This window comes from Oryzias latipes, chromosome 6 (genome assembly GCF_002234675.1).
Source record: "Oryzias latipes chromosome 6, ASM223467v1".
Classification (NCBI taxonomy): Eukaryota; Metazoa; Chordata; class Actinopteri; order Beloniformes; family Adrianichthyidae; genus Oryzias; species Oryzias latipes.
In genome coordinates, this window is record NC_019864.2 from 25,921,843 (window position 1) to 26,031,116 (window position 109,274).

Below are 109,274 nucleotides of genomic sequence, written 5' to 3' on the forward strand. Positions count from 1 at the left end.
TCACCGGGATCATTCATGCACATTCATGCTGGTGGGCAGTGGCATGGACGGTCTTGCCCAAGGTGTTAACTGCTTACCAATTCAATTGCTTGCTTGTTCATTCCTCCCTCCGGGAATCGAACCCTGGTTTCCTGCATGTCCGTCCTTCACCACTAACCGAGCTACCCAGGACGCCCAAAGGATGACTACACAACACAAACTACCCTGTGATTGTTCGGTTTCCTGATAGTCAAGCAGGTTTAAAAAAAACAAATATGCTTATGACTCGCCTGTGTGTCTACTACTTCACCCTTACTTGCCCTTTGGTGTTGTAGGCTACAAGTCTTCATGACATCCTGTCGCCTGCAGCATGGCCATATTAAAAAATGCGCACAATCATTCGCCCTCCATAGGCTCACTGAACGGTCCGAATTCCTACCCTACTCTCTAACTACAAAAAAATGATTTAGTGCAGGAATGTCGAGTGCCCCTCAATTTTAAAAGTCATGCGGACATCATGTTCAATACTTCTTTAAACGGCAAATATGACGTCACTGTTTTCTTGCAGTGAAAATCTCATCTGAGTGTTCTACAACGTCTATTTATGAATCCACTGTGTTCTGATGATGAAAACGTTGATAGTTTATTAAAAAATATATCTAGATGCATTTTTACCCCCCGCAAAAATTGTTCAGACGCAATGCATTGTGGTCTATATTCGCCAATCTAGTGAGCATCGATGCACACTGGTTTTTTACAGACACTTGTGGGATATTTTGGAATTGTAGATTCGGACAACTCTACAAAATGGCAAATGCACTATGTAGTGAGTAGCAAAGGTATTCGGACGTAGCAAGGAAACTGTAGATTCAGACACCCCGACAAAATGGTGAGCCCCATAATAGTGTACTAAGTAGTGAGGAAATTCTAAAACAACCTGTGTATTCATTAAAGCTGCCTCACTTTGTTTAAACACAACATAGCTCCCACGCTCTGCTGCATATAACAGTTGTAAGGACATGTCGAGGGTGTGTTTATTATTATTATTTTTATTTTAGATAGGCCACCCCTTCATGATTTTTTCTGGCGGCGCCCCTGCTTCTCTGTCAGGATGCACTTCCCAGCTTCACCACGGGGGGCGCTGCTGCTGCTCTCTCTCTCTTTCTCTCTCACGTTTGCTTCCCGCTGCTCTGACGTCAGCAACCTGCAAGTGAACGACTGAACGGACGGAGGAGCCCCGAACCGGAGCCACCGGGAGGCAGTCTGAGCAACCGCGCGAGTCCCCGCCGCCGCCCCGGAGGAGACGAAGGGAGGAACGGTCCGCCGCGACAGAACCGAGCAATGCCAGCACTGCTCACCGCCGCCCAGTAACCGCAGACTGTGTGTCGAGAGGAAGGAACCGTTATCGAGATTTACCGGCAGAGAAAGAGAAAGCAGCAGGGATACGGAGAGCGGAGCCCCCCCCACCCCCACCCTGAGAAGCACAGCTGAGGAGGCTTCACCGCCCGGGATCGAACCGCCGATTTCAATGCTGTGAGCGCGAGCGCGTCCCCGGCCTGAGCGCGAGACAGAGAGGAAGCGACGCGGAGGGATCGAAGGCAGAGAGAGCTCGGAAAGGTGGAGATATCCTCCGCGACCAGTTCAGGATTTCCACCCATCCTCTAGTTTTGCCGTTTTCTCGCGTGGATCCCGGTACCGCCGGTATCGCCATCAAGCTGTGTTCTCTAACCATGGGATGTACGCTGAGCGCAGAGGAGAGGGCGGCTCTGGACCGGAGCAAAGCCATCGAGAAGAACCTGAAAGAGGACGGCCTCACCGCGGCCAAGGATGTCAAGCTGCTGCTGCTCGGTAAGCACGGGGGGGCATCTAGGACCGAGCGTGGGTGGTGGTGGTGGAGGGGGGGGGGGTGCGACAAATCCACCTGCTGTAATCAGCGAGGCTGGGGGCAGGGGCGTGCCCACCGGGGGAAGTGGGGGCCAGGATCACCCAGGACCAAGCCCGAATGAAGCAATCAATCTTTTTTCTTTTTTCTTTAAAGACAAATGATCAGAATACAGAAGCACCAGATGAAGGGGGGGGGGGGGGCAGAAAAGCTGCAACCCCCTCCCTCACCAAAGCCCCCTCCCAAAAAAAACAAAAAACAGACACAACACATCCTGTTTACTTTGTCTTTCTTGTGTCCCCCCTCCAGGGGCCGGAGAGTCAGGGAAGAGCACCATCGTCAAACAGATGAAGTAAGTCCTCCGGATCTGACTGACACCTCTCTGCACCCCCCCCCCCCCGTCTGAAGTGCATATGTGTGTGTGAGCAGGGCCTGCAGGAGGTCCTGCAGCTCCTGCAGCTGCTTTAGCTCCTGCAGCTCCTGCAGCTCCTGCAGCTCCTGTAGTTCCTGCAGCTGCTGAAGCTCTTGTAGCTCCTGCAGCTGCTGTAGCTCCTGCAGCTCCTGCAGCTGCTGCAGCTCCTGTAGTTCCTGCAGCTGCTGAAGCTCTTGTAGCTCCTGCAGCTCCTGTAGCTCCTGCAGCTCCACAGCTGCTGCAGCTCCTGTAGTTCCTGCAGCTGCTGAAGCTCTTGTAGCTCCTGCAGCTGCTGTAGCTCCTGCAGCTCCTGTAGCTCCTGCAGCTCCACAGCTGCTGCAGCTCCTGTAGTTCCTGCAGCTCCTGCAGCTCCTGTAGCTCCTGCAGCTGCTGTAGCTCCTGTAGCTCCTGCAGCTCCACAGCTGCTGCAGCTCCTGTAGTTCCTGCAGATGCTGAAGCTCTTGTAGCTCCTGCAGCTTCAGTAGCTGCTGTAGCTCCTGCAGCTCCACAGCTGCTGCAGCTCCTGTAGTTCCTGCAGCTGCTGAAGCTCTTGTAGCTCCTGTAGCTGCTGTAGCTGCTGCAGCTGCTGCAGCTGCTGCAGCTACAGCAGCTTCAGTAGCTGCTGTAGCTCCTGTAGCTCCTGCAGCTCCTGTAGCTCCTGCAGCTGCTGTAGCTCCTGTAGCTCCTGCAGCTCCACAGCTGCTGCAGCTCCTGTAGTTCCTGCAGCTGCTGAAGCTCTTGTAGCTCCTGTAGCTGCTGTAGCTGCTGCAGCTGCTGCAGCTGCTGCAGCTACAGCAGCTTCAGTAGCTGCTGTAGCTCCTGTAGCTCCTGCAGCTCCACAGCTGCTGCAGCTCCTGTAGCTCCTGCACCTGCTGAAGCTCTTGTAGCTCCTGCAGCTGCTGCAGCTCTGGCCTGTCAAACACCTCAGTGAAGGATGCTCCTGCTTCAGCTTCCTGAGCATCCACCGGCCAAATAAAGCATCCGTCACCTCCTTCAACTGCTTTGATCACGCCTCGACGCCTCTTCTGCTGCTGCTGCTTCAGCGGCGGTGGGGTCTCATGCTGTCACAGTCCTCGGAGGAACGCTGCATGTGGTTCTTCCAAATGCAGATTTGGTAGACGGCGTTCATTTTTTGTGTGTGTGAAAACAGATCATTTCAATCTGCAGACGTCTTTGTGCTCTTGACTTGAACAGAACTGCCTCCCTCTGCTCTGACTGGTATTTACTGGAAACTCGGAGTAGAGCAGAAGCAGCCCTCATTTTTTGATTTCTATTAAATCCCAAAGTGGAATTCTTATTTGTTTTCTAGTGTACTTTTGACATATTTCAACACCAAATGAAAAAACTAAAAGTTAAAAATATAAGTTATTGTTAACAATTGCAAAGGCTTAATATTGGCATTTCAAAAATCCGGATAAACTCTGACAAAATTGCTATTGTTATTTTTGCAGGGTTTTATTAGAAAACCAAAGATTTTTACAGATAACCTCTGGATTCACTGATGTGCTTTTAGAGCTAATAGATGACCGTTCCAACATTTGTTTCCTCTAAGTGTAGAACAAAGATCCACTGAAGATATTTCTCCTGGTTTTTGTTTTGACCCAGATAAAACCCTCCACAGTCCTGCTGTTTGGAAATCCAACTATACCTTTGGTATTTAGCCTTGAGTTAATTAAAAATGCCCGATAATTATTCCTCCAGACGTATCACGATAATGTACTTAATGATACTTCTATGGGGATTTATTGGTGGTACTTTGAGCGGAGCTGCGAGGAAGCTCAGGACTCGTCTACAATGTTTTTGTAATTACAGTATCGCTGCATTAATCCTGTAATCTGCAAATGGGATTAACTGTCCTCTTTATGGTGAGCTGCTTGCACATCTGTTCCAGAGTAATCCGAACATGTCAGACGGTTTTCATCTGCTCCATGGCTTTTGACAGGGCTGAGGTGTTTCCGTTGAAAGTAGGTGTCAGATGAGCAGATAAGAGTGGTCATCCCAGCAGCACACGTCTGGACACTCAATTAGAAATGCTGCAAACAGGAATCAAAAAGTTTGAATGGGTCTTAAAAATACATTTTTGAGGCCGAAATGGGAAGGGCTGTCAGATAATCATAAAGAAGCTTTTTAATGTTGGCAGTAGAAAAAAAAAAAAGCAGAAACTGTCCGAGGTGTATGATGAAAGAATAAAGCTAGAGAACTGAAAGACTGCGAGGAAAAACACTGTTCAAGAACACCGTTCTTGATTTAGTCCACTTATAATGATAGGGTAGGGGCAGCAGCTGCTTTCCTGGGACTTGGACTGCGGTCGGCAGGGAGAGCCGCCACGTTACTGCTCAGAAATGATCCACTATTTTAGGAAGCTCTTCACAGGAGTGAAAAGCCACAACTTTCAACAGACTTCTGAACATCTGGGTTGTGCTCAAGTGACCGGTGTGTCAGTCTGTTTCCTACGAAGACAAGTCAGACAGGTCAGGGAATCAGAGTTCGATCTGATGAAGTAAAAGACGGCGTAGTGTGCATTTGATCTGACAGAGAATATCAGTCTGATGAGCATCAGCGTTCTCCTCTGAGCTTTAAATCAATGCTCTCGAAGAAACTCACATTTAAGCTCTGCAGAATGCTCTGAAATACTGTTTGCTGCTTTCTGAGAGGAGCAACGGGGATGACGAAGCAGAGATAATGATGTGGCGCAGAGATGGGGATTGTATCAGTCTCTGAGAGCTGAGAGATCTTCTGACGAGTTTACAGAAAAGTGACTCAGTGCAGAGCAGGTTTGCAGATGATGCAGTGTTTTACAAAGACTGAAGGTTACAAACAAAGCTTTGTGTGATGTTGGCTGTGAGAGGGTGCAGGACCTTCAAGCTCCACTCCAGTAATCTTTGAGCTATTGTAAAAGTGTTCCCAGTGGTCTTTTAATTATTATTATGCTGTTTTTAGACAAAATCAAGAAACCTGTGTTGTTTTCTGACAATAGTTCATTAAAAATTCCCCTCTGAGTTATTGGCGGGACCGTTGACATTGGAGCAACCCCGCCCCCTCTTCCCCTCCCCATGGCTGAGAGCTTGAAGCAGGGAGCTTGTGGCCCCCCCAGCGTATTTTCTACATCACCAAAAAGTTCTTTTTCAAACAGCATTTTTGTCGTGTGCTCCTGATTCACAACAATCTGAATTAGAGAAAAACCATTGGAAAAGTCATTTTAAGCTTAATTTTCCTAAATGTCGTCCATCATCAGAAAAAAGACCTTTTGCGACTGTACACTCACAGCAGGTCCCTGAGGTCATTTTACCAGGGTCTGCTGGTTGTTAAGAGAACCGGGTTAAACACTAAAGGTGACAGAGCCTTTGCAGCAGTGGCTCCATCCCTCTGGAACTCCCTTCCTCTCAGCCTCCGATCTGCCGACTCGGTGTTTTTTTTTTAAAAAGCAGCTAAAAACCTATCTTTTAAAATTGTATTTTCTTAGTTTTCTCTGTATTCTGTGTTTTACTGTGAAGCACTTTGTGATTTTTATCTTGAAAGGTGCTATATAAATAACGTTTTTTATTAATATTATCATCAGGAAAATGCCACAGGAACAAGTTAAAAACACAATTTTCATCAAAGTGAGCCTTTGAAAGACGGAATCACTTGCTTTTAAGTGAGAATTCTCAGAAGGTCCGAGTTTAGGAGACCCATTTAGACGCTAAAGTTCACTCACCACCATCTGCAAATGCAGTTCTCCTGCAGCGCTCTGGATGTTTGGAATAACTAAATTAAAGCAAAGATATTTTCAGATGATTGAATAGTAAGCTGTTGTCAGGCCACTCCGAAGTGGGGGAAATGTCTTCCCAGAAGGCAGCCTTCTCCTGTTTCAGACGCTGAGTTCTCAGCCGGCTTGTGATCCCCAGAGACTGACGTCACATCGGAGAATCATTTGATTTTTTTATGGTAAACATATATTTAAAAAACCACAACAGTCTTTTTTTTCTGAAGTTTTATTTATTTAACTTTAAAATATTAAGAAAATGCTTAAAATACAAATGAGTAGGTGCTTAAAAAAACAACAAACATCTTTAATGATCTTAAATTTTAACAAACCCTATATACAATTCTGAAAATCCTAAATCAACTTCGAAAATGAGCAGAAAAAGTTAAAAAAGAACTTACATGAAGCTTATTTTTCAAGAAAAGGAGAAAAAAAGACTAAAAATATGATAAATGCCAAAAAATCTCTTACTTGTTAAATAATTAATAAAGTGTTGGATGGTAACAGTAAATATTAATAACGACTTAATTCTCAAATAAAATAAAAAAAGCCTATAAGCCTTGAAGAGGATCCTATGGTTGCTAATTTATTTGTCTTGTGTCAAGTAAAAGAGTACAACAGTTGCAAAAATGTGAAATATTGCTGCCAAATCCTTAAAACATAAAAATACAACATTTCATAAAAAGTTTATGATAACAAAAATAGCTGAACAAAAAAGCTGTCTGAATGCAACACAAATAATCCCCAAATTAATTTAAAATCCTAAATTAAACTAAACTAATGTAAATTACATGTTTTTTCCCCATAAAAAGCCTAATTTCATTGTCAGTAAAATGCTGTAAAATCCCCTAAAATTGACATTTGAAAGCTCCAAAATGCTTCATTTAATACTTTAACGGCACATTTGGCTAAAGAAAGTGTTAAAACTGTTTAAAAGCATCTTAATAGTTTTCCAAACTTTTTCTGAAGTCCCAATCCTGTGCTGGTAAACCGCATGCTAAATGCTTGATTATCTGAACAAAAAATAAGCTAGTTCATGAAATAATATTTTTAAGAGGCTGAAAATTTTATTTAAAAAACTTTCAAATGGGAGGAAGTGAAAGCAGACTGGAAGCTCTGTAATCCTGAAGTAACTGAAGTATTCGCTTCAACCTCTAATTAAATGGTTAAAATACAAAAGTTGAGTTAAAATTGCCAAAGAAGTTATTGAACAACAAAAGAAAGCCAATGTGGCTGAAATTAATTTAAATAAACCAAATTATTTGGAGTTAATAGTTTTTACCAATAGTATATTAAGCTTTTAAGCATATTGTTGTAAGTATAAAATCTTACATAATATTGTGATGAAATTGTTTTAAAACTCTTGTATTTAAAACATTTTGTGAAAAAGCAATCAGCAAACATGGACGTAAACTAGAAAAGTATTGATCTGGTTTTAGACGCGTTATCTGACGCTCAGGGAAAGATAAAAGTCGAAAAGGATCCTTTAAATAATTGACGGCGCTCCATACTCTGAGGAATCAGAGTCCATAGCAAATTGATAGTAATGAGGCCTAAAAATCCAAGCGCTGCCTGGTGTGCCCTCAAAAAGCAGAGATTATGACATGATTTTGAAGAAAAGAAGCTGATTGTCTGAGAGAGACGCAGTCTGCAGAGAATTGAATCAGTGCGGGTTCATCCCTGTGAAGGTGGTAACCCAGTGGACCAAACTGAAAAGTCAGCACATCTCTGTTTAGCTTTACCAGCCACTTGATGAGTCTTTCAATATGACAGCCTTAGTGGTAAATAAATGTGGCAGAAGTGGAACTGAATGGAAGGAAATTGAAGTTCTTGCACCAGATTTAAAACCAAACCAATAATTTACCTACAAGAAAAAAGGTTACAAAAGATGGTGGATTTGGAATATTTCCATGTCACACAGACACTATTTTCATTTTGCACATATTGCACGAATAAAAATTAGTCATACGTGAATATACTTGGAAAAAGTTAGAAAAGTTGTCATCTTTACATTCAGTTTTCACAGATGTATCATGAAAGAACCATGTAAAACCACAGAAGTACGAATAAATCACGCAAAAAAACACGTAAATCAACGTACAACATGAACCATGAGTGATTATTGCGCCGTTTATGTGCAATTGATTTGTGGGCCAATTACCTAATTTCAACGTGATATTTGTGTCGTTTCCCTGATATCAAAGTTAGAAATCGGTGGTACATGCGTGAAAAGTTCATTAGACATACGTGGAAATTGAAAAAATTGAGGTAATATTGGGTATAAACTATGTGAAATCCGCGTAAACGGAACAGCTCAAAACATAATTCACGGTAAGACCCCTTGGCCCAAACCCTCGACTGACATCTGTGCACATCTGCAATTGCTGAACGCAAGAAACGCTTATAAATCTTAAGACATGTATCACGAAGACCGAAATTTCATACATGGAAAATGGGGAAAACGTACCTTTTGGCTGTGTGACATAACAAGACCGGCAGAACCTTGATGACCCAAACATGACAGATCCCATATTTTAGACATATTTTGATTCACAAACCTCCTAATCATGCCAGTGTGATCCAAAGACGGATTAGCAATCCAATAAAACCAGAAGTGGGAATTCCCCAGTCAGCCGATGCCATAATGATACAAGAAACTTTAACTGTGAGGGGTTGAGTCAAATCACTCTGACTCAATTCATTTCTTCCCTCCTCTGATGAGATCTTTCTTTTGGGTGCTTTATAAGGTTTTAAAGATGAAAGCCAATATGTTTCTCTGTGTCTCTCTGGTTTTACAAAAGAAACCTCTTTCATCAAAAAGAAAACACTTTTAAATGAGCAGAAAATGACGTCATTGTTGGGATATAGCAGACTTATTAATCTGTTTTTTGCATGAATTGGAAAATTCTCAGAAAACTTGAGTGTGCTGCAAATTACAGATCATCTCCAAAGAGATCTGCTGGACCAGCTGACCCAGCAGTCCTTCATGTGGTTTGCTGGATAAGCAAACAAGTTACCAAAGTGTTAACTGGCGTGCAGATGTCCTTCTCATTTCCCAGAAGGTGCTCCCCTTTGTTGTCCGGAGTTTCTTTCATGAGATCTTTTCATAGATGCTGTCTGATCAGTAACTGTCTATGACCCACATAAAACAATAAAACCAAATGACTGGAGGATAAGGGCTGCAGTCACCTCTGCAGAGCAGGCTTCCTTAATGCTTTTAAGAAGGTGGATTTTCAGTTGAGCAGCAGACTGGGGGCAGAAAGTGCTCACCAACATAATGTCATTAATCCCCAGTCTAAATGCTGGGAATGCCAGGAATGCTTAAGCAAAATGCAGTTCTTCTAAACCCTTTAAACAAAACAATTTGTTGAGGTTTATATTTATATTTTGTGACTTGAAAGTTAAGACGGAAAGGTTCTTGAAAAGTTAGGAGTAGAATGGAGTTCCACAGAGTTTTCTCCATGTCATCTGCTGTTCATTGCTTGTCTTTTACTTTGTGGTTTACCATTTTTTCTTAATTTATGAAAGCTATATCCTCTTAGAAACTCCACTGGTACTGTCTGGTGTTTTAAGCTCTCGTTCCATCCAGTTTCGGTTCCAGCTTGATCCTGTTCAGGGTCACGAGGATCGATCAGTTGGAGCTTATCCTGATGTGGAAATCCACTTGCATTCATTTATTTTTTGTTTAGGTTTGAAAGTCCAATTTCCAATTTGTCACTGACTGCACCAACAGTGACTGTAACTCCATCATTCCTCTTTATTTTGAAAACAGAGGATTGAGGTGATAGAAATCTAAGGGCCGGCTCTCCCTGATTCGGCTCTTTTACCATCCAGACAAGAAGGTTCTCAATTGAACAAACAACATTACTGCATCAGAGTTAGCACGCTATGTCAACTTCTACTCAGACAAGAGAGCATGTACCGTCATTTAGTGGTTGCAGAGTAGCTGTAGCAAGAACACCAACCACGTTGGGACAAAATTGATGGTACCCCTGTGTTAATGACAGGTAATCTGAAATATGCTTAATAAAAATATGTTGAAAAAACCTTAGAAAGTTGAGCCATTTTCAAATTATTTGTTTGTGTGCAGAAGAGGTCACTGTACGGAGAAAGAGGAGGTAGTCACTTTTAGACCTGGGACTTGACTTGGTTGCTAGCGACTTTGTTGCTAATAACTTTAAAGAACTTTTGTGTTGTTGTTTGAGCAGATTGTTCAAGGACCAGTAAAGGCGGAATGTGTGAAAACAGGTCTCATCTGCAGACATGTTCCATCTTCTTATTAGGCCTTGATCACAACTGCTCTTACGGGTGGATATGGGTGTCTGCAGGCGAAAAAGGGGCAAACCTTTACGGGGCACACAGGTGTCCCGCATCAAATATAAAGGTTGTAGATCTTAGAGTCCATAGAGCTAAAGTGTGTGCGCAAATTTCTTCTACAAGCTTGCTGCTGGTGGCATGTTGCACTGAATACTTGTACAGCACAAAGGTATAAGTAAGGGGACGTAGGTGAGACACAGGAGTGTCATACAGATTTGCCAAGTCTTGCTACCCAAGGAGTCTGTTAGTCCTGTTCAAGTGATGTGCTACTTGTAAGCTCTTTTCATGCTGCCTGATTCTCAGAAACCAGGCAATCGGAGCGTAGTTGGTGTTGGCATCCTACGGGCAATTATGTATCACCTGCACACCCCGTACCCGTAGAATTGTTTTGCGGTCAGTAAGAAGCAAGTATTTGACTAGAATCTGGCATAAGGGCACCGTAGGACAACATCTCCTGTACATCATAAGTGGTACAACATACTTTTATCCTTACAAATACTTCTCAATACATTTACCACAAGCACAACTTTGGTTGAGCCTCAAAGGAACTGCAATTCACGCCTCTGCTCTCCTTAAGATGTGGCCGGTCCTCTGTGTGACCCTACACGAGGCCTAGACAGCCGTAGCATCCGTATGGGTCAACCCCCGTATGAATGCACGTGACGAAAGGTTTATCCTCAAGCCCCAATGGGCGTTTCCATTGTTTTGGTGATTCTTTGAGACAAGACGTTACCAGAAATTCCCCGTCTGATTTGCTGTGAGTAGATTGATACGTTTTGGTTTCTGACTGCTGTTAGCATAGACTCGGCTTGTACTGGAAGAGGTGGAGCAGTTCTGGTCAGAACTGCGACACAGAAGCTTTACATCCTGGATTTTCCTCCAACAGATGGCATCAAAAGCGAAATTAATAGAGTTTTAATGAAATCTTGAAAAATCAGCTGGTGTTTCTTGTATTTATGTCCATTTGCAGTCAAAGTTTGTTACTTTTTGTTGTTGAAACGTCAGGGCCAATTTCACCAACCTGTTTCCCCTTAAAATGACTAATTCAGGAAATCTTGTGTTTAGACAGTTTGTGGTGTTGGTTTTTTTGAAGTATGAATGATGTGTCAGCACTGTGATTGTGCACCCACACCTCTCTACCTCTTGGATAAGTGTATATTACTAACTCTGAGAGGAGGGAGTGGCTCTTACGTGGTTGGAGAAGATAAAAGCTCTCTGGACTAGATTTTCTTTGGGTTGGGAAAGCTTTTCTGGAAGCATCGAAGAGGAATCAGAAATCGAAAGAAAAACTGTCAAGATTCTGTCAAATGATTCTAGCTGGATATTTGTAGTGGCAGTGTCAGACGAATGCAGTCTCCCTCCTCTTCGTCATGGCTGGTGTTCTGCAGACATGATCTAACGCAGTCCAGCTTCTCACAGCCTGTGTGGTTTCCTTCACTAAAACAGGACACAGTCAAGTTTAAGCCTCAGAGATGAGTGGGATGGGAGTTGGAGGGGGCGGGTGGAGAAAGTATTGAATATAAAAAGGTGAAGGAAGAAGAAAAAAGGACAGAGAACTCAGTGGTGATATCCCAAAAATTCACCCAGAGCAGTTCAAGGTGGATGTTTGAGCGTGAAAAGAGGGAAGGGAGCCAGATAAGGTATATTGAGCCGCGGTTAGTGAAGGAGGTGGCAGAGAGAGGAGCACAGGCCACTCCTATGCTGGACTCTGCTCTCCTCGATAATTATTAGCCTCTTTTTCCCCAAGTCGGTTGGACTCAAGGAGATAAAGAGTCTCCCACAAATGTACTGTAATACTGTGGTGGTGGTGCAGGTTGACTTTAATCTGTTAAAGCTTCATAAACATAATTATGTGTTGGATTCCGTAAACATGACTTCATTCTGTGCATTTTACATGTTTGTGATTCTAACTTATTGATACAAAACTTTCCAAAGAAAAGACAACAATATTTCTTTTAGTTCGTTTTAGTCACAAAAAAAGTGCAGATTGGAAGAAGGCCTCTCTTGAAAAATACGTTTTTATCTCAAGGGACTTTCTGTTAAAAAAAAAAGGTTAAATAAAAAGAATCTAAGGGTTTTATAAAATCTGAATGTTGTCCTGCATTCATTGATTTTGCATTATTTTGTACGGTTGTGCAGAAGATCAATTCCTGTGCCATATTTTCTGCAGTTAGTTCATATTTGGATCTCTTCCAGATATCTTAGACTCTGTGAGGCTTAGTCACATGCACCGGCGGTTGACCTGTCCAGGGGCTGCAGGTTTTTGGATTGTCAGGACCTGTGGGGGGTCGTAGACAGGAGCATCTTAAACGTGCTGAGGTGTTGTAGTTCCCTTGAGGCTCATGAAGATGGAATGTACCATTGTTGTGCATTAAGGGTATTCAAATCAAATCAAATCAAATCAAACCAAACCAAACATTATTTTTACACGACTTTTCCAACTAATGCTACCCAAAGTGCTTTACATAAAAACATAATCAAGCATTAATAACAGAAATACAAGACATTAAACATATATTTGTTAAAACCCCATGCTAATGCCTGCATACCAATTCCCCCCCCCCCCCCCCCCACACACACACACAATGGTAAAAAATTATGAAATCTGGCTTTGTACTAAAGTGAGGAAACGATGTTTTGGGGTCATGTCCAAATCAGTGACACACCCCCCCCCCCCTCAAGCTCTCCGAATCCACTACCACAGGACCCCCCTGATCTAAGTTTAAGAGTCAGACCTGGGAGATCCCATTGCAGCGACCCCGTTCACTGAGAAGGGTCAGTTACTTTAAGACACTGGAGTTACAAATAAAATCTAAAAGGAATAAAATAAATAAAAACAGATAAATCACCAGATAAGTACGTAAATAAACCTTAATCGACAGATATAAAACAGTAAATGTGGAAAAAAATTAAAAAAAAGAAAAAAGTGAAGTATTTGTAAGGACAGTAATGTCAGTTGTGCCTACTTATGAAGTGATGCTGTCATACGGTGCCCTTACGACACACTAGACATGTGTAAGGTGCGCGTTCTGGCTCCTTTAACCACACACAAATGCTGCATGCACGGCGGGGTGTGCAGGTGAAATGCAGGTGCCAGTAGGATGCCAACGCAAACCATACTCCCACTGCCCAAGTGTCTTGTTTCTAACAGCCATGCGCGCAGTGGAGTGGACAAAGAGCACGTGCCTTTCCCTCCAACAGCACTAACTATGGAGTGCGCAGAATTCGGGGAGGGGTAGAAAAAAGGAAAAGTCCATAAGACACGCCTGTGTCTCGGCTGCTTCTTACTTACTTACTTGTCCGTGTTGTTGAAGTGTTCACTAGTGATCTACGGTCTTGGTATTATAAAGCGAGACAGGTTTTTGCCTACTTTTTGCCCGTAGACCGCCCATGTTCATCCGTAAGGGCAGTTGTGATTAAGGCCTTCATATTCATTGGAGGTTTTTCATTTGTGTTCAGCACCACAAGGTCTGTGTTTTATTTTTTTTAAATCTCACCGTTGCTTCAGTGCCAATAAACGCTCTGCACGAACTGGGAGCAGTCCTGGATTGAGTCTTGCTGAGTCCATAATTGTTATTTTGGTTGTTGTGCTCGTCACCTCACTTTAAAAACAGGACGTGACCCGGCAGCGGCGGCTGTATATTTGTGGAGTAAGAGGCCATCTTTGTTCTCTGCAGAGCTGGTATTGGGCAGCAGTGTGTGCGGTCTGTGGCTAATCAGGCCTTCTTATAAAAAACAAAGCTCTTTTGTGACAGCCGAGTGTGTTTGTGACTGTGTGTGCGCATATGCAGGATAGTGCGTTTTATTTTTGTGTGCGTGCATGGACGCATTCGCAGGACTTTTGCTTTGGCCGACATGATGTCATTTCAGCGAGCTGCCAGACAAAGGAGGCTTGTTGCTTTGAGCGCGCTCAGCTGATGTGCAGTCAGCTGAAGGAGAGTGTGGTTGGTTTGTAGCTGCAGGAGTGGATGTTTGGATCCCACCTTAAGCAGGATGGAGACCTCTGTGCATTTTTATTTGCACCATCATAGGAATGTTGAATGTTACCCCCACAGCAGAAGGTTTAGCCTCACCGCAGATCCTGCAGGATTTTGTGAGATGTTTCATTTGCTGCACCAACATTTTTGAATTTCCTAATTTCTCTGTAAAACTGAAGAAGTATTAGCAGATATTTTAAGAACCTCTCCAAACTTTAGACACTACAGCCACTGGTTGCTTCAGAATCGTCCTCGTTTCCGCTTGACATGAGTAGTGTTTTTCCCCACAGCCAGTTAATGCATCATCCACATGAGGAACAGTAGTCACGTCAGTAGAGATGTTTTTCTGCTTGTTTCTTTCTCTTTTCAAACCGCAGATGATACACAGAGAAGGCTGAGATCTCTTAATACTTTAGGCTGTAGAGGTGGTTGCCTGGCAACAGCACAGCTGATGAGGTCACATGCAGGTAACACAGGTGAAACCTCTGCTGATCTCTGAAAACCAACCGTTCTGCCTCCACTGACTGTCAGCGCTGCACTCCTGACTACTTTATTAGGTAGTGCCTCCAATTTCCCATGATGCTTTGAGGCTTTTTGAAAGTTCTATTAGAAGTTTGTTTTTTTAACTCAAAAAATAAAAACTTAAGTTTCCTGCAAAAAAATGTTAAAGTAGCAGGATCTGTTGAAACAAAAGGGAACATTTTTAAATCAGCAATTAATCTAAATACAACAAAGTAGGGCTGCACGATATGAGGAAAACTTGCGATATTAGAGATTAATATTGCAATAACAATATAATTTGCGGTATATAAAAAAGTTGAAAAATGCCAAAAACATCATTCCCATTTCATTAGAAACAGTTTAAAATTATACTCCAAATGACCCTCATCGACATAGGTGACAAACATCTAACATAATAGGCCTCCATCGGATTGGTCAAAGCATAAAGGGATTTATTTGATTAGTTAAAAGCGTCAAGCTGCCATAAGATTGTTTTAACACATTTTGGGTTTACGATTTACTGCGATATTCGCAGTCTTTTGCGATATGCCTATTGCAGAGCTGGATATTGCGATAACGATAAATTTGCGGTATATTGTGCAGGCCTACAACAAAGCTTTAGAGTGCAAAATCAAAATAGAAATCACAATATCAATAATGTGGAGCCTTTTAATATCTGATAATGTAAAAAAATCCTCCTTTTCTGGCCTGTTTTTTAAAGAAATGTCCTGAACAGTTAGTGTTTCTTATGGTATCTCTGATCGCATGCATTTTTTCCTCAATCTCAACAGAAATTCAACATTTAACTTAACAGCTGATCTTCATTTTAATCAATAGCAATACTTGAATTCCTGGTATTATTCTGCAGAAATAAGAAAAAGTTCATTTTTGAAAGCTTTTGTGACCAATATCCACTTTTGTCGAACAGGAAACTGGTGTCATGCTTGTGTTTTTGGAAGTGCTGCAAAAATAGCCTCTCAGATTGTATTTGATTCCTAGATCTTTGGCTTCTGGCAACATGTGCTTCCATGTTTTCTGCCAGAAGAAACTGCAAACCATTTCTGTGGCCAAGCTTTCAGAAATGTGAGGGACTGTGGGTGTCTGACTCCAAAGCTGTTGAAGTGAAGCAGAGTCCAGAGAAAGGGAAAAAGCCTCTTGATGCTTTATTGACATGCAGAGCTGCAAAGTGGAATTCATGTTATTATAAAAGTTGTGATTGTTACAGCTTGCTTTGATGGTTTTTTTGTCTTTTGACAGCCTCAGGGGTCATCTGTTGTTTCATAAATAAGTTGAAATTGGACTGAAATGAGAAGATGATGGAAGTATAATATTGTTGGAATATTAGAACAGGGGGATCTGGACTGTATTCCGTTCCAGAACTGCGCAGGATGAGAGGGGTTAAAGACCCACTCCCATTAAAATGGTGTTTTTGGTGTTTTAACATCTGATGATGCAGGACATGCTCGATGAAAATTGAGCTTAACCCTTATATTATGTTAAGGGTCAATTTGACCCATTTCAGTTTTTGGTTTGACCAAATAACTGGTTATCCTTTCTTTTTCTTCATGAAAGTTGGTGACTTTTCCTCATCTAGGGTCATGAACTTGTGTGTAAAAACTGGATACTGTGATGTGCCGTGGAATGTCTGTGCACAGTTTGTTTACAAAGATTATGTTGCGGGTCATTTTGACCCAGACACTTTGATGTGGGCAAGTAGCTGTCCAGATCCGAAATAAACATGTCTCTTTGATGTACTTTATTTTGACTGCTAAATTATTTATATTTTGACCGTCTCTGAATTTGACGTTCAGACTCAGAGACCCAGGTGTGTGTAGGGGAGGAGCTTTCTCTCCCTTGTCCTTGTCACTGTTCTCATGTCATCTCTTTGAGAAACACAGCAAAAATGAGCTCCAGAAGATTTACAGCTGAAGAAGCTTTATCACTGTTTTTTGATAGTGATGCAGAGGAAGAAATTTCAGAGATAGAGGATCTTTCAGATGCAGAGGACAATGTTATTGATGATCCAGATTTTCAATTTTCCAACGATGAGGAGGATTCAGAGGACATGCTGGACATGACTAACTTGGAGGGGAGGCATGTATTTCAAGAGAAATGGAAGTCACTGGATCAGACTGACTTGAATGCTTATGTTGGAATTCTGATATTAGCTGGAGTGTACAGGTCAAAGGGAGAAGCAACTTCAAGTCTATGGAATGAAGAGAATGGAAGACCAATCTTTCGAGCAACAATGTCTCTGGAGACATTTCACATGATATCTCGTGTGATCCGATTTGACAACCGCGACACCAGAGTTGGTCGACGTGAAAGTGACAAACTAGCTGCAACCAGAGATGTATGGGATAAATGGGTCGAAATTCTACCTTTGTTGTACAATCCTGGTCCCCATGTTACTGTAGATGAGCGCCTTGTTCCATTCAGAGGGCGCTGTCCTTTCCGACAGTACATGCCCAACAAGCCTGCCAAGTATGGCATGAAAATATGGGCAGCCTGTGATGCAAAATCTAGCTATGCATGGAAAATGCAAGTGTACACTGGAAAACTACCTGGAGGAGCACCTGAGAAGAACCAGGGGATGCGTGTGGTGCTTGAAATGAGTGAAGGGCTGCAAGGTCATGACATCACATGTGATAACTTCTTTACATTCTACCGCCTTGGGGAAGAACTTCAGAAGGGGAAGCTGACTATGTTGGGAACAGTCAAAAGAAATAAGCCAGAACCTCCCAGTGAAATTCTCAAGATACAGGGGAGACCTATGCATTCCTCAATATTTGCTTTCACTGAAAAAGCAACAGTTGTTACATACTGCCCGAAGAGAAACAAGAATGTTCTTGTAATGAGTACAATGGACACAGATGCATCTCTGAGCACAGGAGATGACATGAAGCCACAAATGATCCTGGACTACAACTCCACCAAAGGAGGAGTTGACAATCTTGACAAAGTCGCAGCAACATACAGGTGCCAGCGCAAGACTGTTCGTTGGCCCATGGCAATTTTCTTCAATATTGTGGACGTGTCTGCCTACAATGCCTATGTCCTGTGGTTTGAAATCAACCAGGAATGGAATGCCGGCAAATTGTACTTAAATTGTAATTAAAAAAACTGTTTGTGAAGAAGGAAAAAAATATTAAATATAGTGTTGGAATAAAAAAAAATATTGTTTGTCTCTTTCCTAAATGTAGAAATATTCTAAAATAAAGTTGATATCGGTTTAACCTGTTTTTTTAATTGTTTTGAGTGGATTTACACAGTACGGGTGAAAATGACCCGCAACATAATCAAGGTAATTTTTTTTCAACATAATACGAGGGTTAAAATCACATTTTTAAGTATTTCTTTAGTCAAATCGTTATGAATCAGGAGCAGACGGAAAATGCTGTTTGAAAAAGAGCCTCTTTGTGACGTAGAAAATACGCTGGGCAGACCGCACGCTCCCTGCTCCGCTTCATTTTGATGCATTATTGCAAACAAACAGATTAATTTACAGTACAGACCAAAAGTTTGGACACACCTTCCCATTTAAATGAATAGGAAGGTGTTTCCAAACTTTTGGTCTGTACTGTACATCTTTGTACATCTTTGTTTTCCTCGTTTGAGCTGGAATCTGAATCTAAACTGTACGGATGGATAGCTGCTTTTGTTGGGCCATTAATGTTAGGTTGGGGTGTGAAGGACTTAAAGGCAGCGGGAGAGAGTGTAAACAGGGACCTCTCAGGAACAGGAAGGGAAGGGGAATGGGGGGGATGTGGCTCCTCCCCAACAGTCCCACCCACAACTCAGAAACAAATTTCTAAAAGACTCTTGCCGCTTTGCAGAAACTTTGACCCAGAAAACGACATGTATTTGGATTCTGGCTAAAGACGCTTTTTAAATAGATGATCAGAGTGGGTTTTTAAAGACAATGGTCTGTTGGACGGACACATTAGCAGAACCCCCCCCCCCCCCCCCCCCCTAAAAAAAAAACATCCCTAAAAGCTGTTGTCAAATCAACATCCAAACCAGTCAGTTTGGTTTTTCAAAGTTGTCTGAGTAGAAGTCAAATACTCAAATGTTGCACAAGTCATCTTCAATTCACAGTTAGTGCAAAATGAACATCAAGAAGTCAAAGGGCAAATCATGACCCTAAAAAGTCATAAAACATGACATTTTCAACACTACATTCAATGACCAAAAAGTGGCCAGTCTAAAACATCCAGCAAAAGTCCCACTTTATTTACCAGCTGATTTTTTTCATTTTTTGCATTAAAAACATTGAATCTTCTTTCTATTTTAACATCAACAATCAACTCATATTTATTCATTCGTTGCGATGATATTCTCACAGGTCAAAATGAAAATCATGCGTGACATAACATCTTACCCACTCACGCACACAGCAGCTGTTGCATGTGAACATGTGCTCCTCTGCAGAGTTCTGGGAGGAAGTTTATCGATTCTTTCTTTGTTTTTTGTTTGTCTATTACTGTAGAGTAACTCGGCTGAGCTCCTTTATGTGAGCACATGTGCAATGCTCGTTGTTCCCTGCAGAAATCAGTCACAGGGGCCAACACTGTTTTTAATTAACACTTAATCGCAGATAATAGATGAAGAGGAGCAGGAGCTGCAGAAAGAAAAAATAATTAGAGTTGAGAAGCAAGGAGAGATGGAAGTGAACAAGACTACGTAGGAAAGAGACTGACTGGGCTGAAGCAAAGAGGTCTTGGCAGAGAAGAGGGGCAGATAGAGATAACAGGTGACAGAGACGCAGAGAGATGATGGCGGACAGATTTAATGAGGTCTCCCTAGATGTAATGCTGGAGCTGTAATTGTTCTGCTTGCATGTGTGTGCATCAGCTGGGAGCTGAAGCGGATTCTCAGCAGCAGCAGCAGCAGCAGCAGCAGCAGCAGCAGCAGAGCCCATAGAGACAAAGGAAATGTAAAAGAAGATCAATGACATTCAAAATGAAAGGTCCCGAATAAACATACAATACAATTATCTGTCATTTTGGCGTTTTGGATGAAGCATATGTAGAAACGGATGATGGATGAAAAAACGACCATAGGTTGGATGAGAACAAATGTCTACTGAGGTGAGGCAATTGAGCAAAAAACAAGGCTGGACCTGGTTTCAATACCATCACAATATATTTCTGACAAAACAAGTTAGAAAAAAATCAGATTAAAACTGGATTTCTGTTTTGGTCTTTATAAAGATGCTCATCCTTCTTAATTTAGGTGAAATCTCACTTGCTAACTATGCTCAAATACTAATGCACCTCACCTTTTGATAGCTATCATCACCATGGTAACCACTGTAATTCTGGGTCTATAGAGCTGCAAGCATTTAAAAAAATATATACTCAGGGTCATGAAATGACTGATCTAAAGACACAGAAAAAAAATGTTTTTCAAAATAAGATTCCCCTGACATGGAGGGCACCATCTTGAGGCAATGTTTGATCTAAACAAAGAGCTATTTTTTTCTGCCCGTGAACTTTTTCAGACCGATCCAGTGGGACCGCACCCACAAGGCAGTGCCACGGAAAAGTTTAGCCCGTCTAAACCATTTTCCCTTTGCCACCAGGATGGTGGTCCAGAACACAGAGCTGAACAAAAGTAGAGTTTTAACTTACTTAAAGTAACAGCTGATAATTACATGTGTGCAGACCGTGGTGTCGTTCAGTCCTGGTCCTTGCTTTATTCAGGAGGGAAACGGGTAAAACATGCAGGACTGAGAAACTCTGATTTAGTTTTCTGTTGAGTTTGACAGCTGTGGGTGCTAATTTCCCAGTGGATTCCATTATACTGCTGTAGAGGGAAAAAGGAAGACTGGGAAGATCTGAATGAGGAAGAGGGATGTACTTCAGAGAGATGAAGATGTCAGTGAGCAGGGCTTGAGGAGAACCCAAATGCAAGATGACAAGCCAGAAAAAAGATGGACGACAACTAGACATGTCAACTCAATAAGTTCTTTAGTGATGCTGACAATTTCCGTATCGCATGATAATCATACATTGAAGAACAGCAGCTGCAAAATAGCTTTTAAACGAGCTGAGTCATCAGGACAAAGACAGAACTTGGTGCAACGTTTCTCCACAACAGCTCATGAAAGGGGCTTAAAGACAAAAAACGCTGGCTAACATATTAGCTGCTCTTTCCTGTACATTTCCTTTTCATGATCAAATAAGTATTTTACTTCGCTTCTGAATTGTAAATGGGTAGAAATGCAATTTCACTCAAACAAGTCTAAATTATCTTGCATTTAATTGATCATGGCCAGGGTTTAACATTTAATGTTTTTTTCCTTCAGATTCTGCAATATAATCATGTAATTGTATTCATTTGGCAATGTATGGAAGTAAAAAACTGTGTTTTACAGTGACAACAGTAAACAGCTACAACATGCAATAAATTTGAATGTACTGACAGCTCTAAGGACTACCAAAGGTGCTCCATTAACCCTTTAGGGTTACTGCTTTGCACTGATAGATGTCCACTTTTCGTTAGCCAAGTGTTGCACAACGGCGCAAAGTTTCTTTTCTCAGCAACATAATCAGCTGCTTTACATTGATTGGATGACCACTTCACTGCTGTAAAGCGTTGCTTCAGGATTCACTGGAGTTACGCCAATTTCGTAATCAGTTGAAGAGTTACGGTAGTCGAAAGAATGTAAACACTGTAACCAAAGCTCAGGTGTTAAAGGGATAAGCAACTGGCACCCAGAGCTGCAGAAACACGAGGACCTAAATGGTGATGACACCGAGAGTGAAAGGTACTTTCTGTAATTGGATTTGGTGAGGCCTGTTAGTTTTTCACACCTTCATTTGTCTTGCTGTCAAACACCCCACCCTGAAGAGCCCCCAAAGACCCAAGCATTCAGATGTACCAGCTGTTTGTCAGGCTTTGGTGTTTCCTCAAACAGGTTTGGACCTGGACATAAGGAAAAAAAGAATTGCTGCTTGCTGTCTATTTTGCTGGTCAGCGTTTCGACTCTCACACTGTAGTGGACCACACCAGAGTTCACCTGCAATTGAACTATGACTCTTAATGTTTAGTAGAGGCTGTTGTTTGGCTGTTGTATCATTTGGTCCCTTATTATTAGTTTAAAAATCGTTTGTGCCGAAGATTCTAAAAACCAAACAGAAAGAAAGCCAACTGAGTTGCAAATTTCATAGAATTCGTGTCACACACATAAAAGCACTTTGGTTCAGAAACGTTTCCCAGAATTCAGTTCATCATGTGGAACAGATGCATCATGCTGCTTAACGAGCCGTAAAAAAACAATATTCCCTCACCTCATGAGGAAACAGGGATTCCTCCAAAGAATAGAGTTGACCTTGATCCTCAAAAATCTCTGCTTGTTGCTTTAAACTAAATGAGTGTTTGTCTGTTTCACTAAATGATAGTTTCATTATTTCACAACAATGTCAAGGTGGAAACGGACTTCCAAAGAAATGCTGGAAATCATTCATGACACTGAAAGCAGCTGTTTTCTCCAACGGTATCACGGAGGGTTACCAGGGCTGCTGGACTATAAACCTTATTATACCTTTAAGACTCTATAAATGCTGTGCAAAGCAAGTCGAGTTAATGGTTTACCTTAGACTGGTCAGCGTAAAAACAACTTTATAACTGAGCAGCTTTTCTTATTGTGGAAAAATATTAATATTTTGTATGACCAAAGCCCTCACAGCAGGGAAACGAGTTCAACTGTTGCAGCCTGAATTGTTATGTCAATTCAATGTCCTTGACAGAAAGAAGTTTTGATTAAAGTTGGCAGAGGACCCTGCTGGGCTTTAAAGGTTTCAACTTGGTTTTCATTGGGCCCCCTCTCACTTTCCAACAACACATTTGGTGGTGTATGACCTTGTGGTTCTATAATAACCATGGTGCTGCCGTAGAAACCATACAACCACAAGGTCAAAAAAGCCAGAAGGCACTAGTTTCTGATCACATTTGCCTCTCTAAGATGTGCGACCTTTGACTTTTTGTAAAGGGCGTCATTTTACAAGTAAAGTGGAAATGTAAAACCTTATTTATTTGGATCCAACTTTAGTTCATTTTTTATGTGGTGCCCAGATGGAAGTGATATTTTTACAACTGGAAAATATCTTCTGCAGTATGTAGATTCTGATGCTGTTCTGACCAGAGGATTTGAATATATCTCTTGCATTGGTAGCTATTTTAGGATAAAAAACTATTCATCAGACCCAGAGATGTGGAGCCTCACCTGGACAGGGGCCACAATCTGTAATGAAAAATGAGACTTCGCTGCCATTCTTGGACTGGATAAAGTTCCGATCTTCTTTTTTGTGTCTGAAAGCAAAAAATTGAACATGATCCCTTCAGTACTAGCCATGCCATCTGACTGATTCATGTCTTAAGAGGTGGGTGAAATGGTATTGGAAGAAAAATGTGGCAAATGGAGGTCGCAGATGAGTGTTTGCGAGAGTGTGCATGTCCAGGATGCTGCTGCTCGACCTCAAGGTGTGAAGACAAGTGAGCAGCTGATGCTTCCATTCTGCTGTCAGCCTGTTTGGGTTATTTATAGCTTCCTTTCTTCTGATTATCTTCCTCCTGTTTCACGCTCCTCCCCGCTTCTTCATCACAATACACATTTTACGCACACAGATGCACACCCGCCAATCTGGGTTTGGCTGACAGGCGTCTGTCAATGTGCACTTTGTCACGACAAAGAACCCCGTCGATGGAAAGCACAGGGTGAACGCAGCCCAGCGATAAAAAAACCAATCACATGCTTTTGTGTGTGTGTGTTGGGACAAAGAGTGCCAGAGAGCAGGACAGAGATAAAGACCTAATTGCACACAGAGGCTGCTGTGTGGGCTGTGTGTTGTGTGCGTATACATGAGTAGGTGTGGAGATAAAAACACAAGTGTGGAGGATAATGGAGACATGAAGGGAAGGCAGACTGGATGTGTCTGAGATGTTTGTGTTTATTTGTGTATTTGTAATGTCTTCTTCGTTGCTAGCAGAATAAATTGGCCCCTCATCATTTAAACCTCATGTTGGCCAATATAGATAACTTTTAGTATTTATTTTTAACTTATGTTTTCTAGCTCAAATTTGGATTTAGTTTGTAAGAACCTAAATCATAAGGGCTGTTTGTAAATGAGAAATATGAAGTATACTAAAATAGTGATTTTGAAGGCCCAAAGCCCTTTACAGTCCCAATCCCATTCACCCATCCACACACAGTGTGGATGGGTGAATGGGATTGGTGCCAATCTATAACCACCAGGGGCAACGTGGCCTTTGGTGTATCGCCTAAGGACACTTTGACACATGGGTGGGCAAGGCGGGAACTGAACCTTGACCATTCTACCTCTGCACCGTGGCTGCCCACATGTGCTTGACAGAGGTTTTTGGTTAATCTTCAAATTAACTCTGGTCCGATTCACTTTTGTAGATTTAGAAAGTGATTTAGACCACGAAGAGACAGTGGAAGCAAATCAGGTTTTGTGCTGGAAGTGACATACTTTACAATCTGCAGGTTTTTTATTCACAAAAGTTGGAAAATGTTGGAATATAGTCCCTAAAAGCAGTGTAGTAAGGATGTGCAGGTGTTTATTATTAGTGATGGCCAGAGGATTAGTGAAACTAGCAGGTTTTCTTTATGTATTTGTTGATTTGCTCTGAAGCACAGAAGTTCACATTTTAATGTAAGTAATGACTTTTTGTTCTAGCATGACTTTTTAAAGTTATAAAACCGATGTTGTCTATTCTCCGCGATAACGTCGCTGACCTGTGACTATTGAATATGTCATCGAGTGGGAGCAACGTCCAAATTTGAAGACACTTTTCTTCCATAACTAAGTTTGGAGGACTAAATGTTGGGGTAGGGAGAAGCCGTAGGGGTAGGAGAAGAATTCAGATTCAGCCTAAGTAGAAGCTCTACTGCAGGGTGGAAAGCTAGAGTCATCATATGCCTGTCAGCTTTTTAATGTGGTAATGGCCTTGGTTTCTCATAAATAGGATAGTTGTTGTGCCATACTAATTTCCAGTAAGACAGATCTGAACTTCGCAGACCATGACTGAAAAAAAACCTTCAGGGTGGGGAGGTGGCGGATTTGCATTTTCAAAGCTCTAGTGGTTTCCAAGGAGAGCAGGAAGTACTTTAATTTGTGATGAGCACTTTGTGTAAGGTTAAAGCAAGTATTACGTAGTTTTTGGGTTGTATTGTATCAGCTTGACAATGTACAGTTAGATGTAAACTGGCACGACCCCATTCTTTAACTGCCGTTACTCTTCAACTGTTTACACAATTAACGGTAATTCCAACGGATCCCAAAGCTGAGAAAAGCACTGACATGCAACACTTATAGTAGTGATTACGCAATTGACGTAAACCAATTATAACGATGCAAGGCTGCTTTTCTACACACAGAATCTACTGGAATTAGATCAATTGTGCAAACGATTGAAGATTTACAGTATTTCATAGGGCGTTTAATTTGTTGTAGCCGGCAACAGCTCTGTGTTTTTAACTAGCATTAGCAGTTAGCTGTCATCTTTACCTCCCAAGTTACAGCACTGTTAAACCAAACTAAACAAAGATAAAATTAAAACTGGGCTTTTCAAAAAAAATACACATTTATTGTCTGACATTTGTAAATGGAGAGATTATCCACCCAACAGATGTGAACGTAACTAATGTCTGTCTGTTTGCTCACAGAGCTTGGATTAGGTCTGCTTGTGCTAAAAACAGGTTGAAGCAACCCAAAACATTATTTAATTTAAATATAAATGTTGGTTTTCTTTTGTTAGACTGCGATTTAAATACTTGTTAAATAAAACTGCAGGAAAACTGGGTGGATTTTGCTGATGGGTAGTCGAAAGTCACTTGTTAGCCCTGATTCTAAGTCACTGTTTAGGCCTCCAGGCCACACATGGGGCCGAAAAACTATCTTTAGCACCTCCAAGCATGAGCACTTCATGAAACTGTGTGATTGAAACGTCTTTTTTTAGATGGTTTATTTAGTTCCTTCAGCTATCTGTGCGTTTAACACCTGGGGTGGGGCTTCTTCTTCTTCCTTTTCGTCGATGTCGAAGTGGTGCAAATCTTTGTGATTTGAGCCAGAAATGAAAACGGTTTGCTTTACTAGCATCCTTGCAATGGTGGATATAGATTAACAAAATGTCAGGAGGGTAGCATTGGTTTATCTTTTTTTGAAAAGACAAAACCAAAAAACACAGACGTCGTCAGGTTTTGCGTCGCGTCTAGGTTCACCAGATAAACCAAATCCGTACATCGTTACCAAATCAGAGTCCCCAACTGGTCAAAGGTCGACCTGGTTTAGCTGGTAATGCCTGTTTAATTGCCACACGTTTTGCATGTAGAATCTGAAAACAAATTTGCATAGCCACGTGTGAACGTGGAAGCCGGAAAACTGTGTTTACACTCCTTTACATCGACCTTTCATTGGAAGTGGTTGCTTGAACGGGCATTACCCAGGGCGTTGTGAACGTAGCTTCAGAGCTCCAAGTGTAAGATCAACCCATACATGTGTCCTTTGAACAAAATCTGTAGGGGCATCTCAATGTGAAGGAGTTACAGCAGCCAATCAAGGGTCAGAATCTACAGTCTGATGTATTGTCACACATGTTGTGTACCTCTGCTTCCTGTTACTTGAACCTTGTTCCCTTTGTGGTTGTTTAAGTGCTGAGAGCCGTTTATCTGTGGCTGATGTGAAGCAGAGCTTTACTCATCACTCTATGTAGAGTGAAACCACATTTCCAGCAGCTAAATGTTACAAGTAACAGCTCTGTGATTGATCGCCGTCTTCCAAATGCCGCTTCACCCAGCACCTGCTGAAATGCAGCCGGGTAACGATATCAAGGAATAATGCGGCGCAGAAAATGAGCATATGCTCGCTCGTCTCTCAGTCCATCTGTCTGACTCGGTGTGAAACTAAACTATGTTTCAGGTCAGTGTGCAGATTGTGCCAAAGCGACATGAAACCACACACACACACACAGAATGGAGTGGGTAATGAGAAAAGGTCCTGGAGTATGAAAGCCCACATCAGCACTCCAGCCTGCCACAAACACACAAATCAGCAACTCCTCTGTTAACTTTTGCTGCCGGGCCCTTTTTCCATCTTTCCCTCCTGCTTCTGCGCTAATAAGGAGGCTCAGTCAGCTGTGTAATGTTGGGTTCAACAGAAGATCAGGTGGAAGAGTTCACTTTACCTCTAATGAAAAAAACTAGCCCAGAAATAAGGCTCCCTCTCAATTTACCACATTTACACACAGAAAACTCATTACAGATTTTTAGAACCCCAGTTTGGTTTCCTTTCTTTTACTGATCTTCAATCAACAGGAAAAGAGACAAACTTTAAAAAAAAGAAAAGAAAAAAAAGAGATAACTCACAGCTCCAGACCAGCCACCGGCCACCCACCCTCCAACCCCCCCTCTGGCTCACTCTGAATCAGGTTAGGATGGAGTTAAGGAAAACAAAAGCCAGGAAGGCAACAGGCCCTGACAATATCAACTCCAGGTTCCTCAGGGAGTGTGCAGACCAGCTCTGTGAGGTGGTGCTGTTCATATTTAAAATGAGCCTAAGACTGGAGAAGGTACCAGTCCTCAGGAAGACTTCCTGCCTGGCTCCGGTTCCAAAAGTACCTCGTCCTAAGGAACCGAACCACTTCAGACCTGTCGCCTTAACCTCCCACCTGATGAAGGCTATGGAGAGGATCATCCTCAGCCACCTCCGCACCCAGGTGAGCTCAGCACTGGACCTGCTGCAGTTTGCATATCGACCTGGCATCGGGGTGGATGACGCCATCATCTACCTGCAGCATCGGGCCCTGTCTCACCTGGAGGCCCCTGGGAGCACTGTGAGAGTCATGTTTTTTGATTTCTCCAGTGCTTTCAACACCATCCAGCCATCCCTGCTGAGGAGGAAGCTGGAGGTTGCAGGTGTGGACCAACATCTCACTGCCTGGACCATTAACTACCTCACAGACAGACCACAGTTTGTGAGGCTGTGTGTCTGATGTGGTGGTCTGCAGCACAGGGGCACCTCAAGGGACTGTGCTCTCTCCATTCCTGTTCACCCTGTACACATCGGACTTCACCTACGACTCCCACCACTGTCACCTGCAGAAGTTCTTAGATGACAGCACCATTGTGGGCTGTGTATCGGGGGGGATGAGCAGGAGTACAGGGGGGTCATCTCTGACTTTGTGGGCTGGTGTGAAAATAATCACCTGCTGCTTAACACCAGCAAGACAAAGGAGCTGGTCCTGGATTTCAGGAGGTCCTCACCCCAAAACTCACCGGTGAACATCCAGGGTTCAGACATTGAGGTCGTGGACACATTTAAATACCTGGGTGTTCACCTGAACAACAGACTGGACTGGTCCAACAACACGGATGCTCTGTACAGGAGGGGCCAGAGTCGCCTTCACCTGCTGAGGAGACTGAGGTCCTTTGGCGTGTGCAGACAGCCGCCAAAGACCTTTTACGACACTGTGGTGGCCTCAGTGGTCCTTTATGGAGTTGTGTGCTGGGCGGGGGCAGTTCAGGCAGAGACGTGAAGAGGCTCAACAAGTTGGTTAGGAAGGCCGGCTCTGTCCTGGGCTGCACACTAGAGTCCATTGAGGAGGTGGCGGACAGGAGGCTAATGAATGGGTTGGCTGAGCTAACATCCATCATGGATAACCCCTCCAACCCCCTGCACCAAACTGTAGAGGCGCTGACCAGCTCCTTCCGCACAAGACTGTTGCACCCACAGTGCAAGAAGGAGCTACTGCAGGTCCTTCCTCCCCACAGCCATCAGACTGTACAACACCGTGTCAAAGTGACACTCCACATTTCTTCATTCACTTATTTATTTATTTACAAACTGTTGCAGTTGTTGTTGTTTTTTTGTTCTTTAACGGTTGTTTTTGCTGTGTATTTTTACTTATTTATTTTTGTTTAAATTCATTTTATCACTTTATCCTCTGTGAATGCATCTTTTTTGCTGTTTGTATTTGTGGATGTCTTTTCTTTGCTGCCCAAGACAAGAAAATTTCCCCTTTGTGAGATAAGTTTATCTATTCTATTCTATTTTATTCTATTCTAACTGCCCTTAAGGGTAGAAACAGGCGACCTTGGGGCAAACCTGTATGTGGCTTTCAGTTGTTCCACACAAAAATCAAACCTACGTGAGCCTGTAGAGCAAAAATGTTTGTGCAATTTTTTTCTACTGCCGTTCTGCTAGCACCAAGTGGAATGCTTATACAACATGCAAGGATTAAGTAAGGATGAAGTAGATAAGATGAAGGCATGTTGTATGTTTTTTTCCCCTTCTCCAATCTTGCGCCCTCATAAGGAGCCTGTAAGTGCCATTCAGGTAACAAGTGTGCGCTCCTTGCGTGCAGCCAGACTGTTAGAAATGAGGAAATTAGATATTCAGTTTGTAGTTGTGTGGGTATCCTATGGGCGTCCTGGAAGCACTTTTGTATCACTTGGATGCCCCGTGTTGGCAGCAACTGCAGGCTTTGTAATTAGAAAATAAATTGCATCAAATCACAGTTACATTGCAAAGGCAATCAAGTGTGTATCCACAGTGGATCAGCAGTAGAGGAGTCCAGGTCATGTGTTTAAGGAGGGAAGTAATTGAATCTCGAAGTTTGCCATTCATTTTAATTTTCTGTATTTTTATTTAAAAAATGCAACCACGTTTAAGCTGAAATTTGATGTGGTTTTGTTTTTGGAGCCATGAGCTCACAGTCAGGCTGCATGTCATAAGAGTGACATGAAGGTGTTTCACCCATCATCACAGTTGGAAACCCGCCGGTTGGACTCCACAGGCATTAAAATAATCACAGAGAGAATTAGGCCCTGACTTTGATCTTCTTCATTCACCAGGCCTCACCCTCATCAGTTCATGTGTGGGTCATGTTGTCTGTCTGGGTTGTCTCCCAGTGTTCCCCAAACTTCAATGTGATTTCATCAGGCAGTCCCGTGCCTTTGCTCTCAGCGCTGCCGCCGCTGGTGTTTTGGTCTGTCTGTCTGTCTGTCTGTCTGTCTGTCTGTCTGTCTGTCTTCTGTTTGACCGTCTGTCAGCGTGCCCGTTTGCACAACTGTCTGTCTGTCTGTCCAAGTGTCCTTGTGTTTTCTGCAGTCAAAGGCAGCCTGGCATTTGAAACGGTCTCCTTGTGTCCAAATGTCAGCGCCGCCCACTGGTTATGAGCCGCTCCTTTTTGGGTTTTTGGGTTGTTCGTGATCGTCTGTGTTTTAGTATATTCACCCTTAAAAAAAACAAAAAAAAACCTAAACAAGCTGCTGCAACTTCTTCCAGAACGCCATCAACACTTCCATTGTGTCCGTAGAATGGTATTTAAGGGATTACTATGTACATATTCCTATAATCTGAATATTAAGAGAAACAAAAATATTGAGAGGTTTTTGCAGCAAACTTGGAAAGTTTTTTTTACACAGAAGATCCAGTTAGGAAACAAAAGAAGAGCCTTTGATCTCAATGAAAAAAAGAAATCTGCATTTAACAGACAGAAACCAGGAGTCTCTACTCCCAGTATGTTCTTCCTGCAAACCATAGTAATAATGCATAATATAATGAAACAAGGATGCTGCTAGTTGCCTGTGACAAACCAGTTTGTGAAAATATTTTCACAAGATAAAACATTTTTAATACTAAATATTGTAAACAGATTCATGACCTGAAAACGGTCGGGGACTACTGATCTAGACGGTTTCATACTTTCATGTTTTCTAAACTTTTCTGTTTTTTAGTGTTTAGATTTTGTATGTCATGTTAGAAAGGTTGCAGAAAAAACAACAATGTTGTTGTCCATCAATTTAAGGCATTTATCTTCAAAGGAAACAACAGTTTTCTGCTGTAGGATTGCTTTATTATTATTATTATAAATTTTAGATGTGTTAAATACAAATGGAACTCCTTCTAACTGCTGTTAAGAAGAAGCTGTCCAGGTTTTTAGTTTCCCGTTGGATTTACTTCAGTTTAACTGTTCCTTAGCTCATCATTGTAAAGAGCTTCATTATCTTGCTGAATTTTTTGTTTATTTGCTTGTTCCAGCTAAACGTAAAGATACCCATTCTAACCAGAACCAAACAATATTTGGTTAGCCAAAGAAATTTTTGAAAAAAAGAGCCAGATACTTATAGCATCCATGCTAATGGCACCTTCTTGTTTAGCACTCAGGTCAGTGTGGATGCCTGTGGTCATTCATTACATTTACTGCTTTTGTGAGATCCCGCCTGGACGACAGTAGCTTCTGCTCTTGACCTTCGAGTCTCTCCTCGCCATGGCACTACTTCAGAGCCCTTCCACACCCTCCCATACCCTGTTCCTCCTCACTCCAACCGTCGCTTCATCAACATTGAAGCGAATTCGAGCTTTCAGTCGATCGGGCTCTCAGCTAGCAAATGCAATTCCAGCAGAAATGTGCTCAGTCTACTCCATATGCACGTTCCGAGCTCGTTTAAAAACCCATCGTCTTCCACAGATCTGAAGAAATTGCTGTGAAAGGCCAGTTCATTTACGCTTTTCCCCATCCGTCTGCTGCTCCTTCATTGTTTGTTCATTTGTTTGCGTTCCGCTTTCCTGCAAGAGCATCTTAAGTGTGTTTGAAGGTCGCCTGTAAATGAAGTGCGTTATTACTGTCAAGAATATTGCCATTATTCTTGTTCCGTGTCCCCCCCACGTCTGTGCTCCCATTCCCTGTCTGACTGAGTCTCTCTGTGCGCGCAGGATCATCCACGAGGACGGCTTCTCTGGTGACGACGTAAAGCAGTACAAGCCCGTCGTTTACAGCAACACCATCCAGTCTCTGGCGGCCATTGTGCGCGCCATGGACACGCTGGGCCTGGACTACGGAGACAAAGAGCGCAAGGTCAGAGAAGCTCACAGCAGGGAAAAACATGCTCATTAATGTGTCATTAACGTTTTCACGTAGACAAGCCTTTGTTTATAAGGATGCTGTTTCTTTTTCCCAATGGAGGCAATGGGAAAAAGAAACAGCATCCGTGTAAATAAAAGCTTGTCTATGTTTTCACGTAGACAAGCTTTTATTTACACGGATGCTGTTTCTTTTTCCCACTGCCTCCCTTTTTTTTTCCTTTTCTGTATGATGGTGTTGAACCACTCACTCAAACTTTTCTGAAACTTTCCCAGGGTTTGACTGTGAGGACAGTCCGGCTACAACCTTTTGGGATTCTTAGCATTTTCTAGCATTGCTTGGCTTTTTTCTGTTGTTTAAGACATCGTACTTTATCCTGTCAACATAATTCAGTTTAGCAGTATTTGTGTCATTCAGCATTTTTTGCATCGTTCTGTATCATTCAGCTGGACTTTTGCAGTTTTCCACTTTTTTTTAGGCTAAATCCCCTTTAAAATTGATCATTTTGGTTTATAGTTTTATTTTTTTTAATTTAATTTCAGCTTTCTTATTTTCTGATTTTTTTCTTCTGCTTCTTTAAATAGTGACACTTTTCTAGGGTGTTTCTCCTTCTGGGTCAGGCCGGGGGGTGATTACAGGCTGTTCCGTGCTGGCCTCGCCTTGATTAATAACCCCGCTCTTCTTCAGAAGCTTTTATTTTGAAAGGCCATGGTTATACTGATGAGTCCGAAGTGACCAAGCCAATTATCATCAAATCCAACTGTTGCTTGTTGTTTTAACCATACAATGCTTTCTCAGAATGGGGTTTATTTGTGGGTTCTTGCAATGATTAGTTCAAAAAGTTAATAAAAAAGGCTGACAGAGTTCTCTATTGCGGAGAAAGTTTAATTATCAGTTAGAGGAAATGTGATACAGCAGCACTTGGAGAGCAGCGAGTGAGCTTCAGCACCTGTTAGTGCACATTCTGGCGCTTTTAAATGGCCGTGCATGTAAATCCTCAGCTGGAAGATTACCTTTTTTATATTATTATACACATGAATAACTGGGTCTCTTTTTGCCCAACTCCCGTCTCCATTCGAGCACCGTTGTGTAACATTTCTCCATGCCAATCTAAGTTAGTCCTGCTCTAAGTCCTCTGAATCACAAAGCACAAACGTTCAACATGTGACACACTAATTGGGGATTAGGAGTCTGATCCCAAGAACAACATCAGTTTCTGCTGGGAAAGAATTATGGCAGTGAAGTTGATCAAAAGGAAGTAGCCTAAAGATCGGACAAGAACACCAATTGTACGTCAAAATTACTGAAAAGTGAAATGATCCGTCCATACAGCAAGTCCATTTACTTAACAAGAAGTCCTATAATTAAATGTCAAGATTTAGAAACTTAGAGTTCCACACAAGCACTCACAAAGAATAAAAACGCTAAATAAAAAAGTTAAATGTTAGAATTAGAAGTCTTTTTTGCTACTTTTTATTGTGCTTAATTGTAGTTCACAGAAATCCTACATTTTTTGCTAAATTGCCCTTTTCTTCTTTATTGTAACGCACAAACAAAAAAAGCAACAAAAGCAATAATTGAAGGTAAACATCAAGGAGTGTTTGACGTAAAGAAATTAGACAAAATTAATAAAAAAGTAAAATTGTCGGCCATTTGCATCTGTGTGAAGAGCAGCCATCTTGATGAAGTTATGTTGTGTAACTTGAATTATTTATTGGCATAAAAAAGTCAAAGACATGGTTGAAGTCAAGCTGAATGCAGCAGCTGATCATTATTAGAAACAATTGACAGTTTTCTGTATTTCTAACTAAAGGTTTACAGATTTAAAACCCTTAAAAGTGAGAGAGGACACCGTTTTGCTTTTATGGTGGACTTTATCTCACATTCTTTTTATGTTGCTGCTAATTGGAAATTGTACCAACATTTGCCAAGTTTTTTATCTTCTAAAGTCACTCTTGGGATCCTGCAATCTTTCTTGTCCTTGCTCCTTATGGTTGAGAAATGAGTAAAATGAGATGATTGCTAACAATAAGGTTGGTGTTCATGATGGCAGACGGTGATAGGAAGAGGTCAGAACGAGCCGAAAAAATGTCAAACTTCTAAAGCTGTGTAAATTAAAAGACAGGAAATGAGGAGGGGGGGGCAGGACGCAGACAATTCAAAAGCGAAAGGAGAGAATGTGACAAACGAGGGACGCGGTGAGCTGCGTTTGAACCACGCTGATGACACCCCGCCCACCCAGCCCAATCTGTTTCCCGGCCTTCGCCTGTTGCTGTGGCAACCCGGTGTTTCGCCTTGCTCTCAACACATTCCTCAAGCGTGTGTCCAAGGGTGCTGTGACACACACGTTGACACACATGCACGCTGCGTGCTCGCGCAGTGAGCGCGGGCTGGAAATAGCCTGTCGGGTCACCGCTGTGTGGATCCTGCTGCAGCTTTCACTCGAGCATCAACACAATCCCCAGCAGAGACCAAACTGTTTCAGAGACTTCATCTAAGGGTGTGTCTTATACCAAAAAAAAATAAAATTTGGTTCAAAATTGGACCTTTTTTTGTTTTTTTTAACTGAAATGTAGAAATTCTTGTATTTTGGTCATTGTCTGTATTGGGCATACAAAACCCAAATAAAGGCAAATAAAAAATGTTTTAGAATGAATTAGGTCTTGTGCACACAGGAGCCGATGCAGCGTCACGTGACACTCATCACAAACACCACACCATGACCCCCTGAGCTTGAAAACAAAATAAAAAAACAGCTGAATGAAAGAATGAACGTTCACCTGAAGCTACGAGTACTCATGACGAAGTATTTACAAGCCATTCTCTGTGGGAGGGGCAGAGTTACTGGCTGCAGCATCTCCTGATTGTTCGGTAGAGAAAAAATATCACAGTCTCCATTATTTCAATTAAAAGTTTCTAGTTGTTTTCACTACCTGAGATGGACCTGTACACTTGTTAAAGTAGCAACAACATTTCTTAGTTTAAGATTTTAACTGAGATGCAGGTAGGAAGATGAGGACTAAGTGGTGAAGATGTTGAAAATAAGTAATGGTTATAAAATAAAACTATAAATGCTGATTAGATTAAGAGAATGAAAATAAAAAATTATCCTGCAGCAACTTGCAATGAAAAGTAAATACTGGTTGAAATGCGTTTTTATATTAGAAATAATGAGAAAGATTCCTTTTGCAGACGATTTTAGTTTTTCTACAAACCTTAAACCCAAATAAATACTTTCAAGTCCAGCAAATTGTATTTAAACATGTTACTTTAAGAGAGAGAATCCAGACCTCAGTGGAAGAAAGTTATTGGGCTTAGTGGTGTGTAGTCTGGCTCCTTTAGCCTGCTTTAACGACTACAGTCTAATGTTACATTGAGGCAAAAATATTTGTTTCCAACTAATCAACAGCAGTGACCTTGTTATTCCTGCTCAGAATAAACTCAACGTCGCCCACCTAATTAGAGCATTTGGTCCAAAAAAGTACAGTGAGATAAAAGAAGAAAAGACTTTTCTAGTTTGTTTCCGTCTGTTGGAGCTGCTGTTGTTGGTGATAATAAACTGAGCATCTTCAGCTTGTATCCACAACATAAAAATAGTTTCTGGGAAAAGCCTCCAATGGCAGACATTCCACAATTTTGCATGATGGCGTTCCAGTGTTGCTCTTTTTTCAGCTTCATTTAGTTCACAGTTTTATCTTGAGCTGCGCATGCCGGCTTACCTTTCCATTTCATGTTTTCCTGTTTAATCTAAAGGCAGATGTGACCTTAGAGGCAGTTTTCCCGCAGAGCTTCTTCCTTTTGTTCCGTTTCTGAAAGCACCAGTGGATCTTAAGAGTCCGCCCGGAGCGAGCTTGCTCCGCTGATGGACCGACCCGCTCTCTGCTCCATTCTCTGAGCAAGAAGTGCTTCAGTGGATTCACACAAAACTGGTGGCTTTACATTATGTTTATGCGTGCATTTAATCCTCAGCTGGACATTCAGCAAAAGTCAAACGTGCTTCTTTATGTACTTCACAGAAAGGCATCAAAGCTGAAACCGAACAGTTTAGTTTTTTTTTTTCTCTAGAAGTGGGGCTCTCATCACAGTTTCAGTTTCTAACAAGAGACCAGGGGTGGAAATGAAAGCTGCAGCTGCGACACTTCTATTGACGTCAGGAAAACACTCAGGGTCTCGATAGGCTCTTGAAGGCAGAGAGGGTGGAAGATTAGAAGAAGATGGAGTGAAAGAAGGGATGAGATGAAGGGGGAGCGGGCAGACAGGTCGGTGCCTGCTGTTGTGGAAACGGGCCCGTTGCTCTCATGGGTTAATGTGTGTGTGTGTGTATTCTTGGGGGGGTTTGATGCAACGCCCTGGTGAAGACAAAGCTCCCTCTGCTAATTAAGGAGGAGAACAAGCCAGCCTGCGAGCACCTGAGTGTAGCTCGAAGAAGAGGAGGGGGACGGTGCTGAAAAGTGGAGAGCGTGAATTAGCATCAGCACTGTTTTAGTGCTTGGCTTCTGTCCAATCCCATACATCCTTGACGGCTCCTTTCTACCAACAGTAGACTGAGTTGATCAGTGGTTGAGTTGTGATACTGACATGCCAGTCACTTCATAGACCCTAAGTTAGAGATTCATGATTGCTTCTTGTGAACAGTTGATGGTATCACTCAAAGCTTGTTGACTTAACTTCCAACTTTTCAATCTATTTAAGGCTTAGTCACCACTGCCCTTACAGGAGGATACGGGCTGCCTGCGAGCAAAGAATGGTAACCCGTACGGGGCACGCACGAGCAGGAAATATCTGGGTCAAAGACTATTCATTGAGCCTGAAGTGCCAAAATGTCAGTGCACATTTTTTCTACGGGCGTTTTGGGTCATGGCGAACAACAGTTAAGGGAAAATAAGAGGTGAGATGCTGGCGCCTCGTACAGATTTCTCAGTGGTTCAGCTACCCTCAGATTCTGTGCACTGTGCAAGGGGCCAGTTAGTGCTTTCCAAATGATAAGTGTGCGCTCCTTGCATGCAGCCTGGCTGTTTAGAAATGAGGAAAGTAGACAATCAGAATGTAGATTGTGTGGACATCCTACAGGCACATGTGTTTCACCTGCACACATCTTACTTACTAAGAATTCGGGGCACCGTATGCCAGCAACACTCGTATGTTATAATTGTATGCAACTTCTATTAGCGTTGCAAATACTTCACACTTACCACTCCCACAAAAATCATACATCCCATTTTCATGACGTCCCTTAAGGTGACCAGACAAGCCTCTGTGGAACTGCAACACATACCTGATCTCTCCTCTCTACGACCCTCTGGACAAACCAGAAACCTATGGTGCCCGCACGGGTCCACCTACTGTACCGGTGCATGAGTCAAAGACTTTAGGAAACATTTGGTGGGTTCAGACCATCAGGGGACTGTACAAGAATTGCTGCTTCCAGGAACAGAACACAGTTGAAAACAGCTTTTAGTTTCCTATTTATCTGTGAAAACAATAAATATAAGTGTGAAAATAACACAATGTTCTTAAACTGTTGACAGTGTTCAACAGTGGAATCCCTGAAGAGACACATGAAACTCAAGAATCCCAGTTAGTTCAAATAAAAAAATCTTTGTTTAGATTAGTCAACTCAAATTCCATTCAGTTCTGTTTTATTGTACTGAAAAAGTAGAAGTTATTATAACATTATCTTAAGCATGAGGGAGGAATAATATTGTCTTTGAAATTTGTCGAAGTTACAGTGACATCAGAGAAGGTTTGAATATATTTGATTTGATTTGATTTATTTCAAGCATTGTAGTCAAAGCAATAAAGAATTTACACATAATTATCAAAATCATTACAGAAATGTTGAAATGCATATATTAAAAATACAGAAAATAAAACAAAACAAAAAAGTCACTTTAATCACTTTTCCATTTTAAATTCAGTGATCATTGACTAAAGTCTCAAGTACAGCTTGATTTATTGCTTGAAATGGATCGGGAAGAAGCAAACTTATATAATCCCACCCCTACTGAGTTAATTCATATTATAGTTTTACAGTTTTTTTAATGCGGTTCTGATCCGATAGATTCTTTTCATGTAACAAAATCCAGTGCGTAGTAATGATTGATTATCTTCAGAAAACAGTCGTTCATGATTTCAGTAAACAGTAACCGTTATGTAATAATCATTGATTATCATTAGAACACATTATCACAAAAAACCAGTAATTATTGCTACACATGGCATATCAAGTAAAGAAAATCAATAGCTCATTAATTGTAATTCAAACATTTCAGTAATCATTATTGCACATTAATATTTAAAACTCATTGATTGTAATTAAAAGAGCTTTGATTATTTCACCATTATCAAGGTCACACATGTATTTGGAATTATTCTAACACCTATTGATCCTTAACTCCTCTTATTGTCATGTCCTGAAATCAGAGTTTCTTTATACATTTTCTTCAATATTTGGATACATTGTTTGATTTCATTACTTAACCCGTTCCAAAGTTTAGTGCCACACACTGACACACAGAAACTTTTCTTTGTGGTTCTTATCAGTTTGATCTTGAAGTTCCTACATCCCCTCAGTTTGTAGCCTCCTTCATTTACTAAGAACTGTTTTTGGATGTTGAATGGTAATGATTTCCCACTGACTCTGTACAAAAGTTGCACAGTGTAAAAATCCACAAGGTCATACAGTTTGAAAAGTCTAGATTGATAAAGTAAATTGTTTATATGATCAAGATATCCGGCTTCATGTACAATTCTGACGGCTCGTTTTTGAAGAAGAGAGGATGTAGTGAGCTCTTGTAATTATTCCCCCAAATGTCTATACAGTTGGTGAAATATGGTAATATTAAGGAGAGGTACAATAAATATTTGTTGTATTCTAATATATGTTTAGATTTATTTATGATTGAAATACTTTTTGAGACTGTAGTTTGTACTGTATGTGTCTGATGTGAGGCTTCCAATTTAGTTTGTCATCACTAACAACCCCTAAGAATTTGATTTCTGTAACACTTTCAATTAGGACATTATTTATTTCAATTGAGAGCTATATTTGAGAGCAGTTCTTTGAATGAACTGTGCACCGTGATACAAGGAGAATATAGAATAGAAACCAGCACAGGGATCAATGAGGGGATGGGACATCTGAGCATTGCTGACTGAACCGCACCGGCCGGGTGCACATCTGATCATCCCCTCCAGCCAAGTTCAGAAGGTCAGCATGCGGACAGGGCGCTCCTGCACATGCTCAGATGTTTGAAGCTTCCTCTGTGCGTTTATGAGGGCGTGTTTGAAGTGCACGCCGTCCTGCAGCGCCGAACCGCCTTTGATGTTGTTGTTTTTTTGCTTTACCTCTTTGTGTAAAAGTCTTTCTCATTTTTGACAGCATCCAACTCCTTCCTCACTCATTGTTCTGTCAGAACCACTTCAGTCAAAACTCCAATGATGCTTTTTTTTAGCTTTTCGTTTTTTTTTTTGAGGTACCTTTTAAAAATGTTTAAAAATCAAATCCTGCATAACTGTCTTTTTTGGAGGCTTTAAGCTTTGACACAATTATTAAAGTTTTAACATTGTACTTTAATCTTACCTTATTTTTCACAACTTTTCTTAATTCCTCTGAAAGTGTTGATGGATTTCCGATATCCAGACAGATGGTCTTCACTTTCATTTTCTTCATTCATGAAATGTACTTTTTTAGTTATCATTTAGCTACTTACGGTTAAAACTGTGAGCGTTCCTTATTGCATCATTCAGCTTTTCAACTGCTGCTCGTTATTCTTTTCTGCTGGATGCAATTCTCAATGCAACACATGCTGGGATTGCTTGTGTTGTTTTTAACTGCATGAGGTATTCTTTTGGTATTATGTGTTCTTATTTTCAAATTTGTGTTCTTAGGACTTATTTTTGTTTTAATCAGCTTTTTTTCAGCTGTTTTGCGTATATTTCAGAAAAATTAGTTTCTAACATGTTGGTAGAGGATTAATAATTTAGCCTTTTGTGTCTTTGTATGTTATTCTTTCTAGCTTTCTTTACAGTTTTTTAATATAATTCAGATTCTTTAATAGCTGTTTTACACAAAAATGTACCATATTTGGACTTAAATTCAATCATTTTAGAAAGGTGAAACCTTCCTTTAATGCTGTCTGTTCATACTTTTATTTTAATTTCTCCATTTATTTTTCTCACGAACCAGTTCTTGTCCTCTTTGACTTTCTATTGATGTTTCAGCTCTTCTCTCGCTTTAATCTCATTCTCTCCATCTCCTCACATCTGTCAGATCAATAATCTGAGGTCTCGATAAGACATCCGAGTGGCGAGAACAATCCATTAATGAGAAATCTTGGTTTCAGATGATACCAGCTCCTGTGTGTGGCTGCAGATAAATATAGTAGAGCAGAGAGAGAGTAGATCAGTAAAGTGAGAGTGTTGGAGCGTTTCCTAGCAACAGGAAGGATCTCATACCTGAAGTTTGCTTTTTATCATCTTTGTATTGGTCAGGTTCAGATTCTGATAATGGCTTTCCTGCATACTCCCTTCCTTCTCCTCATTCTCAAAGGAACGCCGTTTAGTCTCTTTCACTGATCTCCTCACTACTCCATGAAACAAGCTGGAAATCTTTGACTGAGATGTGAAATGAAGATGGAGATCAGAGGAAATCTCATAGCTTGACACCATCGCCCCTTCAAGTGAGGACACTTATCTTACATTTTCAGATAAAGAAATAAAAAAATCAAAAAAAAAAAAAAAACGATGGAATATCATAATGCATTAACAATAAAAAAAATCAAAATCTATTAGAGTTGTTTAATTGTTTAATTGCGCATTTAGATAAACCTATTCTTTGCCTTTCATAGCAGTTTCTGAGCCTGCAGGAAAAAGCGGCCATCGATTTTCTTCCCTGTTCAGCTTGATGTTTAGATTGCCATACATCAAACTTGTGTGTTTGACAGGCAGTAAAATAAATGTAATTGCAAAAATACATAATTCTAATATCAAATCTCTGGTTTGATCCTCGCCTGCCCGCCCATTTGTCCGAGTTTTCTTTGGCAAGACACGGAGCCCCACATGGCTCATGGTGGTTGTAGGTTGGCGCCAGTGTTCAGCAGCGGAGCCGCCATCAGTGTGTGGATGTGTGTGTGCATTGTTAGTGGAAGTTTGACTGTAAAGTGCTTAATACAATCTGATACACCATTGGCCAAAACCAGAATAAATATTAATAAATACACCTAAAAAACTTTACTTGACCACAATACAGCAAATGCTGATAACATCCACCATTGCACAATTCTAGCAGAAAGTTGAGTTAGCATTGAGATCTGCTTGTGAAGCTGCATCTTCTTTCACCCCCAAAGGTTGTGATTGAGAAAAGAATGAAGGGGCTTTGCAGTGATTGCTGCTGCGGTCAGGACCGAAGGTGAAAGTGAGTTCAGTCTGCACTCATTTCTCTGCTTCACAGCCGTGCTGTGTGTGAGCGCGTTCACGTGCACCAACGAACCAACCAATGGCGCATTTTAAATAGCAAAGCCCGTCAAAGTGGTCACACAGACTCAAAGTCGGGCCTGAAGAAGAGGCAGCACAAACTTACACCGACTCACAACGACGCCTCCACGAATCACTGAATGCTTTCCCAAAAGCACACCTTACCCCCCACCCCCCAATCGAATTGAATGCCCCATACATTCGATTCAATTCAACTCAATTTTATTTAGTTATACAGCCATATATTACAACACAGTTGTCTCAACGAGCTTTACTAATTGTACAAAACATAAAATCAGTTATCAACTACTATACTACATGTTTGAATCACTTTTTATAAAGCGGCAGTTCACAACCAAGGCTGTCTCCAAGCACTTTAAAAATAGAAAGAAAACTTCAAACAGAGCCTTAGTTACAAATATGATCATCTCACGCAATCTAGATTATAGTAATCCAGTTTATTCCACATTATTCCATATTGGCCAGATTGTTGTAATTATAAAGTGACAGCTTTTCTAAATGACCAACATCGAAGTGATTTAGGTGTAAAGCAAAGGGCGATAGTGGAGAGAAAAGATCCTTTCACAAGAAGATTAGGAAGAATCCTCCAGCAGGACCAGACTCTGGAAGGCCACCTTCCGATCTGACCCAACTGGGTCTGAGAGGACAAAAAAGAGAAAATTCATAGAAAGAAACATAACATCTGTTCTGATGAGCAGGAAGGATAGTAACTGCAGCTACGAGAGAGGAGGAACCGATCAATAAACAAAAAAAACCCTGTTATAAGACAAAAAAATAGGAGCTATTACAGCGGCAAGAAACCGATAAGCAGCTGAAGATGAGGAACAAATAGAATCAAATCTTCATTATCTAGAGCTGTTAGACAATTCGGTCACATCTGGAGGAAGCCTTAAGGCCAAGAGAACTAAAGATTAGACTTCAAAATGCACCAGAAACCTTTTGTTTTCTAGACAACAAAAGTTTTAAAAGAGAAAACATTTTAGAAAAAAAATCCACTTATATATTTATTTATATTTTTTTTATTTTCTTCTCAGGGGCCATAAAAAGCTGGAAAGGCATAAAGGCATTAACCTTGAGGAACTCACTATAAGAAAAAAAGAAAAACAGAACAAAGACATTATTCCTTGAGGCTGTCATAAAGAGCCAAAACCAATCCAAAGCTGCATGTTTACCCAAAAAAAAAAACTTCTGCCTGCAGGGCATTTGCATAGTAAAGCCCTGAGGAAATATTTTGAGGATTTAGCACAAAGGAACGGCTTTATTTGAAAAAATAACATTAGAAACTGGAAGAAAAAACCAAAAGCAGCTGGATGTCTCAGTTGGTCCCAGGGGCACAATGAGCTTTACCTACTGTGGGTCCTAGGGCAAGACCCTCTGCGCCACTGCCTAACTATGTAGCTACAAGGGGGCCCAAGTCTGGGTTTCCCTGTGCCGGTCCCTAGCCCGGATAAAATACAGGGGAAAAAATCCCTGCCGAGCCACCTGTGCAAATCACTAGCTGATTAGCTTTTCAGTCCCTCTTATGTATTGTGCGAATCAGGGGTTTCTTAGTGACCAATGCTAATGTTTGCCACACCCCCATCATCAAGGATGGATGACCTTATTTCCTCATCAGTGTCTGCTAAATCTATTGATGTTTGAAGTAAATGTGCGTTATTATAGTTTTTTCTTTATCGTTAATCCTAATTGGGGGCTGTGGTGCAGTGGTCTGTGCGCTGGTTTGAGTCCAGGTCTAGTCTCCGTTTGTTAGCATCAGAAAGGGAATCTGGTGTAAAAACTCTAAAATTTGGAAATATCTGCACATGCCCAGCCTGAAATGGTTTTGCGGCATCATGCAAAAATAACAACAGACTGGGTGCACATTTCATTACTGGGTCAGCAGTTCTTGAAATGCAATTGTTGAGGTCCAGCACTGAATAAGCATCAGGCTGCAATGAAGAGAAAATGATGGTAGACGCTGGCTTGTGATCAGCCAGTCATGAACTCTTTCTAACAGGAGAGCCTCCTCAGGAGATGTGAGCAAATGACCTGAGGGATGCGGTTCTCAGGTGCTGCAAGACCCAAAACGTACTCGGGACTCCCCCGGGAGGGGACGGAGGGAACAAAGGAGAGAAACATGAATTATTTTTCCTCACGTGGAAAGAAAGATGAAGAGATGGAGGGCTAAGGGAAAGAAAAAAAAAGAGGGGAGAAGAGGGAGCCAAGGCGACGTCTTCAGGGATCAGCTCAGTGATTCTCTTCTCTGCAGATAAAGATCTGTGTGTTTGCAGGAACAGATCAGGTTAACAAAATGCACTGACGTGCAGTCATCACATTTTCTCTCCTCTGCAAAACAAACAGCTTTAACTTGTGTTGTGACGCGCAGAACGGCGGCAGTCTAAGGTTCTACGGTGGATGGGGATGTTTGCAAACATGCGCAGGATACAGCAACCCAATCTGATCAAGCAGCCGTCAGCACAGACCCATGCTGAACTGCAAAAAGAGCACATTTTTCACACCAGTGAGTGTTCTGTCTTTTTAGATTTTCATTTTTTTATTGGTGCTATCATCAATCAACCTGTAGTTCATTCTGCAAAGATGCAGTTCATTGCAAAAGCTGCAGCTCTGCTGGGTTTGTTTGGGCTTTTAGAGATTTGATGCAGAATAAAATATTCAGCCTCACTGTTTGCTCTTCATTTAATTTCATCTGCAAATGTCAAGATTTACTCTTAGATCCGATGCTCGAATACATGTTTTTAATAAAAACAAAACAAATAATTCATTTTTTACTTGAAATTTGATCTTATATGCTTTTATCTTTGTTTATTTGAACATTTGATAAGCGATTAGCCCCACATCTGGTCTTTTCGGGGTTCCGAACAAAAGGCAAGCTGACAAAATAACCAAACCAAGAGTAACAGACAAATAAAATATATAACCAGCACAAACATCCACACATACATGTATAGTTTAACAAAGCATATTCAATAAAAACACAGAACATAAATGTTTAAATATACTAAATAGGAAAAAGCAAAAAAGACATTTTCAGATCATTTATTAGCATGGAAACAAAAACAGGAGGGTTGTAAGTTTGTTGAAGTGCTCTTCTAAAAGATGTTAAAGATGTACAAATCAGGAGTGGGAAGGTTGCTCCATTTTACAAGCGTTTATTACTGACTTTCTCTCAAATCTGGAGACGTAGAGGAAAAAAATCAAAATGACTACTTGAGTCATTAAGGCCACTGATTTGTAAAAAAAAAAAAGGTTTAAATTTGATTTATTTTTGTCAATTTATGTTTTTTGGGCTGCTGTTTTAAAAACTGTTACCCAAAATGAACAAACAAAAAATGATAAAAAGTTGTTCTTGGGTTCTCCAGGGTGAAATGTATTTATTTAGTTCATTTTTTCCACATTTTGTTTTACTTTGACTCTATTATTTCAGTTTATATTTTCCTATTTTAGTTTTACTGCCATTAAGATAAACAATTTTTGTCTTTTTGCTTTTTCTTTTGATCAGTTTTATAAATTCATTATTGCATTTTTCACAGATTAAAAACTTTTAAACGAGATGTTTAAAAAATAAATAAAGAAAGATTTGAAGTATTTCATCAGAGGCCGTAGTGGAGGCGTGGTTTGGTCAGGAAAAGTGAGCTCAGACAGCTGTTTGTGTCATGCTGCCTGGACTCTGGCGCTCTGATATTGTTGCACTGTTGTTGCTGAATTCCTCTGGGATCTGTGTTCAGTCTGTCAGCCAGCTGCTGGTGCGGCTAATTAGGCCGATCTAAAAATACTCACCTGCCATAGGATGCAAGCATCATCTCCGTCGTACAAAATGTGTAAATCTCCTGCCTGCAGCCTCGCGCGCTTCATTGGTATTTTCCAAAGAACGGTTTTAATGAGCTGCTGGGAGAGCCGGCTTCGCAAAGGAAAAAAAAATCTTTTGTGCTTCTGTGGAAATTCATTCAGTCTTGATTCAGGGAGTTTGCTATAAAATCCAATCCATTATGAAATGACTGATTTTATCTCATGGTTGTGAGGATGAAAATTAACTTTGCAGCTATAAATGTTCCAGTTCAAAGTATGATGCCTTTTTTTAATTTACACGTTCAATAATTTATCAATGATCAGTATTCATCAGATTATCTATGATTTATTTCTCTAATTTTCCTGTGATTCATCACTATAACGGGCCGTGATTTCCTGACAGGTACTAAGACGTCAGATGATTCAGCTCTGAATCACAGAGCTGCTCCGTCTATGAAAACGTTGTTTTTGCTTCATTCTGCCGGTCCCAAAAATAGACACGACAATAACCAAAAGTGTGGTTCCGCGTTTTGAGTCCCGGCTGCGACAGATAACGGCTCCTCGCCTCAACTGATTAACACAAGGATTAGCTGCTCTGCTGCTCATTATCTGCCACAACGGCACAAAGAAACTGCAGAGTCACGTTATCTAAAATTAAAAGTGCAGCCTGGACCTTTTCTGCGGAGGCTGAGGTTCCACGTTGGGTGTTTTCCAGCCACCGTGCTGATAAGAACGTTTCTGCAGCAGAAAACTGACTCTGACTGGTTTACCTGGTTATTCTGGCCGCGTGTTTCACCTGTAAACATCCTGTGTCACAGCCTTCATGGGTAAACGGTCCTTTCTCTGCAGTTTCTCATTCTGGGTCAGAAGAATTCGGCTTTTTAATCTGTCAAATCCTGTAAATCGTGCTGTAACAGTATAATCATCTGCAACAAAGATCTGTTCAGACTGATACGATAATACAGCTGTAATGAGTTTATGCCGGCTAATTTTCTCACACAGAGGCAGCAGCGGGGGGGTGGGAGTGGGGGGGGGGGGATATTGCTGCAGATCATCAAACTTTTGCATTTTTAGAGCTTTAAACACCTACGTTCATCTTTCATCATCTTAGTTCAAGTTTTCTTTCCTTATGTCAACATTTCTTTAGTGTTTTCTCTCTACCTCATCCACATTTGATCTCTTTATTCTCTCCTTTTTTTGAACTCCTCTCTCTTCATCTTTCCATACTTTTATGTCAAGAACTTGAAAAACTAATAATCAAACAATACAAAAAAATTATTTTTTTATTTGATGTATTTCTTATGTATTTTGTTGCCTTTTGTAATTTTAGGCTGTTGGTTTTTTTTTTAATTTTCTTTTTGCTTTACTCAATTTAAAAATGTATTTTTATCTCTTTTTTTATTGTAAAGCAACATGATGGCACTGTTAAGTGCTGTAGAAAGTTTCATTCATCAAAACATGTGCCTTAGTTTCCCAAAATATTAAACAACAGAACCCCAATACCAAAATGAAAATTGTCCAAAGTAAGAGCCTCTCAGCTTCTGATTGTTGAGCTGCTGGACAAAAAAAATGGGGAAAAGTACCGTTTTGATATGGATTTTACAACCCAAAAGGGGCTGGGAGGACATAAACCTCAATTCTGAATGCTCATTTTCTCTTGCTACATGAGTCAAAATAGTTATAAAGAAAAGAATTTATAATGACTTAATAAAAGCAAATGTGCATACAGCCCCAGCTCTTTGATTTTTACATTTTTTTAACATTTAACAGTCTATCCTAATTAAAGATAGATGGGGAAAGCTTTTACAATGGATCGAAAGATGATTGAGAACCAGATTAATTGTTAGTTGCAGCCCCAGTCACGAGTCACATTACTGAAACTCCCGGGAAATAAGACCCAGTTTCAAGAAAGAAAGAAAAAATACATCAATTCCCTGCAGATATCTTTGGAAAACATTTCCTCCTCTCCTCCCTTCCTTATCTGTCCTCTGCATTTGCCATCCCATCCAACATGCTTACGTCTGACTGCATCAGCTTAAAATATGATGACAGACGGTGAGTTAATACTTAGCAACAGTCACATATACAGCTCACCCTCCCTGACTATGCTCACCTGTAATCACTGAGTGAGCAGCTGACTTACAGCATTCAAATGGGAACTGATGTGTGGCTTTTTGGGGACAGAGATGATGTGCATGCAAGCCAATGTGAGGCTGCCTGACAAGCATGTGAGGAAGAGAGCACGCTCTGTTTCAGTGTAACAGCTCTCATTAATTATTAAACAGAGACTGAGGTCAAAGCACATCAGCAGATCTACAACAGAACAACTGCAAAAGAAAATCATGGTCAAGGAGTGTAAACCAAGGAAGGCTGCAGAGATCCAGGTGTGCTGCAAACATATAAACGTGCTGCAGAGATCCAGGTGTGCTGCAAACTTTTAAAACGTGCTGCAGAGATCCAGGTGTGTTGCAAACATCTAAATGTGCTGCAGAGATCCAGGTGTGTTGCAAACATCTAAACGTGCTGCAGAGATCCAGGTGTGTTGCAAACATCTAAACGTGCTGCAGAGATCCAGGTGTGCTGCAAACATCTAAACGTGCTGCAGAGATCCAGGTGTGCTGCAAACATCTAAACGTGCTGCAGAGATCCAGGTGTGCTGCAAACATCTAAACGTGCTGCAGAGATCCAGGTGTGCTGCAAACATCTAAACGTGCTGCAGAGATCCAGGTGTGTTGCAAACATCTAAATGTGCTGCAGAGATCCAGGTGTGTTGCAAACATCTAAATGTGCTGCAGAGATCCAGGTGTGTTGCAAACATCTAAACGTGCTGCAGAGATCCAGGTGTGCTGCAAACATCTAAACGTGCTGCAGAGATCCAGGTGTGTTGCAAACATCTAAACGTGCTGCAGAGATCCAGGTGTGCTGCAAACATCTAAACGTGCTGCAGAGATCCAGGTGTGCTGCAAACATCTAAACGTGCTGCAGAGATCCAGGTGTGCTGCAAACTTTTAAAACGTGCTGCAAAGATTCAGGTGTGCTGCAAAGATCCCGGCATCTTTCACATATTTAGGCATTTAAAAAAATCCTGGCAAATCTAGTGAGCAGAGGTGAAACCTCAGTGACCTGCAGCAACATCTACTGGACTGTTATCGGTACAGCTGAACCTTCAGAATTCAGGCTGGTGGAGGTTTTTTTTTTTGTCTCGTTCTTTTTACCCCGATCACTTTTTTTCTCCAGTTCTGTATTTCAAGGAACTGAACATAAACATTTCTGAGAAGACACGAACATGAGCCGTCTTTATCTCCGGAAAGGTAACAGAACAGAAGTTTGGTGTTTTCCAGCATTCAGGACTTTTGTGGATAGAAATGTATCTGTATGTCAGTCTAGTCAAAGCTACAGTATCTCTTGACTTAAGACTAGCATTTGTCCAAATTAGTTTTCAGTTTTTCTGAAGATAAAGTTATGATGACGTTGCATGCCCTTCAAAATTTTTAGTGCATGCAGATTCACATGCAGGATGTGCGTGTTTATGTGTCATAATGCATGAGAACCTGACCCTGATCAGGTACAAAGACTCTGACTCAGTTGTTTTGTAGCCTCACACTGTCTGTCTTCATCTCTGCACACATACACAGCACGCAACACTAGACGGGAGGACATTCGGCGTGCAGTGCTGATGGACTGCAACAAGCAGTGCGGTGCTCACATCCTGTAAGCCGGTCACCTCTCACTCAGCTCAAAGTCAATTGTGTTGGTCAGAGGACACAGGAGAGGCTGCACTGAAAACAAAAAGCTCATGAAGAGGAAGATCAACTAAATTACAAATCTCAGCCGAATCTCTGTAACAAAACAGTTGAGTTCATTTGCTATATTTCACCTTACATAGACATCATAGATCACGGTATCCAATCCCATTCCTGCCCTTGCCGCTTCCCACTGATGGGACACGGCTGATCCAGGTAATAAGCTGTAGGTTTGGCAGAGATGTTTGAAAATTCAACAGGTCACCGGTCTCAAAGCTTCAAGAAACAAAGTAGATTGGATAGTGGATATTCAAAATCAGTTTTTCATCTCTATGGCTGTCAATCTTAGCCGGAACCTATACCCTTCAGAAAATGGAAAATAGTCAGGAAAAAATACACCTGTGAGCTGATTGACCATCATCAATTTGTGTGCCACTTTAATATCTAATGTAACATTTAAAATTAGGGTTAAACTTTTCACCAGGTGTACAACCAGGAGGGTCTAAGGGCAGGAATGCCCAGTTTATTTTAGTCTGTTTAGTTTAGCCAAAACCTATGGAATTCTATGACTTTATGATTCATGTTTATTATACAATTACCGGTAGGAAGCCCATTGAGATGACTATTGTTGTAAATATTGGGCTATATAAATAAAATTGAATTGAATTGAACCAGGGATGAGAAATGTAACTGAAACTACACTGTAAGACTATTTCTGCTGTAAGGTTTTACACTAAAGTGCATGGGGACTGACTTATGTGACAAGCCATCTTGTGGTAATCTGCTGAACTAAACTGGTTCCAGTTTCTTTTTCTTTAAAAAAAACTCAACGAGGAAGTGAAAGTGCCATCTCATGTTTGGATCAGCTCTTATGTTTATCACTATGTTGGTTTTTTGGCCTTAGTGCCTTGAACACTAAGGACATGCAAATGTAGTTCATGCTGGTTGTAAAAATGGTGGAAGTGAATACAACTGCAGTTATGGTCCAAAGTTTGACATATTAAAACTTCTGATTAGAACAGACTAGAATTTTTTTAAATGAACTTAAGCGGTAATTGATGGTTCTGTTTAATTAAAAATCCAAATATCCTGCCCTTTCATGCAGTCACACCGGATGTGATTTGAGCCTCAGGGGAGTCGAGTTTCAATGTTAAGTCAATGTGCAGACGCTATCTGAGGTCCTGTGGTGTGATTTGGATGTCGGTCGCTGCAAATTAGGGACTCAGCTTTGGGCAAGTGATGTTTTCAGTGACTCGTTCAAAGGATAGAAAAATAAATCCAATATGGCTGCTCGATGTGAAGATTTTCGTCCTGAACTTCCATCCATTTTCTTAACCAGCTGGGGCCACTGGGTTGCCAGAGACTGTCCCGGTTACTGTTGGGTGAAGGTGGGATATACCCTGGAGAGATTGCCAGCGATCAAGCCCACTATGACTGCACCCGTAGACCGGCCGGACCCTAGTTGGTGGCGTTCACTTGCTCCAGCTCCATGGACTCTATTACAGGCTGGCGACCTGTCTTGACTTCACCCAACTGTAACCGGGACAGACTCCTGTATCTCAGCGTAGCGAGCAAGCAAGTAGACCAAAAAGAAAGCAAGCAAGTAGAGGAGCGAGGGACGCTCCTCATGGTCCGGCAGTTGGACCCTGAGCAGCGGCGCTTGCCATGCTGGCCCGCAGGTTGGCAATGGAAAGACGGAGAGCAGGTGCCCTCATAACAGCCGCGATCGCTTTAGCACCATGAGCTTACGTTTATCTTATTTTCATCAAGACAATAATAAAAGACCCCCCAGTTTTATTTTGATTTTCTTCTCCCAGCATGTCTAAGCTCAAACTGAGCCACAGACAGACAGACAGAAATAACTTTCAAAACGGCTGTAACTCAGGAGTAGCTCCCGCTGCAGAAATGAAGTACACCAGGAGAGACTCTGAAGGATCTGGTGAACCCACACACAGCGACGCGCTTGCCGGAGCCAATGTAGAGCGCTCCAAAACATATAAACCCAAGCTACTTGCTCAACATCATCCATGCTTTCCATGATACGGCCCTGGAATGAAATCCAGAAAAACGTTGGCAGTTGCTAGGTGGCCAGGGCCTCAAGGCATCAAGCAGTACATCTTAAGGCACGTCAAAAGAGAGGCGGCAGATGCAAATTTGACGCACAAACACGTCCAGTGTGAATGCAGCATTACAGTCACAGTCAAAGCTAGTGTCAAAAAATTGACCAAAATGTGAGGCAACAAAGAAACCCTCAATGAAATGAAAAGGTTGCTCACTAAAACGAAACGACTTCTCCCTCAGGAAGGATCTGGCTTTGTTTGGTATTGCTGCAGCGATGCAGATGAGGGTGGTGGCCAGGCAGCATTAACTCACTTTCTTTGTTTCCTGCTCTATGAAACAACTTGTGACATTATGTAAACTTGAGAATGATTGTGCTCGTGTGTGAAGGTGGATACAAGTGTTTTCACACTGCTCTGGCATTTAGAAGCAAATCAATGTCCTGCTGACTACCGCTGCTAATTGAAGGTTAGCAGATAGCAGCAGCATGGGTCTCACTTGTCTATTTTCCTCCTCTCTGCCTTTCTGTCTTCCTCTCCTTGGTCGATGGAGCTGTATTTTTGTCCACCTCAAATATTATGCACGACTCTCACACTCTCCCATGTTAGCTGTCATTTCATACAATTTCACTCACTTTACTCTTTTCCTTTTACAGACCTTTTCAGTCGGAGTAAAAATAAATGTTTCCTGCTAAGAGAAGGGGGAAATATAACAGAGAAAACAGCTTTTTAAAAATTAAAAGAGTTTTTAATTACAACAGCGGTTATAGTTAAAGTCCCACTAATTTTTATTCACCAGGGGGTGTGAAATTCCTTCTTCCAATTTTACCAATTGGCTTGGGAAGCTGTGCGCTGCAGTCACAGCCCCTCTTGGGAACCATTTGATGGTTCAACTCCCATCCAACCCTATAACGTTGACTGTAAAACAGAAAGGCTTTGGGCTTCATTTTTAGTCTTTAGTATGAACCACTTATGGATTTAAACCCACCAACTCTCCAGACACTCTACCACTGAGCTGGTCTAGGGTTTACTAGACCAGTTGGGGGCTTGTCCGGGAAAATTCAAAGTTTTGTATGGGTCTTGGATAGTACTGACTTTTATCCCCCAGTGTAAGATAACAAGTTGATGACTAATGCCATGCTGATTAAACCAGCTACCTATCCCTTATTCTTAAGTCCATGATAAGGTATAAAGCATAAAATCTCTGTAGTCCACACAAAGATGTTCAGATTTTAAAGCCAGCAAACGTTAAAACAAATGTGTGTTCTTAATATAAAAAGAGATAGTCTTCTATCAAATTAAGATCTGAACTTATTGGTGTCACCATATCAAATCTTAAAAAACAGACATTTTCTACTTTCCTAGCCTTTCAAAAAAACGTTCACGTGTAAATAACATAAATAAACTTGTTCTTGAGCAATATTTAATCTTGAGGACTGAGTCATAAAAAAACATTTAAATGTTCAAAATATTCAGGGTTTTCTCAAGTGTCCATCTTAAAAGATGGTCATCCAACATTTGGAAAGTTAACACTGGTGACTTGTGTTTCTTGTCACACAAAACCATAACAATTGACCTTAAGTTAGACTCTTGAAACTCTCTACTTAAGTAAAAAAAACAAACACAAAATGTTTCTTACTATGCACCATGACCATCACTGCTAGTTTCTGTTGTCAGTTATTCTTATGTTTTTTATGTATAGCATCATGTGAAGCTCAAGATTTTTACTAAAGGTTGGAAGTGTAGCTTTCTGTCTAGTGAGAGACAGACAGTTGTCTGATTACAGCCTTTGTCCAGAATTTTCACCCAATCTGAGCAAAATGAAACCTAGTATCAGGATGAGCTTTAGGGTTATATAGGCTGAAAGCGAAGAAAATGTAAAGGTGTGTTATCTGAAGCTGATAGGATGTGAAAGTAGCCCAGAGGAGCCCCCTTTTGTTGGAAGCAAGAAGAGCGCCATGTCAGCGCGACTCTGTGCATTTGTGTGTTTTTGCTGCAGCTCTGGAGTGCAAGATGATTAATTCTTATGTCAGTTGTTGCCACGGTAACAAAGACACCTGAGAGAGGGAAGAGAGAGAGCGTGAAACATGGAGATAACAAGTGCTGATGTGGAAAAAGATGAAGAAGAGGGGAGGGACAGACAGATGAGTGAGGCTGGAAATACAGACGAAGCGGCCCAGGCCTCCATCTTGAGCTTGTTAGTGGTAAATGATTTTGTATAAGGAAGAGAAACTGCCCCTCTCCTCCTCCCCCCTCTTCCTCCTAATTCATCTTTCTTCAATTATTAACATCATAAAAAGCTTCATCTGTCTCTTTATCAATAATTCATCTTTAAATGGGGTCTCCCCATTTATGTGTGTGTTCAGCAGAAAGGTGGAAAGAGCAGGATGCACATGGGAGGACAACATATCTGTTCATTTGTCCACACTTCCCTCCTCGTCTCTAAAACTCAAAATGGGAAAAGGCTGCAGAAAACTGGCAACTGGCTGTTCGGTGTCTAATGTGTTGCTTCTTTGCTAGTACATGTTGGCTCCTGCAGCTCCACTCCTTCAGCTGTGCTTATTTACTTTAAACCGTGCCTCTGTGTTTAAAATATTTGTGAAGCAGAGATGTAAATATCAATATGGAAAGCATCCCAAAACAGTGAGGTACAGTGATCCCTCGCTATAAGGCGGTTTACTTTTCACGGTTTCGCTACTTCACGGATTTGCATGGTTCGTTGTGTTCTGCATTCTGATTGGCTAAAAAGTCACTCTGCTTCTTCTCTACCTGTGCGTCAATAACGTTGCAGTTTAATAGGTACAGGTACGTAAAACAGCTTGTCAAATTAACATTATGTACGTGCAAATTCTCTTGATGATGGCATGTCGGTGTATAAGGATCTTTTTTCAAAGAAGAAAAAATAGCGACAACAACTGCCAATCACTATGTTCTTTCCCCCCAAACAAACACAGCTGCACCGCGGGCTTCAAAAGAAGAAAACACTGCAGAGGGGAGTCAGGATGCAGCGACTCAGTCTGTAGAGCAGTGAAACACACTTGAGTCACTATTTGTCCGACTCTACTTTGTATTTTATTCATAATCATTTTAAATTTTCTTCCGTTTAATCCAATACTCGGGTCGCGGTGGGCGGGGCTAATCTCAGCGATTTGAAGCCTTCTGTTCACGATGATTAAAATTATTATTTGACAGTACAGTACAGAAGTTATTTGTTGAAAAGAAACGTTTCTAAAGTACTTTTATTTGTGAAACAAATGCTAGAGCCTGTAAAATGGTTTGTTCTTTCTTATCAATGTATAATAGACTGTTTAAATGTATAAAAATAGTTTAAAAAAAAGGTTTCTACTTCACGGATTTTGCCTATCACGGGTTCTTTTTGGAACGTAACCCCCGCGAAAAACAAGGGTTTGAATTGCAGCTGAAGGTCATTTTGTCTGTGGAGAGAAATAGAAGTTGCGTTGAAGATGAGTCTTCCTCACAGTAGCTGTCTTGATATGGAAGTGGATACTATTGAGTTAAAAAGACACTAAATTGTATCAGAACTTGGATTCTCACTAGAGCCACAAATCAGAAGCCCCAGTTACTGAGGATGCAAAAGACTTCAACCATGAACCTTCCACCACCATGCTTGACCGTTGGTTTAGATGTTGCACCAGACTTCTGAATTCTAAGGAACTAATGGTTATTTATCTGAAATACATTGTTTCCAATGCTTTAGCATGTAGTGCATCATCCTTTCATGGTTCAACTTAAGTCTGCCTGTCATGCAAGATCTGATATTTGCATCATATGGGCTGTTTTAGGCCTAGTTCCTTGTTGTCTCTATCTGACATACTTAGATTTGTCTTCTTGAACTTCACTTAAACCTTCAAGATGTTCAAAATTCATCAATTTGTAAGGGATGGTCTTTAAAAAGCAAAAAAGACAGTAAACATACTCATCTGGCTCACTTTCTAATGTTAGTCCCCTACTGTTGCATATATAGTTTTGTGTTTCAGTCTTTGCTGAATGAAGAGGCATAGCTATATTGGGGACTGAGATCGATTCGGATGTGATATGAGCTCATTAATGTTTAACATACCTCCAGTCTCCTTAACCATCCTTCATTTCCAAACCTTCTCCCTTTTACAGCTCCTAAAATCTTTCAATCTCCTACAAAAAATGGATTTGTCTGTAATTGTAAGGTTACTAAAATTAACATTTTCTCAGGAAAGACACAATAAAAAATCTTCCAGTCTGTGGTAAACAGTTTTGGTCCTTAAAGGATAAACCTTATCAGCTAAAGTACATAAGGATGCTTTTTTTTCTTTTAGACCTCAGCCTGAACAGCGTCTGTGGTATTGGTGTCATGCACACTGATATTGCGACAATAGAGCATTTTCATTACTCTCAGGGTACTGTGCAGCTCTAATGGGAAACTCCTAAGTGACATTTTCCAGTTACAACATTCTAGAGTATATTTGTGTCTCACGGAAACATTGGGATTCCATTCTGACAATTTGAATGTCCCTAAACACAAATTAAGTCATCGAGGAAGAGAAAAGGAAAGATGTTCTGTTTGATTGTATTAAATAAAACATCAAGCACTGGCTCTGAGGTAAGATTGTAATCTCACAATCCTGCCAAATAGAGGTTGCTTGGAGCTGCTTGTGAAACAAGCTAAGCTCTAAGCGGAACACAAACAATCCTCTTGTGCTGGGACTGAGCCCGCTGTCTCTGGGCCTGAGACACTTGAAGGCGTCCACCTCAGGTTCCTGACACACAGAGCAGAGAAGGCAAAGCCTGAGACTTGGAGGTTATCATCTTGATTGCTTCTCACCAAACCTCCCTAATGAAGATTTCCACTCAGTAAAACCAACAGTGCTACCGGTACATTACCGCACTGAGATCTGAAACAACTGGCACTAACCAATGACTGTATAAAGACGAGCAAATCATGCCGTCTCAGCACTTGCTGATTCATGATAGCTCAATTTAAAGTCAGAATGCAGCTCTGCGGTGGTTCTCCCTCCTGAATGGATATGATTACGCTAAACTTCAATAAATTGGCTGGAAAAAAAGATGGATGTTGTTGGATCATTCTAAATAACTCTTTAACTGCAGAACTTAAGCTTCAGTGTTGACAGTCTTTTGACTACTGTAATTCTTTAACCTTTAACACAATTAACGTTGATTCCAGCAGATTATAAAGGAAAAAAAGACACTTGCGCTGATACGCAACATTCTATTGTAGTGGAGTGTTTACGCAATCAAGCGTAAATCAAGCGGCTTTACACCGTAATGTAACAATTTACGTTAAAATTGTCAGGCATTTCGGTGCAAAGCGCTTAACCTCTGCATCAGAATCAGCTGATTCATGTTGATCGTGCAAACAGTCAAAGAGTTACAATGTGTCAAAATCAAGTTATTTAGATGTCATTGGCAATAACTCCAGTGTTAAAGGGTTTGGACCATTCTGCAGCTGAGGTTTCAAAGGTTACCTGTCAATCAATGGCTAAAATACAATTTTGCCAACCACAATCAATCAGAGACTAAATCGGAGACAGTTTTTAGAAAATGCTGGTTTTACAGTGATGAAAGTCTTCCGGGAATTCCCGGAAATCCGGGTTTTTGAGCAAACCGAACGTACTTTCCGGGAAATAAAGACCTGGGGCCTCATTTATAAAACTTTGCGTAGGACTTGCGTCAGAAGTGGCGTACGGATGAAACATAGGACGTGCGTACGCACAGAAATATTCGGATTTATAAAACCGTGCGCACGGACATCCTACGCATCTTTCCCTTAATAAATCACAACCGATTCTAAATGCAGCGCAGCTTTTGCGGCCCCATGACACGCCCATAGTTGCCCATAAATAGTCCGTGAAACGCCCACAAATGAATATTCATTGATTGCGAAACCACGGCAAACACAGAGAGGAAATCAAAAAACGTGACTTCACTCAATGTAAAGTAGAATTTATCGTTGGCGAGGTGGAAAAGAGGGGAAAAGTGTTGTTTGGAGGGCACAGTGTGGGCATTACTAATGCCAAAAAGGCACGTGAGCGGCAGACGGTGGCCGGTCCGAGGTTGTGAGGCTACAGCGCTCCATGGGAGGGAGGGGGGGACCGGAGCGCCAGATGCATGCACCGGGTGACACGCGTGGTTCCTCCGAGTGCTCCTCTGTAACGCCGGGCCCAAAAGCCCGCAGAGGTCCAAAAGGACGGCTCGAGGAAGTCGGAACCGGCTCAGAAGCCACTCGTCCTCATTTTCCAGCAAGTCTTCTTGCTGTCTAAAGATGCGTTCACTCTGAATTCTTCCATTTGCCACATCTTCTAAGATCAGCCATTGTGCGTCATTACGCATTGTGATGGGGCATTTTATTTCCCTCCATTTAATTACATCTGACAAGCTACAGATGTCGGTAATAATCCACGTGGAAATGGGAAATTGTTCCGCGCAAATGTAATTTCTTGTGGCTTTCTGAATGGTTGAGACATACGCCATACATTGTTTTATCAAAAATAAAACAAACTAACGGCATATGCATGAATACCATAATTCCATAGCTTATGAAGAAATGTTTTAATATGAAAACCAACTTTCCCCAGTGGACAATTAGTACGTCTGTCCGTCCGTCCGCACCTATATCTGCTCCGCCAGACGGACACACTGACGAGAATATCAGTTTTGTACATTATTTCGTTCTGTTAACTATATTATTTATGAGGATTAATTGCACAACATGCCAATATTGTAGTACATATATAGCTTTTCTTTTTCCAAATATGTGTTCATTTGAATTTATGTTGTAATTCTCGTTTGATCTGATTTGTTTGTTTCACTGCTGATCGATCAAACGGGTGTTTGTGTAGGCTGTTAATTGTAAGACTTGCTTTGTGAAGTCTTGCGTTCATTTATGAGAGGCAGGATTGTCATTTCCACTGTCACTTTCACGTGTTTCTTCCATCTGCCGACGGTGTCGCCGTTTCTCATTTCACCCGTTTTTGTGCGTACGCCTGGGTCAGAGCTTGCGTGGAGGACCGCACGGTTTCCCGTCAAGTTTGCTTTTTATAAATCTCAACTATTGCGTAGAGAGCGGCGTACGCCTTCTTTTGTGCGTACGCAACGTTTATAAATGAGGCCCCTGATCTCTACGGACAAATCGCTTTCCGGATTAGAAAATGGTCTGAAATCAGCTAATTTTAGCTTTATTTTCTATATTTCTCCGCAGATCGCTTCCTCTATGGTCGTGGCCATCTTTCGTCTTCCCGGCCTAATTGACCAATGACGGGACGTTTTAGTTGCTTTCGGATGCGTCGACGGGTCTGATTGGCTCTGTCTGCACCACGTGGTCAGCGTGACTTGCTTCCCTAGAGACCAAAACTGGCGGACCCACGCTAAACTTTCACAAACACATCTGAAGAGTTTGCGATCAAATTTGTGTTAAAATAATGGCAGGCATCGTCATTATTGAGCGTGGTCACGACCTCAGTTGTGAGAAGACGATAAAAAACAAATTGAAGTGGTCTTGGCTGGAAAAAAAAAAAAGATTTTTAAGGTAGTGTAGGTCAAATACTTTTTTGTGTAAAATAATCTCAAAACCACATTTTGAAATAATTTCAATTTTAGTTTTGAGTTTCAGTTTTTATTTTGAATACATTTCTCTATCTAATTTATTTGTATTTCCTAATTACCATGATTTAGTTCAGTATAGTTAACATTAATTATAAGTATTTGATGGTTTGGACCCGCACTCCCTTAAAAAATAATGTTTACAATGTTTAGTTTAGTTTGTATGTTTGTTTTGATATTTCCCAGATTACTTAGTATTGGTGTTAAAGAATTGATGTATTATGTTATAGAATTATAGTTTAAAGCAGATCCCATATTTTGATGTAATTATAGTTTGAGAAAACAGTGCAAGTGGATGTTGTACATCAGTCATTTCTAAAGCAGAAATAATGTATAAATAACTGAGGTATTTTCATAGAATATCATAGTTACTGGTGTTCTTTTTGCCATTTGGGGCTTTGATGTTACTATATTTTAGCAATTGTATGTTTTGCAGCTTTAAGGAAAAGCGTAGATTGTAGGATTGTGTTACTTTGAGCAATTTTTCAAATTCTTTTTTAGGACCAGCAAGTCCTTAATGGAGAGTCAAACTAGGGGTTTGAATGACAAATCATGATGCTCCAATTAGTCTTAGTTTCTTGATAAAGAAGTGAATAACTAGCTGCCAGAATGCACCAGAATGCATCTAAGACCACGTATTTTTCCAAAATTTCGCTCTGTGCCCGCCATATCGCTCAAAGAAAAGTTCAGGGATTTTTTCCTTGCCTGACTTTCATCACTGTTTTATTGCTTTTTATGAAAGGAGCCCATGGGCTGATGGAAACTTAAATGTGGGTTGCATTTGGCTCACGGGCCGGACTTTGGAAATGCTAGGTGTGGATCATTAAAATTAAATCAAACTGCAGTGTGCAACAACGTCTTTGAAATCATTGTTAGTTTCTATCGTAAACTTGGACTTTTGTATATTGGAGTGAATGGACACTGACTTGTTTGTATGTTGGTTATTCTTAGGGCTGGGAATCACCAATAATTTCCAGAATCAAATCAATTCAATTCACCAGAGCCTGGATCAATTTGATTTGATTCAGTTCAATTTTATATTTAAATCTTTTACATATTGAGACATTTGTATAGAAATACAATAATTATCTTTATATGTTTCGAAATATTCATATTAATCTGATACGGTTTCCATACTATAAAATTTACAAGTTAAATAAAAAACCAATGTGATTGTTAACACCACACAGTGTTACTTGGTTTCTTAAATGGAGAAAGCTCCAACAAAAATGTACAGTAACATTATGCTCTGCCTCTGCTGAGGGCGTTTCAGTTTAGCCACTTGGTGGAGCTAGCGCTATAGCATTCCACTTTCTTTCAGAAAACTTGAGCAAAAAACAGGGCTTTAGACCACAAATCGGTACTTTTGAAAAATGTTTCCTTAAAAAAGTTTGAAAAAGTATTAGCCGTCCTATGGGAAATTCACTTATATGTTAGCATCAAGCTAGTGGATTTTGGGTTTACTGTTAATTTGCGTTTGGTCACCGGAAAAGGAAAGGCATAAAAGATCGATCTCTACTTTTATGGATCAATTATTGATCTATTAATGATCTATTAAGCTTGGATCGATTCAGATTGATTAATCCATTTTATCAACCCAGCCCCTTGTTATTCTTGAACTGATCTGGGTCTTTACTTTTTTTAAGCTGCCTAAACATGTAATCCGTAGTTTTCCTTTGGTTTGGTCTTCTAAATGCACTTTTTAAAAGTTAAATAACATTTCAGTGTCAGATGTAATGCCTTCTGATTTAAACTGTATCAGGCAGGAGTCCTTTATTGTGAGCTACCACAAACTAATCAGTATTTAGATTTCATGAACCAAATGTTGCATTCAAGTGTTTTTACTACTCTGGGTGTGAGCTGTGCAGCGACATCTTAGATGTTCCTTTAAAAAGAGAAGGTTTGTTTCTTCTGTGCTAGCTTTGCTCTGCCTGATCAAGAACTGGAGCCTGCTTTGATGAGGAGGGTGACACAGAGCCAGGACCTCATGCCTGCATGCTCCGATGTGTTCTTTGTGAGTTCGCTGCTATAGTGAGTCTTGTTTGAGTTCTGTCATGCATACAGTAATATGCCTCCACATTTGCCTTCCCTCGTGGTGAGGCTGTGGGGGTGCTGGAGCTGCTCTCTGTTCATTGCGGCTTTCCTTCACCATTCTTCGAGCCTCCACTGCGGGGAGGGTGGACGGGGAGAGGGGCCAGAGTGAATAGAGGAAGTTAATGGACAGCGAGAGGAAGGAAAATAAGGGGGGAAAAATGGAAGATACGTGTGTTGTTAAAGCGCCTGGTCAGCCGAGCAGCTAGTGCATCACTTCTAGCCTTGTACAGGAGAAAGTTATGCCCACAAGCTGTCCTCACATACACAAAGCCACAGCCACACAAACTCCCAATGCAGTTTTGTCGTTGTGCAGTGAGCAGCATAGGCAGGCAAGAGACACATTTTACAGGATTTGTTCACCCACATATGTTGTCACACTCTGTCAAGGGTCCACAAACCGCAGACACACACATTCTCTTTGCATTTTTAATCAGCAGCTGTTGTGCTCTTCAGTGGTTGCTGTAAAAAAATAATGTTCTCTGGGGGGGAAGACTCACATTCACATGTTTGCATTTCATCTGGAACATACTGTCTCTCCCAAGCTGATCTGAAGGCATCAGAAACAGCAAATCCTTAAAAAAAAAGAGTAAATAAAAGGGCTTCATGGTAACAGTAAGTTGCTCTCACTTAAGGATGGCGACCTTTATTTAAACTGCACAAAGATAGAATTTTAGAACCTTAAGTTAAAAAAAAAAAAGAAAAGTGTTGAGTGTTTTTTTCTGAATTATTACTCAGGTATTTACCCTCTTGAATCGGTGGACGGCGACTAATTAACCAAAACTCACAGGTTCAAGTTGGTCTCTTCACGTCTCTTCAGTTCTTATGTGGCAGCGGCTTCTCTCTCTCTCTCTGGTGGTGAGAGAAGTGGGGTTTTTGTACTGTTGCGTTTTTTTTATTTTTTCTAGCAGCTCTGCCATAAATTTATCAATCTAAAAACAAAACCAGTGACCACTCATGAGAACTGGACAGAGTGACCCTTCTCCACTCATGTTCCAAACAGGAAGTACCCTCTTATTTTGTCAGAATAAACATTTTTGCTTGGCTGCCTTTTTTTAACATGTTCTTGAAAATCCTAATATTTTTTTCCAAAACATTTATTCTGTAGTGGAATTTATTCAAGTTATAAACTAACCAATCAGATGCCTTAAAAAATTATGTGGTTTTAATGTTGAATGTTTGAAGCATCTGATTAACAGATTCTCTCAAGCCTGCTTTCAAGCGGTAGGGGTGTGGCCTTCCAACAAGCTCACTCCTGTTTGGCCAAAGCTGTTGCAATAGAAACATTGAGGGACCAATCACTGCTTACTGACGAATTCTAGTTGCAACATGTATTACAAAGAATGGCGACTGAATTGACTTCATATTGTTGGAGTGGGAAGTAAATATTTTCTAGGGCGGGGCACATTTACTCACTCCAGTTCTCATATACAGTCAATGGTAATAATTGATCAGTGTTAGCTGAAATACAAAATTCTAAACCAATTGGAGAATAAATGTGAATGATGAATTTATTGGGAATGTATTACTATTGAGAGATTGATCCTCTATATGTGAATTGGTTGGACTCCAGCCTTCAGGCAGTTTTGTATCTTAAATAGATTTGTGCCAATTTAAACGGTAATGACTGCAGTTTTTATGGATGGGAATGAGTGATTCTGATCTTTTTCAGTTTAAATGAGTCATCTTCATTCCTCATTGAGGAATAGAATACAAATAAAAGATGAAGTGAAAGCTTTATAAGAAAAGGTTATGTCTGGAGAGGAGCTAAACCAACAATCCGGTATTAATTAATGATTCACTTTTACTTGATGGCCATGATGCATTTCTTCTATAGTAAACCAATAAAACAAATCAGCAAAGAGAATCTCGCATTAAGCAGATGCTACAGTAGTACACTTCAATTACCTAAACAGGAAAACAATGATAAAGGATTCAAATAAATCCTTTAAAACGTGTTTTATGTATGACATAGAAGAAAAGATGTGGTTTTATTGGTTTTTGAGATTGCTGTTGCAGCCATTCAAAGGTGGAAGTGGTGCATGTGAGTACAGCGTGTTCTTAGTATGAGTTGGCGTGCACACACATGCATACATCCAGGCCGGAAGATGAAGGATCCATCTTCCCTGTATCTGAGCCTTTATGTCCGCTGACTTTTATTATTTATAGTTCAGTGAAACCTGACTGCAGCCGTCCACCTTGTCCTTCCTCCTCAGAACGCTGTCTTTCGCTGTGAAAACGAGATAATCTAATTTACCAGCACTTATCTCTAATGGCCACACACCCCAAACGCACCGCCATCCTCACATAGCATTATATGCTTTTAAGTGCTTGTGTACTCTCGGAGCTCTCCTCTCTGGCGGCTCCACCATTCACTCGCCTGTAAGCCCCTGCTCATGTCTCCAGGATACCAAGCAGTTTCCGTAGCAACCATGCTAGCCACTTCTGTAGAACTATCAGCCACTCGGTCACCTGACTTGCAGTCTTCCACGTGATTGGATCCTGTTGTTTTGGAGCCGTCTCCTCGCATGCCATTGGTCCCAACACAGGCCACGACTACTTCTTTCTCTCTTCATCCCTTTCATCCCTATTTTCACCATCTCTCCACCTCCCCTACCCCTTCGCCTCTCCTTGTGCCTCGCTGTCTCTGAGCAGATGCAGGGATTGGATCGCACCCGTTCAAGACTGCATTCACATCTGATACGGCACAAATGGTTTGCTGTATTTAGGACAGCCAAGAGGTTATTGATTTGGGATATCAGTTACGCAAAATGTCAAGTGACAGATTGATCGTTAAGCCTCTCAGGGTTCAGTACATTCATGTGAAGTCCCATATTTAATGTCTTCTGAGTAGAAGAATCGGAACTCCGTGAATTCTCTCCTCTTTATTGAAGCAAAGCAGCGCTCCTCATAACCTACTTTTAAAGGCGATCTTGTGACTCTCTGATGTTTATGACCTCCAGTTTGAGATCAACTGAGTCACTGTGTAAAAAGACGGAGACCGCCACCCTTCTAAACTTTACACAGTTGTTTCTTTTATTGCTTTTTCCAACTTTATTCAGTTTTTGCTGCTGATTTTCAGGGAACTTCTTAGATCCTAAATGTTTAGAGTTTGGAGTGCAGGGTAACCCAGGGTCCTGTTGGTCTAGAGAAGCTTAAAAAGAGGTACGTGTATCATCATTAATCAAGACAAGAGGACAGGTCACATTTTGGAGGACTGTTTTAAACATGGAGTCAACTTTATTTATATAAAAGATGTTCCAACTTTAGATCCACTCAAAGTTAGTTTTTTTCCTTTAAAAAGTTAGTTTCTGTGATTCTTTGCAGAACACCTCAGTTGAACCTTTTTTAGATTCATTTAAGAATATTGGCTTTAATCCTTTACCACCAGAGCTTTAGCTGCAGTGGTATACTTTGAATACCGTAACTGTTCTACCCTTTACGCTAGTAAGGTAGTTCCAGCGGTTTCTGAGGCTGAGAAAGGCAGCCTGGCCCTGATATGGAACATTAGGTAACAGTAGGTTAGTGTTTACGCAATCAATGTCAACCAGCTCATTTTGACACAGAGAACAGCGGCTTTGCGCCAATATGCAACGTTAAGGCGCAGCTTCTTTTCTCCGCCTTAGAATCCGGTGGAATTATGTAAATTGCAGAAACAGTCAAGAGTTACAGTAGTTACAGGAGCATGTGTTAGTTTGTTGTCGCCGGCAACAGTTCCAGTGTTAAAGATTAAAAAAAACAACAGTGTTCTGAGAAAAGAGATAACAGTCTTGATTATTAGTTTTAAGGACAAGAAGCTATACAAGATGTATTCGTGATACATGACAATATAAAGAGGGACAAAAACAAAGAGAATTTTGTTGGTTGGATGTTTCTGTTCATTTCCAATCAATTTGCACATTTTAAACCATCATATTGTCTGAAAAACATATTTTCTTTCTATTTTGCTTGTTAGCTTATTTTTCAGGATGCTGAAACGGCAACAAGGACTTCTGATGCTCCTCCCCCCCTTAAAAAATGACCCCAAAACTCCCCAAGGTCTTCATGGTCATGTGGTTCCTGCTGCAGATTCCCTCCAAGTTGATTACAACCAGAATAACTCTAAAGGGAGGGGTCCACAGGGCTGTCCCAGCCTCCCACCTCAGCTAAAAATGGGACATCTTTCCAGCAGGATCTTTGTTCACAGCACCTCACCATCCAGAGCAAAGACAAGCATGGGGACTTCTGACTCGGACTCAATCAGTCTGCCTGAAAGTCTCACCGGCAAGGACTTGAGACTTGACTCGCAGTTTAAACTCAAAGACTTGAGACCTGAGCTTTGTGAACAATATTTGTTTGTTAATTCTTGTTTGTACATTCAGGACTTTGCTGTAAAACCTAAGAAGGTATTTTCTTATGATTTTGCTACGGTTTCATTAGTGAGAAATTAAGAGCATCAGCTTTTGCTTTTAGTGTGATAATAATGAGTTGTTTAAAGGTTGACGTGAAACTTGACTTGAGTTTTCAACCAAAGGCTTGAGACTTTAATTTGGTTTTTATTGCTTCTCCTCTGTAAGCCATCAACAGCTGAATTTAGCAGTTTAATTCATTAGTGTGACTCTCTCTGTCCTTGAAAGGTGCATTTCTGAATTTTGGTGTTGTCTATTTGCTTTGTGCTCAAAAGCTGGGTGTAAACGTGTGAACATGTGGCATTTCACTGAAAGGCTCACTTACCAACACCATAGAGCTCACCACACCATTTGGCAGGACTATTAGCCTGTTACACTGACAATTGTTGTTTCTTTTGTTACATTTTTTCCTATGTGATTGGAACCCGTAAGAGTTATTGTTTGAAGGGTTGATATATTACCCTTCTAAGGCCTGCAGTATGTCTTCAAATATGCAAAGATTGAGAACAGATGCTAAATAAGAACTAGTCTTCAAACAAAACTGCCGTCAGTGTACATACCACATGTCACTCCTGAATTGATGAGCTTTTGATACTTTTTATAATAATGTTTACAGGGGCTTTTGACTTGTTGGTGGAAAAAGGAGAAAAAAATTGTATTTGTCATTATAAAACCAATCAAGAGTTGGTGGGATTCATTGTCAGAATATAATATCATGACAAGCAGATATTTCTATTTTTTAACTTACTTTTTAACTTTGAAGGTTGAGCAAATTGTTGAGTAAATTGTTGAGCAAATCAGGTTTAAATCTGATGAGGGTGTTTATTCTAACTACGTGAGGCGAGTACCTATGCATGTGGTGCTAAACGAGCAGACAAAGGGATGCAGGCGGTTCACCAACCTCACGTCATAGTTATTGTTTGTTGAGCATGACCTGAGTGGCAGGATGAAGATTCAGTTTCATCGACCTGTCCTGACCTTGTAAATCAGCAGGAGCAGGAAAGTTTTCATTGACCCTAGATGTGACCTCACCGACTCTCCACAACTTACTTTGACAAAGGCCATCATAATATTTTAAACTACTGTGTGAAAGCGCACACCTCACAAATATGAAGACTGAACTGTCTGCGTTCACTGTAAATGCAGCCGATCATCCTTCAAGTCAGTCTGGTGTGATTGTATAAACAGACTCTGGGCAGAGCCGGTCAGAATGACATTACAAGACCGCAGATATATCTGGTTAATGTCACCAAGCTGCACCCTGGAGAAACCCCAGCTTTGCCTTGATGTCCTGGCCATAAATATCAACAGCAGGCCTGATATGTTTGGAATGACGGGAGCTCCACAAAAGAAATGCAGGACATAAAAGCCTTGGTAAAAGCTCAGGAGAAAAATAAGCATAAAGAGAATGACAGCTTGAAAACTACAAGGTTAACTGCTATGGGATAAGTTAAACATGTGACATCTGATGAGCAGAATAATTCTGAAATGACAAAAGATGGAAAAAAAATTCCGGTAACTAACTGCTGATTTCACAGAAAGAAAGATGACAGAAGCCTAATTATGCTAAATGTCAAATTCCTTCCTGAATTATATACTTGCTCAAAATACTGGAATAAAAAATCCTTTTAAATAAAAAGATATCCTATATCATAATATATAAACTCTTTACAGATGTCAGAAACCTAAATAATAAAATCAATTCTTTTGGCCGCTGGTTGACCAACGTAAAACCTATTCTTTTTTGGGTCCGCTTTTTAAAATACATACATTATTACAAGGATTTGAGTAGAAATGACATTTAATACATAACACATCAGTTTTCTTTAGAGCTATTCAAAATTCCAGATTCAAAAGGAAAAAAGAAAAATCAGTTATGTTATGTAGTTTCCACATGAACTATCAATTTCTTAAGCTTCAAGACTACTATGACTGATTATTAATATTATTTTAGAGGCAGTATATTCCAGTAAGAAATAGCTTTATACATATATATATATATATATATATATATATATATATATATATATATATACACAACGTATGTATTTATAACGTGTCACGAGGCTAACACCTAAACGAGACTGATATCTGAAGCATTTTCTCTTCTCTCTAATCTTTGCCTAGGCTTATATAACCCCTTCATGGTCATACATGTGTAGAAAGAACTGGAGTCTGTGGCCCTCAGTGGATAATGATGGACGGGGTTTGGACTGCTTCTCCTGATGGAGCATCGCCTCAGTATCTGTTTTGTGTGTCAGTCCAGCACACAGTTGTGCATCACCAACAGGGATCGAAGTGTGTTTGGAAAGACGAGGACTGACAGCTTGCTGCTGGATCTAAGTTTAGAAGAATGTGAGTGGAAAGACTTGGTGAGTGACAGAGAGGCAGACTGGATGGTGGACTAAAGCTGGGGGGAGGTAGAGGAACTCATGGGGATGAAAGGTGACAGTTTAACAGCAGAGAGGGGAGACTTTGGGCTTAAAAATGTGCTTGAAAGAAAGACATCCATGGAGACGGTGTATTTTCAGTCACGGCTGCAGAGAGAACATTTCTTTTTGCGACAGTTTAATGAATTCTTTCCCAGCAAATCAAATGTTCACAAAACCATCTAGAGATCCAAAGCCATAGAAAGTTGGTTCAGTTTGAATGTGTCCTCTTGCTATCTTTAGTTAGTGGCCTTGTGGTAGAGGTCGTGAGTTTAAATCGATGGCCAAGTCATACAGAAGACTCTATAATGGGGCCCAATGCCTTAGGTTTATGGCATTGGCGTTTATGAACGCGGTCGTGTACACACCTGAGCAGCGCCACACACACAGGTAGCAACATGGAAAAGATTCTTCTTTTTTTAGAGTATTTACTGTTTATCTTAGCTCGTCCGCCATCTACAATAGGAAGAGCCTTGGTGCGCAAAGTCAAAGTGGTGCAAATCCCGCAAATCTTGTTCCAGACCCTTTGTTTTCACAGCTCTGTTCCTACAAATGTCCGTCTTGGAATTATATTAATCCGACTGGACACAGTTATTAATGTCTCTTTCGTGATCATTTTTACAATGCTTAGTACTTCCGTGTTTTGACGCAGGCGACACCTACACATCACTACTAAATCCAAGTCCCTGATTGGTCACAGTGCTGCGCTGCTGCGGTTTAGCGTGAAAACGTTTAACCAGTTTGAACTGACAGCGCACGATATATGAACGCCGGATTTGTATGTAGAGCTCACAACCGGACATGAAAAGTTGTTCTTATTTCATAGCTAAAACATGTTAAAAGTAGTCAAATTGTACCTCCAAGCACCAACTTGGGCCTGTTTTGTTCTGTGTGAAAATTTGTATTTTAATGGGTATTGATAGAAAAGGACATTTTTGAAGTTGTATGCTGATGATACATTGTTCTAAGTATGAATTAAGACTAGTCAAGTTACTACTCCAGTACTTCAGAAAACAGTATTTTTTTTTTCCTTTCATGAAGGTTTTTGTATTTGACTTGTACTTTAAAGAATCCTAACCTTCATACTTTAGGCTGAGGTTTTACATTTATGACTCAGAGCTAGTTGAGTGTGATTGCTGTGTCACAGGATCACTCACCACTCCTATCATCATCTACAGGGCCTTTGTAGATGAAGGAGTTTCTCATAGTAGAGATGTGCCATTAGGATCACGTGCACAGTGAAGAACCCCCACCCCCAACTCCCTGTCTCCTACATGCCTCCCTCTCTCTCTCTGATGCAGTTGAGGGTGGGAAAGCAGCATTGATTTTTTTTCCTGCACTTAGTCTTTTAATGCTCCACTATAACATCTCATCCTGACACACCCCCCCCCCCCCCCAGCTTCAAGCTCTGTGGGTGGTGGCGTGTTGGGTGTGGCTGCAGGAAGCTCAAAACATGAGTGTGTGTCAGACTCTGCATGACGGCTGAACTGTAGTTCAATATTTCATCACTTTCATTATTCAGAGCAGCTACAAAGAATGGCTGAAGGGGGTGATGACCCCCCCCCCCCCACTTCAGCTGTTTGTGGGAGAGCTTTTATCTGTTTGGTGTTTGAATGATGGAGAAAATAAGTTTCTGCTGGACTCGTGTGGAGAGCGGAGAAATAAACTAGGAGGAGATGGTGGGAAGGAGAGAGGAGAAGGGTGCGGCAGATGGATGGGAAGACTGAGAGAATGGGAGGAAAAAAAACAGGCAACATTGCATTCCCGGGGAAAGTGAGGATGGTTGCCATGGCAACTGCAGCTGAGAGTCATGTGATGCGGAGGAGTGAGAGAGAGAGTCTGAGCGGCAGGATGGGGCCAGATGGGTAAAGAGGAAGCAAAATGATACATCGGATGGATGTATGGATGGATGGATGGATAAAAATTGCTGGTGGTGTTTTTCTTTTCTGATTGGCTGTAGAGCCAACACAGTCACGTATTTTGTTGAGTAGGCCTCCAGCTGTTTGTGCTTTTTCCCACAGATGTCCACAGCACACTTCCTACACCAAACAGATGAGAGGATCTGCTTTTGCTTTTTCAGCCCCTGTTTTAGAGTTCTACTCCAAGAATTTTTTTAAATCTATTTCCAAAGCATTCTCAGTGATCTTTTAATTATGATTATGATTTTTGCATCTGCTCCTGATTCACAACGACTTGAATAAAGAGCTACTCAGAAATGCAATTTTATTTCTTATTTATTTCTTAATTTTCTTTATATAAGTCCTCCATCATGGATTGGGTCTTCAAACAGAATGTTAAACTCAATTGAGGTGTGAAAAAGGAGGAAGTCAAAGTGGCAAATTCTGTAAGGATCTAGGAAGCACAAGTAAACTCAAACAACTGTTTGTCATATTTATGCAAACATTTTTAAGCACTTCTGTAATCAGCTACTGCAAATGTGGTTCTAATAGAGAGTTGTTTTCTGAAACATGAACAAGGATTATAAATCACCTCCAAAAGATAAATGAGCAAAGTTCTGGGTTGTCTCTAGTGTGCTGGCCCGGCAGGCTTGGCCCGTTGCTCAGAGGTGCTGTCACACTAACACGGTCAGGAGTTCATCATGTCGTTGAATCAAGCCTCACGTTTGGGTTTGTTTAACTTTGACTGGAGGTGTTTTGGACTCGTTTTCCTCAGAGAAGGCTCTGAGCCAGACTTGGGACTTGCAGCAGAGGTCAGATCTGCCATTTAGCTTGGATAGAACATATTTTCCCCCAGACAGGCTGGAAAATTTAAATGTGTGTAAGCTGTAATCATGGTAGTAAAAAAAAGCGTGTGTGTGTTTTTGGACTGTGTCCTTGGTTTGGCTGTGAGCTCCTGCTCGCTTGTGGCTCTCTGCCCAGCTCTCCACTGGAGCCCCCACAGGCTGACGTTCTTCATTCATCTCTGCTCTGTCCATCTCTGTCACTCCACATCTGGCTGCTGTGCCTGCTGTCAGAGCATCCTGACTGAGAGGAACCTGCTCTGAGCTCCGGACCGCTGAGGGAGGGATCAGGTCAGAGAGATCAGGCTGGGGGAGTCAGGTTCACAGCGCTTCAAGGACAGAACTGAGCATGCTCTCTGAGGGCAGGGAAGTCACATCTATCCCCCCCATGTTTGCTCTGATCATGTTATGTTTACGCTCACTCACTGTTGAAGCTGACTCCAGTATCGTAACATTCTGATGCCCTCTTTTTATTTTTGTAAAGCTGTCAAATGTGAAGCTTGTTGGCCCGGAAAAGACAGCACTGACAACTGATTGGCTCTGGTGTGGTGGGACACTGAGATCAGGAAATGAGCAAGTTTGGAGGGATGAAGATGAAGACGATGATTGTTCATTCAGGGTCAGACAGACAGCTACAGATTTGAAGACTAGGAAGGGCAATGACGATTTCATGAATAACATACCCATTTATTGCCTCAAATATTCTATATAGTGTTTGTATTTTTCAAAAACATTTAGAGTTTAGTTTTCAGCTCATTAAATGAAAGAGGAAGAGCTCTCAGTTACCTATTGTTTGGGAGAGTTTGTGAATGTTTTTCTGAAATTCACAGCAATAGAGAAACTCAAACTTTAAACTCTGTACTCCAATGTAATGAGACCGGTTTACCAAGAAAAGCTTAAACCTAAAATGTTTCTAAATTATTTTTAATTGGGCTGGGTTGATAAAATTGATGAATCGATCTGAATCGATCCAATAATCAATCCATATAAGTAGACATCGATCTTTTATTTATTTCTTTTTCCGGTGACCTAACCTTGCTCCCGAGAGATTTAGTGAGATTTGGCGAGATAAAGCTTTGAAACAACCATGTACAACAGCTAAACAGTATACAAAATACAATCGGAAGGTTCATGGAACATTACTAATATACTTTGATACATCTGCAGTGTCATTTTAACAACAGGGAAACCAAAGTGCACTAGCTTGATGCTAACATATAATGGAATTTCTCAAAGGACGGCTAACGCTGGACGACCTAAACATACATCGCTGACTAAATGAACAGCTTCTTAGACTCACAGGCAGGAATTTTCCAAACTCTTTTATGGAAACATGTTTTAAAGTAACCATTTGTGGTCTAAAGCTGTTTTTTGCTCAAATCTTCGGGAATTAAGTGTAATTAAGCTCCACCTAGTGGCCAAACAAAAACGCAGGTTTCTTAACGATTAGCACATATTTGTTGGAGCTTCTCCATTTGAGAAACCATGTAACACTGTATGGTCAATCAATTCTGGAAATTATTGGTGATAAACAGTCCTAATTTTTAAAGTTTGTCTCGGTTGACGTTGGGTTCGTGGAAATTGTTGAGTAAAATCATTTCTGGAAAATGATGAGATTTAAAGACTCGAATAACTGAGGACTGGAGCAATCTGACAATATAATTATTGTACACAAAATATAAATACATTTTTGGCCAATAAACGAAGACAGATGTAAATTAGCATTTATCAAAGCTTCCATATGACTGGATGAGAATAAATAGAGCTTAAATCAAAATCTGAAACCGTTTTCTGTCATTATTTGGATCCTCTCAGCTTGAAATAAAAAACAAGAACAAAAATTTAAATTTAGACAGTCATTCTTTGTGGAGTGAAGAGCATTTAAAGCAGGAGAAATGATGATATGTGTCCTTCATAAAGGTAAGAAATGATGAAGAGAAGGACAGAAAACCATTCGGTCTGGTACCAAAGAAAGAAACGAGAGAAAGAGAGGAGGTTAAAAAATAGAAGATGGAAATAGGAGACTGAGCAAAGTGCAGCAAGCTAAGGAAGATGAGAGGAATAAAAGGAAATGCCAAAAACACTGATGAAGAAGAAAGGGAGGGCAAACATGAAGCCCAGTAGAGCAAACAGCAATGCAAAGTCAACCTAGGCTGTGAGGAAAGGGAAGGTGAGACAAATTACAGAATTCATTAACCTGACGTCTTATTTCTAAATTCATTTATAAGGCAGGATCGTCCTTGTGTCTCTCTGAAATTGCTAACAGGTTTAATGTTTACAGAGCATCAAAGTCTTTACATTACACTAAAGGGGGTAAAACACTGGGTTGCCACTGTGACTCCTCGTACTCAGGGAGGCTCAATGGGAAGGCGTCCGGGTGACATTTCTGCCAGATTTCAAAATCACCTCAACTGGCTCCTCATGTGGAGGAGTAGCAAGTCAACTCTGTGAAAGAACTGGTTAATCAATCCATGAGGGAAACCCAGGCCACCCTGCTAAGAAAGCTTTTTGCTGGTGCCTGTATCCATGATTTTAACAGTTCCATCCCAACCCACAACCTTGGGTGATGCACAGCTGCTGCAGAACGTCACCTGATGCATGTAGAGCTTTGTCAAACCTGTACAAAATCTGTATTGTTGCAGATGCAGTGCAATCCTGAAGTAATTCATCAAAAATAAAAACACAACTCTTTTTTGCTTGTATTGCTTGAAATAAACCAATACTCCAATCTATTCCCTTGCTTGTGAAGAGAGGGTCATTAGGGCCCCCGTATTGAATCAAAAATTGAAGAAACAAAAAACCTGCTTAGGGCTAAAACTTTGGACATGATAAGGTACAGTCTTCAATGTTTACCTTTAGTGTACTGATGGACACAGATAGGTATCATTAGCATTGGCATGGAAGTAGAAGGTCATGTTTTTATTGCCCAAAGTCAAAGTGTATAATTCAAGTCTAGAACCCTGTGGAACACCAAATCTGAGTGGCACATCTCATGTTAGGGCTTCTCCACAGAAATAAAAAAGACTTGATGTGTTTTTTCCCCCACATAAAATGAAGTGATGCTCAAACAAAGCTGTAGTTTTTTTTTCCATCAGGATGTTGATGTGAAGCTTCTCTGTCATGTTTCTTCAGGCTGATGCAAAGATGGTGTGTGACGTGGTCAGCCGCATGGAGGACACAGAGCCTTTCTCCGCCGAGCTGCTGTCTGCAATGATGCGTCTGTGGTCCGACTCGGGTCTCCAGGAGTGCTTCAGCCGCGCCCGAGAGTACCAGCTCAATGATTCAGCGCAATAGTACGTTCATGTTTTTGACACATCACAGTGGTTAATTTGAAGGGAATGAGCTTAAACTGTCCTCCCTTTGTCAGACTCCACTCTCTTTAAGCCAAAGTCACAGCTGCCCTCATGGGTGAATACAGACTGTCTGGAAGTAAAAGAAAAAATGGGCAAGAGTCGTAGACCAATCGGTCAACCCAAAAAGCAAGAATATTCGTGCCCATTTTTTTCTACATGCATGCTGCCAGCGACAGTTTGTAGCAAACACCTAAGCAATACAGTACATGACGGGGAAGTATGGGTGACATAAGGGTGAGATGCAAGCAAGTCGTACTGATATTTTATTATTTTCAACGAGACACTAAGCATACACATTACTATCATACGTTCCTTTTTTCATGACCCTCAAGGGAACGGCAATACTCCTGCAGCACACCTGCAACACATCTGCAGCACACCTGCAGCACACCTGCAACACATCTGCAGCACACCTGTAAAACACCTGCAACACACCTGCAGCACACCTGCAGCACATCTGCAACACATTTGCAACACACCTGTAACACACCGTAACACACCTGCACTCCTCTAAAGATGCTTTACTTCTTGCTTTTCAATGATCCTAATTGAACTGCATTTGTTAAGACTGTTTACAAACAGATCATAACCTCTGGATCTTATCAGGACTTCACTGAGCTAAAAATAAATTTACTAGAACAAGTTTGTTATTTAGCAAAAACGCTCCATGTTCCCTGTACCAGCTGCACACAACAGCCTCACACCTCCCTGGTAGATGTTTCATGGGTTGCTACAGGAAGAAGCACTTAACAGGTTGGGATTTTTTTAACTGATCTGATGACTAAAAACCTGCTCTACAGTTGTCTGGACTCACTAGTTTAGATAGAAGATCCGGTAACACTTTATATTAAGATTCCTTAACAAGCTTTGTTAACAAATTGACAAGTATTATAAATGAATTTATAGGGTGTTAATAAGACATTTATTAGTACAATAAGTCTAAAAAGGTTTATTAAATTACTTAGTTAACACATTTACAAGCATTATTATTAGGATGTTTTCAAGATGCTAATGATGCATTTACTGAGATTATAGGTGCCTAACAAATGTGTCAGTGTTAATAAGCTTAATAAGATTTATTAACAACCTTTGTTAACAAATTAAGAAGTATTATTATTGTTTGGGGTTCTAGTAAGATATTTATTAGTATTATAGATGCTTGACACAAGCCTAGGTGTTAATAAGCTTAATAAGTTTTATTAACTAACTTAACAAATTAATAGGCTTTATTAATGTGTCAGATGCTAGTAAGATATTTATTAGCATTATAGATGTCTTGCAAATACCTGAAAGTGTTAATAAGATTCATTAACATCTAATGGACTTCCGGTTCCGGGTTACGGGCAGGGCGCGTGGCGTGCCTCTCTGCGAATACAACTATCTTCGAATTACTTAAAAGGTTGATTTGCAATGAATGTTTCACTCAGGATAGATGCTAATACTTTATCCTTATTAGCTATGATGCTAGAGTCATTCATCACCAGTCTATAAGTATTTTAATATTTTTTATTTGTCTGAATTAAATTATTATATATCTTTTACAGAACGATTTGTGTATGTTGATTCTGTTTCAATGTCATAAAGTTATTTTTACAATCTTTATGCTTTGTGGTTGTTTGTGGTAAAAAACGTCCACACTTTAGATGAGGTGCTGCAAAACAATTAATAAACTACTAACAAAGTTAATTAATACATTTGTAAAGCTTATAAGCAGTTTAGTAATATGGATTTAGAAGACAATGGTCTGATTTTAGATGTTAATAAATCTTATTAACACTTTCAGGTATCTGCAAGACATCTACAATGCTAATAAATATCTTACTAGCATCTGACACATTAATAAAGCCTATTAATTTGTTAAGTTAGTTTATAGTATTAAGCTTATGAACACTTAGGCTTGTGTCAGGCATTTATAATGCTAATAAATATCTTACTAGAACCCCAAACAATAATAATACTTCTTAATGTGTTAACTAAGTAATTTAATAAATCTTATTAAGCTTATTAACACTGACACATTTGTTAGGCACCTATAATATCAGTAAATGCATCATTAGCATCTTAAAAACATCTTAATAATAATGCTTGTAAATGTGTTAACTAAGTAATTTAATAAACCTTATTAGACTTATTGTACTAATAAATTTCTTACTAACACCCTATAAATACATTTATAATGCTTGTTAATGTGTTTACAAAGCTTGTTAAGGAATCTTGATATAAAGTGTTACCGAGGTAGAACTTTATATTAAGATTCCTTAACAAGCTTTGTTAACGCATTAACAAGCAATATTACAGAATATTTAGGGTGTTAGTAAGACATTTATTAGTACAATAAATCTAATAAGGTTTATTAAATTACTTTATTAATACATTTACAAGCGTTATTTTTAGGATGTTTTTAAGATGTTAATGATGCATTTATTGGCATTATAGATTCCTAACAAATGTGTCGGTGTTATAAGCTTAATAAGATGTATTAAAAACCTTTGTTAACAAATTAAGAAGTATTATTGTTTGGGGTTCTAAGAAGACATTAATTAGCATTATGGATGTCTCACACGAGCAAATGCCTGAAATTGTTAATAAGATTCATTAACATCTAAAGTCAGACCATTGTCTACAAAATCCATATTACTAAACTGCTTATAAGCTTAACAAATGTATTAATTAACTTTGTTAACAGTTTATTAAATGTTTTGCAGCACCTCATCTAAAGTGAGGAATGCTTTTTACCACAAACAACACAAAGCATAACGCTTGTAAAAAGAACTTTATAACATTAAAAGAGACTAAACGTACAAAAATATTTCTGTAAAGGGTATTAGCAATACATCTATAATGCTAATAAATATCTTACTAGCATCTTACACATTAATAAAGCCAATTAATTTGTGAAGTTAGTTGATAAAACTTATTAAGCTTATTAACACTTAGGCTTGTGTCAGGCACCTATAATGCTAATAAATGTCTTACTAGAACCCCAAACAATAATAATACTTCTTAATTTGTTAACAAAGGTTGTTAATAAATCTTATTAAGCTTATTAACACTGACACATTTGTTAGGCATCTATAATGCCAATAAATGTATCATTAGCATCTTAAAAACATCCTAATAATAATGCTTGTAAATGTATTAACTAAGTAATTAAATAAACCTTATTAGACTTATTGTACTAATAAATGTCTTACTAACACTCTATAAATTCATTTATAATGCTTGTTAATGTGTTAACAAAGCTTGTTAAGGAATCATAATATAAAGTGTTACCAAATGTTATTAGTCAAAGAAAAAAGTTGTTTTGCCAGATACATTTCTTTAAAAAGCAAATCAAAGCCCCTACAGAAGGACTTTCCCACAGTAAGAAGAAGATGGAACTTTAATTGATTCCATGTCAGGGAAGTTGCTCTCTTACCAATGCTCAAAAACAACAGATTCTTAAGAAAACAACTCATAATAATAGATATTAAATAGCAGTAGAATGCAATAAATAACAACAACACTAAAATACAAGAAATAACTCGATTGAGTGCCCTGTGAAGCGTTGTAGAGTCTGATAGCTGACAGGAGGAAAGATCTCCTTCCTGCAACGAGGTGGTAAAGTCTTTGACTAAAGAAGGTCCTCAGTGCACCCATGGTGTCATGGAGAGGATGATGATGAAGAGGATTGTCCATGATCGATTCTAGTTTCTGTTGCATCCTCCTCTCACAGTCACAGACTTAGGGGATATTCCAGAACGCATCTCTGCACCAGTTTGTCGATTCTCTTCCTGTTCCTGTGCATCTGCTCCCCCAGCAGCTCACTCTGTAGAAGACGCTAGATGCAATACCATCATAAAACACTCTTGAAGAGTCCTGCAAACTCTGAAGGACCTCAGCCTCTTCTGCAATCTCGGTCAGTTTTTGTTGCCAAGCGACAATATCTGATCATGTAAACGATGCACCGCTTCAGACTTAGAAAGTGGTGGAAAAAGTCTAAAAAGGAGAAGCAGGCATGCCACCACACTCATGTGTTAAAAGAAAAAGTCTATGTCCATCAATTAAAGGGTAAACAACAAAACAATAAGATAACAAAAACAAGTAAACTAACACTGAGCTCTGGTAACTGGCAGCCTGCCGTGGCACCAGTTGGCACGTCCAAAGCAAAAAAAGAGCTGATAATGCAAGACAATAAAAAAAAATGTTGTTTCAAAAATACTTTTTTTCAACATCAGCTTTGGCAGCGACCAAGAAATAATAAGATTTTAGTCTCGTTGGTCTGAACCTGCATTCTCTTGATTTATAATCAAGAGAAAGTAAATCTCTCTGTGTCACTTAAAAGGAAAAACCATTTTTTTGTGTTTTATAGATTTATAATAACAACTCTGCTGAATGTTCAGCAAATTCTGGTTAAAAATAAAAACAGTCAGAAATGCTGATAGCGGGTCTTTAAGCTGATGATGATTTAATAAATTAAAGGTATTGGAACTGAAATGGGAAAACAAAGAAATAGAGTTGTTTTTTTTACACCTTTAAGACTTTAAATTTGCCTAACGGATGTCACTGAGTTCAATCTATGTCATTGGTTAGCATGATGATGGTTGTGAAACCGAGAAGAAAAACCAGTGGGACGATCAGGCCTTCATCAGTGACTCATTTCTTATCTGTCAGTCAACTGGAGAAGATGCATTTTCTTCAATGCAGTTTTGGTCAGTGAGGGGCCTATAAGTGCTCCCCCGCCAGTAAAATAACCAAACATGCACAACACGCAGCTCTCTGATAATCCTCTAAATGGTATCAGGATGTGCGATCAATCCCTATTACAGGCCTGATTTACACAGAGATGGACTCTTTTTTTTTTTTTCCCCTGCAGTGTTTGTGCATGTAGAAGCTGTTTAACTATGCATCATAAATCCAGTGAAATTACTCCCAGTGACACACTAGGATTAGCCTTTAAAATCATATCTATAACCGAGCAAACAGACAGACACAGGAAAAGTGCTGCGATCCCCCTGACAGGCAGAAATCATGAAAAATATCCTGAATATTTTAGTTTCTTTTATAACATTTTATTATTTTGTCTGTTCATTACTGATCACAGCTCCCCCCAGTAGTTCATGCCTGTGAATTCACATTGCAAGTCATCACACTTTCAGAGGCGACGGAAACAGATGAAACGGGGACCATGAGGAGATGGTAATGGTGTGGTTTCAGTCGGAAGATGAGAGACCTAAAGGTGGAGAAGAGGCCGAGTGGTTAGGCGGAGGAGAGGGATGGGAGCACTTTGAGACTTGAACATTAACTGGCGGTTAATGAAGTCACGCAGCATCCGCTTTGTGTGGGAGCGGGTGTGTTTGGAGCTCTGTGATAAATGTCACATTAAAGATTGATGCACACTTCCTATTATGTTGTTGCCCGTGGAGCAGAGCGAAGCAGGCGGCCAATGAGGGGATAGGACGGCCGTCACATGATGAGGCCTCGCTGTGCACACACCTCAATGGGAAGGCCTCACAGAGATGAAATGTTGTTTTAGTGCTAAGTAAAGATGCGTTACGCTGCTTCAGAAGGTCGTACTTGCAGCTGCAGGAGCCAGATGTTTGTGGCTGTGCGCGCTTTTGTGGTCACACTTGTGTGGGTTTCCCGTAGAAAGATGAAGGTTGTGCTCTCTGAGGATGCATCCTGCCTCAAGCCACCTCTCTTTCTCTGCAAAGGCCCTGAGCGCACTGACCTATTTACCACAAAGCACATACTGTACTCTTTGTCCATGCATTACTTCCCCTGCCTTTGTGGCAGTTATACATTGGAAACAGTTGCTTTCCACACACACACACACACACACACACACACACACACACGCACACACAGGGATGTTGAATCCTCATATGGGGAGGGTGAATGCATGCAGCGCTGCTTTGCTTCATTACTCTGAAAGGCTGCAGTATTAAACAGTTGAGGCCTGTGATGGCAGGCAGGTCCACAAATACCACACAAATATGGATTACTCTGCTTCTTACGTGTCATGTACTTTTGAGTATTTACTGCTATAACACATTTATTCACTAAGATGTTAATTGTATGAAGCCAAATTTGAACTGTCATGTGCTGAAAATATTCACTGAGATTCACAGTGAGAGTTTACAGTTATGTCCAATTTTCAATAAATACTTTCAGATATATATACATATGAAAGTTTTAAAGGGATACTTGTTCCTATTAGATCCCTTTTGTATGTTAAAAAGGTTAAGTACAATGTGATTGTATAGCAAAAGAAAAGTTATTTCTAATACAGAAACAAAAAGGAAATATAAACTTTGTGTTACTGGAGACCTCTAAGTATCAGTATCGGCAAATATCGGCTATCGGCCACAGTTAAAGGGGAAATATTGGTTATCGGTATCGGACGGACTAGTCACAACTGCCCTTACGGGTGGATACTGGCTGTCTGTGAGCGAAAAATGGGCAAACCTGTATGAGGCACACAGGTGACCCACACAACATATTAAGGTGGTAGACCGCTTGGTGAGACAAAGAACAAAAATGTTCATTCACATTTTTTTCCACGGACAAGCTGCATCGTAAGTGCATTTAGCCTACATTATCCGTACAGACATTTCACGATACGCTTACCACACAGACACAACAATGGTACGTTCCATTTTGGGGTCGTCGAACTGCAAGACACACCCACGCTCCCCTGAAGATGTGGCTGCTCCTCTACGACCCTCTACAGATTCGGACAACCCAAAAACCCGTGAGACCCGTACGGGTCAATCCTCCGGATGGGTGCATGTGTCTTTAATGACGGAGGGTTGCATCAACAGAAACTCCAAGGCACACATTAGTGAGTTTAAAAAAAAAAAAAAAACTATTAAATTCTGCATGAATCATCTGTCACCATCGGTCCCTTCTCTGGTAAAATAATGAAATCTATTGAAAAAGTTTAACTACTTAAAACACAAATACATAGATGCATACATAAGTCGATATTATCAGTGGTTGCTATTGTGCTGAAACAGCAACATTTTTGCTCCGCCTGGAACTAAAACATTGAAATGTTCCTTTAATTTAATTATGACCTTTGGCGGGGCTCAGTCTTGTTCCAGTGCAGCGCTGATGTCAGTGTGGTCTGCAGAGGAGGGGGGCCGTACGGCTCTGCCTGCAGCTTTAATTACAAAGACTTCTTCTTTTTATCGATCTAAACGTCTCTCATGTCGGGCTCGCCGTCATGATGTTGCGTTTAGTCGCTGCTGCTTTCGCAAAAGTCACAGCGTCTGTTGTAAATCGGTGTCAGGAAACCACAGTGGGGGAAACATCTAGCCATCCAAAAGATGGTTACTAAGCAACAGACATGAGCTCCAACGCCTCCGGTCGACCCCGTTTGAGCAGAAACTGTACAATAAGAAAGAAATCGATATGGGTAGCACAGATATGATTTAAAAGAGTTCTTTCGACAAAAATGGAATCAATACTTATTTAATTACTCTGACAAACTGTAGAGTGTCTTCACCCATAATGAGTTTAGCAGGAAATCTGAGTCTTTTTAATTGAAACAAATAACCTCATTCTAGAGAGCAGTGTTGGGAAGCATGGTAGGACTCTGGGAAATACTTGTGGTCATTAACTCACAGGAGTTTCCTTTTTTTTTATCCACCTTTAACCAGTTTGAAAGATCAAATGTGAACAAAGCAGTATATTTGTTGACCATTGTCCTTATCTAGATGTTTAACCTGTTTTATTTTACTAAAAGCTGAAAACTACAAAAAGGCCCATTTCATTCTCTGTGCATCATCAACCATGTGTAAAAACTACATTTCCATAGATGCTAAGCTCTGCTCCAGTCATTTCTGTAGCTACAATGAAACAACACATTATACAGTGTAAGAACATTTGGAGGTTCTGATTCTGCAACACAAAAGATCATAAGTAGAAGCCTTTTCTGCATAAAAACCCAAAGCTTCATCTCAGACTCGACAGGCGTCCGTTAGTCAAGTGTTTAATTCCATTACCCTTTTTCACAAATGTTTCAGAAGCAGATTGTAAACTTTAGTTAACTCCCTTTAAATGCTAATCAACACACAATTGCTTTTTTTAAAACCTTGTTAAATTCTTTTCTTTGCTGATTTAATATTAGTCAGTTAATCCCAGGCCAAACTGCTGCGTTGGTGCTGGAAGCCAAAAGCATGGTGCCACATCAGGCTTTGGCTTTGACAGGGAACTGGATCCACTTTGGTGGACGGCGACTCATGTTAGCCCCGTCTACAGAGTTTCTACTTGGTGGAAATGTTTGCTGTTGGAGTTGGATAATTGGTTACTCTAAATTGTCCCTAGGTGTGAATGTGAGTGCATGGGTGTGTGATTTGTAGCCCTGCGACAGACTGGCGACCTGTCCAGGATGTCCCGTGCTTTCTCACCCACGAGTGGCCGGGATAGGCTCCAGCAGCCAAGTGAAAGGGACAAAAACGGGTTTGAAGATGAATGAAAGTTTGATGTCAGAGTTGGTTTAAAAACATCAAGGTGTTGACCTCCTTGTTTTCAGGAGCATTGGCCTTAAACATTTTCTACCGTAAAAGTCTTGTCAATTCCTGACTTGATTTCTACATAAATGCTCAACATGTTCCTCAGAACCATCTGGGAGGATTTCTGCAGAACCGGTGAAAGCTTCCATCCTTTACTAGAACAGAAGGCTGACGTTTTTTAGACTTCCAGAACCCAATAAGTCATGACAGTTAATCCAGAATTCTCTGTTACTGGTGGGTTTTTTCTAATCCTAAACAGAACAGGGTATCTAGATGAAACCTGCTGCAGTGATAAAGGGCCCTATGTTCATGCAAACAAACCCCTCTTGTTATTGAATTTCCAAGCTCTCGTGTCTGCTCATTCTCTGTGGAAGCATGATGGACGCTTTTGTTTGTGGTTTATGGCTATTTATATATTTCTTGGCTCCATTAAGCACACCAGGGTTGATTTCATTTCACCTTAGAGGGAAAACAGTATTTTTTATCTCGCCCTCTTGGTTTCTCCTTCCAAGCGCTCTTAGTCCTTTTCCTCTGCGTGTGATCAATAAGTCTTATAGCTGTAGTGGTGTATGTGTGTGTCTTTGTGTTTGTTCTTGTTTCTTTGAGCCAAAAGACTTTCCCTCCACAGCTTTTACCTTTTGTTCTTTGAAGTCAGTCAACGTCAGTAAGAGAAACACTTCCAGGTCTATAAATAAAGTCATTTATTGATTACAGACAAAGTTCTGAAACACTGAATGAATATTAAACCCCATGATTTAGCAGATGGACGGCCTTCTTTTTCTTTTGGAGATTTTACAGACACATCTATAGGTGCTGCCACCTGCTGGACTGGAATTCAAGCAGAGCAGTGATGGTCCAGCAAAAATTGATTTTAATACATCTGTTCTTTAATTATAACTTAAGTTCCTACTCCAATTGTCTTTTGATCTATTTTCAAAGTGTTCCCAGTGGTCTGCCGCTGTCCTTTCCAACACAGTTTAGGAGGTTCTGACAGTTTTTAGTCTTGATTCATGAAATAACTGTTGTGTGGGTTTTTCTGTGTCCATCCGGTGAGGGGTTCCTCCATAGACCTGCAGATGGGCTTTTCTGCCTCAGTTTTGAAGCTCAGAAGAAACTGAAATGAAGCTGAAGAGCAGCAGGAAAGTGGGTGGCACCAGACTCCCCTCCCTTTAAACCTTCCACTTATTGGTCAGCAAGTGACCAGAATTTAAAATGACGCCACGGTTAGTTGGAGCACTCAGTAACCAGGATTATTGAATTTGTACGTCCGCATCAAAGAATAAAGGTTCACTTCCTGTGATGATCCATTACCGCCCCTCTTCCTTTCGCTCTCTGAGCTTCCAGTCGGGGGCTAAACTGGTTCAGCAGAAGCCCTGATGGACTTCATCCCTTCAAGCCGTGACAGTTATCGTTTTGATCAAAAATCCCTTTCAGCTGACGTGAAGAATCTGAAAGGACAGATCCAGCCTTCATGGGGCGGTGATCTGCTGGGTGGGGGGTCCTATTGTCCCTTTGATGTGATGTTAAGCGTCTGAAGCAGCTGAGCCGGTCCACACGCCATTAGGTTTATTGGTCAGAGAACCACAAGCGCGTGCACATTGCTGGGGTCTTACGTTTGTTTTTCTGCCTCATTTCCAGCAGGTGATAAGCTTCACTTCAGAGGAGCTAATGTTGTCTGCAGAAAACTGCAGATCACTGCTGCAGAGTCTTGCACCTCCTTGTTCCTTATAAAACCAAGATAACAAATTGTTCAATAAAGAAACCAACTTCTCTAAGTGGGTTAAGCCAACAGCATTGAGCTGAAACTGGTGCAGCAGAGGAGGAGAATAAAAGAAAACAGACATCTGATCTGTGCACGATCTCCTAAATAATGAGGAAAATATATTTCTGATGTATAGAAAAGAAACACGACAATGATGGTTAAGCGCAAAATTAAGCTGAAAGTTTTGTCATTTATCAACACCCGAAAAGGAAACGATCACCAGAAGTAAACTGATTGGACGTGAAAAATGAGAATTACAAAAAATTCAAAGAAACGTGTGAATAAATCGATAGCTATTAAACATAAAAAAACATGCTTTGAATGTGCAGAAAGGACTGTGGTTGAAGGTTGTTCCTGTCAGGTTTGAATCAGATCACTCTTGGTTATTTCCCTCTGTGTCTTCAGCTACTTGGACAGCCTAGATCGGATTGGTGCGACGGACTACCAGCCGACAGAGCAGGACATCCTGAGGACCCGGGTGAAGACCACGGGCATCGTGGAGACGCACTTCACCTTCAAAAACCTTCACTTCAGGTCTGTCCCTGGCAGCTCCGCTCCGTGTCATCCAGCCGGAGCTCCCGCCTGTAATTAATTTGACAGTTTAAACGTGCATCTATATTTATGGCCCTCTGCTTTTTTTCTTTTTAATGAGGCCAGATTCAATTAGAGCAGGGAACTCTGGGAGAAGGAGGGGGGTGATGCGAGGAAAAAATCAAGTGACTGTTCCGACTTCTATTTCAGTCTTTGTTTTTGCTCCTTGTGCACAGATTTACTCACCGATTTACTCGTAGACTGACAATCACAGTAAAGGACTTAATATGCGTTTGCAGACATTATTTTTAGGGATGGAGGCTGCATCGCTTTTGCCTCCTACATCCTAAACTCCACAGTCGACCAGAGGCTGCAGACGTGCTGCTATCTCTGCAGATCCAGACATTCTACTCTTACACTCGTGAGAGAACAGCTGTGCTGGATGTGTCTGACAGGAGATGAAGACAGGTTGTCTCGAAACAAGAGCAAACAAAACTTCAAGTCAACAGGTAGAACAGAAACGGCGTCCCCGAGTGCAGACAGAAGCACAAACCGATTTAGAAAGCTGTTGGGGATTCAGACAGATGTGAAGGAAATCAGATGAACGCGATGGATTCCTGAGGAGAAGCTGTCGTGGACCGATGGAGGTGCTCTTCACTGACAAACCTGCGCTAAGCATGATGAGTGACGTGGGGTTTGCAGATGAAATCACGTGTCATGACGATAAAGGTGGTTTCAGATATGATCCGTCAGAAACGTAAACCTGCCCCGATCAGTTCTTTGTTCGTCTACACTACGACAGGCGGCAGCCTAAAGATAAGATGAAGAAAATCACTAGAAAGTAGTAAAATAGTCAGACATTTTTACTTAACAAGATATCATATAATAAGAAAACAAAGGAGCTCCACACAAGCTTTCAAAAAGGGAAAAAATTACCTTAAAAAGCTGTTAGATAGAATGATTATGCAATTTGACTTCAAATTAAATGTAATACAGCCCAGTAATAAATATTTTTGCTAGTTCTAAGCAAATAGTTTGTGTTTTCTGTGCTTTTGTGTACCTAATTGGATTATAGTAACAAAACCTAGTGTAATAAATGGAAACGAGTCATTTTAGGACAAAATGTGAACACAATGAGAATACTATCTTAGTACAAATTGGCCCATCTTAATAAATCCTCATAAGATTTAAAATGAACATTTATTCTTAGAGCATAAATCAAAACTTTTGTTTCCAAAACAATGACAATGAATTCCTGTCTGCATTTATTGAACTGGAAAAGGACATCCTTAAAATCAATCAAAAATATGAGATTTTTCTAAGTCTTTAATCAAGTTTTTCTGTTGTCAAGAGTTTGGAGCAAAAGTATAATGTTTTTATTTCTAGATCCCAGCTTTTTATAAGAAAACCATCTTTTGGGATAAGTTTAGAAAGGTGTAAAACAAAGACACATTTATACCGGTCAATAGTTTGCAGTGCAGAGATTCCCAGCGTTTGTTGTTTGGTCTTTGTGCTCTCACCGCTCTGGAGGTACTATCAGACTCTGAAGTTCCGGTCCGTCTGTGTCCGTCAGGCTGTTTGATGTCGGAGGTCAGAGGTCGGAGAGGAAGAAGTGGATCCACTGTTTCGAGGACGTGACGGCCATCATCTTCTGTGTGGCGCTGAGCGGGTATGACCAGGTGCTGCACGAGGACGAGACCACGGTAAGGACCGCCCCCTCCGCCCTTCTTCTCCAGCTGTTTGACATCTGCAAGCTCATGTCAGGGGGCGGAATGAGAGGCATGAACTATATTTAAAAGCAGGCCGTGTTCATGTTTGTACATGTTTGTATGAGTCAGACTGGCGGAAGGGGGGGATTAATGTCCCACACAAGGACATGGAAGTGCCTCTTCTAAACCAATTTTTAGAAAATCTTTTTAGATTTTACGGTAGTTATTTTCTGTCAGGATGTTTTCCACTGCATTTTAAAAATCTGCTCTGTGTTCTTCATCGTCAAAACCGAATATCCTCTTCAGTAATATTCCTCTTCATGGTTTCTACTTAACATTTTGGGTTGAATTTAACAAATTTAAAGGTAAATGCAGACTTTATTTAAAGACACACATCTGCTGTGGGTTCTTGATGGATGTTGAAGTCATTTCAGGGGCAGAAATAGTTGCTGATTGATTCTGAGTTTGGTTTGTAATGTTCATCATTGATTCACTTTAACTGTGAGAGACAGAATATGAAAAAGAATCCAGGATTTATTTTTTCTTTGTAATAGTGAAGAAAATAAGGTTGTGTGTTTTGTAAAGAAACTCATTTTTTTCATGATAACAGCAGAGCAGAGCTACATGTCTAAAACATTGCCAGTGTGTGAAGTGTTTGTGCTTTATGCTAATCATTTTTCTGCGCTGCACACAGTCTGGACAGCTGACATGATTTCTAATCCAGAGGATAGATGACGTGTTTTTTCAGGTTTTGAATCACATTTTGGGTGATTTATCATACAGCCAAATAGATCAACATCAATTGTTGATCTATTCGGGAAATCCATTTGTAAAAGTGTGAATTTAGTGAAGTCCGTGTAAAAAGAACACTGTGTTTCCTCAACCACAAGCTTGCACCCTAAAACAAATAAGCTGATTTGAATGCACAGTGCTTACTGCCATCTCTGAGCGCGTCCTCTGAGGGCTGCAGGCTGGGAAACGCTGCTCCACTTATGCAGATGTAGGGAACCGTCCCTTTGAGCCGGAGCCTCAGATGAGGGGAGAAAACATCCATAAAACACTGTGACACGCCGCGCGTGTTTGCACGCACGCCGGAGCCGCTCATTCTTCCTGTAGGTCTGTGATGTTGGATAGGAAGGGTCACGCTGACATTCAGAGTACAGCTGTGCAAAAAAAACAACAACAGAAATTGCACCCACCTGCATCAGTCATGCCGGGAAGAGTCGCTCATTTCTGTGCAACCTAAAGGAGAAAATTACTGCTCATTCTGAAAGTTTTTACTATAATGTTGAATGTAGTTCCTGAAAACGACACATGTAAAGCAAAATTATAAGATATTCTTTAAAAATTAATAATTATAGATGGTTTATGGAACTAGAAAACTCTGTATAAATTGTTTTTTTATTCATTCAATCCAAAAGATGGTACTGTCAACGTATAGGTTTTAGTTAGTTTTGTTTCTATTCATTTCTAGCTTCTGTCACATTAATCCTTTCTTTTTTCACAAGTTCTTGGTAAATTTTATAATTTATTCATATTTCCTTGGTTTTGTGTTGTTTAGATATTTTTAAACAAATAAACAATATTTTTTTTCCATTTCAGTTTTTCCCTTTTCCTTAGCAACCAATACTTTCTGAAGCCCCACCAACTTAAGCACTTTTTCATGTCGACTGTAAAAAATGACTTCTGTATTCCATTGTCTTGTGGTAGGTACGCACCGGGCTTGTGTGGCGCGTTCAAGAACACGTTTGGATTTGGAAATAGTTTATTCCAAGCAATCAAAGCAGAGAGAATACAGAAAACAAGACAACAGAATTTTATTTATGCAAGGATATATCATGCAACAGGATAAAATTGATTGGTAAATATGCATACATTCACATACACTAGTCATGATTTCTCTTAAGCGGCTGGGTAGCTCGGTTGGTAAGGTGAGAGGCTACCACGCAGTGTTCAATTCCCGGAGGGGTTAATGGGACAATTACCATATCAATGGCGAGCAATTAACATCACCCAGTGAGGGTCCTTGGGCAAGACCGTTAATGCTACGGCCTCCCGTGCGCGGCTCATCTGCGGCTGACCGCTCCCCCCAGGGGATAGGTGAAATGCGGAGAAGAATTTCCGGGATAAATACGATAAAGTATCAATTGTTATTATTATTTATAAACATATTAGCTTTTTTGCATTCCGTTCATGATATTAGGTTTGTCAAAAAGCGTTCAACTCTCATCATGTAGTGTTGATAGGCTTGTTAATGTTAAAGCAGAACAAATCTCACAAATCCAGCTCCAGGCAAACTGCGATTATTAATTTCTCCTTTATGATCGGTTGTCAAACGGTTGGCGCTTCCATGTATTGAAGGGACGTTACTCCAATTGGTCAAAGTTCTTCTGGTTTAACTTTTGAGGCACGTTCAATGGCTGCGTGTTGTGTACATCGTGGCCCAAAACGGTCTGGAAATCTGCCGTAGCGTTGCGTGAACGTGATAGTTTTGAACGCAGAAGCCCCAAACGCACATAGACTTTTCACTAACAGGCGGGTTTCCGAGCCCGGTGTGAACGTAAATAAATGACATCAATTAATGTATACGACTTTAACCAGCTTCAATGTGTTTGATAGAACTGCAGGTTTGTAGTTATTTTCATGTTTGTTTTTGTTTTTTTTCGTGTCTAAGTTTCCTGATGTTTTTATACATGTTTTCTTAATTTTTTTTCTTCATTTGATGATGTTAATACAAAAGCAAATGCGTCCATCACTGAAAACGCAACTTTTGCTTGTTATCTCCTTTCTTTCTGTCTCCTCTCTGTCTGCATTGAAACATAATAAGAAGTTCACAAAAAACACCCTTCTGTGCTATGAACACTGCCTTGGCACACGAGGTCTGTGCATGTGTGCGTTGGTGTTGGTGTGTGTGTGTGGGTGGGAACATGCATGGGTCAGGCAGCGGACATGGATGGATGGGTGGGTGGGTCCGCTTATGTTTTCTGTTCCTGCTCTGAGCTCCACCCTGCAGCATCTCTGGCTCCTTCCACTCCTCGCTATCGACTCTTCTCTCTAACCAATCAGCAGTAAGATCTTCTGCAGATGCTCCTCCCACAGACAGGTATGAAACCTCTGAATAGGTTTATTTTTTTCTCTTTTTAAACAAGACTTAAAAAGCAGTGTCTCTCTGTGACCGACCGTCAGCTGCTTATTTGTCTCCACGCCCTTGTCTTCGACTTTTTTGAGCTCCTCTTTTTCTGCTTTTCCAATCCCCCCAACCTTAGATAGACAGGGACAGATCAGAGATGCTTTTTTTTAACTCCGAGTTTCAGGAAATCTCTGTGTTTTTTTTAATATTGAATATTCGTTTTACTTCGTTACATCAAATTAATTGATCAGATTGTCAGCTAAAAATGAATCGAAGCTTTTTTACTGACGGACAAGATTAACGTTGAAATCACAGAATAGGAAAAATGTCTGTTTGAGAAAACTATAATGAAATAAATCTGATTTTTGATAGCTTTATACCAGCGCTTCAGTTTGCACATATGGAGGTTAAAGCTTAGCCAGATTTGTTTCTTTAAAGTAATTTTTTGTCACTTGGGTGCTTTTTTTAGCTCGCAAATAAGGTTTAAGCAGAATAATGTGAATTTATTCATGTTTTTAACTTCTATCTCCGATGGTTTTTTAAAGTGTAGAAAAAAAGCAAGTTTTTCTGTAAAATTCTGGGACGGTCCTTCTGACGGCAGCAATCCCTGTAAATGTGATGCCATCTATTGGTTAATTAGGCATCAACTAAAATCATTGGTACATCAGCCATTAGTAGGCTAGCGTAAAGCTAGCCAATGTGTAGTCTAGCCAGGAGTTGTGTTTGTGTGACCATGGCTGTGTTCGAATTCCTTCCTTATTGCCTAACTTCTAAAAAACTATACAGTGTAAGACTATTAAGTGCCCTCGATTTCAAAAGCAACTCACACAAAACTCACTCTTTTTTTTCCAAAAGTTAAAACTTAATAAATATCTGCATTTTATAAAGACTATTTATGAATCCACCGTGATCTGAAGATAAAACCTTGGATAATTTCTAAAAAATAAATTAAAATTCTTTTTTTTCTTCACATAAAATATTGTTCAAACGCTATCCCTTGTGGTCTATTTTCCCCAATCCAGTGAGCATCTATGCATGATGGTTTTTCGCAGAGACTTATGGGAAATTTCCCGATTTTATATGCATAGACTCGGACTGCACTACAACATGCCAAACGCACTGTATAGTTCAATATGGAGTGGTTAGGGAAAGAACTCGGACATAAGCTATGAGTTTCAGTTTATCAAATTCATTTGTCAGCAGAGGTGAAACTAAAAATGAAAGTCTAGAATTAGTGCTAACACATTGGTAGCAGTGGTCACATGTTTTTTCCCTGTTAGCTTTAAGATCATCCAATGATTCCATAAACCTGTTTTGCTATGTTGAAAACACTGCAGCGCCACCTAGAGGGAGAGATAACTTGAGATAGCTTCAATTAATGACTATAAAAGAAACCCAGCTAGGGCAGACAGTAAGAACTTACTAACAAGCTTAACTTGCATGGTTTTGTTAACATCCTTGTTAGAAAGCTTCCCACTAACTTACGTTGACGCACACAAACACACAGCAGGAAACCCTGCAGCTACCTCAAGAGGAACTGCTAGGTACTCGGTTCTGCTTTCTGATTTCATGTTGTTTTGTCTTTTTTGTTCCTGTCTGAGCTCAGATTGTGTGACTGTGGTAGAAGTGCTTTTTTAATATTACTGCTTTTTAACGAGTAAGCACAATTTGTCAGCAAAGCGCTTGTGTTTTTGTGCGCGTCCGTATATTAGCGTGCATGTAACTGTTGTTGCTCTCTCCTTGCAGAACCGCATGCACGAATCTATGAAGCTCTTTGACTCCATTTGTAATAACAAGTGGTTCAAGGACACCTCCATCATCCTCTTCCTCAACAAGAAGGACCTGTTTGAAAACAAGATCACCAAGTCGCCACTGTCCATCTGCTTCCCCGAATACTCTGGTACACCCTTCAGAGAGAGAGAGAGCTCACGCTGCATGATCTTTACATGAACACACATCTGCAAAAAACCTTTCAGGAAAACATTTATGTATTAAAGAGTTAGATCTGTTAAATACTCTGGAGGAAAAAAAACCTTTGGAGCTGATGTCATTCATGTGTTGCATCAGTTTATCTGGAGGACCTGGTGAGGCAAGTACACTTTAAATGTGCTGCCTGCAAATCACAATTTATCAAAGCTCCTGTTTTCTGCATTTCGAGTCAACATTTCTGAGCAGTATTTGCAGAAAATGCTTTTATTTAATCTGTTTCTTCACTTTACTCTCAGCTCATTAGTTGAAGGAACAAGTATGGAAAAACATCTGGTCTTAACAAAAAGGAAAACACAAATTCAGATACGCAACAACAAATGACAAATTACCATGTTTGATGTGTAAATAAGGTTGGACCCCCTTCTCTTCGGCTTCTGCTCCAAGGAGTTCAGGTTCTGCGGCTGCTTAACAAGCCCATATCATCATCCCTCCACCAACGTGCCTGACAGTTGGGGGCTCTGAGGCAGAAAGCGTCCACACTTTGGGTTGGTTGTTCTCCAGAAGGTTGTTCCAGAAGGCGTTTATTGAGAAGGATTTCAGTTGTCCTCATCCGTTTGGGATTGGTGACTGTGTCACATGACCTTGTTGAATCAGATGTATGTGGTGTGCATAGCTATGTCCTGCCTCCACAGAGTATAACGCCTTACAACCAAGCTCACCACTTTACTTGACCCTTGTTTATCTCTGGAGTTATGTTCTAAAAATAACCCCATGGTAGAGGAACATTTCCAAACTTTCCTCACTTGGTTGAACTCAAACTTTAAACCGTCATAAAAAAATATGCCTGTTTTTTTAGAAAAATGGCGCAGAGGAGACAGATTGACAAGGTCTACAGCCAACCAGGACACAGAACACAATGTGCTATAAAAAAATTTAAAAAAGCATGCGTAGACAGAAAAGAAGACCGCAAAAGAAGAGCAGCGTTATAGTGATAAACCCCAAGGTACAACGAAAAGCTCTTGTTTTTTTATATCAAAGAAATTACCATACTAACTGAGGCCTGTGAAGGCTAAGATGAAACTCTCAGGGCCCTTTCTGAGTTTTTCCAAAGGTTTGCAATGACTCTGATGCCGACTCAATGGGCAAACTCTGAGTCACCTGAAGAAAAGGGTCTTGGTTCACTTGCAAAGGAATCCTGGTGTGGTTCATTACAGCTCTCACTTTGGTGCGTAAAACTGAAACGATTACATTTAGTGATGAGAATGATGCAGCTGTTCTGGGCTTTGAGATAAAAGGTTTTTAGGAAAAACTCCTCCTAATAATGTCGGAAAAGTCTCGTTAGTTAAAGTTTAAGTCTCACTAGTTGTTAAATATTTGGGTGTGTGGCTCAGGCGGTTGAGCAGGTCGTCCAATGATGGAAGGGTTGGTGGTTTGATCCCCTGCTCCCCCCCCGCCAACTGTTCTTGAGTCCTTGGGAAGACACTTCACTCTCCTTGCCTCCAGTGCAGCTCCACTGGTGTGTGAATCTGCATGAACGATCCCGGTGATGGTCAGAGGGGCCGTAGGTGCGAACTGGCAGCCACGCCTCTGTCAGTCTGCCCCAGGGCAGCTGTGGCTACAACAGTAGCTTACCATCACCCAGCGTGAATGAATGATAGACACACTGTAAGCACTTTGAGCATATGGAAAAGTGCAGATAAATCCAATCCATCATAAAATTGTTTTCTCTCTTGTGAAATATTTCCTCTGCGTTTTACCCAGTGGTGAGCTGCAGATAACCAGAAGCCATTTAGTGGTTTAACCACCCCGTCCAACCCCATGGTGACCCATTTTTGGGACTATTACCAACTGTGTACTGAACCCACAACTTCCCAGAATCAGGGCAGACACTCCCCCACCAGACCACTGAAAATGCTAAACATGATGTGGTCAAGAGGCAAAGGTGCTCAACACTATCAGCCAATCAGAGGAGCAGGTTGATTTCTGCTTTTGGTTTTCTGATTCGTAAGGACTTCAGGTAAAACCACACCCGGGTGAGCTGCTGACACTGGGATCCATGAAGCAAAATGAACCAAATAGAGCTATGAATGCTTCCAGCATTCTCCACTCATCTGAATCAAGTCCACCAGATTATCCCAGACTGAAAGGACCCGAGGTTCATTGCATCTACTCAGTGTTGTTCGCTGTGCCTTTTTCTTGTTGCTGATCTGAAAATGTGTTTACTTTCCATTTGTACTAAAAGACAAAAACGCAGAGGAAACTTTAGAATGAAAAAGATAATACCAATGTTGCTGTATAAATTTAACTTGAAATACAAGTTTTATCACACCAGTGTAAATTACAGTTGTTCTCTAATGACATGAAGTGTAAGAAAGCAGAGCGATGAGCTCTGCTTTCTTACACTTCATGTCATTAGAAAGCAGAGCGATGAGCTCAGGCTGAGAAACAAAAGACCAGAGTGAAAGAAGCGCAGAGAGCAAAGGGAGCTGTGAGCATTCCCGCGGTCCAATCAGGAGCACGAGACAAAACAGTAGGACTCTGGCAGAGAACAACAAAAAGTGAGAACGCTGGGAGTGTGAGAAAAAGATGAAAAAAACAGAACCAGACTGTGGGAAAGCAAGATGGAGAAACGGCTAAACGGAGAGTGTGAGAAAGAGAGGATTAGAATTCCAGAGCTGTTCTCGTTTCCGCTCTCCATCGCTCTCCATCGCTCTCTACTGCAGAGCGATCTGAAGAAGCTGATGCACTAACAACTATGGAGCACCGGAGATGCCAGATTTTAAAAGAAAGATGCTGAGATTGTTCCTAGAACAAAAATATATACAAACCTTCGAAACACATACAACAACACAAATTGTCAGTTTGGCAAGAACAAAGTGAATCTTCTTATTTCATCTGTGACATATATCTTGCACTAAAGATAACAATTCCCTTTTCTTGACAATTGCAAACCTTAACTTTTATTTATTATCGATTTGATCCATAATATGAAAACATTAATGCACAACAAGGATAATCAAAAACAGAAAAAAAGATGATGTGAAACTTAATTTGTGACTGATTAATTATAATATTGGTATTTTGGTACAAAATGGGAACAATTTTGCTTTTTTTTTTTTAAAGGAAACTTGAAAAAACAAACATATCAACACATCTTTCCACTGATGCATTTGACAAATGCTGAGAAAACAGATGTTATTTTTAAATTTTAGTTGTTGTTTATGGCTAATCTGATCCTTTTTATGACACGTTCATCTATTTATGAATCTTTCTCAGTATTTATCCAATTTATTTAGATTTTTGGCAGCTTCTCTCCTCTGTAGACCAACAGTAAAGCTGCTGGCCGACTTCCACAACAAAGGCAGCAGCCGTCGAAACCAAAATGGCTCTAGTTCCTTCGATTAGCCTCATTCCAGCAGCATCAGAGCCAATTCAAGCTGGCACATGAACCTGCAGCTCATAACAGGCTGAGTTTGAACGGTTCTCCATGCTGCTGTATGATCAATTATTTACATGTAGGGGCTCAGTTCTTTTTCTCTCAGAGTGAGTGGTTACTTTCCATCGCAGGTCATTTATTCAAACTAACATCAGTCAGAACTGATGGTTTCATCAAAAGCAAAAACTCTGCAGAGGTTTTAGTTTCAAGATTTCCAGAAAGCTTTACATGAAACAGTGGAGGCGCCTCCCCAATGTGGAAGCAAAGATGACAGATTGTGAAGATGCAGCCTGACTGCTGCTTTGTGTGACATGCCTGTGTTTGTGTGTCCGCCTTGCAGGTCCCAGCACGTACCAGGATGGAATCGACTACATCAAGGCTCAATACGACGGAAAGAACAAGTCCCCCAACAAGGAGGTGTACTCCCACGTGACCTGCGCCACCGACACCAACAACATCCAGTTTGTCTTTGACGCAGTCACCGATGTCATCATAGCCAAAAATCTGAGGGGGTGTGGCCTATACTGATAAACTTGGTTGATGTGGGCATGTACCTGTACATGTCACATGTGGGACTAAAGAATGCGGCACTGCCCTGCAGCATCCAGGCTGCCCGCAATGCCGCCGCAGCCTGATCGGCTGAAGACTTAGTGAATGCAGTTCGTTGTGTTTTCAAACCCCCAGCTCAGCTGACTGAAACAGCCTCTCATCCTAATCCTTTAAGTTTCTTACGGGAGCACACAACCATCATCAGCCCTCATCTTCTTCACGTTCATGTATTCTCTTACGGCAGGGGTGTCTGTCTCTTGGTCTCGAGGGCCGGCCTCCTGCTGGTTTTCCAGAAACCCTGCTGTTGATTACCTTGATCAGGTGTGTTTAGCCAATAAGGAGCTTCAGCGGCAGGTTAGTTGGAAAACATGTAGGACGCCGACCCTGGAGGCCTGGTATTGGAAAGCCTGGCTTAGGGCTTACGTGCTTGACAGTCTGTACTGTACCCGATCTGAAAAAGCGCAGTTTGGCTGCTGTGATCAGTCCATTCAAAGACTAAACCTTTCACACCAAAGCTTTAGCTCCAGTGTTGATGATTTTTGAAAAATCCCAACTCTTCAAACCGCAATTAACATAATATTTGTGGATTCTGAAGCGGAGAAAAGCAGCTTTGCACCGTTACATTTTACACAAAGTGTTGCATATCGGCACTAAGCCAAGATCCAAAGCCGCTATTCTCCACGCCAGAATCCGTTGGATATACATTGTCGTGTGTTGTTAAGGTGTCGCGGGCGACATCTCTGGTGTTAAAAGTGGGCCCGAGCAGAATTTAAAGGACTCTGGCACTAAAAGCACTCCTGCAAACAGCCGTATGCCCTTCAAAATAAACCATAGTGCAAAATATAAGGTACGCATTGAGCTTTATACCACCTAAATTTTTACAGCAAGCCCTCTCTCTGCTGGTGGTAAAGCAATGACCGGAGTTCAAACTGCCACCTACTGTTCGTTGGAGAGAGTGGCGTCTGCATTCCAGCTCTTTATGAGTGCGAGCCATGGAGTGTTTGCAGAAGCCAAGCGGCCTGGCTCGAGCACAGTTTGGTACAGATTATTGATGTGAGCATGGAAATGTACTCTGGATAGGTACTCTCATATGTCACACATTGGATTTTGAACTTTAAAAGCGAGACCTGAGGAGGGACAGTCGCATTGAACTGGAGTTCTGAAGCAAGAAAAGCAGCTCTGTGACACTTTACAGTAACTTACCCAATCCACGTAAATCAGCTGAGAATGCCATGGAGAATGTGCGCCATTATGCAGCACTTAATGTCAGTAAAGTATATGAAACACTTTACTGAGATTTTACTAAAGTGTTGCTGATCTATGCAAAGTGGCTTTTCTCTGCTTGAAAGTCAGCTGATTCATCATCAAGAGCGTGTTTTTTAGGCGTCATCATCGATGTTTAAGGGTTATTAACGCATAAGTTTGAAGTCTAATGAAACCAAACAGCCAAAAAAAATCCTCTTTAATTGTTCCAGCATGAGACAGATTTTATGTCTGTCTCTTGTCAAAACATTAGTTTCTACTTTCAAAGCTGGATCAAGGAAAAATCACACGGATGCCACCAGCAGAATCTCCAAAACACAAACAAGTTTTCTTGAAGAGAGGTAGTGAGAGGGCGGACTCCTCGCTCGTTATAGAAATGGCGTCCAAACCATTAGCCTCTCATCCTCATGCAGGATTAGTCAGTAGTTTCACATTTGGGACGTTTGGACAGTTCAGGTGTACCGTTAAACTCTAAGTTTGTGTGGCTTTTTTCTCTACATGGCATCCCCCACGTGTCAGTGAACGCACCACAGACATGTGGAATGTAGAGATGAGCCATCAAACCACCAAGCAACCCCCACGGCACACCCTTACAGCGCCACCTGCTGACTAGAAAATGTAGAAAGGTTTATTCTCTCCAAATTAAGAAACCAACCTCAGCAGATGTGAGATTAAACTGCTCTGCTTTACTGAAATCCCATATGTTTTTTTTAACTGTTTATGACAGAAGCATGACCAATTAAAATCACTAACAGTTGGATCATTCTATTAATTACACTTTGTTACTTATTAAAAAAGAGAAAAGAAGGAAATCTTTATTTAAAAAAACTCATCTTTTTTAAACTTCCAATTAATTTGTCATTTGTCTGAGTTTTAACGATCCTTCTTGAACCTCAGTTGGCTGTTTTTCAGTCAGTGAGGATGATGAAACGATCATTTACAGATGCAGACTGGTTAACATCTTTCATAAAGTCGCAGCATTATGCCTTTTGCTCCACAGGCGGTGTTAATGCAAGGTCTTTAAGTCCAGATGTGAATCTTTAGGGATAAGGACATGGACCTGTTACTGAGGCTTTCTGTAAAACTGTGGACCTGATCTGAGCACGCTCAGTGTGGTCAGCGTTTGAAAACAGCTGTTGGTGTTTTCGTCACAGCCTCACCCTGCATTTCTAACTACCATTTCATCAAAAACAAACAGATAAGCTCCTCCCATTCATGCCCCACTCCCTAATTAAAGCCAGAGATTCCCCCCTAAGGCTGTTGATCAGTCCGTTGCGTGCGTGTGCGCTCGCCAATTTTCCACACACACGTCGAGCTTCAGGTGTGTCATTTAATAGCGCGGGAAAGGTCAGTGCATGTGTGCGCATGTTGTTCAGGAGACAGCGGAAGCCCATGGGTTTCGTGGGGGAGTCGGTATCTGTGGATTAACTACCCACAAGGCACCTCTCTACCCTTTCCACACATGAACACGCACATGCGCTGAAGGCAGAAGCAGGCCCGTGGGTTTTGGAAATGTCACAACACCTTCCTTTGCTAAATGTTACAATCGTTTCTAACCAAGCAGCCTCCCATGTGTGCTGACTGACACCTGAGCGCGCTCAGTTGACCATAACCTCCTCTGACTTCATACAGTCTAAGAACACGCCATGATATACCTGATCTAAAGGTTCTTCAAGTCAAAGACGGAAAAAGTGTTGAATGAGCTAAAATCGACCTTTTTATGTGATCGTATTTACTTTAGGCATGTAATACGCCCTGTAACACCAGAGCAGCTGGAAGTTTTGTCTCTTTTTATATCCAACAGACTAAATACTTCATTATGACAGAATAGGATCCAGTTGTTAGTCAACAAACGTGTAACAAGTCAGTGAGGCAACACAAAGAATTATGAATGAATAACACAATAAAACCAAGTTGGACAAACTTTTAAGAGACCAGAACAAAATCAATCAATCATAACAACAGCAGGCGGTTCACCAATAGTGTAGCAATACATTTGAAGCTAATCCACATAAATGTATTCAACTTTAGGGGGGACGATGAAAGCTCTAAGCGAAAAGTTGCAAAACAAAGAAAAAACAGCCACAGTAAGGGTTAATGGCCGACAAAGTGTGCGTTATTACTTTTTAAAGCACGCCATGGAAGCCTGAACCAACCGACGCGAAGTGCGTTAAAAAGTAATAACGCACACTTCGAAGGCCATTAATCCGCTTATACCATGGTCACTTACAAAAGAAATACATACTAACCAGTTTTTAGTCCTTAATTCTTGTTTTTTTCAGATTTGGATCGCTTTTTTAAAAAAAAGCAGACTATGTGTTACGTGATGCGCCGCATCACCGAACACATAGTCTGCGTCATGCCAGTCCGATGTCTGCAGCACCACCGCTGCAATCAAGATTCGGCGATATATATATATGCTGATCGTCCCGATGGGTTGAATAAAGCATCAGTTCAGAGAGAAAGTTCACCTCTTACCGCTTGTTTTTGTCCCAATGATGAAGCAAAAGGTTGTTTTAAAGAAGCCGGCGCAGTGATACAAAACATTAAAGCTAGGTGACCGGAACTTCTTTTTTCACCGTGCGGTTATCAGGTTTTAATGCACACCCAGCAGCCAATCAGAATCGAGTATCCAACCGGACCATAGTATAAAAGTTTATAATCACACAAAATGTAACGTCCACCAATAAATCCCAAGCTCCAGATTTCTCCTTTGTACTCAGCAGATGTTAGAGCAAAGCTGCTTAAAAAACCTGCAACACGGTTAAAAAAAAAAGTACTCCTAAGCTTTTTCTTAGATCTTTGAGTTGCTTGCAGTTTGCAATTTAAGACACTAGATGTCAGTAAATCTGCAATACAGAAACGGTGTGAAGGTAAATAACAATTATCAACTGTTTTAGATATCAGCTAATATAAGTTTTAAAATATGTCATACATGGTAATTATTAGTTATTTTTAGGAACTTTAGCCTCTTGATAGAATAAAGATAAAAGAATCCACTGGGATTAACTGAACCTGCTATATTGTTGTGATCTCTGTGTTTTTCAGTTCCCCTTAAAAACCTTAACATTAAGCCTTTTTTCTGCAATGACAAAATGTTGTCGGATTGTCATCGTTTTGTGAAGAAGCAGCATTTTTTTTTAGTGATGGTTGCTTCACCTGCTGTCCGAACTAAGAAAGCGCATTTACTGCTTTAGAGTCTGCTTCCATTTTTCTAGGTTTTTGGTTGTTCAAACTCTGCTGTAAGGTGTAGGTCAGCCTCCATCCATTGAAAATTAAAAATAAAAAAAAGTGCCCATCTTTTGATCTGCGACGCACCGGGAATGCTGGGAAAGTCAAAGCTGTAATCCCGCTGGTTGAAGAGCAGTCAGATCACACAGGAACGCCTCTCTGGATCATAGTCGTAACATACGGTGTGTAAATTTGAAGACGAGCGCTGCCTCGAAGCAGAACTATGATCTGATCCGCCGGGCCTCTGGGTTCTGGTGGAGACTGCTGGGTCAGCAGTAACGCCCACATTAGTAAACGGCGCCTTCGGCCGTGAATTCTTTTTATCAACTAATCGGTGAATCATTCACCTGGGGCAGTGGGGTGGGGGGTGGCATTGGAGCAGGTGGTGCCACAAAAGAAGCGATTGCACTTTATGCTGTTTTTGTGCTGCACTCCAACAGAATAAGCTGCTGGCCCAAGTATTTACCTGCTAGGTCAAAAAGGTTCATTTTATTACCAGAAATAAAATAAAAAAAGAAAATCTGCAGCTGCATTCAGGACTCAGATTTCAAGCTGGGAAATGCGAGTGTCCTGGATCTAGCCTCTGAGCGTGTGCGCTCCGGCACGTCCCCTTGGAAACTGTTGTGTTCTGCTGTTCGTCCCTCACTGCTGTCATAACCTGATGTATTTATACATGAGACTGTAACAATAAAGCAGCACATGAGTAACTCCACCCGACTGCTCATTTCCATCTGTGTGTTTGCAATGGACTCCAGTGTGAATGTCTGAGAGCTTTGTTGATCTTCCTCCTGCAGTTTATGTGTTTTCCAGAGCTGTAATTATTTATTGAGGAAGTTGTTTTTCCAGAATGCCTGATACCCAGAGACACTGAACACCGCTCCTGTAATTAAACGCTTTTCCTCCCCATCAAGCTTAAAATTGGTTTGTGTTGAAGCCGTTCATTTTGTCTGATGACTAAACGCTTGTTCCATCATCATCATCATCATCATCATCATCTTCTGCCTCCTCATCTCCCTCTCTCCCTTTCCATCTTTCCCCTTGTCTCCCTGCAGAATCGTATGCACGAGTCTTTGATGCTGTTTGATTCCATCTGCAACAACAAGTTCTTCATCGACACCTCCATCATCCTCTTCCTCAACAAGAAGGACCTGTTTGCAGAGAAGATCAAGAAGTCCGCTCTCAGCATCTGCTTCCCGGAGTACACAGGTACAGCAGACGGATGAGGGAGAAAACAGTTTGCTCCTCCCTTTGCTGCTGATGCAGCACAAAAGTCTGCTTCAAACATTCATTTTTAATGTTTTAAAAGGAGGAAAAAAATCTAGGGAGGGAGGAAGAAGATGCTGGTTAAGAGGATGAAAAAAAAGCACATTTCTATTCCTCCTCCCCCTCTGTGTTTTTGTCATGGCAGTGGAGGAATAAAATGTGGTTCTGTCTGTTTTCCAAAGGAAGAACCTTTAAAAGCCGCAGAGATGTCAGGATGAAAATAACCATCAACGATCTGTTTCTCTCTGGAACCATTTTGCTGCAGTTTTTCCCCGAAACTGAGCGCTGACGCACTAAAACGAAAGACAAAATCTTTTTCAAATAAAGCAAACGAGAATGATTTGGTAAATGTTCAAGGCTTAGTTAGCTTCTTTGAGGCAGAGTGAACGCGGGACTCTCTGGTGGCATGAAAAAGCAGATCTGGATAATCCCAGACTTCAGATTTGGAAGAAAGTCACTTCAGACACTCAGAACTGAAGTCTCAGAAGCGGGTTGAAGTGAGGACACTGCTGTTCGAATATAGTACTCTGTCCTCACTGAGTTACTTCCAGACTTAAAGTGACATTTTTAAACCCTTCTGATTAAGAGCTGCTTGCTCAGTATTTTAGTTCTGCATCAGAGCTCTGCAGGAGCGCCGTCCTGACATTTACTGTCTGTAATTTATAAACCGTGAGGAAACGCTACACTTTAAACCTGAGTGTCTGTTTACGGTGGACTCGGTGTGCTGCTGCTGTTGGTGAGAAACTGCAGAAGACTGAGAGTTTTTGAGGACAGGTACTGGCTGGTGGTGAGGCTCCCTTGTCTGCAGTTCAAATCTGTAGATAGCTCGTAATCGACAATACAAAATGAAACTGATTTTTAAAAAAAGTCTCTGGTGACAACAAGATGGCGCTAGACTGGAATGCAGAAGAAAACCAAACTAAAAGGATGATTCAGGGACCAAAGAAACACCAAAGGCTCATCCTGACACCTTCAACATCAACGTAATTACCAAGTTTTGTTGTCACATTTAGACCCAAACTTTTAGCCTTGAAGGTGGGGTTTCCATAGCAACCTTAAAGTTTTAATCATCTCATAGCTTGATAAATGTTCGCTCCTATTTTAGTGCCTCTACATTAAACTGAATTTCCCCATCAACCATTTTTTTTAATCCATTAAACTTTCAGTCCAGAGTTTGTCTCCTTCAGTGTTTAATGTAAACTTTAACCTTAATGGCGGAGGCCTAAAACGTTTCCCCTTTAAACAGCCCGGGGTTGTGAAGCAGTGAGCAGGAGTTTTGTTCCCCCTTAACAATCGCCGGAGACACGTAAATAACACGCTCTCTTTGACATGTAGTAACTCTTTCACCGTTTGGGCAGTTAACCTAAAGCAGGCGAGTCTGACATGGAAAAACAAAAGCGGCTTTTATATCGGTTTTGGACCAGAATCTGCAGGTTTACATTGGTTGCCTTAAACACTTGAGTGCAAAGCTGCTGTTCGATGCTCCAGAATCCACTGGAACATTTGAAGGAAAGTCAACACTGGAGCTAAAGCTCTGCTGTTAAAAGTCTTAGTGACCCGTTTGCCACATGACTATGGCTGGAAATTAACCACCCATAATTTCCAGAATAGATTCGATACGATTCACCCCGTGGTTATAGGTTGGCCGCCATCAGTCTGTGAATGGGACTGTAAAGCGCTTTGGGCCCTCGGGGAAGATAGAGAAGCGCCATTCTTCAAACAAGCAATGGCCCCGCCCATATCAAATTCCACGCGTTTATGAGGGTTTCCCCTTTGACCTCTCCCAGAGTTCAATGCGCACCGGTGTGCTTGTGAACTCCTTCATGAACGCACCCCCATTTCCTTTGTCCTCCCCCTCAGGGCCCAACACCTACGACGACGCAGCGGCTTACATTCAAGCACAGTTCGAGAGCAAGAACCGCTCCCCCAACAAGGAAATCTACTGTCACTTGACCTGTGCCACGGATACAGGAAACATCCAGGTCGTGTTCGACGCCGTGACCGATATCATCATCGCCAACAACCTCCGAGGGTGCGGCTTGTACTGAGCGCGCCCGGACGCCCTGTAACGACCTTTCCCTCCTTTTTTGTCCCCTCTCTTGTCCCGCCCCTTCCTGTTCCCGCCCCTCCCCCCCCCTCCCCGTGTTCCTCTGACACTGCTGTTGAAATGACGATGGCAACAATGGTGGTTCTCGGAATCTGTAACGAATAAAGAAAATAAAATGCAAAAGAAAAAGCAAGACCTTACAAACAAGGTGATAAGCCCACACTTGTTTCGGGGTTTTGTTTTGGTTTTTTCTTGCTCTGACCCCCCCAACCCCACCCCGATGTTTTTCAGTCTTTTTGCCAAGCAATCAAATTTGTTTAATAGTAAAGCCTGCAGCCTTGAAAACTCCTTGAACAAAGTCGATGAAAGCCGCTCTATTGTGTGTCTTCTGTAACAAAACCGAAGCCTGTACTTTTTTTTTTGTATTGTTACTTTAATTACAATGGCTGTTTATTTCTATTGATCATGTGGATATTTATTACAACCATATCAGTCTTTACACTGACTTTTACTTCAGTTTGCCTCACATGACTCTTGCATTTGTTTCTCCTATTGTTGCTTCTTTAGTGATTATATATTAACTTTTTTTTTTTTTTTTTATAAATGTGTTTAAAAAAAATTAACCAGAAGACAAAGCTGAAAAGCTGGTTTGTTTTAAGTGTTTTGTTTACATTGGAAAAAACGTTTTTTTTGTTTTTTTTTTAGACGTTTGTAATGTCGGTTTTGTCCTGGACTGAACCATTTCTGCGTTTAAGACCCGGTTTTCATCGACAGGAAGTGGGGCGTTTCCGTTCTCCGTACGTCTGTGCACGGGCCGAACGTCAGCCGCATATCAGCCAAATGTCAGCCGGGCCTCAGAGCCAACAGGAAACCTTCTTTGTGTCCTAAATGTCAGCGCCATGAAACAGAGGCACTGCACTGTAGATAGCTATGCTTTTAGAAGCAAGTATACAAACCTATTCACCTATAACCGTCTAACCCTCCATGTAAAAGAAAAAAAGAAAAGAAAGAATGCCTCCTGGTTAATTTATTCGTTTATTTATTGATTGATCGCTCTCACGTCTTATATCTCAGTTAATTTTTTTCGCGCTCCAAATTCCAGACTGCAGGGTAACACCCCCCACCCCCCCCACCCCCCCAAAAAAAAGATAGCATGAGATACTCAAGCCTTTGTATAAAGAGATAACTTATGGTATAAAGCTACTCATGAAAACTGCAACACTAGAAAAGTTTTAATAAAAAAAGTAAAAGATAACACAAGAAAAAAAAAAACACAAAAAAAAGCTGAGAAAATAGCCCCAGCCGAAAAGAAGAGGGGGCAGATGTTTAAAAAAAACATGAGAGCGGTTTGGGAGCGGGAACAGGAAAAGAACAAAACCCTTCAGCATAGTTATTCACAATATCATCATGTAATCTTCTTTCACCCTTTTTTAAATGAAAACATTTTGCAGATGGTTCCACTTTGAACCGGACATCCCGGACTGACCCCCGCGTTCTTGTAATGCTCTGAACTGACCCCCTCCTCTTTACCGTTTTGCCTGATTCCCTGCATTAGAACCGTGTCCTCACTTTAGCCTGACTCCGAACGATTAAATATAATATTATAACAATATCTATTTTTTATGATTTCCGAAACAAAACACTGTTTTTTGGGGAGAGCACGTTTCTGGCTGCATCCGCTGCTTCGGGATGCCGCATGTGCGCACATCGACGCTGTAAAAAGTCATGCTCCTTCCTTCTTTTATTTTATTTTTTTGAGTTTGCCGCACTCCTTCCAGGTCTATAATGAAAAGCACAGTTCTCTCACACACACTCACAAACACACACAAGATGTAGATTTGGAAATTTCGTATTTATTCATGCCTAATCTATGTTACCATCCATCTATCTATCCGTGGATCTATATAGACCTCTGTTGATTTCTAGTTTTTAAAAAGAGAAAAAGAGCCGTGTACAATTTGTCATTCTCTTCCTGTTTTCCTCACATTTTTTACCTCCTCTCTGTTCTCTTCTTTACCCGGTGAATGCTTTTTTTCTGTGCAGCTTTTTTTCTCTCTCTTCCCCCTCTCTACTCTTCTTTAGTGAATGGTTGTTATTTCATGTGGGATGTCCGTGCTGGAAAACCAATCGAATGTAGTGTTTACATTAAAAAGCCACTGTTTTCATGACTACACAAAAGAAATCAAGCTCTTCTTGTCTCCAATCGCCCGTTCTTCTTTGTGCAGCTGCTTTCTGATTCGCCGAATGTCCAGTGGGTGAAGATCAGCTTTTTCTTTTTCCATCAGAAATCTCTGACACTTTTTCTTGAACATATTTCAGGCACACATCTGGAGTTTCTCTAAAAAAATGTTTAAAAAAGCACCAGAAACAACCAAAAGAGGAACAAAAATGATGAGATATGGCTGCAGTTGTGGTAGAAATGGTAGTAAAAAAAAAAAACGAACTTTATTAATATTGTTGTCAATTTAACACAAATAAGCAAAAAAATTAGGTTTTAGTAAAGATCTCAGAGTTCCTCTAACAAACCGACTCCGATGAAAATTGTGTTGTCTTGTGGAGGACATATATGAAGAAATGAAGCCCTACGTTTCATTCCTGAGTATTTCTTTATTCCAATCATTGTGAATCAGGAGCAGATGAAGAAAATGCCAGCTGAAAAGGATTGCATTTGTGATGAAGAAAATACGCTGGGCGGGCCACAAGCTTCCTGCTCCGAGCTCTCAGCAACAGGGAGGGGAAGGGCGGACGAGGTTGGTCCAGGCCAACGGTCCCGCCCACAACTTTCTTAAGAAACTGTTCTAAAATGACACATTTTTCAAATAAGCCTCAAAATGACCTAATCATAATTAAAAGACAACCACGAACGCTTTGAAAATAAATGAAATCATGATCGGAGTGAGTGAGAAAATGTCGATCTTATTTCCTGAGCATTTCTAGTTGACAGTGTAGAGACTTTTCAGTGAAGGTTGAAGACTTCCTGAAGGTTCCTAAACGCTCACCATTCCTCAGATCCCTTGAACACGTTCAGAACCTGAGCAACATGACTGCTGTCCACCTCCAACAGGACATCCACACCCTGTCAGAGTCCCTTTGACCCCAAACTGCTTTTGGTTTAGTTAGTATGATTGATCCTGTGGTGATCCAGAAGTCAGGTTTTGGGACTTTAGTGTGGTACGGATCGGTTAAAACCAAATCACCTGAAAAAATGATTATTCTCTTCAACAGTGGCCCCAAACTTTTTCAGGCCGGGTTAATGTCAGATTCTATTTTGATGGAGCGGTCAGGACGAGGCTGATGTGGGCATCCGATATTTATTTATACTTCCCTTAACATTTGAGGGTAAAGTTTGTTTTCATCCTCCACAAATATCTGCAGCTGCTTTAAAGTGTCTTTGTTCAATAAATCTCATGTAGGAACCTTTAAAATATGATCTAGATTTTCCCTTAACCCATAACTGTTAAAGTGGAAACTAAAAGTAGTTTGGGAAAGTAGCAAATGGATTTCTGACACAAGCCACTTAACACGCGTCAAGAATGAGTTAAATGTGGCGGAGAGAACTAAAACTAAAAATTCCTTCATAATCAAATTATAAATAAAACGTGTAATTTATTAATTTCAAAAATTGTTGGTCGTTTTTCTTTTCCTTTGCAGCCCGGTAGTGAGTGTCCCACAGACCGGTACCGGTCCACGGCCAGGAGCTTGGGGACCACTGCTCCCACAAAACACTGCAAAAGAATCTGAAATGTTGTTATTTAAGATACTTTTTTTTTTTTTCAAAAAGCCTAAAAGTCACCGTCCTCTTTTCCACTGTACGAGGTGTGTGAAGACCAGCCCAGATCATTGAGGAAACTGTAAACGCAGGACAGGTAGGAGTCAGGCCAGGATAACCGTTTGGAGCAGGTTGCTGTCGTGAGACTACAGAATGGGGCGAGTGGATCCCAGTTTATTTAAAGGGCCTATATCATGCAAAATTAACTTTTTTGACCTATTAGGTGTATTATAATGTTCATTACTCACAAAAAAGCAACCCCAAAGCAGTATTTTGATCCATTCACACATTTCTGGGTATTCCTCTAAAAACTGCGCTGTGAGTACCAGCCCCTCCCAATCCACCGAAACGAGTGGGTTCTCACATTGTGACATCATAAAGTGAGGAACAGCCTCTTCCAGGAAGAGTCTGTGCTGCAAGGACCGCCCCCAGGCTAAGACACACACCCGCTTTCTTCACAGAGATCGCGGTGATCGGCTAAACGCTTTGCTTTTATATACACAATATGCACATCAGTTTTTGCAAAAGTTCTGATGTTTGTCCTCGTGGGCAAAATGCTGACACTGCCGACGCCGGCTCTAGGTTGACACCCTCATGGAGCAAAAGGCGGAGCCTCAGAGATCAAGTCGTCTTAATACTAGGTTGGAAATTAACTCGGGGAAAATAACACATTTCATAAAAAACGGTTCTTTTGTGTGCAAAAGGTAATATATCATAATATATATATATATATGTGTGTGTGTGGATGTAGTTCAGTCTGAAAGGCTTAAGAATTGACTTATTAAACGTGTTTTTTTCATAGCTAGAAATGAATTCAGGTGTCTATGGGTTCATTTTAATAGAAAAGTCTACTAAAGTCTGGTTTCTGGTCTGTGTCAGATCCCATGGCGCCCCAGCAAACCAGATCTCCAGCTGCATTGACTTCTGCCGGCAGCGTATCACGACAGCAGACAGCGAGCAGCACCGGGATCCAGGGAAAGAGGCGTTGCCTGCAGGGCTGCTGTCGCGTTGGCTCGCACAACAGTGCTGTATGTTGACGGGTCGGTGGGAGGGGAGGGGAGATGGAAGAGTCGTGAGAAGGAAAAAATATCCGGTCCGGATCCAAACAAACACAAAAAGGATGAAGTTTCCCAAACAGAGAGGTTCCAGCCTGAGGTCAGGAGTTTCTCTCATCAATTCTCTCTGAAACTGAGTTTCTTCATAAATGAAAAGCGAGGATTCTTTCTCCCAAAGAACGTCCGAACAGAACCAGCTGCATGACCTGAACAACAGAGAAGAGCATGAAAGGTCCACCATGTGCTGAGCTTCACCAAGACCTTCACTGAGGGAGGTTCAGACCTGGGCTCTTTGTCCTGATGGATCCGTAATGTGTTTCTTTGGGTTTGAGAACTGCTTGTTGGAGAAAGCTGAGGACAGAACCAGTCAAGAAGAAACATCTCATCTCCACAGAGACTCCAAAAGCTTTCAGTAGAAAAGAAGTTCCGATTTTCTCATATTCTTGTTGGGGTTCCACTGTGAACTCATTTAGAAGAACCTGTGAGATAAAAGCAAATCTGCTGAAAACATGTGGCTTCACCGAAGGATTTTGAAGAAGATCCACATCTGTCAGAAAATAAAGTTTTTTTTTTTATCAGTTTCACAGCAAGAACTGCTGGAGAGAAGCAATTCCAATACCATCAGGACGGTAAAGCCCAAGAACACACGCAGATTCATTCAAATAACATTTATAATCTGGAACTCAGGCACTCTCACCTCACGGCAAAAAGGTCCTGGTCCAAATCCCTGCTAAGACCCGTCTGTGTGGAGTTTGCGTGCATGCTTGGAATTTCTCAAGGAACTTCCTCCCACCATCCAAAAACGAGCTTCATTGGTTAATCGGTGCCTCCAAATTGCCCCTAGCTGTGAATGTAGGGTCAGGCCCTGCTACAATCTGGCGACCTGTCCAAGGTGTACACCGTGTTTGCTCAACAGCAGCTGGGTTGGCTCTGGAAGCCCCGTGACCCAGAAAGGGATTCAGCGGGTTCTGAAGATAGTTGGATCTGGAACGTCAGGCTCCAGCGCTGTTGCCCGTTTCTGATCTTGGCTACATGACAAAATATTGAAAAAAGAAAAACGAGATTTTTTGTTGAATTTCTTAAAGGCAAGGCAAGTTTATTTATATAGCACAATTCTTACACACTTTAATTCAAAGTGCTTCACAAAACAGGAAAATGCATTCAAATCACAATACATCACAGTGCAAAGATTAAAAACGTACATAATCATTATAAAATTTGCTTTAAAAGAAAGGAAAGAGAGAAAAAAAGAAAAGAGGTGTGGATAAGGACCCTTCAGTTATAAACACGGCTAAACAGGAATGTTTTGAGTCTAGATTTGAACCTTAGCACAGTAGAGGCCTGTCTCACAACCTCAGGGAGACTGTTCCAGCTTTTAGCTGCAAAGGATTGAAATGCTGATTCCCCTTTGGTTAGTCCTGACTCCCCGGTCCCTGAGGTCCTCAGAGTCCAGGATGGTTCGTATGATGCTCACATGTCAGAGATGTACTTTGGTGCGCGGCCATGGAGAGACTTGTAAACAAGCAGAGCTGCTTAAAAGTCTATTCTTTGAGCTACAGGAGGCCAGTGCAGAGACCGGAGCACAGGACTGATGCGATGGTACTTCCTGGTTCCAGTCAGGACTCCAGCTGACTGAAGCTGTTTACAGCTGGTTTGGGGAGGCCAATGAGCAGGGCGTTACGTAAGGGTTAATGGCCTTTGAA

At 41.0% G+C, this 109,274-nt stretch overlaps 1 protein-coding gene across 2 annotated transcripts; it reads left to right on the top strand.

Annotated features, from left to right (window-relative positions):
• The first annotated feature begins 1,709 nt into the window (after window positions 1-1,709).
• On the top strand, window positions 1,710-104,683 carry LOC101167706 (guanine nucleotide-binding protein G(o) subunit alpha). Of its 2 annotated transcripts, none has more exons than XM_023955984.1 (8): window positions 1,710-1,827; window positions 2,171-2,213; window positions 31,556-31,697; window positions 73,179-73,339; window positions 84,065-84,193; window positions 85,764-85,893; window positions 100,490-100,643; window positions 102,561-104,683. In XM_023955984.1, exons 1-8 carry the CDS (start codon window positions 1,710-1,712, stop codon window positions 102,746-102,748), a joined length of 1,065 nt encoding a protein of 354 aa, XP_023811752.1. In that variant the 3' UTR covers window positions 102,749-104,683. The 2 variants fall into 2 exon arrangements, with proteins under 2 accessions (XP_023811752.1, XP_023811753.1); XM_023955985.1 differs by lacking the exons at window positions 100,490-100,643; window positions 102,561-104,683 and adding exons at window positions 90,776-90,929; window positions 94,735-97,003.
• The last annotated feature ends 4,591 nt before the right edge of the window (window positions 104,684-109,274 follow it).

Bases quoted from the DNA above. Each gene is read 5' to 3' on its own strand.
- LOC101167706 (XM_023955984.1), top strand. From the start codon at position 1,710: ATGGGATGTACGCTGAGCGCAGAGGAGAGGGCGGCTCTGGACCGGAGC. The intron at 73,340-84,064 runs GTACGTTCATGT...CTGTGTCTTCAG, and splicing joins CTCAATGATTCAGCGCAATA to CTACTTGGACAGCCTAGATC. The intron at 100,644-102,560 runs GTACAGCAGACG...CCTCCCCCTCAG, and splicing joins CTGCTTCCCGGAGTACACAG to GGCCCAACACCTACGACGAC.